At 47.6% G+C, this 118618-nt stretch overlaps 9 protein-coding genes and 3 long non-coding RNA genes across 16 annotated transcripts; 6 read left to right on the forward strand and 6 right to left on the reverse strand.

Moving 5' to 3' along the window:
* The first annotated feature begins 3682 nt into the window (after positions 1-3682).
* LOC135805661 (dynein regulatory complex protein 9-like) lies at positions 3683-25413 on the forward strand. The gene is made up of 13 exons (XM_065319736.1): positions 3683-4255; positions 6699-6758; positions 7867-7972; positions 8718-8790; positions 9327-9455; positions 10627-10708; positions 11057-11152; positions 11560-11625; positions 17991-18065; positions 18540-18623; positions 23671-23718; positions 23946-24047; positions 24617-25413. Exons 1-13 carry the CDS (start codon positions 4058-4060, stop codon positions 24755-24757), a joined length of 1260 nt encoding a protein of 419 aa, XP_065175808.1. The 5' UTR covers positions 3683-4057; the 3' UTR covers positions 24758-25413.
* On the reverse strand, positions 19279-22909 carry LOC135805660 (uncharacterized). Of its 2 annotated transcripts, XM_065319734.1 has the most exons (4): positions 22194-22905; positions 20975-21871; positions 20440-20607; positions 19279-20159 (listed from the first exon to the last, which is right to left on the reverse strand). In XM_065319734.1, the coding sequence occupies exons 1-4, from the start codon at positions 22671-22673 to the stop codon at positions 19911-19913; spliced, it is 1794 nt and encodes a 597-aa protein (XP_065175806.1). In that variant the 5' UTR covers positions 22674-22905; the 3' UTR covers positions 19279-19910. The 2 variants fall into 2 exon arrangements, with proteins under 2 accessions (XP_065175806.1, XP_065175807.1); XM_065319735.1 differs by lacking the exon at positions 20440-20607 and having other exon boundaries at positions 22194-22909.
* A 3569-nt stretch (positions 25414-28982) lies between the features above and the next one.
* On the forward strand, positions 28983-36409 carry LOC135805662 (uncharacterized protein CXorf58-like). Its single transcript, XM_065319737.1, has 9 exons — positions 28983-29371; positions 29731-29821; positions 31210-31304; positions 31595-31709; positions 32152-32283; positions 33470-33545; positions 34226-34364; positions 34892-35069; positions 35533-36409. The coding sequence occupies exons 1-9, from the start codon at positions 29316-29318 to the stop codon at positions 35719-35721; spliced, it is 1071 nt and encodes a 356-aa protein (XP_065175809.1). The 5' UTR covers positions 28983-29315; the 3' UTR covers positions 35722-36409.
* A 1576-nt stretch (positions 36410-37985) lies between these two features.
* LOC135805663 (cytosolic 10-formyltetrahydrofolate dehydrogenase-like) lies at positions 37986-57534 on the forward strand. Its single transcript, XM_065319738.1, has 24 exons — positions 37986-38598; positions 39353-39518; positions 39794-39955; positions 40795-40827; positions 41269-41406; positions 41607-41735; positions 41925-42013; positions 42435-42503; positions 43011-43083; positions 43813-43932; positions 44640-44702; positions 45222-45286; positions 45759-45909; positions 46465-46535; positions 47086-47191; positions 47403-47584; positions 48318-48417; positions 49835-49883; positions 50270-50319; positions 50475-50640; positions 51203-51308; positions 53033-53114; positions 55509-55626; positions 56660-57534. Exons 1-24 carry the CDS (start codon positions 38222-38224, stop codon positions 56713-56715), a joined length of 2721 nt encoding a protein of 906 aa, XP_065175810.1. The 5' UTR covers positions 37986-38221; the 3' UTR covers positions 56716-57534.
* An 8335-nt stretch (positions 57535-65869) lies between these two features.
* Positions 65870-69929, reverse strand: LOC135807125 (uncharacterized). The gene is made up of 3 exons (XR_010551477.1): positions 69879-69929; positions 67140-67206; positions 65870-65920 (listed from the first exon to the last, which is right to left on the reverse strand). It is a non-coding gene; the product is annotated as an uncharacterized LOC135807125 (long non-coding RNA).
* Positions 69930-70129: 200 nt separating this feature from the next.
* Positions 70130-73983, forward strand: LOC135807126 (mediator of RNA polymerase II transcription subunit 15-like). The gene is made up of 2 exons (XM_065321165.1): positions 70130-70339; positions 71731-73983. Exons 1-2 carry the CDS (start codon positions 70332-70334, stop codon positions 72968-72970), a joined length of 1248 nt encoding a protein of 415 aa, XP_065177237.1. The 5' UTR covers positions 70130-70331; the 3' UTR covers positions 72971-73983.
* Positions 73984-76286: 2303 nt separating this feature from the next.
* On the forward strand, positions 76287-80685 carry LOC135805665 (uncharacterized). Of its 4 annotated transcripts, none has more exons than XM_065319742.1 (4): positions 76287-76438; positions 76889-76983; positions 79488-79608; positions 80214-80685. In XM_065319742.1, exons 1-3 carry the CDS (start codon positions 76373-76375, stop codon positions 79585-79587), a joined length of 261 nt encoding a protein of 86 aa, XP_065175814.1. In that variant the 5' UTR covers positions 76287-76372; the 3' UTR covers positions 79588-79608; positions 80214-80685. The 4 variants fall into 4 exon arrangements, with proteins under 4 accessions (XP_065175814.1, XP_065175815.1, XP_065175813.1 ...); XM_065319743.1 differs by having other exon boundaries at positions 80594-80685; XM_065319741.1 differs by having other exon boundaries at positions 76288-76438; positions 80068-80685.
* Positions 80686-80983: 298 nt separating this feature from the next.
* On the reverse strand, positions 80984-90701 carry LOC135805664 (cysteine protease ATG4C-like). Its single transcript, XM_065319739.1, has 10 exons — positions 90175-90701; positions 87858-87953; positions 86875-87108; positions 86287-86461; positions 85873-85949; positions 84934-85133; positions 84654-84732; positions 83827-83903; positions 83343-83462; positions 80984-81824 (listed from the first exon to the last, which is right to left on the reverse strand). The coding sequence occupies exons 1-10, from the start codon at positions 90434-90436 to the stop codon at positions 81561-81563; spliced, it is 1584 nt and encodes a 527-aa protein (XP_065175811.1). The 5' UTR covers positions 90437-90701; the 3' UTR covers positions 80984-81560.
* A 1685-nt stretch (positions 90702-92386) lies between these two features.
* On the reverse strand, positions 92387-100081 carry LOC135805666 (beta-galactosidase-1-like protein 2). Its single transcript, XM_065319744.1, has 3 exons — positions 99834-100081; positions 95114-96405; positions 92387-94020 (listed from the first exon to the last, which is right to left on the reverse strand). Exons 2-3 carry the CDS (start codon positions 96396-96398, stop codon positions 92696-92698), a joined length of 2610 nt encoding a protein of 869 aa, XP_065175816.1. The 5' UTR covers positions 96399-96405; positions 99834-100081; the 3' UTR covers positions 92387-92695.
* A 4951-nt stretch (positions 100082-105032) lies between these two features.
* Positions 105033-105527, reverse strand: LOC135807761 (large ribosomal subunit protein bL21m-like). Its single transcript, XM_065321253.1, has one exon. It carries the CDS (start codon positions 105525-105527, stop codon positions 105033-105035), a length of 495 nt encoding a protein of 164 aa, XP_065177325.1.
* A 1551-nt stretch (positions 105528-107078) lies between these two features.
* Positions 107079-108951, reverse strand: LOC135805667 (uncharacterized). Its single transcript, XR_010551164.1, has 2 exons — positions 108357-108951; positions 107079-107670 (listed from the first exon to the last, which is right to left on the reverse strand). It is a non-coding gene; the product is annotated as an uncharacterized LOC135805667 (long non-coding RNA).
* Positions 108952-109090: 139 nt separating this feature from the next.
* On the forward strand, positions 109091-110662 carry LOC135807127 (uncharacterized). The gene is made up of 2 exons (XR_010551478.1): positions 109091-109538; positions 109750-110662. It is a non-coding gene; the product is annotated as an uncharacterized LOC135807127 (long non-coding RNA).
* The last annotated feature ends 7956 nt before the right edge of the window (positions 110663-118618 follow it).

A 118618-nucleotide genomic window follows, 5' to 3' on the forward strand; every position in this document is an offset into this window, starting at 1 on the left:
AGCATGCGGACACTTCACACCGGACACTCGGTCAAGCAAGTCCATCATCACTGCCACTGGTCTACCTACGTCTACGCAACAGCACAGATGCAGCTCACACGCACTACACGGACGCCTGTCACTGGCGTCACTGCGTGAGAGCAGACAGCTGAGCTGGTCTGGTGTGTGCAGCAAGCAGCTGGGGTCAGCGAGCTACGACCTATCCCACCCACACTAACACTACACTAACACTACACTAACACTACACTAACACTACACGCACTACACAACCGGCGAGTCGCACACAGTAACCCAGTGACCAGGTGACCAGGTGACTGGGTGGATCTACGGGTATAACAGGTAGGGTGTATTTTGGGGGACGGAGTAGGAGGAGATAACTCCTGAGTCCTGAATATCCATGTCAACTCATCACGATAACAACATTGCACTAGTAGGTAGTACTAGCAAGAGTTTATAAGCTGGGAGGTTACACACACAACCATTGAGTCTCAAGCAGACGATGGATCATGTCTCCTGATTCTGAAAGTGAATCCGGTATCGAGGACAAAGGTATTCAGCTCCCCAGGGCAAAACAAGCTGCAATAGCCAGAATACGATCAAAAAAACTAAAAGCAGCAAATCACTAAGTACCAAGAGGACTACAAGGGTCAGGGGTGGTGGATCCGCCCAAACCAAAGCCAGCGTCAACACGGCTGAAGGAACCTCAGAACAAGTGCCTCTACGTCGCTGGGAAAGCTGTCACTGCAATGATTATGTGTGTCAACGATTTTGCAGACGAGGAAGAGCTGCATGTCGAAAGCGAGCGTTGAGGCAAAATTGAAAAAGGATATGGAGAAGTCCAGCATCCAGCCGCTTTTGAAGAAACACTACATGTAGTCACCAGCTGGCAGGAACACAATAATGATCATACTGCTGAACGCGTGGGCGCTAGCATGTCTTCTGTTGTTACTGACGATAATTATAATCAAGCGTTGAGCTGATAATAGTAGAAGCTTTCCTCAGGACTGGCACTGCTGTACTGCGCAGCAATAGCCGCATAAAAACTAGCATTATGACTCAGACTTTCTCAGCATTTTCTGTGCCATGTATGAAAAACTGCACAACGTGCATAAGGCTGTACAAACCAAGCCGTGTTTTACCTGCTTGCTGCTTGCTGCTTGCTGCTGCTGCTGGTGTATTGCTGGCATTATGGATGAACAGCAGCATTGTAAGCAGCATTACCATGTGCGGTTCATCCACCATCCGAAGAGGGCTCAATTTGCCGAAGGCAAAGAGCGGCATACACAGACAGAAGAACGAGCAGTTGCGGTTTCGTAACACTATAAGTAGCATTATGATACTGTTTTACTGGCATTGCCATTAGCATTACCCCACGGATTAAATAGCATTATCCGCCCAGGCCAACATACGTGTACATCCACCAATGTTCTTCACAGCTGAGAATTTCAGCTCAGGTTTGTCTTGGCTGCGCGCACCTTCCCCTCCTACAAGTATGTTATTACTATCACTAATAAGAACCTTCTGATTGGCAGCTAGTTGTAGAACGTCAGAACCATCGGTCAGTGTCGTGCAATGTTATCGCATGAGTTGATTGTCAAGTGCATTGTAACTGGTGGTGTTAGCGTAACTATCTTGTACGTTGTACATGTAGTTCCTTGGTCCTTTTTCTTTCCTATAAAATAATACTGAAGAAGGATCATACTGCTGAACGTGTGGGCACTGGTACATGTACAATCATGTATGTCTTCTGCTGTTCCTGATGATGCCATCAAGCGTCGAGCTGACCTACAATCTTGTACATGTACCAGTATGTCTTTGTAAGTTGGTAGCTTTCCTCAGGACCTGCATTACGGGGCAAGATTCTTCCAAAACACTGAAAAAAGGTCCTATAGCGGACATTTTTCGAAAATCCGGTAGATATTATGATTTTTTATGCCATTGACATTAATTTTAGCATAATCCGCCCACGCTGAGCCGTTGCAGAAACAAGGTACGGAGATCGGTGATCAAGAAGCGAAGTTTGACTCGAGAATAATTCAAGATCCGAGTCTTGTCTCTTGACCTTGTTGTTGATCGAGTTAGGAAGATCTGTCAGGACCCTGACTTGCAGTCAGTCACTGGTTCATTCGTTCAGTACTCGTTACAAGTAATAGTTCAACCTGTACTCGGCTTTAGTTTAGATATCTATCGTCAGAGACCATGAAACTGACGATAGGCATCTAAAGCCGAGCGTAGACGATCATACAGCGGAAGCCATTGGCAACTAACTTGTGCTGGGATTGCACCTTTCAACAGCTTGCAAGGCTGATGAAGGATTGACCACAGTATTGGTCCACACCAGTAACCAAGGTAACACCACACTGAGCTGAGCAAGGCCAGGCCAAGGCCTTTCTGCCACAGCATACCCTACTGCTGGCCCTACTGCTGAGTACTGGTGCATGTACGTAGTATGCACCACTCCCAGTCTCCCACCATACCAGGGAGTCGTCAAAAATAATACGTATCTAATGTTGACTGAGTACGAGGTCAATGATACTAATAGGAAATAAAAGCCGAGTAAAAGACCGAGGCGAAGCCGAGGTCTTTTATTTCCTATACTGACCAAGTACGAAGTCAATACATGTATTAGATTTATCACGACTGACCAAAGCATGTGTTCAATCGCTAAAAAGGAGTCAAATATAAGCGGTCAATATAGCCCTAAGGAGTGAAATATGCAGGAATATTTGACTGCTTAAATTAATTTCACGGTTCGCGTGAGACTCGGCTGGAAGCCGGGTTTTCCGCATCCGTAGGAACGCCACCACCCTTCAAGGATCAAGGCGCAGATGCAGCTCCGGTGGGAGGTGAGTAGATCAGCTCACCAGCAAGTGGTCAAAGACCGAAAATCCCATTCACTGCATCCATGTTTTCCTCGTGCCAGGCCACGAGTTCCCAATTAATTGTGGGTCGCAGCACGGCTGGAAAAAATCCTTCCGCTTCCAAGCAGGACTTGAACCTGGTACCCTCTGTTTCTCAATCATGGTCTTAGACCATCCCTCTATGCCTGCCTGCCTGCTTAGGTATGGCAAAAATCTATGTGAGTCAATACTATTAAAGGGAGTGATAATTTTTAATAGTAATACAGTAATCATGGTAATAGTAATCTTGACTAGTGAGTACTAGTTTGAGGGAAAGACAAAAACGGGAAAAGTCTGAAGAAAAAATTAATACAATGTAGTAATCATGCATGGTTGACGACTCCCTAGTAGTAGTACTTCAGTAGTAGTACATGTAGTACTAGTAGTAGTAGTACATGTTTGCCCTCTCTATGCATAATAATTATGAAATATCATGACTGTATGAATCTATGTATACTATGAAAGTATTATCTGGCACTGTCTGTTTGGTGCAACTGCCATAGCCGGGCATAGCACAGACTCAGTAGATCTACTCTGCTGCACGTCAGGTCACTCCTCTTCACTTCAGAAGTTCAGTTCACTTCCTTCAGCTTCACTAGTATTAATAATGTAGTCTTCAGTTCAGCAGCAAAATAATTCAGGCTCTTGGCTGCAGTGACCATGGAAACTGAACTGCGCTACATGTAACCTGACAACCACTGACTGAGCTTGATAGTTGCCGCTGGGTCCACATACACACTCAGCCGCGATGGTCATGGCAGTCTTGCTCTCACATAATCATTCAAAAACGATCATACGATCGAGTGGTTTGCTGACATCGACAGATCGAGCTTTGAAAGTTTAGTAGGTATTTTTCTAAAATCCATTCAGTATCTATCTTCTCTTCCAGTGCAGTGTCGTCCTTAGCATTACATGAAACATCCGATGCCTTTCTGTCCTGTCCTACCGCAGAACAAACCCTATCGAAGCTAGGGACAGGATGTGAGCTAAGAAACCTGAAGAGCTTGTATCTTGTGCATACGATTGGATTTGTTTCTGAAAACCAGCAGGCGAGCTAGTCACGCGAAGAGCGGTCGCAAGATAGGTCAACTGGCCAGGGCATAGAGATCAGGCAGAGGCCGGGTCTATCTGTGTGTGTCCGCACGCTTGCAGTGAAGATGGCAACGGCCGCTGTCGGCACTGCGCCCGCTCCGCTGGACGCTAACGGTCCGAGACTGTCGGCACTTGAAGTGGCTCACCTGCAGCCTGTTCTAGAGGATTGCATAGACAAGCTAGCAATTATTGGTTACTTGATGCCTCACGGTCAAGGCAAGCTAGGGCAGAGTGGCGCACTACTGCAGAAAAGTGCTCCAAAGGTGAGCAAAGATTAAGGAATAGTTGCATCCTTCCCTATCAAGAAGTGTGGATGACTGCATTAGACGGTGACCCCATTAGTATTACACTATTACAGTATTAGTGCATGGCCAAAACTTAGTGGAAAATAACTACCGACACATGACCATACAAGTTCCACTGCACAATCGTACTCTCATAACGGCACACATACAAGTAGTTGATGAAGATGTCAAACAGATGAAGAAAACTACACCCATGGTTACAGAGTCGTCCAGCTTTACGCGGATACGACTCACCTGATGCTTGCGCCTTATGCTCGCTAAGTACAGGTAAAAGCAAGAGTACATAATCCCCCAGAGTGTGCAACGCCTGATCCAGCTCTGCATAGGGTCTTGGTCGAGCATAATCGGATCTTCTGATGTCATGCGTACACTCCACACCAGTGCAAGGCCGGTCTCGAGGCAGGGCACCGTTGTTTTTGACTCCCCGGGTTCCCCTCAGATGTGTACGGTATTATGACGCAAAGATCCGATTACGCTCGACCAAGACCCTATGCAGAGCTGGATCAGGCGTTGCACACTCTGGGGGAGGGTATGTACTCTTGGTAAAAGCTGTCATCGAGCATAAAACTCAGTTGAAAAAATGTCCCCTCTCTCATTCAGCAGAGCTCTGCTGAATGATCAAGCTCCCCGGCGGTGTTGGGAACTCTTTGCTCATGGGAGTGCTCCACTTGTGTAAGGATACGGTAGTCAGTAGACAACTACAGACAAGTATACAGGGGCGTGCTTGGCGAGGGGCACAGGGGGCAAGTGCACCCCCCAAAAAATTTCGAACGGGGTTTTGAAAAGTCACCAATGTATTGCAGAAAACCCAACCTCGCGGGAGCACATCCTGCACCTGTGTATTGTACATGTACATTGTACTGGTAAGTTGTAGTGCAGTAGGGGCTGTTCTTTCGACACTCTCCTCGCCGAATCCTGTCCAGATACGTCAACTAGTGTGACGATTGTTCTTAGCTATATCCGTGCAATGTGTGTTTGAATCGGCCTGCCTGGCACAGTGCCATCGACGGATTGGTTTTTAAACATTTGTAAAGTTTTCATCCTTTATTTTTAAAAAATTGATATGATACTGTACTGTGTTCATTGTTGATGACATACAATCTTTGTAACATTAATAATGATGTCACATGTACAAATATCTGATGATGTCACCGGTACAACCTTTTGAAAATTGCTGTTGTCTGGAAGTGGTGCACCCCCCCCCCCCCCCCCCCCCCCCGGAAGGGGAGCCGAGCACGCCCCTGAGTAAAGTTACCATTGCCAATGAGCAAGCTTATTTACTGGATCAACTTCTTGTCCTATACATGTACAGTAGTAGGAAATGAAATCCAACCTCGTGTACATGTAGCTGTAGAGCCGTGTTCACTGCAGCACTGCAGCACGGCCCAATATGTACAGTGCCCCTCACCTTCCCCTCTACTGGTTGGATTTCACTTGCTCCACAACACTTGTAGAGTACTTGTGTGGGGTATTTTTAATTGTTTGCATAAACCAACAAACCAACAATGCTGAAACCAACAATGCTGAAACCAACAATGCTGAAACCAACAATGCTGAAACAATGCTGAAACAATGCTGAAACAATGCTGAAACCAACAATGCTGAAACCAACAATGCTGAAACCAACAATGCTGAAACCAACAATGCTGAAACCAACAATGCTGAAACCAACAATGCTGAAACCAACAATGCTGAAACCAACAATGCTGAAACCAACAATGCTGAAACCAACAATGCTGAAACCAACAATGCTGAAACCAACAATGCTGAAACCAACAATGCTGAAACCAACAATGCTGAAACCAACAATGCTGAAACCAACAATGCTGAAACAATGCTGAAACAAAAACTCGGATGTTGAGCCAATAGTAATATGTAAAGAGAAAAGGACCTATAAGTAACAGTTAGTTACGATTATTGAGACATTCGACGACCTCAAACGTCGAATGGTCGAATGTCTCAATATCCTTGTCAGTTTTGTGCCTTGTTGCACTATCTGACTGTATATTACTATGATCTCGTTACCTTGGTTACCTTGGTGGACTGTCTGTCATAACTAGTAACTTATAGGTCCTTTTCTCTTTAAATAATTCTGAAACAATGTGTATTAAAGTAGTGCATTTGCGGGCAGTAGTAATGACTGCAATTGACACCTATACACATGGATGTAGAAGTAAAATGCAGTATTTCAAAGTACACCATACTGCACAGAAGATTGGGACTTGAACCCGCCCCTACTTCTTGTGAGAATAGTGTGTGCTACTCTGTCGCGGTGTGTGTATGTGCGCGTGAGCGTGTGTGTGTGTGTATGTGTGTGTATGCATGTATGTATGTATGTATGTATGTGGTGTGCACTTGTGAGTTGCATTCCACATGCGTAAAACCATACCTGTATGTGCAGACATCTGGCATTGACAGCATCATCCGTGGACAGGACAGTCTGGAGGAGCAGTTTCAGCGTGTAAGCTGCAAACAGTTTGTGTGGTGGGCTTTGCCCTGAATGATTTGCTTTGATCTGGGGGGGGGGGGGGGGGGGGGCAAACCTGCAACACTGCTTAGCTATACATGTACACTGTCATTGGTGCAATCAGTCCATGGCATGTTTAATCCAAGCCATGAATCAGGTTATAGGTACTAGGTCTTGGCCAGTAGTCCGGCCATGAATCCAGACCGTGGGACCAGGCTTGGAGGAATGACGAAAGTTTGCCCCAGCTAACCCAGGATTTCTCGTGTCCACAGGGCTGGCCAATCGCCCGGTTTATGGGAGCCTATCTAATAACATTCCCACCATCTGTCAAAAGCAATAAGAACCGGCCTGAGGACACCACTGCATGTACAGGGTGTGCGTTGTTGAATACAATCATGTGCTGCACATGTACATGAATAGAAAAGGGAAACTCAACCGTGAAGTGACTCAGAGTTTTAAGAACTTAGATGGTGAGCCAAGGAAACTTGTAACATGGAAAAATGTGGGCACAAGTTGTACGATCGAGCCCGCCAATTAAACCAGATTTTGAACAGTCAGACCTGCACAATTTACCACAATACTTGGTTTAGTTGGTGGACTCGATGGCATAATTTGTGTCCACATTTTTCCATGTTACCATTTTGGCTCCGAGTTCGATCTATTAGCGATGAACAGACAGCACGGTGCTGTTGCAGTGCTACAGTGCTGTTTAATAGTCACGTACTAGTATGCATGAAACTCTGGGTCACAGCAAGTTTTGGTTTCCTCTCTCGATACGTGTAACGCTCGTATCTCCACACCGAGGTGTATCGAGCTCTCTTGGGTTGCCGCGACTTGCCCTGACTACAGCACATGTACATGTATGCAGCATCACAACACTAGAAAGATCCGTCCACTGCCCAGTTATCGACTGGATGTAGTCGGTCGCGTATTACGTTGGAGGTGTCAGATTTTAGATAAAAAATCATTTCACTGTTCTACATTTACACTGTATGCACCCGGCATGCCCCGGGAAAGAGTGACTCAGCATCAAGCATTCACTGTGCTGTGAATCAAACACTGCTCCCCAATGCGGATGCTTTGTTCTTTCTGCACTTTACAGGTCATGGAACTACGAGATTCCCGAACAGCAGAACTGCCGGAAAACCAGGACTCTTTCATCGATGAACTTCGCACGCTGGCGAAGAACCTTCAGGGAATCTCAGGAAGTATGTGGATTCCTAGACGCCGTGTGTGTGTGTGTGTGTGTGTGTGTGTGTGTGTGTGTGTGTGTCAATTCTTCAGCCTTGCAAGCTGTCGAATGGTGCAATCCCAGCACAAGTTGCTATGGCTTCTGCTGTAGCATCGCTATCATCGCCTCCGGCGATGGGCGTCCAATGGTCCAATGGTGGTGTGTGTGTGTGTGTGTGTGTGTGTGTGTGTGTGTGTGTGCGTGTGTATGTGTGTGTGTGTGTGTATGTGCATGTGTGGTAGTTTGAAACCCTTACATGGCCAGTGGTTCAGCATTGTCCTGTTCTTGGCGGCAACTCAGAGTACTGCATTACTATACATGTATGATATACAGTAATGCCCAGTCTCCACTAGAAACAGTGTGTGCAGTGCCACTTGAGGACGGGTGCCACTGCGCACACATACCGGTGCATGAATGCCTCCTGAAATAATTTTTGGATGTCATGTGTCCTGTAGAACCCCCCCCCCCCCCCCATCCATTCAATGCCGGTACATGTAAGGTGCTAGTCATAGGGTCTACGTAATCAATCCAATCTGGATAGTTCGGGCAGGTTTATCTCAAGTTCGGGCAGGTGTATCTCAAGTTCGGGCAGGTTTATCTCAAGTTCGGGCAGGTTTATCTCAAGTTCGGGCAGGTTTATCTCAAACATTTACAGACTTTACAGACTAGACTTCTACTTGGCTGAGTATGGCAAGGCTGTTGTGGTCTTTCCCTTCCTGTAGTGTCTGGAAGTAAAGTGGAAGAGCTCAACGACCAAACGACCAAGGACAATCTTGTCAAGCTGCACTCTCACAGGTAAGAGTATGGCTAAGCTGATGGCACACATTGCTGGGTGTGTTGATTGCTGCAATTAGGATTATGTGGATACCAGGGCCCCGCAGAATCTGAAGGGTAGTTTAGCTATTAGTTTTGACATACCTGTACCTGGTGTGTGAAAACTGAAAACTATGATTTGCATAATTATGCTTATGTCCTTAGAATAGGAAGGTAGATACTGAAATCACTTCACAAGCTATGGAGCGAGGTGTCTGCAAGTCACAGACGCCGCTGCAACATTTCCGCTGTCCACTTCTTTGATTCGTTGTGACATGTGATTGATGAGGCAGCTTTGCCAGCTGTCTGATGCTGATACGCAACTGTTATTAATTGTATGTGTGCTTTGAGTGTGGAACAGTTCTAATCCTCTTGGAACTGCTGGGTGATTTAACTTGCCCATGCTGTCTTCTCATGTGTAAGATACTGACCAATCCCCCCCCCCCCCCCCCCCCTATCACACATCTGCACTGACACCCTCCGTCCTGGCTTACTGTTGTGGCGTGTTCTTTGTCCAGGGAAGACATGCGACAGCTGTTTCTTGCACTGCAGTCTGAGCTTCAGACGAGTGGCGAATACCCATGTTTGATGAAGAAAGTGGACTCGGCCGTGAAGCAGCGAGAGAGTGAAGAATTTCTTGTCGAAAAGTGAGCCGAGCGCTGCAGTTTTGTGGTCTATTGGGATCAGAATGGAGCCCTTGTGACACCCCCCCCCTCCCCCTCCTGACACACACATTCCCCAGCCATGGCAATCAGGACATGGCAAGCAGGACATGGCAAGCAGGACATGGCAATCAGGACATGGCAATCAGGACATGGCAATCAGGACATGGCAATCAGGACATGGCAATCAGGACATGGCAATCAGGACATGGCAATCAGGACATGGCAATCAGGACATGGCAATCAGGACATGGCAATCAGGACATGGCAATCAGGACATGGCAATCAGGACATGGCAATCAGGACATGGCAATCAGGACATGGCAATCAGGACATGGCAATCAGGACATGGCAATCAGGACATGGCAATCAGGACATGGCAATCAGGACATGGCAATCAGGACATGGCAATCAGGACATGGCAATCAGGACATGGCAATCGGGACATGGCAATCGGGACATGGCAATCGGGACATGGCAATCGGGACATGGCAATCGGGACATGGCAATCGGGACATGGCAATCGGGGCATGGCAATCGGGACATGGCAATCGGGACATGGCAATCGGGACATGGCAATCGGGACATGGCAATCGGGACATGGCAATCGGGACATGGCAATCGGGACATGGCAATCGGGACATGGCAATCGGGACATGGCAATCAGGACATGGCAATCAGGACATGGCAATCAGGACATGGCTGGGGAATAGTACTCAGTATCCGAGGTACTTGTAAAACACACACTTTCATGGAGGGGAAATCCCGGCGTGCCGCTATGGAAATGACCCCACAGCACTAGTGTACATCTAACCAGATAATGCACTATGTGCGTTCCACTGTCACGGATGTCAACTGACAACTTTCACTAATGTGTTTCGGCACCCTGTACTCGACATGCATACAGTATAGCAGGTACACTTTGTCTGACGGATATGTACCCGTAGTGGACAGGTATGTGAGACTTAAAAAAAACAACTGTACTGGCATAACCGCAATTCTTCCTACTGCCTTATGCTGTAAGGGAGATTCTCTCTCATTTTTTGTAGTCGAGCCCTCTCCCCCTCCCCCCCCCCCCCCTCCTCCAGCTTGAAGTAGAGTTTTATGGAACCGATACCTTTCACGGCTTTCTCTCTGCATCATGTGACCTACGCAGTGAGGCGGTGAGCAAGGACTACCTGGAAAGACTTCAAAAGGACGAGGCAACCCTGCAGCTGAAAGCTGACCTCGAGCTAGGGGTAAATCACTTGATACTGCATGTTGAGCACACTATCATTGTCACTACATGTATTGTACTTGAAGTAGATAGAAACCTTACTCTTATTGCGTAACATGTGGACTTCTTGCATGAACACTTTGAGACAATGTGCACCGTGTAGTGTTATGATTACAAGTTTGCAGCGTTCCTCCTCAATCCTATTGCAACCCAGCGCACATTGTTACACCTTATGCTGTCTGTGTCCAACACGGCTACACTGCTGTTTGAGTTCATCCCAGCAATTTCACACCTGCCATGCAAAGCTTAATCATCCAGTGTACTTGGAAGTGTGCCAATTGTCATGTTCTATACAATCTGTATGGTGTAGGCTGTGAATGGTAAAATCGCTATCCTCAAGGACCAGATTCAGGAGAAGAAGGCACGACTCGCGGCAGACGAGAAGTACATTGCAGAAACCGTGTCGGTAAGGTCTGCTCTGGCAACAATGGAAGTCTGACATTCAATTTCCCATTCAGTTCAACTTGTTTGCTTTTTCAGTAGCAAGACTTCCGTCACTTACTCGCGTGGGATTCATAAATCTATGTTACCACCACTGTGCAACAGGTCTGGAGTCATAGGAATCGACAAACTCACCCATGTAGATCTCTTGACCAGTCACACAACAGATTTGTGGCTGTTTTGAGGAATTATTTTTAGTGCCAAACAGGTTTAAAAATGCAGTTGTCCCCATCGTAGTCTGAAATCCAGAATCTAGGAATGTTGGTGATGTACTAATGGAGATACTCCTAGCCACATACCAAACCATGCGCCAAAGTTAAAATTTAAAAAAAGGCTTTGGTTTCCCCCTGTGTCTGCTTTATGCTCGGATAGGAAACCGTGACCACAGCAGAGGACAAGCAGTATGTCGAGGAGAAGAGGCTGAGGAGTGAACTGAAGGTTAGCGGCTTCTTCAAACTGCTGGATAACCTGTCTTCAGCAGAGACCCCAGCATAGCGTTTTCTCGGTCACTGGGGATATGGTGCGGACGCAGTGCTCATACACAGTTCGTGTTGACTGGTTCCTGTGTGACCTTTTGGAAAAGAGTATTGTGGGAGTCAACCGACTACAGTCATCTTGCAGGATGCCCCAGGAACTTAGTGCATGTGGTGTGGAATTCATTCATAGATGTACTCGAAGTGAGCAAGCCAGTGGAGGGGGGGGGGGGGGGGCATATTCGTAGAACAAGTGAATAAAAGTGAAGGGCATTGTCTGTTGTGAAACCATTATGAATGAAGGGGAAAGACCATCAGACTCTTCTACGGCACGTACACGCACGCACACCGCACAATCTCAGGACCTGGTGTTTCTTGTATTAGTTCTAGGAAGTAGTGAAACTCACTGCACTAGATTATTATTGAAGACTATTCTAAATACACTGTGGGGTATACCAGTTGCGCAGCAAAAGCCCGCACTCGCACGTGCTATCGAAGGCTAGTAATTAAGGTATTACTATTAGAGTAGTCCAACCAGCTGAACACAGCAGCACGAGAAATTACATGACTAGGTAAACACTAGGATCTGACCCGTATGATCAACAATGTTGTTAACAATGATGAGAGTGTGCTCTTAACGTAATTGAGCGGCCCAGATGTTCCAATCAATTACTTCTAACATGCTATCCTTGCAACCCAATCTACTTATCTGCGCAGAGCATACACTGTTGTAACGAATATCATGAACAATGTAATACTTGTACCACAAAGCAATACCGTGCACTAGACTCTAAATACATGACACCACAGTCATCAGTATTAGACCAATGCATGCAAGCAAGATCAGCAGTTATCCTTCATCACCTCCGCCTGGTGGCATGTAGAAACTCACTACCGACCATGCAATTACTGCGTGCGAAAGCGGGCAGGCGGTCGAATGGCAGACCTGTCTCGCAACACTCGCTCGTCTGGAGTATCGCTACTCGGCGAGAACACTACGTATGGCCCGCTGTCATCACTCTCTTCTCCAGCCGATTCCTCCTCTCTATCATGGCGAGGCTCATCTGCTGGGTCCGAGGAAGGTGCAGCTGGCACGTCACGCTTCAGCAGGTCGATGTTGATGACCTTCTCCTGCAAAACACCCTTGAACCTCCGCCAGATGACTACTGTCGATCCTGACAAGACCTTCTTGATACGCCAGCCACATTGGTATGGAGGAGTACACTTCTGGCGCCTCTTTGGCTGCTGGAGGAGGACGCTATCATCAGGCGCGAACGGGCACTCATGCTCGGATTCACAGTGGTCTTTCTCGGACATCTCCGCATCAAGCAGGTCGCGAACTCTCGCACACCTCGCTGCATGCTCGTCCTGCCACTCTCTGGGATCGGATAGGTTGATGCGGGCGCTCACCAATGCTCGAGGCTGCCACCCGATCATTGCTTACATTGGTGAAATGCCGATGGCGCTGTGGATGCGGCTGTTGTAGTAATGTATCAGCACCGGGAGCTCGGCGAGCCAATCCGTTGATTCTTCCAGGACCTTCCTTATGAGGCCGAGCAGTGTGCGATTAAAACGCTCAGCCATGCCTTGCGTCTGTGGGTGCCTGACAGCTCCGGTCTTGACCTCAACACCAAACACACGCAGAAGGGCCTTGACAATGTAGTTGCGGAACTCCCGGCCATTGTCCATCCGGATCACATCTGGCGTTCCCCATCTACAGCACAACTCGACAATGGCATCGGCCACGCTCGCACCATCGTGCCGACGCAACGGGACAACTTCGGCGTACTTCGTCAGGGCATCAACGCAGACCAAGACGCAGTGGATTTCCCCGCTCTTGCTCGCCCCAAGCTCCAAGGTGTCGATCTGAACACAGCCCCACGGTCTCCCGGGCATATCTGGTCGTGTCGCTGGCGCCGCTTGTCCTCCTGCGGCGTTCGCAGCCTTGCAACGCTGGCAGCTGCGGACATGTTGCTGGCATTTCTCGGCCATGCGTGGTAGGTAGCAGCGTTCACGCAACATCTCGTACATATTCTGCCATGAGGCATGGCCGGAGTTGGTGTGGGCAGCGCTAATAACAGACTCTTCCGCGGATTTAGCGATGACAGGAACGAGGATTTCACCCTCAACAGGCAGCTTAACGCTTCGGAGCAGGACGCCATCCTCGACGACGAGCTGACTTGCCACGCTCCTGTAACCAGCATCGCGAACCGCCGATCGGGTAGCCACCTGGCTGGCGACACGCTGCACCACTTCGTCTTCCAGCTGGGCTGCCGCCACGGCGTCAAACGAAATTGGGCCAACAACTGTCGTTTCGCACACAGCGCCGGCGGTGACGTCGGGAATGCTACCCACGGATCGAGTAAGCCAGACGCTTGGAACTCGGGTCAGGGCATCTGCAATGTTGGAGTCAGACGACACCCATACAACATCCACTGCTGCTCCAATCGTGTCAATCATATCGCTGACAATGTGTAGGCGCCTCTGCACCAACAGGTCATGCAAGCCAGTGGTCTTCACTCGTCGGACATCGTTGATCACTTGCTTCAGCCACCCGAAGACGGTCTTGGAATCAATCTTCAGCGTAATCCGCTTCACATTCCACTTCGCAGCCAGATTGAGACCCAGGATGGCCGCCTCCAATTCGGCAATATTGATGTGCCTCTTGTCCTGGTGTGGTCGTAGCTGCGTGGTATCCTCCACCACCTTGCCGTCAACCTCCAGGGCAGCACCAAGGCCCAGGCCGGACGCATCACACCACACCGTCCATGTGTTGCTGTCGCCAGCAGAGATGCTCCACGTTCCCTTTGCTGGGTCGACTTCGGCTAGCCGCTTCTCAAGCTCCTCGCAGCAGACCTGGATAGCCGGTGGGACTGGATCATCCCAGGACGCATCGTCCGCCGAAGCTGCTCTCTTCAAGAAACTGCAGGCAGGTCGCAGCCATGAGCATACCGGGTAGTGGCTTGTCAGTCGTCCACACCATTGGAAGATTCTCCTCCTAGTTGCCGGACGCTCCAAGGTCATGGCAGCTGGCTCCTTTCGCGACCAGGACGTGTCACCACTGGAAGACTTGGTCAGCTGGAGGCCAAGGACCCGAGCCTCTGCCAGTTGCTCTGCGGGCTTGGTTGGTAGGCCGAACTCATTCAGTGCACCAGACACCTTCGGCACCAGGGCACTAGGGACCAGCAGGTCGTCATAGTAGTTATCTACTCCAGGATACGGCTGGGTGACGTACTTCACAACGGCATCCATAAACTTGGGCGCTACCGCCAACCCGAATCCCATTCTCGTCATGACGTGAGCTTCTCCCTTCCAAAGCACGACTTGGTAGCGGTACAGCGCCGGGCTAACCCGGATCTGGAGGTATGCCTTCCTAATGTCGAGCAGAGCATAATCCTCTCCTGCCTGACGCCATCGACGTAGCGTGTCACCGCAGACTGGTGGGTCAAAACCAGGGTCAGAGTGGAGCTTTTTATTCAAGTGACGGTAATCCAGGCACGGCCTCACCGGCGTCGTCTTGTGTTCTTGCGGAACACCGATGAGCGGCAGCACACATGCTGGCTCGCCATGTAGCTTCGGGTCGTGCTTGATCAGCCAGCCGTTGTCTATCCAGGATTGCACCTCACTAACAAACAGGCGCTCTTGCTCCGGAGTCAGGTTCGTCCTGCTGTACTCTCCGATACCCGGGCCGAGCGGCATTGCAGGAGGTTCACCATCGAGCCACTTCCAGGTCAGCTCCCATTGCTTCTCAGCAGGGCTCCAGGTCACGTCGCCGTCCGCAATACTGAGCATAACCTTGCCCTCGTCAGTGGTGCTGACTTTCACCCGACGCGACGGATGGCCAGATCGACCATCATCATTCTGCCCCTTCGGGGACAGCCGATCGGCAGTGGCTGCAACAGTGTCGCTGGCTGCGGCTCCAAACACAACTCCGCAAAGCTGTCCATCACTACTATACTTCAGTTGCAACCCACCGCTCCGCGAAGCGACATCCGCTCCAATCAGCACGTCAGCACGGACAGTGCTTAGGCTTTCAACCACAAGCGCTCGTACCTTGACTCTGGGAAGGTTGACAGGCCCGTCGTTTCGCTCTAGAAGGACCTCTAGATGCCCCAGAACTTCGATTCGATTGCCGTCCAGAGCCACAAGGTTGGTCTCGAGAGTGTCTGGGCCGTCGTACGTGAGGCTGCTGCGGTCCGCGAATGCACGGCTGATCAACGTCCTCGTCGAGCCCGTGTCTACAACCGCTTGTCCGCGTGCACGTGCGCTCACAATGGACGATTCCTTGCCGACGTTGTCACCAGACGCTGCACTTACACCAACGAAGATTTTTACCAGCTGGCCTGACTTCTCGCTCCCATGCCCCATGTACAGGCAGCGCTCCTCCGCAGGCTCACCTCGTTCCACGGAACATTCCTGCGGGGAAGACGTGCAGGCTGCCGATGGTGATGGCTGACCGGTGACTTTGCTTGACCTCTGGGCCTCCCAGGCCCTCCGTTCTTCGCAGTCTGCTTTCAAGTGGCCAGGCTTGTCGCAGAAGAAACAAGTGAGGCCAGGCCGCACGCCACTTGAACCCCCCGCCGCTGAGCTCCTCCAAGCACCGCGATCGTAGCCAGACTTCGCCTCCGGGCAGTTTCGCCGCACGTGACCAAGCTTATTGCAACGGAAGCAAAGCACATTCCGCGTACCAGAGCCTGCCGGCCCGGGGCCACTCGCGCCACTTGCAGCTGAAACAACATCATCCTCAGTTCCAGTTTGCTGCAATGCTCGAACCAACTGCAGGCACAACGATACGTCGTCGCCTTTTCCAACCAGGGCAAGGCGCACTTGCTGCGCCATGGATGAAGGTAAGCCGTTCAGGATTTGCTCTACGAGCACGCTGTCTGCATCCGCGCCCCTTCCAAGACCTACCACCGCTGCTAGCCTCCTAAGGTCGGCAATGTACCCATCTGGGGATTCATCCAGCTGCAAGCGGCGCGCAACAAACAGCTTGTATGCCTGCGACTTCGTGAGGCAAAACGCTTCTTTCATTCTTTTCTCTACTTCGTCCGGTTTCTTTTGGTCCGCGTCGTCCATGGCGTTGTAAACCATAAACGCATCGCCGTCCAAGTAGAGCGGAAGCTGCGCCATCTTCTTGTCGTCTGAGTCCCACTTCTGGTTTGTGGCCAAGAACGCGAACTTGGCCCAAAACACCTCCCAGCTGTCGCCCTTCCCTCTGTAGGGGCGCAAGAACCCTTCAATCCTCGCCGCCATACTCCTCACCGGACCTCTCTCCAGGAAAACCCACAGCAGTACGTTCTGCCTATCCCGGGTTTCGGCACCAAGAGCTGAAGGGGAAAGACCATCAGACTCTTCTACGGCACGTACACGCACGCACACCGCACAATCTCAGGACCTGGTGTTTCTTGTATTAGTTCTAGGAAGTAGTGAAACTCACTGCACTAGATTATTATTGAAGACTATTCTAAATACACTGTGGGGTATACCAGTTGCGCAGCAAAAGCCCGCACTCGCACGTGCTATCGAAGGCTAGTAATTAAGGTATTACTATTAGAGTAGTCCAACCAGCTGAACACAGCAGCACGAGAAATTACATGACTAGGTAAACACTAGGATCTGACCCGTATGATCAACAATGTTGTTAACAATGATGAGAGTGTGCTCTTAACGTAATTGAGCGGCCCAGATGTTCCAATCAATTACTTTTAACATGCTATCCTTGCAACCCAATCTACTTATCTACGCAGAGCATACACTGTTGTAACGAATATCATGAACAATGTAATACTTGTACCACAAAGCAATACCGTGCACTAGACTCTAAATACATGACACCACAGTCATCAGTATTAGACCAATGCATGCAAGCAAGATCAGCAGTTATCCTTCATGAACATGCAGGTAGAAAGCAATGGCAGATTGGGGGGGGGGGGGGGGGGGGGTGGCAAGGGGCGCTGCGCCTGGTCGCAACTCTCAAACCTTTGGCCATGATTCTTTTAAAAGGATTGTAAAATTAATATGCAAGTTTCCGACTGCATAGTACTGGCATGCATATCTTACTCCATACAGTGTAGTCAAGCCAATGCCATTTGGGCACTATAGTATCTTATTCAGTTATTAGGCGAATGTCTGTTATAGCCACCACTATAATTAATCCAATCTAATCCATCCTTAATTCTAGTTCCAGAGTTCCGTTTCTATTGAATCCCCGCCTCCCTGAACACCAGCCTCTGTGACAGGTAATCTGAGTTCAGTGTAGTCCATACAATCATGTGGCTCAACACTTCCCCACCCGAAATTATTATATATTTTAAACTCTTTGCATTGTAGAAGTTGGCGGCAGACATCAAACGCAACAGCGAAGATCATGAAGAAACCATGGTACTCTTGGGAAAGTTGTACGAGGTGAGTGCTAGAAAGCGTACGGACCGTTTCGCTGAAACCCGGGAGGCAATTACTCCCACCCCAACTCCCCGATCTCCAGCACGCACGCAATCTTCATGTTTTAGCCACTTTCCCGGGCCTTGCGGCCCACTGTCTAGCCGTGAGGGAGTGTCCGCTTCAGCACTCTAGTCACGCGGCTGTGTTTGCTTACATTGACACTTCAGTATGACATACATGTACCTCCAGGGGACATAAAACTCTGTACCCATTATAGCCAGGGCACACTCTATTGTTGTATTATCCAACTGGTCGAATGCGGACTGCTACAGGATACTGCTCATGGTCCTAGAAATCGTATTTTGTATCTCTTGATGCATGGAGAAAAGTATGTCGTATACAAGATACTTCATTCTATATAACATACTCTTATACACACTCAGTGATGGATGAACTTCACATGGTATACTGTGCACTGCATATTACACGGCATGCCAGGAACTATCTGCAAAGCTGATACACTGGAGCAACAAGTATGACGAAGACACCATGGAGCTGCAAGAGCGATTGGATGCGCTGCAGGTATGATTGATGGTGCTAAGCTGGTCTAGTCTATGCATGCCCGTGGGTGCAGCAATACATACACATGCAGTTATGCATACATATGCAGTACATATACATGCAGTGCATGCAGGGCAAGACTGACCGGACCAGTGGCGACTCTGGCCTGCAGTGGAGAGGTGTAAAGTGGTAGGGGATATCCGTGATGAATAGCCCTGCTTGAGTAGCTGGCCAGAGTTCTGTGCCAAGCGGCTCGCCGCACTCAAGCACAACACAAGAAGGGAGTGGTGCCACTGCCTTTATGCTACTTGTACACGTCACTGTCCCGTAAGACTAAGAGTACGCATTCTGGGAGTACACATACGCGTACACATACAACAACAGAGGCGAAAGGCTGTGCAGCTGTAACTTCAAGTTTCACACATTTCAGCGATCATCCGACAGCGGCATTTGGCATTAGCTTGTGTTTATTCTGGAAGTATAACTTACACTGTACCTCACAACCATCACCTGCGGATGCATGCTCTTTTGCTAGCAAGGCCCGGCATAGCCTGTGGGAGTAGACACTGCAGCACTGCCTACTTTGTTAGTATCCCGGGTACCTTCTATGATTTCGTGTCAGAATCTTAGCTCCCTTTGTTTGTCATACTACACGGCATCTACAGCCGATGAGCGGTAATTGACAACACATGTCCCTATCATCACTCGAATGACAATACTACGAAACATACCGGCTCTGACAGTCTCAGCACAACACTGCTAGGCTGTGAACTGGGCCTACAGTGGGTGCAGACATGATAACGAAAGAACAAATGGAAACTTCCAATCGACATAGCTGGGAAGCACATGTGATGATATAAAGCAATGGATAAATCAGGTATACATGATCCGTTTCCTAATGTGGGATGGACCAAATCAGTCATTTGCTACAGTTATTCATTATCATTCTGTCCCACCCTACTCGGATGTGCCAGTTAGACTTCCAACAAGTGACGATGAATTATTTGTTCGAAATATTCTGTAGCTGTTCACTTCCCCAGCATGCACATTGATCGCATAACAAGAACACAACACACTTCGAACCTCGCCGCATCCGTTCTCTGCCCGTCAATCATGATGTAAGGGCGATGGCACAAGAGCTCATTACCGGCTTCTAATGCACTTGATGACGCTACCATGTGATCAGCTAGTCCGCCCATGGCCCCGCTGTGTAGTGTTCCATTTACAGATTGCGCGGCGTACTGTCTATGTTCCACTATGGTCACAAGTCTGTTCAGGTTATTCAGACGCGGCTGGTTGGTGATGTGATTACTTTTCAGTACTCTGGGCTGCTACCTGTGGAGACGGTACCACCGCTGATTCAGTTAGGCCGTCGCGCAGCGGATAGCCCTTGCAGATGAGATTCACGCAGCTTTGTAAAGCTTTCTCGATGCTGACGTACATGGGGATGTTCCGCTCCCTGCATACATTGCGCAGATATGCACGTCCTCGATTGTAGTCTTGTACCGCTGTCCTTGATAGCGCCTCTCCGGCAACATTACCATCCTCTGAAACATCCTGCCCAGTGGAAACAGCAAAGAACATAGTTGGGCTTAGGTCACAGTGAAACTTAACAGGATTTTTCGCTGTTCAGTCTCGGCAGGATAATGGTAATTGATTTGATTTTGCCGTGCTAGTCATACTACTTGTGGATGGGAAGGTCTTTGCAGCTAGGAAAAGGTGTGTTTTTGTGTTTGGGCAATGGCAGAAATCTGTTCTTTTAAAAGCAAAACACTGGAGTATATGTGATACCCGATCAGCACAATCTACAAGTACACTGTACGTGCAAGTACTGTACCTGAATGTATGTGATGATACTCTGTTGCATTAGTCCAATGTTGAACGAGGCATCGACAAGCGAGGCAGTGCTCCGTGTCTCGGACGTGATCACAAACAGCAGAACTCCGAATGTCTTCATGTAATTTATCTGCTCCGGAATGTTTCCGAACTCCCAAGTGCCAGGTGCCTGAAACGACAGCCAAAACAGCATACCACCTGGCCATAAAGGGATATAGCTCGCTTTTGTGGCTTGCTTTTGTTTGTGCTGGCGTGCATCCAAAATATCTGGTTTTAATGCGAGCCTAGTCCTCACATCGGCTTCTACAAGAACATGCCCCGTCTACTATATCCGACATAAGCAGGCGTATTGGGATGGCCTAAGACCATGATTGAGAACAGAGGGTACGCGGTTCAACTCCTGCTTGGAAGCGAAAGGATCCTTAAAAGGGTGATGACGTTCCTACGGATGTGGAAAAACTCAGTCTAGCTGAATCCCACGCGAACCGTGAATGTTTTCAGTGTGCATTCTGGAAATGACAACAGGGGTAACTCACTGTTTGTGGGTTGTAGAATGCTACACCGGCCCGTTGCAGGTGTGGAATAGCGATGCGCTGGCGCCAGGCCGTGTTTCCGCAGCTTCCTCCGAGGAAGACCATCTGCCCTGGATTGTCGACGTCATCGATCAATGGCATTGGGCTGGGGAAACGGTCCCTCATCCACCTGCGTGCCGAGCTGACAACTGTGTGTTTGGCAGACGATAGCAAGGTACTGCAGCTAGACGGATTTGGCTCCTGAAAGGCGGGCAGCATAGCTTTCCACCCCGGTGCTGCGTGCTCCTTTGCTTTCAGGAACATGAGTGCTGCAAACGACATGTACTCGCTGTAGTTGAGCGTTATCATCGGAATGGTGACGTCAATGTCACTGCTGCTGATGCCGTGTAGGCGCATGATGGATTGGCGTGCTCTTTTTCCGGACATCCTGTAGCACTGTCCGTCGTCACCTGTTGGCTCAGCACCGCTCATGAACGCTTGGTTTGCTGCGTTGATCGTAGAGCCGAGTCGCATGCCGCTCTCTTCCCAGGATGGTAGATGTTGCGCTGCGACACCCTCGCTACTGGTCAATGTCTCGCGGATGGTGTCCAGCGCGCCCTCCAGGCTGCTGTAGACACGGACACCATTGGACTCGGCATAGTCCACCAGCAGTGCGCGTGCGTAGTTCAGCTCCAACGCCTCGTCTTCACCCAGCTGCACGGCACAGTCCGCTCGACTCGGGTGGCGCTTGTATGTCATGCGCATCACGGGAGCAATGCCGACGCCGACCGCACACAGATAAGCGGCATCGATGAGCGACGACACACAGCGCGTCTCCTCGTCCACCAATACCAGTGATATCTTAGCCTGCCGCTTGGCCTTGCTCTCCAGATCAATGACGCCTTCATACCACTCTCTTACCTGTGAGTGACAGCACGCGTACGTAGACAATACTACAAATGAGGTAAAACGGGGCCTTATTGCGACTCGTGCTTCACGCTCACCCGATCATCAGGCAAACTCACTCCTAGTGCATGTACTGCATAGACACTACTAGACGATGTGAACAGTACATGTACACAAGGGAAATGTTCTAGCTGCCAGGGCACACGCAACTATCTATGCTGAAGTTGTCAAACAGCTACTAGTATACTTCGAAGTGCAACAGAATTTAAAAGTGTGTCCTACTCAGTAACTTGCACATTGACAGATCCGTTTCTCTAATTACAAACCCACTACTCACCTGAGGATTGTGGTAGGTGATGTTGTGCTTCTCCATGAATGGTATTGCGATGCGCTCGCGCCAGTCGGTGGGGTTACACGCGCCGCCCAGGAACACCGCCTGTTGCGAGTCCTGCAGCGGCTTGATCACGGTCTGCAGGATGCGTGGCTTGTCGGGCCTGCCGGGCTGCGTGCGGCACTGCCAGAACGCGTGAAGGAACTGCGCAGCGTACCAGCAGAACTCGCCGTACAGCAGGCACAGCTTCTCCGGCATCTTGTCAGTGTCAGTGCAGCAGGTGTAGCGCGCCTGGCACTTCATGGCCGTCACCATGATCTCCACCACCTGGCCGAATGTGACGCACATGCCCAGGTCCTGGAACGCGTACAGCGCATCGCAGGCACTCAGCCAATCTCCCTGCGAGGACGACTTGCGTACCGCCACCTTCGCCGTTGTTAGGAACTGATCAGACGGGATTTGAACCAGCGGATTATCAGCAGCCATTGCTTACTTGAATGTGTGCAACAACACTGCTACTGCCCTCTGCGGAAGTTCTTCAACAGTTCTGATGTGAAAAGCAGGGCCTCATACTGTAGCACTGTTACCATGGTTACGGTTTTAGGGCAGTACGAACAATTGCCAACAGACCAGTACAAACATGATAGTACTGCAAGGACACACGGATGAGACTACCTCTGTAGAGGGACGGTCTTCTCTACATGCACGTTGGAGTGTACAGAATTGGTGCAAAGACTTGCACATGTGATTCTGGTACTTATAGCAAGGATGGTGCGCACCACACCTCACACTCCCTCCCTAACTAACCTAGCAGTTAACACTGTTTGGAGGTTGATAGTGGTAGCATTTGGATTTGGATGTCGCATTCCCTTACACAGCTGCCTAATACCCTACCCCCGCCTATTTAATTGTCACGCCGGCTATGCACCTTGTCTTTCATATCGGTGTCACCTGAGACACTGGCGGGAGATCACCAGGCAAAGCTCCTATCATCACACAGGTTATGTGCAGGCAGCCAACACTGAAACTGGACCAAAGTATTAATATTATATGTCACAGTGTCCGTGTCGAGGTGAAATGCACTGCTGTGACATAGTAACATAATAATAGTGTTGTTGACATCACCATCCAGCCGTGTACTTAGCATTACATGCACGTGCTGAGTGGTTAGATAATGGCCTCTGAGCAATTCGGTGCTGTTTTCCCATATTCATCCTGATATTAGGGACAACTTGGAATACCGCTTATTGTTTCAGAGAGTTTTAAAAGTAGCTTTCCAACAGGTGCTATGGATGGGCACGTGTGGAGAAATTATAATGCAGTGTGTTGTACTTTACACAATCATACAAAATAGTCACGGTGTCCTTGTTAGAGCTATGCAGTACAGTACAGTGTACACTGTATTCGAAGAGCATGCTATTCTATTCAGTACTGATGCTAGTGTTTGCTGTGCTCTTGCCTGATTTCTACCTTTGACTTGAAGGCCCAAAAGGAATCAGATTTACAGAAGCTCCAGGCTATGACCGAGACGGTAAGTTCTGCCCACCTCTCCTAGCTCTAGTATGTCACAGTGCAGCATCATGTTCACCAGGCTATTGATCTGACGTACTTCAGTGAATGATTAGCCTCAGCCCTGGGCCAGGAGTGAGGCTTAGTAACTACATGGCTTCAAGATGCGTGTACAGATGAAGTAACGTTACATGACCTCTCTCCATATGGCTCTTGATCGGTGTGCATCTGTTCATAATTTCTTTCCAGTATAAAGAGTATGAGAAGGTGGTAGACGAGGATCGAGAGGAGAAGGAGAAGCTCGCTCGAAAGCATGCCAGAGAGCTGCTAGAAATTGCCAGCGTCACGAAGGTAATGTTTTGGCACGGGCATTTGTGCGTGTGCATTTCTCGACTGTTGTAATAGGGTGTGCATACATGCATGCATCTCTGTGTGTGGTGGTGTGTGGTGTGTGTGTGGTGGTGTGTGGTGGTGTGTGGTGTGTGTGTGGTGGTGTGTGTGTGTGTGTGGTGTGGGGGGGGGGGGGGGGGGGGGGCAGTTTGTATGACTATTGCCGGTATTGGAAACCAGCCGTATTCATTAGTGTTTCCCAATGAAACAGTGTGCCATGTGTAGACCAGTCAGTCATGCAGGTCATCTGTATAGAATGAGCCTTGCAGTGGCCATGCGACGTTGTAATTTGCTACATGCCATCTTTGTCCTGACACGTGCACATGAGTTCAGTGAAATCTGATTGAATAGAATCATGAAGCCAGGGCTTTTCTCCAGCGTAGGGCCCACTGTTGTTTCAGTGCCGCAATGGCTACATTGCGTGCAGGGCTAAATTGCGCATGAGGTCAATGGTTGCCATGGAGCAGCACCGTACTTCCATATTTCCATTTGCATGCATTCTCTTGTTATCCGTTCATGTATTCCTGTAGATCCAAGCATGGTGGCGGGGTCTTTTGGTGCGACTCAAGCTTGGACCATTCAGCACGAAAAAGAAGAAGAAGGGCAAGGGTAGTGGCAAGAAGAAGAAAGGCAAAGGCAAGGGTAAAGGAAAGAAGAAGAAGAAGAAGTGAGCGATGCTATCGACGACTCCAAGCAGTGCTGGTTGCTGGTGATCAATCATGGCCTGGGTGGCAACGGCTGTTGTGATGTGCCTTCCTTCTGCCGACACTGTGCACGTAGAGTATGCAGTATTACTCCTTTGAGTATGATGCAGGCAACCACAGCACAGCACTACCGCTGACACGATGATAGGGATTCTGCTGGAACACCTACCATCCTTGATTCACTGAGCGTTGTGAAGGAATGGAACACCTACCATCCTTGATTCACTGAGCGTTGTGAAGGAATGGAACACCTACCATCCTTGATTCACTGAGCGTTGTGAAGGAATACTGCAGTGTTTTGTATTGTATACTTTTAAACGCCGGGCTCTCCAGAGGCAAGTGGATGATGCCTATCGAGGACATTTCGTAGAGAAAACTGCAGATGAAAAAGCATGAACGCTAGAAAATGCTTCAAATAAAGTTGATTGTGCAATAATAGTATTTGCCGTTGCTGCACATTTTTACTATAGACACGAATCCCCTTTACTAGTAGTCACCTGTAGTCTTGTACACGCATGGCTGGCTGACTGGCAGATGTCTAGCCTATATTGTCTTTTCCCGGGCACACTGGTATTTTCAAGTCCTTATTTCAACACTGCGGGATCTCTCTCTTTCTCCTCTTTCCTCGAGTTGTTCTGTGTCAAGTTTGTACCGGAGCTACCACACTGTTGCTCGTTTACCATGCTTTGCGGCATGTGCATTTTTACTACAGTAAAACACTCACGCAGTCGTAAAATATAAAAAAGTATTTTACGACTCCCTGCTTGAAACCAAATGATTTCCCTGGTTTCAAGTATTATAATATCAACAAAAAATGCACCAACTCAGTGCTGATTCTGTGATACGCGTTTGGTCTTGAGACGATTCTGATTTCAAAGCCGCATCCGTGTTGCATGCCATTGACTGTGACTAGTAACAATATAAACTAAAATAAGCACAGATGCTACTAGCAAATTCGTGTATTGCGAAAATAATGAGTCAAACAGTTAAAAAAATAAAAATAATAAAAAAGTTGGCTGGAAAATACTGCCCTGTACTCATGGACAGAATTAGAAGGAGGAATCCTAATCATGGATATGATTGCAAAAATGCTACGGAGAAGGGAGGGATTGGAGAATGCTACAGGTCCAATCTCCAGACGCTGCAGCTCATGACAGACAGGTCACCAGCACTAGTCTGTCAAGCTAGAATGTCCGGTTCATTCCTATTGCTAAAGAAAAGTAGAAAAGTAGATGTTTGGCTAATACAAAAGCAGCAAGAATAAGATTACTTATTCCTTTCCTTAGTTAAAACGAGACTTTATATTGTGGATTCGCTGAGATTTCCAAAAGGTAAGCACAAGCAAACGACAGCAGTTTCTTGTGACAACGACACATGCCACCATCTATAAAAGTAGTAAAATTCGTAAAACTAGATATCGAGTCGAGTACCGCATTTTCCGGGGTATAAGCCGCACCCCCCCCCCCCCCCCCCTTTTTGAGGCAAAATATTGACTAAAAGTTGGTATTCGGAGTATAAGCCGCACCCACAAACCAAGATTTTTCACACTCATTGACAAATGGCCTTTCTACAAATTTATTATGGTTATGGAGCTAAATACCATGTTAGATCAGATTATGAAGTGTTAGTGCACCACAGGTTGCTGCAGAGATGTTGGTGTATTGCTGTGTTGACTACAGATCACTCCATGTCATCTGCACTATCTTCAGTCTCGCTGCCACTGATGTTGATCAGCAACACAGGCGCGAAGCTGAGTCGAATGACATGTCACATGACGTCAGCATGCATACTGATGTATGCTAAGCATTCATTCGCGCAAGCATATTCGGTGTATAAGCCGCATGTGCGATTTTGGTCCGATTTTTAGCGAAAAAAAGTGCGGCTTATACCCCGGAAAATACGGTAGTTTGAACACGATAATGTTGCCCACTATCTGAGACATGTGTGCTGACTAAGGGTGAAGTGAGGGAATACTAACAGTACTGCAGGAATAGATACGCACACCTCGTACTTATCCTGGTTGTGCTGTGCCAGAGCTGAAGATCCTCGGGTATTCATTGGAAGCTGAGAAAATGCAAGCGACCGAATTTAACGTCATCAGCGGTTGTTGCGTAGCCGATGGTGCACGGGCTTCGCATGCCTTTCTGCTGCTGCGGCACCCGTTTCCTAGCTGCGTATCATTCTGATTCTTGCATTCGCACCCATTAGCACGGCAAAGCCAAAGCGTTCAGAGGGCATGTGAAAGCCGATGTTCTGACTGCAGCCGCTTCTCTGGTGTATTCCCGTCAGCACGTACTGTTGAAGGTCCATCTGCAACACCAGGATGTCGCCGGCCCGCCACGGCTGACCTAGCTTGCGAAAGCTACCGGCGCACTGCCTCGAATGCACCTTGCCGGTCATTTTATGGCACGGCCAGCCGATGAAAGGCGTGCGCAGCTTTGCAGCTTGACCATTCTCCTCCGCAATTATCCCAATGAACAGTCCGAGGCCAGGTTCAAGAACTTGAATGGAGCACTCTATCACACCATGTGAATAGCTACCCAGGGTAGAAACCATGCCGTAACCGTCGGCGACTCGCGATATCTCATGTCCATCGTTGGACAGGCGCACGTGTGCAGTGTCGCAACTAAACGGATCGAATGTCGGATGCACGTGAATCGGCTTCTCCGCCGTCGTTCCGTCCCGGCTGGGTGTGGTGCTGCGTCCGTCACAGCCACAATCAACTAATTCGCCGAGATCAGCCGCACGACTTCTCGCACAGTCGGCAAAGGGCACGTAGGACACATCAAACGGCACTCTGAGATCATGTGCAGAGAGTTTGGCACTCTGTGTACAATTGACTACATCACTGACCTGCTTCTCCAGGGTCTTCTCCGCTGCCAGAAGGCTGCTATTGCCAAGGTTACGTAGCAGGTGCTCACAGCGGTCCAGCTGATATTCCTTCTTCTTCACGTAGGCAGATTGCTCGTCCAGTTGTTTCACTGCTGACCAGTGCAGACTGTCCAGTTGATCAATCAGTGCTTGTTCTCTCTGCTTTATGTTCTTCACGTGCTCGGCAAAATCAGCAGCAATATAGTTCGACAGATGCTCCACTCTGTCGTGAATTTCCCTAGTCTGCGTGCTAACAGCATCGCTAGTTTTACCAAGCTTCTCTCTCCAGGCACTGCCTAAGGTGCTCAGCTGTGTCTTCCAGATTTCCCGCTTCCTGTCGGCTACCACCTGGATCTCTTCCATCGGTGAGTGGTCGCAGTGCACTTTCTCGCGGCATCTCTGACAACACAACTGTTCGCACTTGCCGCAGTATGCATCCACCGTGAAGCTCGGGTGCAGCATGCACTTGGGCTCTGGTGCGCCAGTGCCGTCGCCCTCGCCGAGGCTGGCCAGTGCAGTGACTGTTGCTGCAGCCAGCTGTGTGAGCCGGTGGCCACGCGTGCTCCTCTTTTTCAAATGCACCCTGCTATGGCCGTCACACAGGTACAAGTCACAATCCACGCACTGCGACACTGCCAGCTCCGAGTCGGAGTCTTCTATGCACTGAGGATCTTGGCAAACTGGTTGTTGCTGCGCTTGACACTGGGGACCTAGTCCCAGGTCATCACCACCGTTATTCTCGTGTGCTTCATCCGTGCCACGTCGCTGATTTATATCCGGCCTAGGCCAGTCCACGAGTGAATCTTCCAGTCGAATTCCCGGAAGGGCAGAGCCTGCCACTGTCAAGCATGTGAAACAAGAAACTGTCCCATCTTTGGTGACATGTTCGCGCAGGCAAGCAACACACATTGCATGCAAACAATGGAGTATCTTGAGAGATTCCGTTGCGTCGTTACAGGCAACACAACAGCTTGTATTACTTTCCACTCGATCATGATCTCCACGAATAGGAGCGGCCTCGATCTCAGCCATTCTATATCATAGGATTCAAAATCAATGCAGGCTCTGCATGATTTGGAGATCCGGAACACGAAAGTCAAAAGGACAAAAGCATACAATGTATTGTAACTTCAAAAAGCTCAAGATCAGAACAACAAACAGCAAACCTTGCAAGTGCACGTGCGATGTACATGCGTGTGTGTACGTGTAGTCCTAGCAACAAAATATTGTCATTAGCGACTAAAGCAGCTAGCGCTTGTGCCAAACTGATTTGGGGAAGGTCGGTTGGTTTTTTTGTTGCCTGTTCGTGCTTACTACACTACAGCGATCGCACTATTCGAGGACTGTTTGTAGTGTAGATCAACCCCTCGACACCGTCCTGCTCCGGTATTATTACTAGATGCTGAACAATTGTAGCCACTGTCAGCAGCAACAAACTTACAAGTAGCAGGCCTGATTTTTGTGATGTACTAGAGTAGACACAGCCTCTTTACTTACGTGCCAAATCAACTTTAGCAGGACCGTTACGTTGAGGGTTCCAGGGCAAAGTGTTCAACCAACACGTAATTGCCGCACGCACGCGCTCATAGACATAGCGGCCTGTGCTAAGCTGAACCTGGAAGCACTGAGCTGCGGCCCAGGAAATCAAGGATGAATGGATGCGAGTGAGCCTGGCCAGGGGCGGCAGGACCACGTCCTCTCCCAAGAACGGTGAGAACTAGTTGATGATGTATGCAACATCCATGTACATGTACATGATGAACCATGGCTGATTTCCGACGGGCCAATTGATGGGATATTTTTGTAATCACAAAATACTTCAAAGAGTATATACCCAGGAGTGTGCAACTCGACAATCTCTCAGCCCAAGGTGGAACGTTTTTTTTGTTATAACAACAACAGTTTCTCGCGGCCGTTTGGCTCCCTGGTGCTATCATGTGTAGCTAGAGAACAAAAGTGCAGAAAACTTGTACAAGGCAGCTACCGTAGTCAAAGCAGAACAACGGTTGCGGGACCGGGACCGCCATTGTGTGCGTGTGTCTGTCTGTGTGATGTTCCACCACGCACAGGTATGATGCCGGCTGTATTATTTGGGAAGCATGGTGTCGCTACCGGGATCGGAAATGGTACTTGATACTTCGAATAGCCATCCAGGAAGCCGTAAGTTCGATGGGTCGGTGGTGGAGAAATTATTGTTGTGTACGTTTCGAAATCAACCGCACTGTGACTACAATCATACTCGTGCATATCATCCCAGTCACATCTTTGAGACACGACATGTTACATGACATTGTTGGTTGACAGCAGGTAGCAAGGCGGTGGAACACCGTGTTCGGAAACAGGGTGTTCCACCGCCTTGTTACCTGCTGTTAACCAACAACGTCATGTGTACAAAAAAACAACGTTTATCTAATAACATGTTACATGCACGAGTATGTCCAAAACAGAATCAATTTCCATGGCACACTTGCACACAACTCCAAGCTCGAATGCGGAAGATATGCGGATCAGGAAGAGCAACGTTATGGAGCGAAGAGGCGCTCGAATAGCCCAAAACCTCGAAGTATGTTTAACATTTGAAACATTCTGTACTGTAGATGTAGCAGCCTGAGGCTATAGCCGTACTCAGTAATTCCACAGTATTTGTACCTGGGATAGTTACCCAGGTCACTGTGGTATGCATTTTGAAGATGTTCTCCCCGTTACCCCCAAAGGGCCATCGACGGCTTTTGACACCTTTTCCGGGTCACGAGAACGGTGCTTGCTGGGATGGCGGAATGGATTCGGCTTTACGAGAAGCAATAATCGAATATGAAAACGTCAGGAGAAAGCATAAGTGTTTACACCCCTGCATGTGTCGCAATGGCCAGAGTTGACTAAGGGTCATCATTACCTTGGTCTTCATCTCATGCACCAATTGTCCTATGACCATTCCTAACTATACCGTAGTGTCTTGGATCATTAAAGCCTGTCTCGTATACATGTAGAAACCTATTTTGGATACAAGCCTGAAGTCCATGATGAACTGACGGTTTTAGTGTTGACATACATAGGGATATCTGGTTTGCATAGAAGCCGGACTTGAACAGAAGCCTAGCCCTGACATCGGCTTCTACAGGAATAAGCCTGGCTTTAATACGCCACATTATGGTAGTTATGCATGATGGTAAGTATGACATTTCGTGGGAACCCGGCGCATGCATGTATGTCCTTCATCCTCCTTCTCCCCAACTCACCGGCCATTGTCAGTCAAGAATCTACCGCGGCCACTAGGGCGTACACTGTGGCGTATTTCAGATCCGGGTGCCAACAGTCCTCCTTGAGGGCGGCGGCTTTCCTACGGATGTGTAAAGCTCAGTCTGAGTGTAACGCAAGCCGTGATTTTTTTTAACAACACTCCTTACTAAGCTGCCGGGTAGGGAGCTCTGTTAACTTTTCTCTTTTCCTTGGACCACAGCTTGTCCTAGTGTGTGTGCCCCCATGTCTATTGGAGCAGGTCACTTGGCACTGAAACATGTCCCGTTGATTCTTTGTCTTCGCCGTCACAGGAACACAGCCTGTCACACAGTGTACTGCGTCAGCTGATACCCACCGAGGCGAAGCTGCTTCGAGACAAGGTGATGAAGGCCAAAGTGCGCTTCAGGCAAGTTTCGCTTGGCGCATTGATGCCACAATTTCACTTTTGATGAACTGGCGGTTGAGACGCTATCGGACTCGTTTGCTTTGCTGGTTGATATATGTGTGAGAGAATTCTGCTCTGCATGTATGATCTGATAGCCGGGTCCTTTATTACTTTATTACAACTTTGAGAAACGAGAGTGATAGCAGTCTCAAAAATGATAAAATGTACTGCTGTGCTACGGCTGTTTCTCATTGGCATTCTCTCTGGTGTGGAACTTCGTGTTACTTAACCGGCTACAATTCACTGCACAGGCTGATTGGAGGCACTTTCCCACCAGGCATCGTTTTCAAGATATATGTGACTTCCGGGGAACAAACAGCTGTCCAGTACCTTAGCGGCAAGGAACTGATACGACCAGCATCTGAGGTCAGTGCCCTTGCCGAGAAAAAGCAAATAATTATGCCTTTATGGTTTTACACTGCGATGATGATGTACATGCACGTGCACGATCATCATGGAATGATAGTACAATTGGCCCCCGGTGCTGCAGCGTGCGCACATCACATACGATTGTTGTCTGAGGCGTTTGTGTTCCAGCAGCTCTAGGTGTTCTCTACAGTCATATTGATGGAAAATTGCAAATCTCGAAGTAAATCATACTGAGATTCTCTTCACCGGCTGAGCCTTTTAGCCATACATTTCTCTAACGTTAGTGCCAATGGCCTCGGATTTTAAATATCTGAGAGTGAGCCATACATGTACATTAGTTGACTGATGGTTGCTTGTGCAAACAATTATACACTCGTAACCTGAGCCATTATCCTGACTGAATATGCATCACTGTACTGTTTCCGGTCTGTACGCTCAGGCAGCACAAGATGCTCTGAAGCAGATGGGAAAGCGGAAATTCCACGACCAGATGGCTGAAGATGAAATGTACGAGGATGCAATCGGTGTGAACTCTCTGGCCGATGCCGTCACGCCTCAGGAGTGCATGCGAGTACGTACGTTAAAACTTGGCAGTCACCGCACACATCCGTTTCCCCCAAAAAAATATCCGGATAGGCGAGGGAACCAGATAATCGAACACACACACACTGTATGTAAGTGGACGACGTATGCTGTAAATCGGTAACCAACGATATTCTTCTGGATGGAGGCGAGGGATCTGGATGAAAGGGGACCGGATGAAAGGGGACCGGATGAAAGGGGACCGGATGAAAGGGGACCGGATGAAAGGGGACCGGATAAGCGAGGTCTGACTGTACTCATGTTCACTACGCTGATATGAGATGCCAGGGTGGGGGGCAGGGGCGTCGGAAGGTTATTTAGTGTGGTACGGTCAGCTATCTGAAGAACAGAATGCGCGTGAGGGAGGGGTGGCGGAGCCGAAACTTTTGGAAATTTAGAGTCCAAATCAGTGCATTTTATTGATTTACGGGGTACTTGCGGCAAAAAGTGGTACGGTCAATACCGTAGTGACCGTAGCGTGTCCGACGCCCCTGCTGGATGCTACTGAACATTACACCATTATGGGACTGCTAATCAATAGGAGTACGTACCGTCCTAGGGATTTTGCATCGAGTGCCATGCAAACTGCTTTGAAGTATGTCAGACTCGGGGAAAGGTGTTATGATGCGGAGTGTACAGCTGTCTGAGCTGTTCAGGGTCAAATCATCATCGCGGCTTCTGTCAATGCATGGATATGCGTTACTCTTGTTCTGCATGCCGTCACTGCGCGTGTTCTGTGAGTCTATGTTGTATCAGTGATCGGGTGCAGACAAACATGCACTGCTACAATACTGCCGGGTGCTGAAGACGGGAGCACTGAAGAACGAACAGGCTAGAATTTCACCAAGCACCGTGCAGCATAGCATGATGTATACACGGTGACTCAACTGTGCATGGACCATAGTACATGAAAATAAGAAAGGCCTGGGCCGCTAGGCTACGAGGCTGACACCCAGTTCTTCGCAACCCGACAGTACTGTACAGGGAATACACTACATGTAGACGGACTAAGTCCTGCGAATCAGTATTAGACTAGTATGTATTATGGTGTCTGGGTGTGTGATGACTGGCCGCTGGCTGCAGACACTACACTATGCTGGCGCTGCTGAGGCTGAATGGAAGTTCACAAAACACCGGTGTTCTGTCATCTGATCTCCCTGTTTTGCTGACCGTAGTATCAAAGTTTACGTGACGAGCAGCACGCTGGAGAGGGTGGCAAGAGCAATTCATGGCGACGCCTGTCACTCGATGGTGAGTAACAATGACATCATCATCATCATATAATAAGTTAATTACACTCGCGGTAGCACACACTGTACATGTAGAGGGCGTTGTTGCAGGTTTTAAAAGATGCATCTATAAGAGCTAGACATGTACATTGTATGTCTGTCTGACTCAATAATTACACCACATGAACAAGAAAATCATTCAATTGTGAACATGTGATCAAAATAACTGTCTGCAGCAGGGTGGCAATGAGTTGGAGCAAACCCTGGAGGCCACGGGTCAAATTCAGATACATGTAGTTCCTGTTAGAGTTGTTACCGGTTAGAGCCACACTAGATTCACTACGGAGGCTATGCGAATGATGTCATGGTGGTGAGTCAGCAGAACCACTTATGGGTGCTATGACAGCGTGAGTCGGCGGTTTCCATGGTTTCATTTGGGCTGGTGTATCGCTGTGCTGCAACGTCTTTGGCAAAGCATCTAAACTGATGATGTAATCACACAACCTCTATAGAGGTCTACAAATTAACGACATCATTGGTGATACAATGCTAATGATATCATATGTTATGCTTTGCATGGAGTAGCAAACAAGAACTTGTGCATGGATGTATGGGCCAGGGAACCCTACATACACACACCGGCTTGTGAAGGCCCACTCCCTGGCATGGTGTAACTCTCGGTTTTTCTCTTGTGCCCTGCAGTGTTTCTGCGCACCATTACTGGCCAACCCGTGTACAGACCGCGGGGCCCGAGCATACCTGTTATCCTAGGGCGCAAGCACATCTCAGCGAGCGGCAAACCAGTCACGGCCGCAGCAAAGCCCAGAAGTCTTCTAGAAAGGTTAGAGAATGTGGTGCAGTCTATACCCCCCATCAGATCCCTGCTGGAGAGAAAGTGTCAAGCAATAATTTAAAATGGGAAAGTGACAGAGATTCAGCTGGTAAAATGAACATGAGACTGCGTGCCAGATTCAGCACAATCCACCTTGCATGTCACAGCCTCTTCAAATGTGGAACACAACGGGTGTATTCAGTACAGTATCATGTACACTGTTTCTCCATCTTTCCTGGATTTCACGGACCACCGCACAACTGAGGTAGAACGGTGCAGGTATGATTATGTGGCGGTCTATAAAACACTGCCTGTGCTTGCTTGGACGTGGCAAATGGGATTTGGGCTTTGGCCTCTGGTTTGTGGATCTGATTTATCCTCCCCCACCGGTTAGGAGCTGCATCTGACGCCTGATCATGGGATGGTGGCGTCCCACTGAAGCAGAAAGGCGGTTCTTGACCCGTCCTGCACACGAACCCGAGGCTGGGTCATTATTGGTTTTTTTTTGGTTTTTTTGTGCTTGTTTGCCATCACAGGCCCGGCGGAGGTACTGGTGAATCTGCTGCTGTGTTAGCTCAACGCAACACTACTGGAGTAACTTCCGCACCTGCAGCCGCGCCAGCCCAGCCAGCCCGCAAGCCTCGTGTACCACTGTCGCAGCTCTCCAAGCAGAAGCGGCTTGAAAAGATGCGGCAGCTCTATGGTTTGGCGGAGGTGATCCTAACTTGTGAAGATTTTAATTCTAAAACACCTTCTTGGTGTGATGATATTGACCTGGCCCATATAGGCTAGGGCCGGGCGAATGTACTCTGTGCATTATGACTTGAAAAATTGTGAAACAGGAACAAGAAAAAAAGTGGTACAGTAACTGAAACAAGATTGCGGAAAAGATGTAACGAATACTAGCGATGTGTTCTCCGCTGGCTCTTCTCATGCAGAAAAAAAACACCTCTTGCCATATTCTGCTTGGGCAGCATGGTCATGCTTTTTCCAACAATGCATGCATACTTGGAGTCACGGCTCATTTTTGTGTCGTTGCTTGAGCACGGTATGCACCGACTTAATACCGGTACTGCAGTAGATGTGATGTACTGCTATCACCGTAGCATTACAATAGATATCCCTCCACCAGTGACTCATGGCGGATATGTTTAAAATGTGCTTTTCTTGTGCCCAGAAATCTCCTGGCAACATCATTGCTCAGATGCAGCAGGTGGAAGCTGGCTGCGCAGTCGACAGTGCGCAACTGCAGACCAATGATGGAGACAAGGTTGCCGGAGCAGGGGAAACTGTGGATTGCGAGGCCGATGAACTGTACACATGGTCGCAGGACTTGTGCTTGGATGATCCAGACCTGGACTTCTGAGGCACAGTTCAGGGTCAGGTGGTTTTGGGAGACTGCGGATGACATTGAACTCGCCAAGGCATGATGCTTACGGCAAGCAGTGCTTGTCCACATTGCCAGGGATTTCTCCGGGCACTCGCGTCATTCTCCAAGTGAGCCGCTGCCGCTGGTGGGTTCTTTGGTACATGTAGCGGATAAGTCGCATGCCCGGGGATCAGTGTGACTAGCCTGTGGTCAAGCATGTACGGTGTTGGATTTGTGTTGGAAATCACGATACCAAATAACAGTGAACGATGCACCGCTCCCTTTCTCACTGTGTGCCTTTGCACCATCCACGGTGAGCGTCTGCGATATCCCACGTACTTCAGCAAGTGTTCATTGAAGTAGGAATATTGAACATGGAGTACACTAAACTCCTCCCTGAAACTTTTTTAATGGCTGTCCTGAGTTTCCGAGTTGAACCAAATCTTACTACAAATAGCGGAGAACTTGAAGCTGCAGTCAGTGCACCATCAGCTACCCCACATGATGTACTGGTAGTACAGTGTAATGCTTTGTCTTGACTATAACATCGGCTGCGGGCCAGTGCTGGCCTACGGATGGCTTACACGTATGCTCTTCGTCTTGACACAGACAGTGATCACATCATTATTAGCCTTTACCTTTCTCACATCGACAATGTTTATCTCTATATATATCTGCAAGCTCAGTTTTGGTTTAGTGATTGTGTGTGTGTGTGTGTGTGTGTGTGTGTGTGTGTGTGTGTGTGTGTGGTGGGGGGGGGGGGGGCAGATCTTGTCCACTATCTTGCTACAAGTGAGAGTCGACGGTGGGTGCCGTACATCCGGTGCACTTGCAGATGTGCATGCTACTCTTGCGACTCGGCACATCCCGGCACGGTACACGGCAGGCTAGTGGACCGCCGTCACCGGCCTACCAAATGTAAGGATGCTGGCTGCAGTCATGAGGTGCCGCCGGTGTATCTCGACTGAGCATTGAAGTCTTCAAACTGGCACAAGGGGTCCAAAAACGTCTGACTTACAGCGGCGAGTTCCTCCATTGGTGCAGTACATGATGTGATATTGCACGCGTGCATGTATGCGTATGGGGGGGGGGGGGGGTGTATGAGGTGGAGGGGGAAGGGGTGTATGAGGTGGAGGGGTGTGTATGAGGTGGAAGGGGAAGGTGTGTACACTCTACAGGGGTACTGATTATGTGTGGACGTTCTGTGGCTGGCCATCACCCTTTTTTTATAGTGCTTGCTGCGACATTCTCTCCGACCCGAAGGCCATATCTGTGAGCTCTGCTGCTTGCCAGTCTTTGGTGTAGCAGTTATCAAGGCGTGCAGTGTGCAGTGTGCACGCGCTTGCAGGTGTACGTATGATGCAGCCGATGCAATTGATGCGGCAGCTAGGGCCCATGGCATGGGCTACTACATGCACTAGTAAGTAGTATTGTCGCCGGGATATTGCGAGCCGTTGTGGCCTCATGATTTCCGCCAACACATTCCAAGGCCCTCCGCACTCAATCCACTTGGCAATCGCGACCTGGTATATACATGTATCTATGGTAAATCATGCATGGGTGAACTACTACAGACTCTGCAGAGGATCAAGTTTTGAGAGGAAATTATTTACATGCTCTAGGCTAGCACAGTCCAGCCTGACTGGTGCCGTGGTGACCATGGCGACAAGACAGCTCAGGCATAAAGCAGTAACATTAACACCAAGGAGGGTATGCTATGGGGGCTTATTACCGGTATTAATTTTACTCTCTTGGTAACACCAAGAGTACGGCCTGTGGGGATTTATTATTATTATTATTATTATAGACAACACCTCATGGCATGAAAAAAATCAGCCAGTACGGGAGATGTGGGTGGGGGTTGTGTCACGTACTCTTGGCAACTGGTTACACCAAGAGTAGATCCACCAAGAGTAGATTATCTACTCTTGCCTGAGTCTTGGTAACACCAAAGGGGTTATGTACTCTTGGTAAAGAGTAGATAAACATTTTATCTACTCTTGGTAACACCCATACCATGTAGATCTACCATGCTACTCGTGCGATCCTCGTTCGAGTGAGGCTCGGAGTAGATACAAGATAGAGGAAGTCACCTCCCGAGATCTGACCGGTCGACCTGCACGGCTAGCTGCAGATCGATCTGGCCTGGCAGCTCAAGTATTTTTCAAAAGGAGGTGCGGCAGCGGCACACGTGCAAGCGGGTCTACACTCTGCTACGGCCCATGTAGATCTACATGATGAACCGCACAGATTTTTTATGGTGTTGCATAATGTGACATTCATGAGGAAGAAAATACTTCATCTCCATTCTGGAACAACCAGTTACCTGTCGTCCTCGGTGTCCGACAGGTGTCAGGCTTGACCTCTTTGTTGCTAAAAGTAAAGGGTTGCTTTGTGTTGCTTTAGTGCCTAACCCAAAGCAGCAAAACGGCGAAGAAGGGCTTCGGAGTTCTATGTCCAATTCCATTTGAAATATTTATTTGCACCAACTGAGAAAATGAGTTCGTTGAAGGTGGCAGTGATTGGACAATCAGTGTTCGGCCTTGAAGTGTACAAGCTGCTGCGAGAGAAGGGCCACACGGTTGTGGGTGTGTTCACGATCCCTGATGCTAATGGCAAGGCGGATCCACTGGGCGCAGAGGCTGAAAAGGATGGAGTGCCTCTGTTCAAGTTCAAGGCTTGGCGTGCCAAGGCAACTGGCCTAGTCTTGCCAGGGGTGTTTGAGAAGTACAAGTCGGTGGGAGCTGAGGTGAACGTGATGCCATTCTGTTCACAGTTCATCCCCATGGATGTCATCAACCATCCACAACACAAATCTATCATCTACCATCCGTCCATTCTACCGCGCCACCGCGGCGCATCCGCAATTAATTGGTAAGCAGCAAAACACAACGTAGTGAAGCTTGGAAACAACTACACTCCAGAAGGCATGCCTAAATTGAATGTGTAAATTCCCTTATTTCGATGTATCACTTTATCCAAGTCTGGCATACTAGAAACATGCTGCGCGCGGGCAACATTTTTCCCGCTGTTATGACTGACATTGTTTTATTCAAGCTTCACTGTATATTAACAGGGACTGAAAATTGCATCACAGAACAGGAAATTGAAACGGATTATTATTATAAATTTTTATCTTATCCAACACAGGGGCGTCAAATAGGGTACGACCAGTATGACCATGGTGGTACCACTTTTCGTCCAGGATGGCCCAATTCATCCCAGGATGGCCCAATTCATCCCAGGATGGCCCAATTCATCCCAGGATGGCCCAATTCATCCCAGGATGGCCCAATTCATCCCAGGATGGCCCAATTCATCCCAGGATGGCCCAATTCATCCCAGGATGGCCCAATTCATCCCAGTATGGCCCAATTCATCCCAGGATGGCCCAATTCATCCCAGGATGGCCCAATTCATCCCAGGATGGCCCAATTCATCCGGGGGAAAAAAGGTGCTAAAACGTGCCCTGTTGGCAGAAAAATTAGAATATTTTCCCAGGGGACGCTCCCGGTCGTACCACTCCCCACTGCCCTTCTGACGCCCCTGCAACAAACGGAATCGTTCTCCGTTAGTGTATCAGTTTACTTCATGGATACCAGTGTTGTTTTTTGTGTTTTCTGGACAGGACATTGATGCAAGGTGATGCGGAAGCTGGCTTCACAGTCTTCTGGGCAGACGACGGCCTCGATGAAGGTCCCATCTTGCTACAGAAGCGCACAGCTGTTGACGACAACGACACTGTTGACACATTGTACAATCGCTTTCTGTTTCCCGAAGGTGTGAAAGGAACGGTAGGTCAGCTGTTGTAGATGCTGGTGCTATGCAATGCTGTTGTAGATGCTGGTGCTATGCAATGCTGTTGTAGATGCTGGTGCTATGCAATGCTTTTGTAGATGCTGGTGCTATACAATGCTGTTGTAGATGCAGTGGCTGTGTTTGGAACTCTCCTTACCTGCCACACCGCTGTCTCATTTTACCTGCAAATCAGCACCGTGTTAGCTCAACCCATTGTTGTGCTTTTTCTCTACCGTGGTTGCTGCTGCTGCTGCTGCTGCTCTTGTGTCAGGTTGAAGCTGTTGGTCGCATTGCTGCCGGCACTGCTCCCAGCATACCGCAACCAGCCGATGGTGCCACCTATGACAAGATGTGGAAGAAGAAGGAACTAGCGCAAATCAACTGGCAGCAGACAGCCTGGGAGCTACACAATTTCATCCGTGGTAATGACAAGGTAAGTGAGTGTTGGTGTGGGTGTGTTTCTGTTATAGTTACTTGAAGTTTGCTGGCACATTTTGAAACTTGGTAACTAGCTTGGTTTATTACACGTGGTATACACGCTACGAGCTCTTGATCAGTAGCCACACTAGCGATCAGGAGATATGGCAGTGAATGTGCTTGTATAATTCTTCTGTAAGCAATCTTCGGACAGCTACTAGTAGCTGTTTCAACATTGTTAGCTCTCCTCAGCGGAGCTCATTGTTTCTGTAAGCCATCGTTTTGTTTTAGGCCTGATGACAAGCACTGCTTAGATAGCATGACTGTAAGCCATCTCACGTAGAGGGTCACAGAAAACTCCACAGAATTTGCATGCAAACTGTGACCTCCATAACTGACTTTATCACTCCCTTAGTATTGACTCACATAGATTTTTGCCATACCTAAGCAGTCAAATATTCCTGCATATTTCACTCCTTAGGGCTATATTGACTGCTTATATTTGACTGCTTAGGGGTTGCGCAGTTGAACGGTGCCTACGCAGCCTAGTGCAGCATTGTCACTGCATGAGTAGGTGGTGGTGCAACGGTTGTGCAATCATAAAACCGGGATTCATGAGGTTATCGTTCTGGAATTTGAAATACGGACTGTTTGTCGTGATAAATCTAATATTGACTTCGTACTTGGTCAGTATAGGAAATAAAAACCTCGTAAAAGACCTCGGCTTTTATTTCCTATATTGACCTCGTACTCAGTCAATATGAGATACTTATTGTTGAAGGTAGTGTGCAGGCGTGCCTTCATCTTAGCACTGTTGTTTTATTCTATTTCTCCATATCTGTCATGTTTCTTCAGCTGCCAGGTGCGTGGACTACGATCAATGGAGAGGTTAGTATCCGTACCGCTTTGTCGCTTGATGTCCTCCTAACATAACCTATCATAGGGAGAGTATGTCCAGGGTACAACGCTGTATCTGGAGTACTGCAGGGGAGCGCGCTTATTCAGGAAGCTATAGTACAATGTGTCCAATGCACTCTGGACAAAAAGCAAGGAAAGCTGGCCGGTTAGCTAACCGCTGGGTAGCGACTGGCCAACGTTGACTGGACTGCGCATGACCATCTCTCCCCCCCCCCCCCTCTCTTCTCTCTCTCTTTTCTCTCTCTCTCTCTCTCTCTATCTCTCTCTCTCTCTCTCTCTCTCTCTATCTATCTATCTCTATCTATCTCTATCTATCTCTCTCTCAAGATAGTGCGAGCTCTTGCTGAAACAGTGGAATAGTCTTGTGCACATTATCTGAGTGGCCATTATTGTTCATGTGCTTGTTTGTAGAAAGTCACAGTGTTTGGCTCGACGTGGGATGCGAATGGAGTAGTTCCGGAGGGGTCTCCAGTGGATGTGGAAGGTTGCTCAAAGCCTGCAATTGTGCATGCCGGTGGATTGACGTTCCTTGGATCCGATGACAAGCCCGTAAGTAGCCTGCTAAGGCACACTTCCTTTGCAGTGCATGCTGTTGTTGCTGCTGCTGCTGCTGGTGGTATGGCAGCGGCTGCTACTGTCGCTGTTGTTGTGGTGATGTTATGTTTTGTATATTTATGTATCCCTACAATTTCTCAATAAATTTCGTAAATTTCGTATGTAATGTCTCAATGTCCTGTTGCCGTTTTCAGGTGACTGTGAAGCAAGTTGTTTTGGAGAGTGGCAAGATGATCCCAGCCGGCCGGTTTGGTCAGGGAGAAGTCCAAACGGAAACACTAGAGCTGACAGCGGAGGAGAAAGCCATGGAGGCAGCCATTAAGGTAAGTTAGCTTGCAGTCTCGGCTTTGTTTTTATTGCAAGTTGATATGGAGTGATGGTGTCTCATAAATTCGTAGTGTGATAGAATTCCACCGCCATTACCCCATGTTGGGTATGTTATCAGGAGTGATGGTCTCTTGTAATGTGATATGTACTGACATGTACTGCCACCACTGCCCTGCGTTTTGAAGGTTATCTGGAGTGGTATCTTGAATGTGGCGTCGATCGAGGACAGCTCTGATTTCTTCAAACTTGGAGCTGGCTCAATGGATGTTGCAAGGTAAGTGAGATCATTGCTGGTGGCAGGTGCGTGCCTGTGCGTGGCTATGTGCTGGAGGTAGTAGACACATGTGTACGGTGGTCATGTCACACCGCCTTGGAATGGGAACTGTAGAATGTGAACATAGTAGTTGAAGAGTATTCAACGTGCAATTTTGGTCTTTGGGGCCTGTACACAGTACCCGGTGGATGTACACAGTGCATGTGTGCGGTATGGGCAGGTCTTCTGATGGTGTCCAGTGCACAGTGGAATCAATCTGGGAGGTGGTACTGCCGTTACGGGCCTTGCAGGTTATCGTATCCTAGACCTGCTCTGTGTGTAGTGCTGCCAGGCTTTGTTGATTACTGCTTGCCTCTATGTGTTCTGACTTGGTTGGTGTTGTCCGTGCTCTGTTGTGTACATGATGGCTTTGCTATTGCAGATTGGTGGAAGAGGTCAAGCAGAAGTGTTCTGTGACACTGGCCAATGAAGATGTGTACATGGCTACCAGGTGAGTACTGAGTAGTAATCTCACACAGTAACACTGCATAATCTAGACTTGTGTGCAGGTGGCTGGCGTTGCTTGTACTGTAGTGTGGATGGTTAGATACTCGATATCTACCTGCGAGATTGATTGCTCGTGATGCAATCCAGGTGCATGTAGACATTAATAATTTTATGAATTTGACCACAACCTATAATTTTATAATATAAAATTGTGTTACTCAATCTGCGGACAGAACTGTTTCGTCCTTAGTGGACTCATCAGCGCAGCACAGAGGAAATGAGGTCGAACCTGATAGCAATGAAAACAAAATTTTCCAAAGCCAGATTTAAACCAGGCCTGAACGTACCTTGCCAGAGTGCTCAAACTGACAAGTCAGTGAGCTCTGCATAACGCAAACAGCAGAAATTGTGGCTAGATACTCCTGAGCTCATCCATCTTGTGGAGAAACGAATAAACAATGTCACTTGTGGCTAATTTTTGTTTTGTTCATTTTGTCGTCTGTTGTGGTAGATTTGATGAGTTCATCAATGCAGTTGTCACCATGCACCGTGGTGGTGGCAAGTCAACGTTTGAATTTGATGCTGTAAGCACTGCTGTTCAATTTCAATGAACACAAAAGTAAAGTTAAAGCTGTGGCCCCCTTTCCCACGCCAGGGTGCTGATAGTAATAGAGTAGATACCTTTTTAAAAATAGCCATACCCATTCAGTAGAAGCTGTTTGAGCGACTATCTATCTTTAGGAGACCTGTTATCCCAAGGCACCAAACATTCAATTGAAGTTCGAAAATGTCCACAAGTAACTGTCAATACCTTCTCGTCAGGTGGAGTATAGGCGAAAAGAAATTGAACAAGAACAATGAATTCTATACTGCAGAGAGGTGATAGAAACAGCGCAAAGAAGAGCAATATATTAGAAGTTCGCACTAACTTTGCCACAGATACATGCATAATGATAGATTGAAGTAACAGTTCCATAGTGACGTGACGACGCGACAGTCCCAGAGGCCTGTGGGGCATTCACTGCACTGCCCGCCCGCCGTGCTTGGTTCCTCCGCTGCCACTCCTGCCGTTGACGACAAAGTTGTTGTAAGCGCGCAAGTAGCCAGTGGTGGTGTGACAGCGCTCAGAGACACATGGTCAGTTTAGTTCGGATCACAACTTGAGAATCGTTTGAGAGTTTGTTGTTCATGTGTGCTATCCTGATCAACTCTCTCTCTCTCTCTCTCTCTCTCTCTCTCTCTTTCCCTCTTTCTCTCTTTCTCTCTCTCACTTTCTCTCTCGCTCTCACTTTTTCTCTCGTACCTTTTGCCAGGTTACCGTAAATGCCAATGATATGGAACTCAAGTTTCCACACCAACTGTTCATCAATGGCAAGTTTGTGGATGCCATTGAAGGACGCACATTCAAGACAATCAATCCGTACACGGAAGAGGTAGGTGTGTGATGTCTCTCATTACCCAATTCGTGCTTGCTGTTGATTGCTGCTGCCTCGAAGTCCAAATCCTCGCAGGTCGCACAGTATGACTTCGAAAAGTCCTCAATTCGATGTGATGCACATCTAGTGCAAAAATGCAGTAGTGCATAGATCATTGAAGCCACACTGGAAGGGTCAGCAGATTCTTGAGCCTGCGGTGTAGCCTACGTGATCACCTCCTGGAGCAGACCAGCGAAAGTGATCGGGCATGGTCGGGTGTTCACAATGTCAATGTAGCAGCTTGTGCATGCTCAAACATTGCCACAGTCGATTGGTCAAACTAGTACATGCCCCGCTTAACGTTATCTGCTACTGCAATAGCACATGTATGGTAGCACTGGCCATACTTGCTGTGCAGAGAGAGAGAGGTGAATACCTGGGCGTATTTGTGTGCAGGCTTGCTAGATGTCCATGCTTGATGTGGCTACCCAAATTTGCTACTGGATTCAATGGATAGTCATAGCTTCTTGAAGTTCATTATTTGTTTGTGTTGCTTGCATGCCATGATGGGAGTAACCACGGTACATCTAATTGTAATCCATGCATGTACTGTTAGGTGGGTGCCAACACAAGACCAGTTCTCTACTCGCATTTTAGTGACTCCTGCTCATCGGCGTCATGGTGTGTTTTGTCAATTTTCTCATGTTTCTTGTTTGTTTCTGTAGCCAATTTGTGAAATATCTCTTGCTCTGAAGGCTGATGTCGATGTAGCTGTGGCAGCTGCAAAGGTGAGCAGCGAATATCTGATTGGGTTGTAGCACATTGGAGAGGTTTAGCGACTCGTAGATAAAAGAAGATAGATTTCGTTTTATTTTCAAGCTGTGCAATTTGCTAAGTACACTCTAGTTTCATTGACTCGTCGACGAGGTCAACTATGACTGGAATGCGATCACGCCTGAGCTAAGCCCAACCCAATGCTATGCCGTGTTCCGTCTGAAACAAGCGAGTTACTACACGGAGCAATGATGTAATCATATCACATTGTACATTGTGTAAAGAAGACCAGTCCTGAATGGCATGCATGTACATGACGTATTGCTTGCTTTGCACGTGGCGATGACATCACTCCAAACGGGGATGCAGTCAGTGAATACTCCGGAATGCGTGTGTTGTGGGAAATTCTTCAGTGTAGCTTATGAGACATCAGCTTTTGTTTTTGTGCACGTGATGCAGCCTGTGCTTTTGTGCTAACGCTCATGAATGTCTTCATTGGTTGCTTGTCCCACACTCTTTGTTTGTGTGTCTAGGATGCATTCGAGAAAGGAGAGTGGGGAAAGATGAATGCCCGAGATCGGGGCAAGCTTATGTTCAAGTAAGGCGGCCGTAGACAGGACAGCTTTCGTTTGGTTTGTTGAGAATAACTAGTCTAGTCTAGGTCTCTTCCATGCTGTGCTAATGTACAAGGTCATAGCCCTACTACCGTATGGTGTCATAGCCATGCTGTACTACTGTATGGTGTCATAGCCATGCTGTACTACTTTGTGATGTCACAGCCATGTTGTACTAATGTATGATGTCATATACATGCCGTACTACTGTATGATGTCATAGCCATGCTGTACTACAGTATGATGTCATCGCTAGACACCAGCTGCAGCACACATTCATGCCCATGCTTGCTCGTGTACGTGTTCCTGTGTGTATGGGTAGGGGAGGGAGATGTTATGCTCATGGCTCTGTACCTGCTCTGATTCCACTATTGATAATCAGGGTGTGTTTGTTTCACATGTCTGAACACCTGGGCGAATGTGTAACTGTGGATGCATGTTTGTTTTGTTTCTCAGGCTTGCTGACCTTATGGAAGAGCACAAAGAGGAGTTGGCATCGTTGGAAACGATCGACTCGGGTGCCGTGTATACGCTTGCCATGAAGACTCACGTCGGTTTCTCCATTGACGTTTTCCGTTACTTTGCTGGCTGGTGTGACAAGATACAGGTATGCAACGTTTATCTGCCACGTTAGACAGACCATCTTTGTTGCTTGTATGTCCCTTTTTCGGGATTTTAACATGACAGATTATGAAACAACTTTGAATAGGTGTGAGATTTGTTTCTTGCTGCTACTACAAGTATCATATGTATGGTGATGCGGAGTCTATCATGAGTAGAAGTGTAGAGTCACTGTATCGCAGTCAACGATCGGGGTACTAATTGAACATGAGTACATGTATACGTGTTTGATTGCATTCTGATTCTAGCAGTACCCGCCTTGTATGCTCCCGTGTCTTGGTGGGTGGAACTTGGAAATCGTGGACCGTCCGGCTCAACTCTCATGGGGTTGTCAAAACCCACTGGCCCAGAATGGGAGCAAATTAGAAATGTATTGCCACCTTTACTTGTAGGGTCTGGTTTGTGCAGTGCAGGGCTACAATCCTGTGATACAGGAGAATTTGTTTCTCGTGATAGCATTTTGTCAAATGTGTGACTGGTGTTCACGATCAAAACAGTGGTTTCATGTGATGGTGTCTCTTTCCTGTGCCTGTCTGTTCAGGGCAAGACGATACCGGTGAACCATGCTCGGCCAAGCCGTAATCTCTGCTTCACTAAGAGAGAGCCCATGGGGTAAGCTGCCGATGCCAGTGCTTCCGCATCTGCTGTTGCTGCTGCTGTTGTTGCTGCTGCTGCTGCTGCTGCTGCTGCTGCTGCTGTTGCTGCTGCTGCTGCTGCTGCTGCTGCTGCTGCTGCTGCTGCTGCTGCTGTTGCTGTTGCTGCTGCTGCTGCTGCTGTTGCTGCTGCCTCTGTAGCTTTGCTTTGTCTTACCTCCGCATAGCTGTTACCAGAAGTACGTAAACACGAGTACCAGTTTGCAAGTCCACTGCTGGTCTAATGTTTGTTCCGGTCCAGTTTTCCTATGACCTTGAATCATCACAATTGTACTCTGTACACAATCTGCAGATTGTGTGGCTGCATGCCGGCATGTCAGTGGATTTTGTACCTTCAACGGGTTTTAAGTTGGTTTTCGCTCCTAAATTTTGTGGAAAAGTATGGCTGGTGACTCTTGAGGTCGGATGTAGAAAGCAAGTTTCCAAATTGTGAACCCCATCTTCAGTTGTTACTGACAAGCTCAGTGATGGCCCTGCGTGTCTTTCACATATGCTGTGACTTGTTGCAGTGTTGTCGGTCTGATTGTACCCTGGAACTACCCATTAATGATGCTGGCGTGGAAGATGTCCGCTTGTTTGGCGGCTGGAAACACCTGCATTCTCAAGCCGGCTCAGGTACATGGCTACTCTTGAGGTCCAAATTGGGTTCTTGTGGTTTTAACTGCATTGGTCTTGTACCCGTTTCACTGTCCCTCATCCTGCTTCCTATTCCGTGTCGTCTCTACCTCTGTGTCTTCTCCGCTATGCCTATGTAACGTATGTTGTGCCCCACTAGACCCAGCTTCATGCGTTCTCTGTCCACACTTCTACTTCTTTCCCGGTTCAGGTGACGCCGCTTACGGCATTGAAGTTTGCGGAGCTATCGGCACGTGCTGGCTTCCCTCCGGGTGTCATTAACATTCTACCCGGTGCTGGTTCAGTGTGTGGACAGGCTATCCTAGATCACCCGGACGTGCGCAAAGTTGGCTTCACTGGATCAACGGATATTGGCCGAGGTATCATGAAGAGGTTAGTATTTCCTTCTTTTTCGTGGACAGCGTACATGTACTTGAAGTACATCTAAATACTTGTGTGTGGGTGGGGGCTTGCGTGTAAGTGTGTTCCTTCACAAGAGTCAGTGAACCGTCGGTAATTTATATGCTGGCTGGATGGGTAGTGTGCTGTTCTTCAATGGTTTCACCTTTTTGGCAATGCAACCAGTGCTTTTGCACTTCGAAAAAGGGACTTGCACAATTTACAGTCATAGTCATACCGTAGTGACGCGCATATAAGAGCATGTGCCTATACCCGGGCATAAGCGCACCCTCACAAATAAGCGCATGGGCTTATAAGTGAACCTAAGTGCAATCCATCCCGCGACAAACAGACACCACAAAAACACCATATTCACATAGTTCAATGCGCATTGCGGTATTGCACTATGTGCATGATTATGCATGGTACCGGTACACTAGCAACTCAAGCCCATGCGCCTATGTGTGAGACAAAACGACCCGCAAAATAGCAAATAACGCAAAAACTCACTCATAAGCACATGGGCCTTTATGTGCGTCCCTACGGTGCTCAACCACTGGTGTGTCTTGTCTCCTGTGTGTATGTGCCGATGTGTGCCTGCATGCGTGTGTGTGTATGTGTGTGTGTGTGTGTGTGTGTGTGTGTGTGTGTGTGTGTGTGTGTGTGTGTGTGTGTGTGTGTGTGTGTGCCTGTATGTGCGCGTGTGTGTGTGTATGCATGCATGCAGCGCTGCAGTGAGCAATCTGAAGAAGGTTTCACTGGAGCTCGGTGGCAAGTCTCCGCTGATCATCTTCAGCGACTGTGACATGGACAGAGCAGTCCGGCAGGTATGTAGTTCACACAGTTCGCCTGAGAGATTTCCAACTCCTCCTTGCCTTGGTCTGCGTGCTTTAAATGATTAATAAGTGCTGCTGCCTATGGCTGTGGTGGCGTTCCTACGGATGCTGAAAACTCAGTCTAACTGAATCTGACGCAAACCGTGAATTTATTTATATTTTTATGACATTTCAAGGGTTCATCAGAATGCTGTAGGAGAAAGGTCGGATGTGCAGTGCTGTCGGGGAATGGATGTGTCCGCACGGAGCTTTCTTTCAACGATGGAGAAAGTGAACCAAACACCTCGGGACCTCTCTTTATTAGTGTAATGGAAGGGTTGCTTTTGTATAACAAGTTCGGCTTATCGCATTGGTGAGGGGCTAAACAGTCGGTCTCCAGACATCTGACACTGTATTCGGTTTAGCTAATTTAAACGAGAGAGCTTGGAAGCTCAGGGCCCTACGCTATGCTTTTTTTGCCTTGATGACCTAGACAAAAAAAAAGCATAGGGATGTTATAAATTCTTTTAAAAAATCCTTTTTTTTTTAAGACATAACCTGGGATTCAAACCCGCACTATCGCGCGCCCTGCATGCATCCCCCGATACACTTCGCATACATTTGTTTGTTTGTGTCACGCCTGGCGCTATCCGTATCTACCGGCAAAAAAGCATAGGATGTTATAAATTTTTCAATTCTCCTATTTTTTTCAGGCATATCCTGGGATTCGAACCCGCACTATCGCCCTACATGCATTCCCCCATACACTTCGCATTCATACCCATTCTTCCAAGTTGTTTCACATTGTGATCTTGCATTTGAAAGCCCTATTTGAATATGCATTGTGGCCAGCCGTCTTTGATGGCACGGTGCGGTAGGGGATAGGTACGGGACAGGTACGATCGAGGGTAATACGACACCGTCTCCTGTACCGTGCCATCAAACACAGCTGGCCACATACAGCTGCCCGCAATATTCAAATAGGGCTTTCAAACGCAAGATAATAACGTGAAGCAACTTGGAAGAATGGGTATGAATGCGAAGTGTATGGGGGAATGCATGTAGGGCGATAGTCGGGTTCGAATCCCAGGATATGCCTGAAAAAAATAGGAGAATTGAAAAAATTATAACATCCTATGCTTTTTTGCCGTCAGATACGGATAGCGCCAGGCGTGACACAAACACACAAACAAACAAATACCAAATTAAAGCTGTGTGGACCCTGGCTAGCGCCAGACGTTACTGAAGTAACGTCTTCTGCATAGCTACGGGAATTATTTAATCTACTTTTATGAACTTGAATCGGAGCATCCGGTGTTCATCGTGTGTGTGTGTGTGTGTGTGTGTGTGTGTGTGTGTGTGTGTGTGTGTGTGTGTGTGTGTGTGTGTGTGTGTGTGTGTGTGTGTGTGTGTGTGTGTGCGTTGACAGGGGCTGATGGCTTGTTTCTTCAACAAGGGCGAAAACTGCATTGCAGCAGGTGAGGTGGCCATGCTTTATATGTTTGCATTTCTTGGTCCTTTTTTTCTTTACTATAGTCTATAAATAGAATATTGATATCATTTTTCGACACCCAGAAGAAACTGGTTATTCTCCATCTGCATTCAATTATTATTTCCAAAACGAAACTCCATCAAACCCACCCACCCCCAAACGAAAACTTTTCGTTTTGAAAATATTGTTGGTAACCTTGGACGGCCCCTAACCTTTTAAGCCGTTTCTCAAAGCACAAGGAACGAAAGACAGAGTGTGAATGTGTGTACGTGACTAGCTGCGTGACACTAGTACATCATACCTATCGGCTATAACATTGTAACACTGCCGTCATGTATGTGCTATGCAACACTGTGGCGTGTTGTGTTTTAGGACGGCTGTTTGTGGAGAGCTCCATCTACGATGAGTTCATCACCAGAGTGGTAAGTGGCACTCCATGCTATGTACGTGCAATCGTTTAGCATGCATACGTCGTGACGCAGTTGTGGAGAAATCATACGAATGAGGTAACTTCGTTAGCCATTTTACTGGTGCAAAGCTGGACTGTTTGTGTATGCTCTCACTGTACATGGATCAGGTTGCCGAGGCCAAGAAGATGAAGATTGGAGATCCGTTTGATAGGTCGGTGGCGCACGGTCCGCAGAATCACGAAAAGCATTTACTGAAGCTACTGGACTACTGCCGTGTTGGTCAGGAGCAAGGTGCACGGCTAGTGTGTGGTGGCAAGAGATATGGCACAAAAGGTTGGTTAGTTTCATTCTAACGTTGGTTCTTTGATTGGGAAACGGGTAATCTCCCATACTCTAATCCACTGTTCCTGTTCCTTTTCCCTTGCCTGTATTTCACCTGATGAGAAGGCTTGAAAGTATACTTGTGAAACCAAAAACTTTCCAAGATGTTTGTAAAGAGCCTGAAGTGTGTCCTTCTTATGAGTATTATCTCTCATACTCTCCTTTCCCTTAGTTCTTGTTGTTGTACTGCTGTGGGCATTGAAATACAGTGGAATGACTGGGACCGGCACCCTTACTGCCATACTGCCCTTAGTGCGTACATGCACTGTGCTTCATATCCACACTGCAAAAATGGACCAGCAGTGTCCAGCACGTAAATAGAGTGATTATGAATGCGTACCGACGGTCCGTATGCGTACTCACGGCTGCAAGGCCACACCCTGTGGCCACTTGACTTCTCGCCCGATTCCAATGTCTACAACAGTAGTTGGCTGGCAAGAAGCCACTCTCACCATGTTGGCCAGTGTGTTCCATTGATACTAGTCTTGTGTGCTGCCTTGGTGTTTGTGTGCAGGCTTTTTCCTTGAGCCAACCGTGTTTGCCGACGTTGGCGATGACAACTTCATTGCCCACGAGGAGTCGTTTGGTCCTATTATGATCATCTCAAAGTTTGAGGATGGGTGAGTGCGAACGTGGGTAGAGCTTAGCTTGGGTGAACGCTATACTGGTACTTGAGTGGGTAGAGCTTAGCTTGGGTGAACGCTATACGGGTACTTGAGTGGGTAGAGCTTAGCTTGGGTGAATGCTATACTGGTACTTGAGTGGGTAGAGCTTAGCTTGGGTGAACGCTATACTGGTACTTGAGTGGGTAGAGCTTAGCTTGGGTGAACGCTATACTGGTACTTGAGTGGGTAGAGCTTAGCTTGGGTAAACGCTATACTGGTACTTGAGTGTGGTGCCTACTGGCTACCGTCATGTGCGTGTACAGTCACGTATAAGTGCTTATGCTTCGTGTGTGGGCTACTGGCGTGTGCATGTACACATGCCCATGGCTAGCGTGTGGGCTCCTGGTGTGCGTGTATGGCTGATGAGACCTCACAAGGACGAAACAGCTAGCTGTCCGGAGATTGAGCAACAGCTAGCTGTCCGGAGATTGAGCAACCTGCCATCGATGTAGTCATGTTCCGTGCATGCAGAATCCTTACAAGAATGGATGATTTGAACTTGGCATATCAGCTTCATTGACTGGGTGTGCAATGTATAGTCAACTCCTGACATAACAAACTCCAATGTGCAGAAGAATTTGTTCTTTATAGCCGAAGTACTTTACAGCAGAAATGCACTCAGACCATGCAAGCAACACGTCGTCAAGAGTATATAACCCCCCAAGAGTGTGCAACTCCTGATACCCTTCTATGGGGTACGCCGATGGTGAAAACTCACATCACGTGGTGCAATGTCGCAGTTGTACGTTTCCAGCCCGTTTTTAGCGAGCAGCGTAGTAATGTAAAAAGCACTCTCTGACAGAAACTCGCTGCGGATATGCAACTCCCCAGCATGATCATGGCAGAAATTCGGATTGCGCGCACGCTATCCTTCGTTTGTACGTAGTACGAACGTATCTGAGACACGTGATGTGAGTTTTCGCCGGTGGAGACCCCATATGCAGAGTTGCACACTCTTGGGGGGGGGGGGGGGGGGTATATACGTCATATAGTACGTTTGCCACCCCAAATTCTTCTATATAAGGGGTTTCTGTACCCGCTTTGGGCATTTTGCCACCCCAACTGGCTACTATATATGGCGGATTTGACGTTATCGCATAAGGGGCCTTCCGTAAATACCGATATTTATTTAGAAACGAAAATTAGTCGTTTCTCTTCAACCCCCTCCCTGAGAAACGAACACATACACATGGTACATAGTATCGATATTTTTGGTCTTTTTTCTGGACATGCTCACGCATGCAAAATGTACATCGATATTTTTCGAGAAACGAACAGGCGCTCAACCCCCTCCCCCCTAAACGACTAGTTTTCGTTTCTAATCAAGTATCTCTATTTACGGATGGGTCCCTAACCTCTATACTCTTGATGTCTTGCCTGGCATGTGGCATGTGACTGCATACGTGCACTGGTTTTTATCATGTATTTGTGGCATGTGACTGCATACGTGCACTGGTGTTCATCATGTATTTGTGGCATGTGACTGCATACGTGCACTGGTGTTCATCATGTACTTGTGGCAAGTGCAGCTACAGCCAGTACAGCCAGTACAGCCAGTGCTCATACAGCACAGGAGTGTGGTTTACTTGTAATTATCTCAGCCACTTCGCTTCATCTCACTATCATCTCTTTTATCTCATCTACTTTGCCTTTCCCTATTCTGTGTTTGATGCATGCAGTGACGTGGATGGTGTGCTGGAGAGAGCCAATGCTACTGAGTTTGGTTTAGCGTCTGGTGTTTTTACCAAGGACATTGGAAAGGTAAGCTATCCGGGAATCCCCTACTACCCGCCACTTGCTTATTCGATAACTTATTGAAATGCTTGCATGGTGGCAGGAAGGCCCACGGTGCACTTACACTTTGCTTGGTGTCCTCCTTTGCTGGGCCGACTGCTCTGCTCCGTCATGTGATTGGCTTGTATACTAATTGGGTATGCTCCTCACACTGGTCAGTGTTGTGATGTGGCTCCGTAGCCCGGCATTGCAGGGACAAAGGCAAACTACCCTCCAAGCCAGAGAATAGTCCCATGGATGAGGAACACAGTGATTGAGGCTAGAGCTTAGTGAAGGCAGTCCTCTTGCCGTCATCGCTAGGATAACACCATGGTGACTGGTGAACTCATCACCTGGTGAATGTGTGTGTGTGTGTGTACGTGTGTGTGTGTGTGTACGTGTGTGTGTGTGTGTACGTGTGTGTGTGTACGTGTGTGTGTGTGCATGTACAGTCGTGGCAAGTGAAATCTGACACTTGGCATAAGGGACTACACCATGCAGTGTGCAGCCCCTGCAGCCCTGCACACGTAGTACATGTGTTACATACAACTTTAATCTGTCTCATGACAGTACTCGTACTCATCACAGTCAAGGTTCAAAGGTGCTGACAAAAATGAATGGGGACTGGATACCAAAGTCCAATGGTCCTTATGCACGTTGTACAGATGTACGAAGTTCTGTACTAGGGCCGTAGGTGTGTACATACCCGGTTGGGTGTTCATTGTGTGCTATACATGGTTGGGTGTTCATTGTGTGCTATAGTGTTCATTGTGTGCTATACATGGCTGGGTGTTCATTGTGTGCTGTACATGCGCGTTTGACCCGTTTAGCCTCGTAATTCGTGGCAAACAATCGCTTTTCCAGCTTCTTCACTTTGGGATTGAACTAACGACTAGCTAGATCTCTGCCGGAAAACGTTTTCGTATGAAATGCCTTCAGGGCCCATTTCATAGTGGAAATAGCAGTAAACACAATAGGGTCCTGCACATTCAACACCCAACCTGGTCTACGGGATTCTACAAGATTCTATGAGATTCTACCGGTATACCGGATTTCATGCAGCTGTACAACGTGCATAAGGCCTATACTCCTTATATGTACCTTGTAAATGAACTGTGTGTATCTACGCTGTGACCTTTCGACCTGTTTGGGATGCATACGGCTCTACTGTACAAATTAGGTGCAGTGCATTACATCATTGATGTCCATTTGTGGCGCTGTCCCCTATATATGGCAAGTGTCGGATTTTGCTTGCCACGCGTGCACGACTGTATGTGTGTGCGTGGGGCACGGCTGTTTTTTTGTGCGATTTCACGCCACTTAACAATATGGCCGCCGAAAGTCTCGATTGGGCTTCAATGGCAAGAAAATTTGAATTTTCAAATCGTCAGAACACGAGTAGGCCATGGTTTCCACTGGATTTTGGAGACTAGTCAGCCCGGACAGCCCGGGGAACACGCTGATCATCTGCGTCTTGTTTCAAGCTTTCCGCTCGTACCTCACATGACTGCCTTTCCTTCAAGAAACATTTGTTCTGTGTCGTGCGACTTTGGCTTCGTTCGGGAATACTCCTTGTGTCGTCGCTGACAAACTCGGCTCCGAGAAGCCCTTCCCGATTTCTTCCCAGCTTAGATCGATTTTTTTCCCAGGTAGAGGACTATCCTCTGGTTGTCTTCCCCAAGTGTCATTAGAATACGCGCGTGAACTTCTAAATACGCGCGACGAGTCAGGAGCCTGTTTTCTCTTGATTTGGAAGAATAAATGGTGTGGCCCTTTAGTTGCTGTTGAGTGTAGAAGGCTGCTTCCTGCTGTAAATTGCTTAGTCGGCATGTGGGATATCGTAGAAGAAGACAGCAGCCGGCCAAGTGAGCTTGAAATTGTGATATCCACCCTATTGTGCGTTGAACGATTACGAAATGTCTAACTTGAATGTTGTACACGCGAGCACGCCAAGCAGAGGCTGACAATCACTGGCGAGATCAATCTCCAGACTGCCAGGAGTACTTCGAGCAAGTTTGAAGCGGAAAGACAGCTAACTGGGCAGGCCAGGACGCCTTTCCACCCTCTTTCTCTCTCAAATTGCCGAAAAGTCGAGTATCTCGCTCGAGCGCTTTCAAAACTTTTCTCTTGGTTTCGCGTCCCAAATCGTGGAACCACGCGAGGATCGACATGAGTTTCTTGCAAAAACGCAAACTCATCGCGTATTTGTACTATTCGCACAATATTACATAAATCGCACCGAACAACGCCATATTGATAAGTGCCTGCACGTGAACAGCCGTGGGGGGGGGGGGGGGCATGCATATACACATGACCACATGATGCCATACATTCTGATGGAATTATTGCTTGTATTGTGATGATGTATTCTGTGTTGTAAAGGCGATGACAGTCAGTGAACGGTTGCAGGCAGGTACCGTATTTATCAACACGTACAACAAGACTGACTGTGCTGCTCCCTTTGGTGGATTCAAGCAGTCCGGATTTGGCAAGGATCTCGGTATGTTGGCCTGTTACATTGTAGTACTTGAGGGTGGGTGGGGTGTCAACGCTTAGCCACCATGTCAACTCTTTCGTGCTTCTCCATGAAATACAATCATGCAATGGAGTCTGTGTGGCTAACCCTCATCTGCACAGGCTGTGGCATCATCATCTCTCTGCTATTACTGCATGTGTTCACTATTTGCGTGGGGACTCGCAGCCACATCCAGGGCATCCACCACTATCACTCCCAGGGCCGGAGGAAGGAGTTCGGGAGTGGTCCGGCCAACCTTTGAGGGAGGGGGGGGGGGTCCGGGGGACCTCCCCCGGGAGAAATATTTAAAATTTACGTGAAATAGAGCGAATTTGGGCATCTCTAAGGCTCCAGAAAATGCAGAAAATTATAGTAAAAGAACACAAACATAACTTTTTTTATCCATATCAGCCATACAGTGCCGGTCACGGAGTCCTAAGCTACTTCGAAGCACATCACACGTCAGCAGTACAGTCGAGTCATGTACCTCTGGATTTTTGTACATCGATTTTGCACGAATCACATGGACCAGCTTGACCGGTTCCGCCGGCCCTGACTCCATAGCCTACCTGTCGTGGGGTTCAGGATCGTGCACTCAACATTGGGCTCTGTGAATTGGGAGTTCATGATCGTGCACTCAACATTGGGCTCTGTGAATGTGGAGTTCATGATCGTGCACTCAACATTGGGCTCTGTGAATTGGGAGTTCATGATCGTGCACTCAACATTGGGCTCTGTGAATGTGCAGGATGTCTGTTACTGTTGTCTGTTGGGGTTATTGCCTGGAATTATGTGTGCTGTGTGCTCCAAGCTCTTTTTAGTAAACGATTTTGAGCACTAACAGCCAGAATTGCTACTGCGAAAAGATAGTTCAGGCCTTGATCAAATTGGCAATGAGATGCAAGCGTTCAAGTAATCAAACGTGCTCCAGACCTGAAAATCCATGTATAGCATTGCATGACTGCAGGTCTGTTCTTGAATTCTCACCAATTGCGTCTGCCACCATTATCTGCGGCAGGTGAGGAAGCTCTGTCGGAATATCTCAAGACGAAGACTGTCACTGTTGAGTACTGAGCACCAGCTTGCACCTAAGAGCAGAGTGGCGGTGAACGCAAGGTGCCAACAGCACCTACCCTCTTCGCCAGCCGCAACAGAAATATGTTCATAATCGAGAGTTTCCATTGGAAACATGTTCCCTTCTGTATATATTATCATGGCCGTACCTCCTAGTCCTTCTACTCGCAGTTTGCTTCTTGCAATATACCTGACTACTCGCTACCCCCCCCCCCCCATATTTTTAATAAGTATTATGATCTAGTCCACCCACTCTTTGCCACAAACCCCTGTTTTTATTGTGTCCTGCCACCCTATACATAGTCTCTTTGTGGCAGGTCGGTTGCTCCACGTTCGATCTCTGGCTCATGACTTTCTATACTGCAGAAGAATAGTTGCCACATACGCATGTGAATTGTACGCTATTGTGCTCTGATGTTACTATTAGTATTACGTTTGTTAGTATCACTTTTATACCGTTTGTTCTTTAGGAATTATGTTACTTTAATTTGACGACAATCCCCAAACCCTGTATTGTAGGGCATAGTGCTTCAATTACTCCCTGTAGAGCGTAGTGCTTCACTCCCTGATTGCCGTTTAATATTGATTTATTTACCCGCCGATGTGGTGTGAAAGCTCCGTGGATGCTACTGGCTGCTTTGATGGTGTGTGCAGTTGCATTGGTCTTTGCTGCCTGCTGCAGCTATGCTCGAGCAGCGCTGTATGCGGCAGTCCATTGCCCCTCTCCGAGTCTTGCAATTTTGCTCTAGCTTCTGCTATTAATGTTGAATTCTTCAGGGCTCAAAAATATACGCCTTGCCCCGTGCAGGTTTGTCTTGGTTCGTGTGCAATAGACCCTTTGCACAATAACGGTCACGTGATCCGAGACGGGGCATCCTCTTCGATTTTTGTGCAGAGTATCCGTTGTTGAGCATGGTGAAACACTGTATTTTTCCATTTTGGAGATGGAGGAGAGAGTGTCGAGTGGTTTGCCATCGATGGCTGTGGCACCCGTGGACGAACTGTCAAATGAAGAATGGCCTGTGAAGGAACTGAACAGTTTTCTGCTGAATGAGGGTGCGTATCTGTCTGGAAAAAGAAGGAGTTGTTGGAGCGGTAAGTTTTCCGCAGTCAGTGGATATTTCGGATTACTGTAGATTGAAATTTATTTTTATTTTCTCTACCTTCTCTCCTCTGTCGATGTAGAGAACACTTCTCTATGCAGAACCCTGATGCTCCTAGAACTAAGAAGGGCACCACTTCCTCGAGTGTACAGTCGTCGTGCCCAACATTTCATGCGTCCCAGTGGATGACTCGATGAGTGATGAACCTCTGTTTCCCAGAGTGAGTGCCACACCAGGCTTGCTCATCTCCAACGCAGGGGCAAGTCGCCGACGACAGTGAAGAGGGAGCTGATGGAGTTGTACTAGTGAAGAAGCCCGTGGATAGTGTCCATGAGTTTTACTTTGGTGGCTATGTGCATAACGTGAAAGTCTGTCATATCGTGCACACAGCCACAGCTCGAACTCAGATGGCCTTCTCCGCACGCCTGAGCGATGAGGCTGCGTCTCTCTGCACTTCAACATCAGCAGCTCGAGCAGCGCCAGCAAGCAGTCGATCTTCCTTGAATAGCGAAGACAGGGATGGGTCATGCCTTTCTCTCAAGCTCCAGAGTCTCTTGGCAGGACGTTCCGCGTCTTCGCAAAACGATGAAAGTGACTGTCTTCATCGACAAAGTGTTCCGAGCAAAACCGTGACTGTGAACGATGTCGCAGCAAACTGCTGCCCTTCTCGCCAGATAGCCAGGATTCAAGAGAGTAGAATGCCAGCATCACTAGGGAACGCCTGGAAAAACAAGTGGGTTTCTTAGACAAGGGATGACGGTTGCTGCAAACAAGAACCCAACAGCAGTCCTTGGAAAGCATTTCGGAACTTCTTCCTTCAGAACTGAATAAACTTCAAATGAAAAAAGGCTGGGGAGTACATACATGAACATCGCGTCGGGACCGTGAAAACCTAGCCTGTCACAGGAAACTTGATCACGTCCTGCAGCAAACCATGCATGCTGGTTGCATGCCAAGTGTGCAGCGCGTGCACAGCATGCCCCGTCTCGACCCCTCTCGCTTATTGCGCAAAGGGTCTATTTGCACGGTGCTTTTTTTATTAAAATAAATGATGTTCAGCACCTTTTGAATGAAGTAGCACCGTGTTCCAGTTGGATCAGCGCGTGCGTACGTGCACGTACATAGTTGGCTTGGCTACGCTATTTTTGTGGTACCAGCTGTGACGTGGCCCTGCTCCTGCAAGCAAATGGGTCCGAGGCATGTCTCAGAGGCAGGAGTGCATAACCTCACAGAGGCTGTGCGCCTTAACCTGCAATAGTGCTCAAATGCCCGAAATGGGCAGAGCGTAGTAGAGGTACACAAAAGGAAGTAAATCGGGCTGTTTTTTGTTGTAACTCAGAGTTTCATGACAAAAACCAATCATCAGACAACATAACTTAAGGGGGGACGGGAGGTTCAGAGGGTCAAAAAATGAATTTCTGAGTTTTGAACTTTTTGCTATGGAATCTTGTCTTAGGATATTTGAAGTGCCAGAATTTCAAATTTGAGCGTAATCGGTTCAGTAGAAGTGGAGTTATGAGCTAAAGCATGTCGAGATAAATTTCAAATGTAAATACTCAAATGTTTACAATTGCCTAATTATTTTGTGATTTTGGTTTAGTCCAAAATCAAGCGTTTTTGATTCAACTTCGCCAGGTAAGCGACCCTGGCTTCTGTTTTTGTAGTCATGGAGAGCTGTCACGTGCTTCCTTGATCGCGTATGACGTTCTGCAGCGCCACGACGCCCACGCGAAGGAAAAAATCTTTGTTTTTTTGTTTGTGATCGTGAAAGTGAACAATTTTACATGGGGAACCGAAAGAGAAGCACCAGCAGCTCTGGAAGTGGCCATAGGAGGAAGAAAAGGAGATACTACGCCCCAAAGCAGTCAAGCTCTGTACCAGTTGTGGAAGAAGGCACCGTTGAAGCGGCGCAGAGCGCTTCCTCTCGGAAGATTTCGTCGAGGCCAAAATGGCTTAGTGATAAATAATTTATTAATTATGGTCATGGAATTTGAATCTGAGCTTGTGTGCTCGAGTGACAGTGATTCAGACGAGTCGTCCAGTGATAGCTGCCAGGAGTATGATGATGATGCATTCTATCCTGATGTTGAGGAGTCTGTCTCTGGCTACAAGATCGTGGATTTACAGTGTCTCCAGGAACTGATGGATCAATTTACTGTCTGTAGGAAGTGCACGAAGGGAGACATGATCGTCAGTAACTGTCATGACACTGGACTTGGATCGACCCTGCGACTTCAATGCGCTTTGTGTGGACACAGTGGAAGTACGTCTCTGAGCAAGAAAATTGGCAGGAGCTATGATCTGAATCGACGATCTGTACTGGCGATGCATTGGACGTGGCCATGGTGGACTCCGAAAGTTTTGCGGCGTAATGAATTTTCCTGCTCCTGTAACGGAGAAAGCGTACCGCAGCCACCAGGAAGTTGTCCTTGCTGCAGCCGTAAAGCTAGCTGAAACTGACATGGTTCAATCCGCAGCTGAGTTGCGTGCCATGACAGATTCCACCCACGTCGCAGTGACGTTCGACGGCACTTGGATGCGCAGGGGATATTCGTCGCTGTATGGTGTGTTCGCGTGCATCTCCTTCCAGAGCGGCCGTGTACTGGACATCACAGTGAAGGGTCGATACTGTCACGAATGTAAGATCTGGACTGAGAAGAAGCGAAGTGGTGCAATCACGGTGGAAGCCTTTTCAACCTGGCTGGATAATCACAAGTGCAGCATAAACACAGCGGCATCTGCACCCGGTATGGAGAGTGAAGCTGCGTGTGATATTTGGCAGCGGTCTGTGGGCACACGCGGAGGCCTCATGTACACGTCGTACATCGGAGATGGGGACTCCAAAGGCTATAAGAAGGTGTGCGACCTGGACCCTTATGATGGTGTTGCCATCAGCAAGGAAGAATGCATAGGCCATGTGCAGAAGCGTGTTGGCAATAGGCTCCGGGAACTGAAGCGGCAACACAAGGGCATGAAGCTGAGCGATGGCATCGGTCTCAGTGGAAAGGGCCGTCTCACTGACAGGCAGATGGAGCGTCTCCAGACCAATTATGGCAATGCCGTCAGGAGGAATGTCGGAGACCTGCAAGCAATGGCCAAGGAGATCTGGGCTGGGCTCATGCACTGCTGCTCAACAGATGCTACGCCGCAGCATCAATTCTGTCCGGAAGGTCCAGACTCGTGGTGCAAGTGGCAGCAGGCGCAGAGTGGTGCACGCCAAGCTTATGAGCATAAGAACCCTCTCCCAAAGGCTGTGTTCGAAGTCGTGAAGCCCATCTACATGCAGCTGTCCGAACGAAGTCTGCTGGAGCGCTGCCAGATGGGTGCAACGCAGAATGCGAACGAGTCGTTCAACAACGTCATTTGGAGAATGTGTCCGAAGGAAGGCTTCTGCTCCGTCGACACCGTTCAGCTGGCAAGTAGTTTGGCAGTGCTCAACTTCAACAACGGCGCTATCACCTTGCTCAGTGTGCTGAAAGAGTGTGGATGCATTGATGGCAATCACACGAAGGCAGCGCTTGAGCTAGAAGACCAATGGCGTGTGAAGAAGTCCCTCCGCAAGTCATGAGCAGTGGAAAAGGAGAGCAGGAAAAGGAGAAGGAGGCAGAGGAAAGGCTGGGAGGAGACCACTATTGAGAAAGAGGGCACTACATATGACAAAGGTGGGTTCTGAATGGCAACTTCAGGTCAGATATGTGAAAATATTTCAGTAGCACTCCACTACCAGTCCTTTTTATGTAATTTTTAGGTGCATTTTTCACTGATTTTAGGGGTATTATGGGCACTCCGCGCAGTTTTTTAGAAATGCTGTACATATCTTGTATGTAAAAGTATATATTTTCTGGTTCTGTACGGTCCATTCTAGATCCGTTGCCTTCTTAGGACACAAGATCTTCTGTTAGAAACAAAATAATGGACCTTGAACTTCAGTCAAGTTATCTTGCGCACGTGCATTGTTATTTCAAGGCTGCAGTGGCACACCATTGGAACTGTAATCGCATTGTGCTTAGGCAACAGCCCTAGCCCCTTGGTACCTGATCATTTTGCAGTGTTATGTGTTTATCTTCAAGTGACCATGTTTGAGAAAAACTGCGCAGAAATCATGCCCGGCTATCGCATTTTTTCCAAAATTGCTTTCCTGCATTTCTCCATGATACCAGTATACTTTCCACAGTTCTTGGTTGCAATGTCGTCAGTGGATGTCAAGGAACATATACTGAAAATTTGAAGGAATTCTGATGTTTGAGTGCTGAGATTCAAGCGAATTTATAACGGGCACCGCAATATGGCCAGCGAACCTCCCGTCCCCCCTTAAGGAGATTAGAAAAAAACGCAGCATATACAAGTATGTAATTTATAACCTCTGGAGTTAATGCATGTAGATAGTAGCAAGAGTCCATACCCCCCCCCCCCCCCCGGCTCATGCCCCCCCCCCCCGGCTCTTAATGATGTAGTGGGACCGGATGACCTTTGTCTTTGATTCATCATTGGCATAATCGGATGGCATGATAATGATGCGCAAATAACCCACTAGCACTCTCCTCCCATCCTGAAGAGTGAGGGCTGAGGTATGATAATAAATATTACCCGCGGATGTCTTCGTTCCCCAAAATGTATGGTCGCATATTACGACAGTAGCTACATCATGGTATATCGGGACCCTACCAACTGGTTGTCTCAGTATCAGAATGCTGGTTCTGTCCAGTCCTACCTTGCCAGCTCAAGAGTTTGGTTGTTCTGATGGAAGAGCGAGCCGGATGTCCACCCGCGTAGGCAAGCCTGAGTCCCACACGTTTGCCGCGTACTTGTACACTGCTACCAAGAGTATAACCCCCCCCCCCCCCTAGGCCTCGACCAAATATGCTGGCGCATATTTCCGCATATTTTTGTGAGACAGTTCATTATGGCATATTGAGCGACAAATGGAATATTGGAATGAAGCCGGCATATAATTCAAATATTCTGAAGAAAATGAGGACAAAACATTCATATTATGGACAAAATGTGTTCAGAAATGCCTTTTATGGTTGAATTTGGAATGGCTGAGGCGTTTGCTACATTTCCCCATGGATGAACACTATCGCGCGCGCTACTGTTGCTGGGGACACACCCCAGCCATACTATTCCGCATGTGTTTTGATTTGCACCATAAGCATGATAGCCGTGAAGCAAATGAATATTGCAAGGTTGTAATTTTACTGAATCGATCTACACTTTCTGCTTATGTCGAGCATATTTTGGCTTATACCTCACTCCATATACACTTACAGTCTATCCTAGGCATGCTCTCCCTTAGTGGTACATGGTGTATATGTATACAATATTACCTGAAGCCGAGTGAATATGGGCGAATATTCACTAGTATACAAACCGAGGCGAAGCCGAGGTTTGTATAACTAGTGAATATTCGCCCATATTCACGAGGCTGAAGGTAATATTAGACTTACATGTATACCTCTCCATATTCACCCTCTCGTCCCTAAAACCCAACAAACCAGTCCTGTTGGTCATACATGTACATGTACACAGAACTAACGTAAGTCGTTGTTGCTTCACTGAGCCTTCAGACCGACTGGCGTGTTCTTGCCTGAATCGGAGGGCCTAGGGCGCGGCGGCGTGTTCAGAATCCTGTTCAATCGATCGTGTACACGTACTGGTACATGTGGCATGGGAGGTGACGACCTTGGAGAACACGCTCGTGCCAATCACCATGGAGAACACGCTCGTGCAGCTTTGTGGCGGAAGCCAATCATTAGAGAGGTTTCGTTTCACGCGAAGATTTGACCAATCAGAGAGAGGTTTCGTTTCGGCGTCGGTTTATAACAGCGAGCCAAGCGGTTCTACTCCGTACTCGTCCTCTCACTTCTTTTCTTTTTGGGCAGCGCATCGGAGCTGTTGTGTGCCCTAGGAAAATTCTACGCTAACGTCCTTGAACAGGGCTGTTCTGAGTACAAACGAAATTCCTGGCTTGCCGCTTGATCCGCAATCGATCATCGGGCCATTGACATGTTGAGCGTCCAAAACCTTGTGTTCTCGCTGAAACGCTCCGTCTGTGAAGATGCTCACTGTCAGCACCTGGTCACATGCGGATCCAGCGGCAATGGCAAGCAAGGAATTATTTCGTTTGTACTCAGAAAAGTCCTGTCTAAGGAAGTTAGCGTAGACATTTTCTAGGGCACTCGACAGCTAGCTCCGGTGCGCTGACTGAAGAGGAATCAAGCGCAGCACCGAGTACTGCTCTCTTTACAGTACAATGTAAGTATCGAAAAGTGGTGAATATGAGGTAAGTGGTGAATATTTTATTTATTATTTTATTTATTTATTGCAGCATCTCATAGCACAGTGAGAACACCGGCCAATACAAAGAGAGAGGGTGTTAGCCAACCACGGCAAGGAAGGGAGAAGGGGAGGAGAAGAAAAAAGGAACCGGCATGGATAAGTAGTGATTGCAACAAAATGAGAAACGCAAAATCAAAGTCAAGGCGCGACAAGGCTCTTAAAAAGGCGGAGGGAAGAAAGTATAAGCGGTGAATATTCAGCAATATTCACCACTTATGTAAATGGCCAATTGTATGTGGGTGAATATGGAGTGAGGTATAAATTTCGATATACACGAGGTTCCTTTGTTATAATAATTATATTTATACCTCTCCATGTTCACCGTGTGTGATCTCCTAATGCCAATAGCTTGTTCCTCGCTGACAACTACTGCTAATTATTTCCCCTAGCGGTGTATATGGAGATATATACACCACGGGTGAATATGGAGAGGTATACATGTAAGTCTAATATTACCTTCAGCCTCGTGAATATGGGCGAATATTCACTAGTTATACAAACCTCGGCTTCGCCTCGGTTTGTATACTAGTGAATATTCGCCCATATTCACTCGGCTTCAGGTAATATTGTATACATAATCATATACACCAGTATAAAAACCTCGGCTTCGCCTCGGTTTTCATACTGGTGTTACAGTGGTGTATACATGTATATCTCTATATACACTCGGTTCCTTGTTATAATATATACATATTTTGGCATATCTTTTTGCATAATTATCTTGCTAAGCCTTTGGCATATTATGGACGTTTTCCCTGATATGCGACGAGCATAATAATTATGCTTTTTTTTAGCATATTTGGTCGAGGCCTACCCCCCCCCCCCCCCCCCCCCCCCAAATATATTCTGCAACCTTGAAGCGTTGTAGCGCTGCCTTGGATGGGGGAGCGTTCAGGATGGCACAGGGTAGAGCATTCCATGTTGTGAGTAGGTCGAACGGGAAGGATCGTGTGAACCAGGGAGTGAGCCGAAAACCTGACTCTTTAGTCAACTTTTCATGACTCTCGCCAATGGCTATAATAACCCTCTGTTGTTGAATACTTTATTTAGGGGGTCAAAATAGGCACAGGCCTAACGTTAACAACAATGGACCCACTCTGTTCACACTGGCAGCCGCTTGCGCCCTTTGTTGTGGAGAGTCTCTTCCGATCCGTCAGTACCGTCACCAGTCCATCGCTTCCTGATGTAGATTAGGCGATCTTGTCTGCAGATCTGCCTGTCCTGTCCGGATCCCGTACGAATAGAAGTGTTCGCACACGTGCATTGGTGCAGAATCGATCGATCGCACACCCACCTGGTCGTACGATACCGTATGGTGCGTACCAGTGTGTACGGTGTGTGCGGCGTATACGGTCGTGAGCTATTCGATCGCCGTGCCTTGTCATTCGTGACTTGGCTTGCCTCGTGCACGCCAGCAAAATCTCCTCGCTCCTGCCTTCTTGCCGCCGCTGAGTGCTGCGACAATTCGACAATTCGAGTTTCCTGGGATTCCGTGGGTAGGGAAGACCCGGGAAACACACACGACCACACTCAACCACGGATTCGGGGGACGAAACAACAAGTCACACGGCAATGGCAAGGTAAGTAGCCCAGTGCTAGGGCCGGCTGCCGGGCTGGGCTAGCCACAAGTGCAGCCGCGCCGCGTCGTCGGTTAGTTACCTTCAAGGAGATAATTGCATTTCCAGCCGTCATAAGTACCAGGCAGGAATGTATTCTACTTTGAGAATGGGTTAGGGTTTATTCACAACACCAATCACGTCAAGCTACGAAGTAAGAACCAAAGCAAAAACACCAACCAAATTCGGAAATAAAATAGAACACTCAATTGAATTGAGGAGGGAGGTATTTTACTACTATACTCCCTCATATCAGCAGTCCCGTACAGGTATGTGTGTAGGTAAATGCAATTGCTGGTAGATCTACTGTATAGTGTTTACATCAGGGAGTCGAAAAAATTAATATGGTATTTTACGACTCCCTGGTTTACAATCATGTAGAGCAGTTCGCTTGGCATGTCGACCAGACCATTTGCCGATTTGGGTTTTCGCGAATTTCAATGCAAGAGTCGATAGACAAACACTCCAACAAGTACGGATTTCTAATTACCTGCACATGATGTCGACTAAAGTGTATCAGCAGAAGCCTGAAGGAAACAATTATAAGGAGTTTATGGACTTCATGCAACTGCATCATAAAAGAAAGAGGGGGTGGGGCGGGGTCAACTGACAACGGCAGTTGATATCGGGGAGTAGCAGAATACGTTACTACGATACTCGACGTACTCCCAGGTTGCTACACACTCTGCGTGAGTAGCAACTGACTAGAGCGGTCGCCAGTTCACAACCACCCATTGCTTTTAGAAGGACATAAGGACAGGAAAAGATAGCTAGCAAGAAAGTGCATAGGTCCACAAGGGATGAAAGTGGATGCTAGTGCGCCTGTGTTCTGCTTGATGATGCGTCGGCTCGAGAAAAGCCGTAAAAGCCGTAATGCAAGTGCTACATTAGCTAATGAAAGCAAATAGCATAATTATACTACAGCTGTAGTAGCAGTGGGAAGTGATAGCAAATACCATAACTATATCACTGTATCAGTTGCAGGTAGTGGAAGGTAGTACATGTACCCAGATGTTACAGGTACTTCCTAGGTTGCCGTGTGATTATATCCAATCACCACATAAAATGATAATGACACACAAGGGAATGGTCTCAAACTGCGGAGAGTGCTCAATGCAAGCGAGGCAGAGCTTCATCACACACAAGCGGAAAAACCGTCAGAGATCAAATTCCATTACACAGTGCTTCACCGTTCAAGCAACGGATCATCAGATGGACTGATGATCCGTTGCTTGAACGGTGAAGCACTGTGTAATGGAATTTGATCTCTGACGGTTTTTCCGCTTGTGTGTAAAATGATAATGACAAATCCTATTCTATGGGTGTCTCCAACAGGCTACTAGTATTTGGCCTTCGAAGTTCTTACGCTTTCTTCATTTAAACTTTTATCGGGAGTCCGTATGGTTAGGCGAGAAGGCAGAATGCCTGTGTATCTGGTGAAGCAAAATAGAAACAAACAAACAAACAAACAACTTCAAGTTTCTAAACACTGTAAACAGACAAACAGACAAACAAACGCTACAGGATCCCAAACATGTACTGCCCTTGCCCTTGCCACTGCACCTGCACCTGCACAGCTGCAGCTGCACAGCTGTGATTCTTGAGTTCTGGCGCGCAGTGACCGTGTGTGCATGTGTCGTGTTAGCAAGAGTATAATCAAGAGTACATAACACTCTTGGTATAATGTAAATCCAGGAATTTCGTCGTAACAGTCTGGCCTTGCAGAAAAAGTCAGAAGCTGCACACTCTTCTCTGTGGTTTCATAACTTTCATTACACTCTTGGTTGCATCCCGTGACCATAAATCTTTTCACCTCACACTGGTATCCCTTTTTACAAAAGTAAGAGAAAGTAAAAACTACTGCTAAGAGAAAGTACACCAAGGAAACGGTACCTGGTTACCGCACCAGATATTGGTAAGCTACCTCCTTTCCTTTCTTCCCCTTTTTTGTTCCTCAAGCCCCACGATAGACTCACAAAGCCTTTGATCAATCCGTACAACATCAATCTCCATGCGTAGTTGGCCATAAATGGACATCAATAATATCAAGAGCCTTCACCCCGATGTTAGTTAAACGTAGAAGAGGAGAAAGGACACCTGGAAGGCTGGATACGCGAGCCATGTACTGAGCAGCTGTGTGCCTACTGTAACTGTAGTGTTACGCTGTCGTCAGAAAGTGCCATAACTACAACACTCGTAGTCCGCGAAGTTGGTTGGGTTATCATGTGCTGCGTTGCTGCTTCCAGTTCAGTTGTAGCAAGAGTACATAACCCCCCTCTTGGTTGTAGTCAGACCACATTGTCAAGCACCTTCTTGGTCACGTTATCCCCCCCCCCCCCCCCCCCTCTTGGTTGTAGTCAGACCACATTGTCAAGCACCTTCTTGGTCACGTTATCATCCAGTATTAGTCGACGGTCTTTGTTGCAGCGGGGCTTAGAATTAATAGCTTGTACTCCGTACTCATTTTCGTCGCTCACTGGCTTGTCTCCTCCGTCTTTCCTAGCCATGAACCTTTCAAGATGGAAGACTGTTGCGGTTTGTGCACCGCAGCTGTGCTGGAGCTGGGTGGCAGATCGTTGAATGTCTTGTCTTAGTACTCTGCCAGTTTGATGTCTAGTTGTCGCACTTTCTGACCATACAATCATTCTCTCTCATCTAGTTACGGTGGACCAGTGGTAGACAGTTGCTCCTACACTATACATACAACTCGTATACATGTATCATTAATTTTCTCCTTTCCAAATCTACTCGATAACTACCATAATTTGCAATGGAACGAGGCTAAGTTTGTTGTTACTAGTAGTAGTAGTAGTAGATTTTATTATTTTACTAGGGGAGTCCCAACAGGCGTTGCCTTTTTACTGGGAACCCTCATCGTTTCATGGTTACAATCTGCAAAAAAACAATGGTGATGTGCTAGTGGTTAAAGTGGCTAGGGGGAGAGGAGCGATAAAACAAGTTTGACAATTTAGCACGGCAGTTAGAGGCGAACATGAAGGCGCAATGCCTTGGTGTGAGGGGAGACGATGAAATTATTGTTGCAATGTAAAGGTGCCTATGATCACATGAAAGCGCCTTCATTTTCGTGTCTACCTGCCGATCTTCTTTTATTACTCCTCTCCTACGTGCATAACCCGAGGCACCACTTGTATCAGCATTGTTGTCTGTAGATGTATTGGTGAATACCCATGAGACTCTGAGGAACAACACACTTCAGCCTGGTTCCATTGCTAACTAACGTGTTACTTGTATCTTTGGGCTCGGCCATCGCGTTATCGAGCACTTTTGCAAGCACCGGTACATGTACTGTATTTAGCAACATAGCCTGTGCTATTCGATAACTAAAATAGTTACTCTTGTTGCTACATGTATGTCTGATGATGTAAAACTCGTGAAATTTCGATATCATATGGAATGGCCCAAGAGTGTACAACTCCAGTCTATTGGGTCGGGGCAGTCTATGAGGTCTGCGACGGTAGAACTTCACATTCCGGTGGAGTTCTGGACTCTTCGTCTTGATACATTGTACAGTAATAGGAAAATACCAAGGTAACAGTACAAGAGACCACAATTACCGGTATTGGAAGATGATACAGCTCGAATGCCGAATGGCCATTTATCATTATGGGTTGCTGTCATGCAGTGAAATTCTTGAATTACATCGTGAGTAGTGTCGTTAGTAACTAATTTACTTTCCGCCCGATATCTACACCAACTATGATGTAATCGAGACATTTCGCCCGTTGCCAGACGTAGACACCCTTGCAAAACAAGTCCGCAGCTGCACAGTCTTGCCAAGTATTGGTTTCATGTCCTCTTGAAAACCATAAAGCATGTAATACCTTTGGCATAAAAATGACATAATTACCGTATGTAATAGGCTACCTCCAAGGCAAATTGGGCAGTTTTCGCCACGCGCACCTACAGAAATATGGAATCCTTCCCTGGCACTTATCCAAAAATAGCAAGCATCTCCATTAGGGGTAAGCCACGCTTTCTTTTTTCGCGCTTATACGACATGCATTTTAGGATGTCCCCCGAAAGGAAGCTTAGCCAGTAACAGATCATGCCTTATACCATAATGGTGGTGGAGGCAAAAACTTACCCGGAACAAAAGCGCTGGATCTTTTCCGTCCTTGTTTGGTTTCGAAGCGGCAGGTGCATCCAAAACGAGACGTGCTTTTGCTGATGCGATATGCGCGCTATCATCTCAAGATAAGCCGTACCCATATCCGGGTACGTCTTACGGCCTGAGCTGCTACTCACCTTATACGGGAGCGTGATGCATGTGACCGGAGACAAATTTGGCAAAAGCATGCGCAAGCAAAGGCAGAAAGCGCTTGGCCCCTCCAATCCGGGCCATGCATGCACACTGTGAAAAGGCAGCGAAAAAGGCCAGATTCGCCAAGCGAGGGAAGTCTTTCCTCCTGGTTGCTAGAAGAGAGTGGAAAGGAAAATTGTTTGTGAGTGGTGCTTAGCCGGCTAGCCCTTCTTAGCTCTGTTTTGGAGAGCATAATCTTTGTTTCATACCGTCGCTGTCGTACTACTACTGGTTGCCATGAGCAGGTGAGTTTTTCCTACAAAGTTTGTCGTAGAGTGACTAGAAGAATTGGTACTCGACGTCGTGGGTAGGAAGAGTTTTTCGTTTCTTGACTTTCCTCTTCCTGTTGTTCTGGTGAAAGCATCAATCTGCTTTCACTTGTCGATTATGAACCTAATGGAGCACATGCTTCGACTGATATCACCTAATCTGAGCTGAACATCTTCAACAAGTAGTTCGAGTTGTGTTGCTCTTCTTTTGGTGTGATTGTGTAAAGAGTATACATATACGGGAGCTTGGTTGTAGTATTGTAGTGAAGCGGATTCCTTTGGCGTGGCATGGCGTCTCGTATTTCCTACAAACTACAGCAGCAACAGTCGAATTATTCCTTTGGGTCAGAACTTCCGCATTCGCTTTTCCCAACTCCTACGTTTTTCTTTATCGATGGCTTTGCGGCCTTTGTTCCGAAAGCGAACCATATCGGGGATAATGCAATGATACAAAAAAGGGATCTTGTCTGAGATCTTTATCGCTTTCTTTCTTCCAGTTCTTTAGGACTTCACATATCAATCTGCGAAAGAAATGCTACGAATAATGTAGGCCTTGAACAATGTAAGCATTGGACGAGGTTGTCTCCGGGAAAGGTGGACATGGTGAAGATGCCGGAAAGTCCGTTCTGCCTTTGTGGCGATGCTTCGTGCCCTAACAAATTGGGTCACCGCTTATCCGTCATTTGCTGAACTACATGTAAGCGACTTAGCTGACAGCTACAAAGGAAAGCAAAGGACCGTGTTTCTGGAGCTACGGGTGGGGGGGGGGGGGGGGCTGACGATGACATCTGCAAGCTAACTAGCTGAAACTGAAAGCCAGAGAGCCAGCACGTGGTTTATGAAATAATCCCAGCTATCTTTCACGAACAACCAACTCACAATGATGACATGGCTTCCCTTCAATACGCAGCCCACTGCTCTGTAGCATGCTGGGAAGCTGACATAATGCACCATTGTAAAGAAAACGATCTTTCGACTAGTCTTCATCAGCCACACTATTTTCATAAATGCAGGTTTGATAGTGGCGTATGACAGTTCATGCATTGTTGGTTCATGACATGAATATTGGCACCCGCTTCAAGGCATGCAGTTCAAAAATTTGTACCCACAATGAACAGGTTTTTAGAGTTTGTTGGTATCTTCGGCCAGGAGCATCTCTAATGTGCTGGTGTTGTCAATTGTGTGGTGCAACCTAAGTTACCGCCAGTCATTGTTTCTGCGGTTGCTGGTGTTGCCAGTTCCTCGTTCGGTGTGGCAAACTTGACCGTTCTGCATTAGTGCGTGCTGTATTCACTAGCAATAATGCGTTTTTGGCTGATGTGTTGACTTGTTGTCATGTGTGTATCTGTGTCTGCTTGCTCCCACAGCGAGAAGATAGCCAAGATGGAGCCGCAGCCGGTGCAGCCGGGCATTGGACCGTTGGCGTCCCCTCCTCCATCGTCAGGCCTTCAGTCGTCGCAACTGCCCCAGCAGCAGTCAACGTCACCATCTTCGCAGCAGCGGCAACAGCAGCATCTCGCCCAGCAGCAGTCGCCCATCCAGCATGCTCAGCAACAGCAGCATCTCGCCCAGCAGCACTCGCCCATCCAGCATGCCCAGCAGCAGCAGCAACAACAAGCGCAGCAGCAGCAGCAGCAAATGCAGCAGCTGTCACAAGCACAGGTGGTGCAGCATAAGCCACAGGCGCTTCCGTCAATGTCACCGCAACAGCTTCAGCAGCAGCATCAACAACAACAGCAGCAGCGGCAACAGCAGCAGCAACAACAAGCATTACAACAACAATTGCAACAGCAACACCAACAACAACAGCAGCAGCAGCAACACCAACAACAACACCAACAACAGCAACAGCACCTTCACCATCATTCACAGCACCAGGCGTCACACGTTAGCCCTCCGATGTCAATCCATCATTTACCAGCTCAGCAAAGTCTACCTATCCATACTGGATCGCAACACCATCCCCATCATCATCAATGTACCTCGCCCACACCGAAATCTGTGGCCATGCCTACACCTACCAAGCAGATCTCTAATGAAGAAATCCCGCCAATGCACGCCATTCGAGTTAGCACGAAAGGCTTCCGCCAGCGTTGGAACGGCCAGCAATGGCGACGTCTTTGCGACGAGCCAACTTGCGTGAGGGAGGCGCAGAGATTGTCGCTGTGTGCAAAGCACCAGCCCATCAAGGATTGGCGTCCGTCACGGCGTTCGGGTTCCACATCGTCGCCGTCGACTAAGAAGTCTTCGCCGAAACGTGGCCAGCGCCGGTCGCATCCTGTCGACTTCCAGACCGCACTGACAATGCCCGGTGTAACGCCTCATGCTATGCCCTTGAACGACCCAAGCCTGTTCCCCGTAGATGCCAACAACCTGCAGATGTCGGTCGGCGAGCACGAGGATCAGCTGGCGGCACCGATGCACGCGCCATGGGGGAACCCGATGGGTGGCATGCCCGGCTACGCTCCCATGCCCAGCGCTTACCCTCAGCAGGGATATCCGTACGAGAACCCGGCCTTGCTGCATTTGGCTGCCGAGCAGATGGCCGCAGCTTGGTCCATGCAGCAGCCACCGCCATCGCACATGCCATCGCAGTACATTCGGTGATCAACACCGAAACAACACAAAACAAACTATCTACACCTTCCCTGCTGCTGCACTGCTGTCAGCATAGTCTGCTGCGTTGAAGGTGACTGTTGTCGTGTGTGCAGTTGGCAGGCTAGTTGCCCCCGGGACTGCAGCAGATGTCACCGGCTGATAGCGCTGGTCTGTTGTACTCTTTTCGTTGCTCAGCCTGTTGCTGTGCTCTGCTGTGTGGAAGTCAAGTAAGTCATATAAGTAATGGATCCGGACAGTCAACCACATTATATTTATGGAATGTTGTTCCAAGTTCCCGTAACCTGCGTATCCATGCACCAACTTTTCCTTCGATTTTCCTTCTCTGTTGTACCAGTGTTGTCTAGACGTTGCATGAGCCTATATTCTCAGCAAACTTGGTCATACCTATTCAACTCTTTATTGGCGTGGGCAAAAGAAACTCAGCCAAGACCGATCACAGCTCTCTTTATTCATCTTAACAGTGTACCGATGTCATCTCCTCGCCCTCTATCTTTCTCTTTCCTTCCTTTGTATTTATATATGACCCTTTTCTGAACACTGGTTTTTTCCATAGCCACGACAATACTTCACTTGATTTTTGACTTTTTTTCATAAAGGCTGTTTAGTGTAAAATACGAGGCAAACTTTAGTTAGCTTGCTTCTGCTGGGCATGTGTTTCATGCTTGTTCTAAAATCACTCTATTTTCACAACAGACACGCGCACGCTGTCCTATTCGCTTCACTTTCTTGAGCTCTTTCCTTGGGGAAAGCAGCTGCATCATCATTTCCGTTTCTTTTCCTGTGCATGAACGCCATATTTATTGCACGTTTTTTAGATTTAAAGATGCATTTTTACTTTATCGCTGGAACAGAAAGAGCTAGTTTTGTTTTAATAATATTTTTGCATCCAATATTGTGTTTAGAAAAATTTAAATGCTATCAGCAGATCATGGACATGAAGTGAGGTTGTTTTGCTCTTGTCTTAGTTGTGAAAATACTGTTGTAGTTGAAGTATCGATGAGAGCCAGCATACCATGCATATGGCCGTCATCAGACCACCTCATATCGTTGCTCGAATTCAATCGTGTTTCAAAACCTGCAAGGTTCGTTGTTCTGGAGCACTGCTGCTCGTGAGCGTGGACAGCATGGCAGGGGGTACTAAAAACCAGGGAGTAGTATTGTACTACTCCCTGCTAAAAACCGACTTCCTGGCCTGGTGGACAGCATTACACCGGTATTATCAAGAGTACATATAAAACTACTCTTGGTATTATCAAGAGTCCATAATGGACTCTTGGTGATTATCTATGCTGCACTGCCATCATGGTCTGTCGACATGTCGTCTGCCCTACATACACATACAGTAAATAGAGAGGTTCCGGGGTACGATTTTCCGTGCCAAAATCCGTGTGGGCGCTACGGATTTTTTCCAGGAGTGCTCCATACGATTTTTCGGCACGGAGAATCCGTGTGGACTGGCTTTCACACGAACCATGTTTCGTATGGAGATTTTGCGTCATCGGGTGCAGAAAGATTTTTCGCGTACAAATTTGGTACGAGAAACATGGATTTTCCGCGGGAAGTTTTGATTTCGGTACAAATTTTCAAAATATAAAGGCATAGCGCGGGAATGTGACGTGTTTGCTATCGTAACCTAGGCAATGACGGCAAACACATAAGTTCCGTACTCCGGAACATTTCACTGCTCGAAAACGACGTATAAAAAATCCGTAGCACCTCTACGGATTTTGGCACGAAAAATCGTACTCCGGAACCTCCCTAGGCCCTATTATATTAGTGGATATAACGTGCCCCTTTGATTTTCGATAATTTATCACTATATCCGGTGCATCGCTATAGCCGATTTGCATGTATGACTGACACATGGCACATGACTGTGCATGAAATGATGCATACACGCTGGAAAATGCATGAAAAGCAGTCACGTGTACATGTGGCTGCTTACAGCATACAGGGAAGAATTTTCTCTCAATCACGTCTGCTGCCAGATGCATCCAGGAAACACTGGATCAGTTTTGGAAGAAATGAACTAAATTTGAAGAACAATTGTTTTGTGATCATCTCTCTTGATCAGTATATACGATATTTTCCTGTGCATTTGATATGGTTTGCTTCCTGAAGCCCATCACAATAAGCGATATATCGGTATAGCCGATAATAGTGTGTATAGTGATATTTTAGCTGTATTTTTTTGTGATTTGATTTTGATTTTGGCGAGTTCGATCATTATATAGCCGGTATATCGTTACACCCGGTCACTTTATAAACGATACTCACTGTAATACAGATACTCATATGTGTAGAGTGTTACCGGCACGTTTCCGGTTGAGGCAATGAGCACCGTCATAGACTGATTGTCCTCATGGCTCATGCACAGAGTAACAGTTCATGCTGCGTCTTCCCAATGTCTGAATGAGAATTATTTTGTGTGTTGTAGAGTCACCAGCATCGCGACGTTTTTATGCACTCCCATTGCATTTGTAAATTGGTTATTTGTCCAAATTTACCAATGCAACGACGCAAGTTCACACATGCAATCAAGAAGACACTTCCTTTCATCAAGACTGCATAATCAAGAGTGCATAATGTTGAGCTGAGAGTCACTTTTATTTATTTTTTACAAAAAAAAACAAGACTGTCAAGAGGACAAGCTACAACTTAGTACTAGTACAAGAGAAAAGCGATCCTGTCAGCTTTTCTATTATTATTAAATTTTTGGACTCTTGCTTTCATCTACTACTTACTACTAGTACCAAGAGTACATAACCCCCCAGAGTGTGCAACGCCGATCCAGCTCTGTGTAGGGTCTTGGTCGAGCGGAATCGGATCTTCTGATGTCATGCGTACACTTCACACCAGCGCAAGGCCGGTCTCGAGCTAGGCAGGGCACCATTGTTTTTGATCCAAGAGTACCCGCGACTCCCCGGGCTCCCCTCAGATGTGTACGGTATTATGACGCAAAGATCCGATTCCGCTCGACCAAGACCCTATGCAGAGCTGGATCAGGCGTTGCACACTCTGGGGGGTTATGTACTCTTGCTAGTACCGGTATCATGTCAAACCAAGGAACCGTCAAGCCGCAAGACATACATACAGTACAATGTCATGTACCATGACCATGATGACTGTACAAAAATAACAAGTCAAACACAAAATGCATTGTGCATGGTTGTGTTTCGGACGAGGGTCCTCCGCCCAGCTGTCTTACATCACCATGACATGGTGACATGTGATCACGCACGCGGTAAAGAGTCTAAGGACCATGGAGTCGTAAAATACCGGTATTTTAGGACTCCCTGGCCCTGGGCAAAAGTTTTTATTTTTCAAAAATCGTCTTCTTCATTGAATGATCAAACGCTTTTGGAAGTCCCGAGCTAGCTTATCGGCACCATGGCCAGTGTTATCGCTGATACTATCCGCTCCAAACTTGAAGCAGGATTGTCTCCAACTCATCTCGTAAGTTTGCTACAACTACAAGCATGGATTCTAACAAGGTGGCACATGGTAGGAATTGGCAGAATGGATTGAAAAAAGGAGTTATTTTTAGCATAAACAAATGCAAGAGCTCCAGGTTGCACTATACGACTAACGTACTTCAGGGCTTTGTCTTGAACACCAGCACTCCACAAGTACGTTCCCTACTTTTTAAGTAGTTGGATAAAATGCAAACAAATCATAAGAAAATGAAGTATCAATGTCCCTTCCCTACCCCATGGGCCCAGGTACCAGTACACTGTAGTCTGTAGTGATGACAATGGTAAACATAATATTATGTGATGTCACCCGAAGAGGCAACCAACTGAGACTTGTCAGCTGTTTAAAAAAGTACTTTCTTGTTTCTTGAAAGGGTTGGGAGAACTTCAAACTTGTTTCTTGTTGTCCTCTGCCGGCCGTTCATCATAACAGGATATCAAGGACACCAGTGGTGGATGTGGCTCTGCTTTTGAAGTTGTAGTTGTCTCTGCACAATTCGCTGGGCTGAACACCCTCAAGCGACACAGGTAATGAACACACACACACACACACACACACACACACACACACACACACACACACACGTGCATGCATGCATGCATACACACACACCACACACACACACATACGCACACGCCACACACACACACACGCGCACACGCCACACACACACACACACACACACACACACACACACACACACACACACACACACACACACACACACACACACACACACACACCTGGTCCTGGTATACACTGCCATGTAGGTCGCGTGTTCACCACACACACACACACACACACACCACGTGTGCATGTGTGTCTGTAATGTTGCCATAGAGACACTGCTGCAAATGAGAATAATAATTATGATTCTAATTTGAAGCAGTGTCTCTATGACAACAGTCAACTGCAAAGGGAAAATCCCATCCTCAAGACCCAGCTCGGCCACTGAAATCCCGAATATGCTGTGGCACGGATTGTAAGTGCCGTAGTACCGCATCCGTTTACTCTATTGCTTCAGCAATTGTTCCTACGGATGATAGCCTGGAGGTTTCTCTTCGGCTTTGACATTTAGGATGTGTTGTAAAATGCTGTTGGAAAAGTTTGACACTCTCCGAAAATTTGGAGAAGTGTTGTATCCTTTCTGAATTTTAGATTATCCAAAGCTCTCCGAGCTTCAAAGGTGGTCGAAACTTGGAGATTTCCGCGTTTTGGGATCAGCGCATGCGAACTACTGCGAGAAGTCATGTGGTGATCATGAGCCCATGGCCTGTCTTTCTTTTTTTTCTTTTTTTTTGCTACGCACAATGCCTACTACTGTAAGACCAGATATTTTAATTTTTAACGTCAATTAAAGTTAACGATCTCCGGATTTTTGTGGGTTAGCGAGGTCGAATTCTAACGAATTCTGTCTCAATACCGACAAATGACTGTGCATGTGCATATCGTTTTGCACATAACGACTTCGAATGTTAACGATTCTTTCGATTTCGTTAACTCGTTTACAATTAAATGTTCGTTAACATTACTGGTCTTACAGTACTTGAGTCAGTCAAGATCCATCTCAAGACCCCTTTGGTGCTTTGCACGTGCAAGAGATCTTCAAAGACCTGCTCCTAAATTGTTTCCAGTTTCTTCCACTTCCAGGATAAATTTTTCCGAGAAGCTAGATCAAATCCGAACGCACCCTTAGAATTAGTTGTCCAAATTAGCCCCGAATTGACTTACGCATTGACTGTATCCAAGGTGATGAAGCTAGAAAAGCCATTGCCTTCCATTGAAACATGGGCTAAATTGGTCAAATGTACACTGTATAGCTTGCAATGATCCCATAACGGGGCATGTAGGCACCTACGGGATTTTGCACATCTATATAACGTGCATAGGGACCATTTCAGATTGAGATCGTCTATGACGCCAAGTTGAGCTATTAGATATCCTTAGCTAAAAGAACGCTGACGTAAACGCAAACCTTTCCATACTTCGGATCGTTCAAGCTGACTTTTCCCTTAGCACAAAGTACGTTATAGTTGAGACGAAGTAGTCGTGACAACCATGGCGATGTGAATTTTCGTGGAAACCGGTGCGGGAAATTCAAAATTTTGAACCAGGGATTAGTTTGCTGTCGTTCCGAAAGAATACCTTGGCGAGGTCTTTTACTCTGGAATAGCAAAAGCACGGCGAAAATGAGTTTTCGGCGGAACTTTTCGCTGTTCCCAGGTCCTTGGAAAACCTTTCCTAAACGCAGCACCAAAGACTGTAAGGGTTCTTCAGCTCCAGCACGTCTGGGAGAGGCCGATGAATTTCTTCCTCAGGACTGGAGTGCCGTGGAACTGGTCCTTTGTTTCCCAGATGGGATAGAGGGAGAAAGGCACGAAGCAGAGGACGCAGGCATTGTCAACTGAAAGGCAAAACTCGCCAAAAATAAATGTCACAAGACGAAGCAATCTCTCCACTCTCATCTCGATCTGCACGACGCTTTTTATCTCCCGCCAGTTACAAAACAATGCGAGTTTTTGCATTTTTTGCAGAATTTCCATAACGAACGTCGGCCCATTATTTTGAGCTCTGTAACGTTTTTCCGTTACCCGATAACGTCTTTTGTCACGGCTGGGAGTGAGTACCGTAAAAGTTAGCGTTATCGTACTTTTGCTAAGGATGTCTATTAGAGAGTTTGCGCTTCACGTTTTTTTTTCAGAACGTGAGATCTCACGGCCGAAATGGCGCATCTCACGGTGCAACGTGAGATTTCAATGCGACAGACGGCCATCTGACGGTGAAAAAGGCGCTTCAACGCACGTTTTTTCTCACATTCGAAATTGAAAAAACGTGAAGCGCAACCTCTCTATTGACCATGAGCGAGAATAGTGTTTTGTATAACGAAATTGATCTACTCTTCTTTGCCCGTTGTTCTTTTTGCCTTCTTTCATGCCGATCCGTCTTTCCTTGCTTCTTACCGCGTTGCCCAGTCCTATGTTTGTTGTCTCTGTGTCTCTTTTCATTCGTTCCTGTCACACAACATTTGTAGATTGGTGAATAGCTTGCTGTCGGCCGAATTAGAAACCGTTCATGCTTTCTCCCAGTCAACCTACACTCCAGAGCAATGGGCGGAGAAGCAGGCCAGCTGATCTTGCAAGTAGAAAGAACAGGTAAGCCATACCGTGTGCTATGAAGTAGGAAGTCTGGCAGGTTGTCAGCTCCTAGTTACACTCCGTTGTTCACCTAAGCCTTGGAGTTGGCCATTCTACCGGTTGGCTATAAATAATAGAATTGATGCCGACTTACTACTATGATAAACTAATGAAATGAAAATTGTACGACCTGATTCAATTTCAGAAACGTTTTTCTTCGATAATCATCAGTGGATCTACATCGAATAGTGCACACGGGAAAACCTATCAAAATCATTACCGGTATAATGCTCATAATGTGCTACCATGTCCTGATAGAAGATTACATGATTTGTATTATTTTTGGGCGTTTGTAATTGTAGGAAACTCGTGAGGAGAGGTTAGCAGGGGACTCGGGGACTTCGACAAGAGTGCACCTTGCTACAAGGATGGCTGGAGATAGACAACAGCGCTGTGACTTTTGTTCTCTTCTTTCAGATGTGAGCTGCACTTTCTTTGCTTGAGCTCCGCATGGCTGTATTGTTAACCTCTGCGTAGAGCATGTTCAGGCCTGCATGCACGTGTTCAGACTCCTGTGTTCTCTGGCGTGTGCCCACTTGCTATTCATGACTGAACAACTCAAGGAATCTGCTGGTGCATACTGATTGCAGAGAGGGCCAGTGTTCTTCGGCTGGGGAGTGCATCAGGCTATGTGCCGCTGCAGCCACGCATGCATGCCACAGTGTGCCGGTAGTCCTGTTGGTGCACATTGTGCATTGCGCCTGTCCTGGTGTCGACTGGACTGTCGAGACTGCAATGTACCTATCCTTCTGCTGCTCTGAGCGTTTCTCTGCGTCCGCCTTCCGTTTACGACTGCGCCTATACTGATTTTTTATTTTCTATTCAGCCGAGTGAGCTCTCAACCATGACATTGCATCCTTCAATTTCAGAATGATAATCATGTTATTGGTCTCTCTATGCTCTTCTTCTGCTTTACCTTCTCCTGCGCACTCCCTGCTTATAGTACCCAAGACCGTATGCATACTCGATGATCGAACTACATGCAAATACTTGATCTGAGTGGACAAGCATGCACATGCAAAGTGCTCACGTGAAGGAGTGCTATTTGATTGTCTGAGGATCGCAGCGAGCATGAACTTGGAAGCTAGGAAGTAGGAACCGTTTCGTCCAGCAGGCATGTTGGTGAGGAAATACTGCTGCCGTTGCACACTGAGCACTCTATGAGCAGCAGCAGCAGGGGTTCCTATATCGTGTAAAAGACCCTGTATACGATGCTTTCTAACTCTACTAGTGTCAAGTGCACATCACATGCACCAGGCCTTCAGGGCAGACTTGGGTGTGTTACCATCACTGCCGCTGCCACCATCACAACCACCACCAACAACAACAACACTTCTCAATCGCACCAATGATACAGGAAGAGGAACCAAAACGCAATATTGTACGAGAGAACACCAGTTTAGGATAGCTTGTCATGTAAAGAAGCAATTTCTTTGAAAATTAAAACTCTTTTTAGGTAAATTTTTATTGTAGTTCTCAATAAAACTGTCCATAACGGATACCCTTGATTTGGTAATTGATGATAATTTTGAAATCTTTACCAAGCACATAAAGACATGCTGATTGCGTAACAGAATTAAATTTTATTCATATATTCAACAAAAATTAAAAAAAGAAACAATTGTTTATTGAGTACACCTGATGAAATGGCAGTCCCGCTGCTTTTGGACAGTAGTACGTAGTTAAAAAAAAAATTAACATCAGTATGATTGTTATGCTGATGGTGAAGAACTTTTAAAATAGCACTCATGCCGGCGGTGGAGTGTGTGTTCTATCTCTGGCATGGCGAGACATCTAGTAGATGTGAGCACAGAGGACTGGCCACCCAGCCGTACGGGACAGTCAACCACTCCACTACACAGTGGATGAGAGGAGAAAAGACATTGGCTTGTGTGAATGTCTGGCTGGTATCAGCTCTCCATTAGCACAAAGTCATCGAGATCTCCGTCTGACCAACGCTGCTGCGCCGCATCTCCTGCCGCCGGTAACGACGTGCTAGCCAGTGCAGGTGCTGGCAAGCTTGCAGTCTCGGCTCGCGCATCCTCTCCGAGCTGCGGTCGCCTAATGGACGGCACGTTGCGACATCGCGGCTCAACACTGGAAATGTCGGCAAGGCGCTGCTCGCTGAATGTGAAGATGGGGTAGCGTGTCTTCATCATGGGTGGTGTGGCGCACTACATACAGTCAGTGGAAAAGAGAAATACCCGACGATCACAGGCAACACAGTCATAACAGCTGAGTACAGCATGAGAACAGATCAGATTGGTCGACAGCGCACTCATACATGTACATGTAGACTTTTACTTTGAAGTAACTTATTTAAAAAAAATTAGTGTGTTGTGGACCAATCTGATCTCTTCATCTAAAAGCAGCAGGCACTGTAGAGATCACTGCAGTGAGTGCGTTCGATTATGACCGCGAATCACATCACCAGATGTGAATAGGGTGAATGGATTACGAACCGATTCCAGGGCTCATGACATGAAAATCGAACGACTTGAATTCATGCCCCGCAATAAACTAGAATGTGTTTCAATGCTGAAGACCCTAGGCCCGCTTAGATGAGAAAAATAAGCCTAGGTTTATAAGCCTTGTGCACGTTGTACAAATGTACAAATTTCCGTTGGTGTGTAAATGCCCGGTTGGGTGTTAATTGTGTGCTATACATGCGCATTTATACCAGTTTAGCCCAATACGCAATGGCAAACAGTCGCTTTTTCACCTTCATCACTTTGGATAGAGCTAATGACTAGCTAGACCTTCGTCCGAAAAAAGGCTGTTGCTTGAAATGGCTGCAGGGCACGTGTCGTAGTGGAAAACACAGATAACACGATAGGGTCTTGTACTCGTCCATTCAACACACAGCTCGGTCTACTGGGTTCTACGAGATTTCGTACATGATGTCAATGTGCATAAGGCGTATTAGTCCCTGGCTCATGATGAGCCGTGCTACGACTTAGATCTGTCATCCGGTCATTGCAGTGGGCGAGTTAAAATGATGAGACGGGTTGTGAAACTCGCACGGGCTAAACTTAATAAGCCCTGCCATAGATGTCTAAGGGCATGTTCGATTGGTTGGATCTGGATCCAGATCAATTGGATCCACGCAATATGTGCACGCTCGTTTCAACAAATCCGGATCCAGATCCAACGGATTCCGATCCGATCAACCCTACTCCTGGAGCAGGGTTGACCGAATCCATCGGATTCCTTTTTTTGTTTTGTTTCGTTTTTGTTTTTTTTGCGAAAAACGTACTCTGTACGTGATGTGTGTACAAATGGCAGGAATAAAAGCGATGATGCGAAATCGTTGCTTTCTCTCACGGAAACCCTCAAAATCACTAAAATTCCAGATTCGATCAAGGGCAGCGTTTGATTGGACCTTGCTGGATCCAAAGGATCCACTCAATCTATCTGGATCTGAATCCAACCAATCGAACATGCCCTAAGCTTATGAAACGCCCATGGCGTATTTTCTCATGTAAGCAAGCAAGAAAATCAGCCCTGGCTTGCAAGTGAGTTTTCGATTTTGCCTCTTGAAACCTGTGATAACGTCTCCACAGACCTTGCAGTGCACCTCTTCAGCCTTTCTGCTCTTCTGAACTAAAAAAATGTAAATTGAAAAACTGTAATAAATACACTAGAAGCCCTTGTCCTGTTCTGGGCGGATAATGACTAAGTGAGGCACTCACCTCCGTGATCTTAGGACATGAACGCTCCATATGCTCTCGGCTGTCAAAGAGGAAACCGAGTGCACAGGATGGGTCTATGGCCTTGCTGGACATCTTGCGTGGACTCTGGCAATGATAACTCTACCAGGACAGTACATTCACACACCCAGTTACGCACAGTGAGGACAGGGGCAATTACATCATCACCACCAACACTGCCACCAGCAACAGTAGCAGCAACAACAACAACAACAGCAGCAGTAGCAGCAGCAGCAACTCGTATTGGTCATGAGCCATGAAGATAAAGATAAAGCAAGTTGAAATTGACTCTGCCAATGCTAATGCCACACAGTAACACCACTCCTAGTTCCCAATACTATGCAAAAGACTCTACGTAGTAGCGTCTGGTGCTAGCCAGGGTCCTCCGTGTTTTTGTTTCGTATCTATGTGCGTGTATGAGCGTGTGTGTGTGTGCGTGAGTGTAAAATACTCGTGAAGAACTTACTGCAGTTGGAAAGCCTGGACGTGAGCTGTCGACAAAGTCTTGACAGAAGTGTGGATCCAGATAGATCAGCTCTGACCCTATGCAGGCACAACACAGCAGTGGAAAATGCAGCTGCTGCTGTAACCAGCACTCAATAGTGTGCCAAGGGGGCAGATCCCATAGGTTGGGAGGTGCACACTCTTGGGTGTTATGCACTCTTGCTGTTGCTGATCACACAGCCATATCGTACCGGAAAGAAGGTAGCCTTCGACATACTTCTCGAAGTATAAAAATTACACAATTTTCACGGTCTGCATCAGACCCAGTCAGACTGAGTTTTCCGTATTGGGTAAGAATGCTACTACATGTACCTGCGAGGATCAAGGCGCGGAATCCACCTCTAAAGCGGCAGGAGGTCAGTGGATCAGACCCACCACAAAATACTAGTACATGTAGTTGAGAATACTAAATTAACCAAAGACCGAAAGTAACACAGCAAGTAAAGAATGCAGACACTCAGTCACTGCTTGCTGTTGCTGTGATAGTAGTCATTTTACTTGCAAGTACATTTGTTTATAATAGTGTGTGTGTGTGTGTGTGTGTGTGTGTGTGTGTGTGTGTGTGCGTGAGAGAGAGAGAGAGAGAGAGAGAGAGAGAGAGAGAGAGAGAGAGAGAGAGAGAGAGAGAGAGAGAGAGAGAGAGAGCGCTACAACCATAGAAATGGGGGGGGGGGGGCAAACCTGAAGAGCCAGTAACTTAGTACAGATGTATTGCGGCCTGGGCTAATCTAAGGCACCACTACATACTGCACCAACAGTATGATGATCACTAGCACAGTTACCACCTACCTTGACAGCCAATAAAGTAGAGTGAGTGTTTGGGACGACCACCAATGACACCCACACAGCAATCCAGAGCGAGTAAAGTCTGAACGACAACAACGACAAGACGAAGACAGCGGCGACATAGAAAACGGAACTTCACTCTTTTAAAAGCATGCTTGCCATTAACAAATACCACACAGAATCACATACTGCTATTCGCCGTATTTTCATCGCCTCCTCTCAGCCATAGTATGTACGCTGTGCGCTGTACGGGTACATGTTGTGGAAGAAGAACAGGACTAACCTGCAGGCATGGTGCGTATATCGGGTTGAGACGGCTTCTGCCCAGGCGTACCGGTACCAGAACTAGAACGGAGTTCTCAGCACTAGCCTGCCCCTCACCGACATCCGCATCAACAACACCACTACTCCGCCTACTGCCGCCGCTGCTCAGCAGGCTTCTGTTTGCTCCTATCATCAGGTCATGGACATCTCCTTTGTATACTGTACAGTTAGCAAGGACACAACAGCCATACAAGACCGGCAGATTGTAAGTAGGGAGGTTCGCGTACGTGGGTGATACACGTAAAGTGGATGAAGGGCATCCACGTTACAATGTTGTGTTTAGTCACATGGAACAAACAAAAGCATGAAGCGAAAGGCCCAAACCTGGTCAAAGACGAAGCTATCCGGGCCTAAGAAGCTCATCGAATATTTTGATTTCGTGCTTCGGAAACTTCTTCAGCTGAGCACCCTCACAGCTCGCAAAATGCGCTCCATTCTGATTTTCACCCACGTTCTGGCGGAACGTGGGTGAGCCTCCATACACGGTATGTCGTGAGTCAGAAAACATCTGTAAGTGGGTCACTGAGTATCACGTGGTACACACACGTAAAGTACCCACGGATTACGTGGGACTAAACCTCCCTAGTGATTGCCCAGCGCATGATGCTTTTGACTCAGACCGTAGCATGCACTGAGACCGTAGCATGCCGCATGATCAGTGACTCACTTAATCTGTAGCAAGAAATAAAAGGTTATTTTCTGCTTCTTGCCTAACTACAGTACATGTACAGCATGCATGGAAAGCTTTTTACTTAAAACGGAATTCAAATCTAAGAAATTTATGGATATCCCGCAACTGCATTAAAGAAGAAAAAGGGTTGTCAACTGACAACCGCTCTATTCAGTCGCTATTCACTCTGCGCTGAAATTCAAATCCTAACGAATATACAGTGCTTGCCTGTGGAATCTTGAGCCACGTAAATCCTGAAGTTTTGCAGAGGTGGACACTGATGGTACGCTTCATCCACCGCTTTCCTGAACCCATGCAGGAGAGGAGACACAGAAAAGCAGCATGTCAGTGTACTGAGCACATCAATCTTGTTGTTATTCTGCGGCACGTTTGTGCGCGTCATTTGCCTGTCAGTCACGTAGTATGCACTCTTTCTGTAACTGATCTACATGAGCCACGGGTGGTTTCGAAAACCTTTGAGCCTTCAGTGCAAGAAATACTTCTGGCCAATTTATTTTCCCCATGGCAACATACTACCCTTCAACCGAGCACATGGTAAATATCGTATACTGCCCAAGGAGTCCAGTACAGCCAATTTGTCCGCCTTGTAGGCTTTCTGATTATCGGCCATTATGGTCATACCGTAAGAGATGTGACACCTCGGCCGGCCCCAGCCACTGACCAGGTCGCTGGTGACCCAGACTGAGGAGCTTGTGAATGGACAGCGGACAGTCGTCTGCCATCCGATCGTTGAACAAGCTCACTAGCTGGTGCTCCACTCCGTCAGCCTTTTTGCTCTTCTCACCTATCCGCCAATCTAAGGACAGGCAAAGAAGAGTTTCCTTCAGCTTAGAGTGAAAACGAATTCACACGCGACGATGGTGAGTCTAGTATAGCTAGATATGTACAATGGTTGACCCTGTGTGCGTGTGATACGATCAGGACATGCAAGAGTTGAGAATCCTATCTCTTAGAGAACACAGAGAGTCTGATTTACATCATACAAACAGCACGTCCAACATTCCCTGCCCCTGCTCGGTTTTCTGCATTCCCTATAGCATTTTTCATGTAGCAAACCAGGTGAGAAGCAACATGCATATCACGTGTATCAAGGTTTGATGATTCCATGGTTGTGCATGAAACTCTGAGTTACAACCTTAAAATAGCCTTTTTGTCCACTGTTTGACTGTATCAGGCATATCATGCATCGCTACTCCTGTAGTCATGTACCTCTGCCCAGCATCAGCTCGCACAGTGCCTGTGCAACAAGCATCTGTCCAGTACGTATCATGCAGCCCCAGCCAGTGTCACAGCTGTAGGACGAATCGCCAATGATGGCAAACTTCCGCCGGTACGTGATCCAGAAGCGAGAGTGAAAGTCGGACAGGAAGGCTGCAAGATGGCCCGGACAGTCTGCTGCCTTCTTGCTGGACTTTTGGTCGAGGCTGAAAGAGCGTGACTTTCCTGTATCAAATAACAAGAATGCAGTGAAGGTTGCCAGTTCATCATGAGTGCTCGATAATGCAACTATGATCCCTGTTGCTGTCACAGAACTGCGGAGTTGAACATGTTCCAACCAAGAGTGTATAACGCCAAGAGTATGCAACCCTGCATAGCGGTGGCGCGCCTGCACTACGTAGCCACAAACTGTGGGCCATCGTGTCATTATTGATCTGCTATAGTTTCCTGCTTCCCAGTACGCTTTTCTCAGAGACTTTGAATGGTTTCGTACATGATGCATCCAGCACAGGCATTGCCTTGAGCTTACCGCATTGTGCGTGAAATCGTTGCGGCTCAAATCCAGCTTGATCATCACTTTCACTATGATAGTAGTGAAGGCAATGCACCGTGCAGGGCACCCATAACTCAGAGATCAGAGTTGCACACTCTTCAGGTTATGTACCCTTGATCTCACCTTGCTGGCCATCATCACGATATAACTACCGGCAAAACTAACTTACTTCAGTAAGTGACGCAGAAATGAAGACGGTATATGTACGGTGAGGCCGCTCAGATCAATCGTTTCTGATCCCTTTCTAATCTCGACTTGGCGAAGCACTTTACTTTAGATGCTGCAGCCGCTATCTCACAGCAGAATCTGCACTACATGTAGCCTTAAGGTCTACCCACCACTGCATGATCTATGGTGTCCTGGCACTTGATGATGCATCAGTACAATGTACATGTACATGTATGTGTATGTGTGTACTCACGGGATGTTGCTGTGCCATGATAATGCTGGCCCAAAAACCAGATTGGTTCGCCAGACCGAAAAGCTCCGCCAATGGTAGGTACTGGAATGACCCATCCTATTGGTTTAGACAACAAAGACAGAGGAGTTCGTGAGAGGCCACTGCTTGCTGAGAGGTGTGTGCTACCACCCTCTTGCACCAACGGGACATGAAACCCAGAGTGTGCAGCTCTGATGGGTTGGCGGCACTTCCGGGATTGCATCATTTTAGTGATGCAGTGCGTACAAGGAGGATTCAAGCAGGTCTCTTTCTGCACAACTGCAGCTCAGTTATACGCACTACGCCACTTCCCGCCACAGATCTGCACCAAATATGATGTAAACCCGGAATCTCGCTGCGACAGGCCCCCATGCCGAAAAGTCAGAAGCTGCACACTCTGGGTTTTGTGTACTCTCCCTTGCACCTAACAGCATGATATGGAGGGGGGGGGGGGGGTCTGTGAGCGAGGAAGCTTGCAGGCGCAGTATCAGCAAGAGTACCTAACCCCAGGAGTGCGCAACTCGAATCTACATGGTCTTAGGGATCCGCGACGGCAGAACTTCACATCACGTGACATGGTTCAATAGGTTACACCGGCAAACAGTGGAAAAGGACGAGCATAGCACAGAATTGAACACGAAGCAGGGTTGCATACAACCCTGTATCTATCAGGCACCGGGGGGGGGGGGGGGGGGGGGGGGGGTGCCACGTGATGTGAAGCTCTGCCACCGCAGACCCCATAGGCCATGTACAGCGCTGCTCAATGCAATCCAGTCGCGTCACTCAAGTTGGCGCCTTGCACCACTTCGCAGCCCAGTCACAGTGTTCGCAGGTCTAGAGCTGCGCGACGCCCAACGCGTACTTGTGTGACACAACTGGATTTCATTGAGCAGCACTGTCGATTGGAGTTTGCACACATACAGTGTATGTATTCTTGGTACCAGTCTGCTCGGTGCCAGTGGAGTACACAAAGTCAGCGACTGCATCCATACACGGCATACGGTAAAAAGATATTTGCTACTTTATACTAAACGTGTATTCTGCGTACTTGTCTGCTTAGTTATGTACTCATATCCGGACAGCTAGTGGTTTCGACCTTGTTAGGTCTCGTCAAGAGTACATAACCCCCCAGAGTGTGCAACGCCTGATCCAGATCTGCATAGGGTCTTGGTCGAGCGGAATCGGATCTTTGCGTCATAATACCGTACACATCTGAGGGGAACCCGGGGAGTCGCGGGTGCTCTTGGATCAAAAACAATGGTACCCTGCCTCGAGACCGGCCTTGCGCTGGTATGAAGTGTACGCATGACATCAGAAGATCCGATTCCGCTCGACCAAGACCCTATGCAGAGCTGGATCGGCGTTGCACACTCTGGGGGGTTATGTACTCTTGGTCTCGTCCATTATACTTGTATACATGTCCGGGAATGTTGGCCGTGAGCATAGGGCGCGCTAGAGCATCGATGCATCATACGTCTGGTGGCATCATCTAAACATCATTATATTATTACTTGAAGTATAATTATCACAGTAGTGCATCGAGTGCTTTCTGTGTGTGTTACCCTACAAGAGGCTTTGGTGACAAGGCACGCCGTTATTACTACTGTAGATGTGAATGGAACCCAAATTGTCAACTACACAGTACAACACTACACAGTACAACACTACACAGTACAACACTACACAGTACAACACTACACAGTACAACACTACACAGTACAACACTACACAGTACAACACTACACAGTACAACACTACACAGTACAACACTACACAGTACAACGCTGTCCACAGCATCGACTAGAGATGTCGTTTTCCTCGACTATGCCTTCCGTGGCTGGATGTATTTATCCTATAGCTGAGACTTTCAAGGATCAGGGGTCTAGCGGCTAAGCCCTTCACACCACCCCGACGACTGTGCCCGGACCTTGACTTCATTCTGGACCCACCACTGAGCTCAGGAGTCAGGGCTCCGAGTGTCCATACCATTATCATGTTGCATCTGGTTGCAGAGACAAAACCAGGCATAGCAAGTCATCGGCCAGATTTGCTCGCACACACTCACATGTGTGAGTGTACGTGTGTGTGTGTGTGTATGTGTGTGTGTGTGTGTGTGTGTGTGTGTGGTGTGTGTGTGTGTGTGTGCGTGCTCGTACGCACGCACGCGTGCGTGTGCGCCTGTGATTGCTTGTGTTATAAATGCCCTGTGCATTACAGGGCAATCAGTACTAATACTATTATCCCTACACTAGGCTACAGTGTACAGTGCACGGTGTACTACATATCAGGTCAACCCTACCATTGGCTAAGTTATTGAAAGCAGCGCGCGCCTTGCTCCGAAATTTGCCGCCAGCGCTAGATACTCGGGCTGGCGATGACGCTGAACGAGGCCTGTCCACGTCACCAGTTCTGGGCACCCAACGTTGGTCTGCAGCAGCGGCAACAGCTGCTGCAGATCCCCTCCCTGTTGTTGTTGAGCCAGCAATATCTTGGTCGACAGGCTCCGGCAGTTCGTCAACTTGATCTTCAGCTTCTCCGGTTTCGCCGGTATCACTGTCCATGATCTCACACGACAGCTCCTACAGCCTAGGCCCAACAGCCGGAATCCCCCACTGCCCTGGAGTCTGCCGCTGTGAAGCTGAACTAACTATTACTTACTTTCTTTCTGGCACAGTGGAAGTCAGCTGCACCCATCTCCCCGGATACATGTAATGCTATCGTACCCTAGCCAGCCCTACGTACTTATGATTGTAACTGTTCTCTACCATCACTGACACAGCTAGCTACACTCATTATGAATTTATGTGCATTCTCATGACTGTGGCATTTGACTTCTTTGAACAGAAAAATAAACTCGACTGTTCGCGACCTACATAAATCATGCATGACTGTATCTTTCGCCAAGTTTCGGGCCGCGGGCCAAAAAATATTTTCTCTGGACACGTGAACGGCGTGGAGTGACATGACAGGATCTATGACTACTACTACTACAGCTAGTACAGGCCATAGCCTAGCTAGGGCCTCGTTGCGTCCACCCGCTAGGCCATAGGCGCCTACTGCATGCATGACATCTAATCAAGACAAGAGTCCATAACCATGATAACCGGGGTAATGGACTGGACTCTTGTCTTGATGACATGTCGACATTGTACTGACCTCCTGAGCTAGCAGCCCACATATTCATAACTAATTTAAAGGGGAAGTATATCCTAAAATCAAATTTTCACCAGTTGTAGTCTTCTGGGTGCTGAGTCGAATGGTCTTGGTCCGAGGAAGCTGCGACGCTCCCTTCCTACTTGAATCCCAATCGAACTCGCGCACTTCCACCAAAACTGGGTGACTGCGCCCTACTAGATGGGGATTTGTATGCAAAATGTCACTAAAAGCGCCATTTCGTTCTTATAAAAGCACGGATGACCGCGATTGGCCCATATGTTGCAGTCTTTTGGACGCTGAGTCGACTGGTTTTGGTCCGAAAAGGCTGCGATGCAGCGTTCCTCCTTTATTCCCAATCGAACATGGTTGAACAAGCGGTCACGTGCTCCTGGGTGCCCAAATCACCTGGTCACCGCGCCAGCAGGCGACAACTTTCACACCAAGGTTCAACTCGAGTGACAGGACTGCACCCAAAAAAGGTCAAACAGGCTAGTAAGTTGTACCCTGCAGGCACGGTGACCAGGTGACTGGTGTACGCAGGAGCACGTGACCGCTTGTTCGACCATGTTCGATTGGGAATAAAGGAGGAACGCTGCATCGCAGCCTTTTCGGACCAAAACCAGTCGACTCAGCGTCCAAAAGACTACAACATATGGGCCAATCGCGGTCATCCGTGCTTTTATGAGAACGAAATGGCGCTTTTAGTGACATTTTGCATACAAATCCCCATCTAGTAGGGCGCAGTCGCCCAGTTTCGGTGGAAGTGCGCGAGTTCGATTGGGATTCAAGTAGGAAGGGAGCGTCGCAGCTTCCTCGGACCAAGACCATTCGACTCAGCACCCAGAAGACTACAACTGGTGAAAATTTGATTTTAGGGTATACTTCCCCTTTAAACAAGGCTACAGCACACCATGCCCATGGCCTATGGCATAAATAGGATGACCAGTTCCATTATGCTGGCTGTAGCCCGTGCACTCAAACCTACAAACTAACTTCGTATGTTCGATTTTCCACAAGTACACTCAAACGTCTCTTATCCGGACGCCTCAGATACGGGCACGTCTCTCCACCGGGCACCTTCGGTTTAATGCATACCTTTACAATGGCAGGACACTTTGATCTGCTGTAACTCTGAGTCAGTTTCATAGCATTCGGGCCGATCATCTGATCACAGTGATCAGACCACAACATTCATGTTGTGTGATGATTTGGATATTTGAATCTGTGGATGACGATTGGCCCAAACAACATGAAACTCAGAATAACAACAGATCAAGTTTTCCGCCACGGTGATGTCTTGTCACAGGCTCCTTTTCGTAGGTTGAGCACACTCACAAGACAATGACAACCCTTGCTTTGTGCCAGAACTAAATTTTAATGATCAGTATACAAATGAACCGATCTCAACATTGGCAAGGATGCGATGGGTGATAAATTAATATTGTTATATAGTCCGGTCAACGGTTAGAAATAATCAAAAAAGGTGCGATATTTTTCAAGCTCCTTGTACCTTTTTAATTTAAAACTGGTTCGAAATCTTCATAAAGCTTGATAATTGTTCAAGATACTGGTATGATTCAAGGCGTTGGCACTACTTCAAAGTACAAAGCTAAAGCATGCCATTGCACTCCAGCTTTGTCCAATCTAGACATTCCAAGCAAAGACTACTGGTAGGCCGGACGGCCAAGTATAGGCTTGTCCAGGAATCTTACTTGGGGCGTACAGGGCACTCTTTCTAGCTCCAGTAACATGACGGTGTTCTTGCCAGCGTGCAGTAGTGGTGCTGGCGTGTACAGCGTGTGCTGTGGGCCGGAAGAAAAGTAGCGGCCCAGTACGGCATCATTCAAAATGACCAAGCCGCGGCCCCAGTCAGCACCGATGTGAAGATAGGTGTCACGGGGCGGTTTGTCGGTATCGATGGAGAACTCGGCGTAGATTAGCTGCGGCACGTTGGAAGCAACCATACGATTGGCACACGGCGTAGGTATCTTGCCGTATGCCTGCACACTGGTATCAGCTAGGAGTGTATTGATGTCGGCATGGGTGAACTCAAGCGGGTATACCGTCCAGCCAGTCAGGATCTTCCCTGAGAGTGAAACCTGCTCAAGCAAACCCTTCATTTCATTCCGTCCATCCGGCAAGTAGTTATTGCGCCCGAAGTGTGCCACCAGTATGTCAATGGTGTTCACAGTGGGATGCAGCTTGTCTGCTGGTATTGGGAACAGTGCGGGAGTTTTGTGGCCAACGCGTCCAAGCACCTTGCCGTTGACCATGATAACACCATAGTCGGCCAGTGACGGTAGAGATAGGGTAGCATTTGTTAAAGTCGTACTGGTCGAGTGGCGGTACAGCGTCCACCCCATTGCCTGGCCACTGTTGCCGTTGACAGGAAGCTGCTCCATCGGCAGCACATTGTCAATGGCCACACCTTTATGCAACAGCTTTGCCAACAACTCAAGTGAGGCATACTTTGTCATAGATACGGCGCCGTACGCCTCGACAGGAATCGGTGCTGGGATATCTCCGAAAACAACTTGGTCACCGAGAGTTTCTTTCAGGAGGTTGCGAATAGCAAAGAAACTTGGCATGAGGGTTCCATTCTCTGACACGGGACTATCATAGTCATAGGACGACGTTACAACCCGATGCTGTGGAATCTTCACAGCGCCATTGTGATAGAAGTTGACTCCACCGTGCCACATGTAGAAATTGATGGATGCGTTCTGACGCAACCACTCAGACAGGCCTGCCAAGAGCGCAGCCTGTTTGGCCGTGGAGAACGGATTACCGAATAGGCTGTACCAACCCGACCAGAACTCGGTTACGAACACTGGTGCATTCACACCGCGCTGATTGCGGCGTAGTAGGCTCATGTGAAACGGCACGCGGTCATTGCTGTTCACAGTCTGCAAGACACCAGGCAGCTGAACCAATTCACGCTGCAGGCCCTGACCATCATCACACTTGAACAATAACTCCACTATGCCACCTGCACACAACACCGCATTACACATTCGTACATATACACATGAGCTATATAAATCAGTAAGAAAATGGTGGACATCACGCAACTGCATCATAAAGAAAAGGGGGTTTGTCAACTGACAACCGCTCTATTCAGTTCTGACGATGGGTGACTGGCCCGAAACGTCATAATTTTCGACATCAGAATAAAATTACATTTTAATCCAGTGCATGCGGCGATTGTGAATAGCAACTGAATAGAGCGGTTGTCAGTTTACAAGCCCCCTTTTCGATATAGATCAGACACATGCAAATACCCATGCACACAACCACGAACACACACGCACGCGTGCGTACACACACGCACGCGTGCGTACACACACACACATACACACACCCAACACGCATTGACGCATGGGGTAGCACAATAAAAAAGCACCCCTGCAATTTATTTCAAGTAAAAATCATTAGACCGCACTGAAACAGTTCCTCTTTGTTTCGGACTGAGTGCCGGCCGAGTTTTTCCTGCGTGCCTTCATGCATGTATGCGTATTGCACCTTGCATAGATCGATGTGTTGTGAAGTGCAGTATATTACCTACATGTATTACCCAACGTCAAGAGTAGGTAAGTAAGAGTGTGCAGCTCCGCTTGGTTTGGCCCAAGCCGGAATTTTTTGTTGACGTCAACGTTTAGTTTCTGCAGATCATGAGACTTACCGTATGAGGAGTCTATGGCTGCATGAACTCAGCAGGGTGTCACTATACTAACTTGCACGAGTGCGGTGAAAAGCTACAGCAGTAGGAGAACAAGCTTTAACAAATTCGTTTTGGAAGCAGCATAAGCACACCAGCTCGCACTGAAGATCGGCGCCCAGTGCAGGCTTTGCGAGTGCTTTGTAAGAAATGCGTCATGGGTTCGGAAAAAGCTGACGTCAACAAAAAATCGTGCTGTGGACTGGACCAGCTGCGGAATTGCACACTCTGGTTTATGTACTCGTGACTTTTTCATTAGCAAAATCTGGTTGGCCGAGTGAAAACCGGAAAGTAGCAGTGCCAAAGCCCACCAGCCAGACACACCTTGCTACGCACAGCCCTATGTATTGGGACCAGCTCTTACCATCTATAGCTGCTGTGCGCAGTGCCTCCAGATACACTCGATCATTGCCCTTGGTGACAGACTTGTCCTCTTGATGTACACCGCCAGCACTACGACGAAATGCCTCGCCCACACCGTACGTACCGTACTCGTTTTCCAGCTGCACGGCAATGATGGGCCCGCCATGCGCCATCTGCAAGCGGCTGGTCTCGGCGTAAACCTTCCGCAGATACCGTCGCACAGCCGCCAGATAGTGCACGCCGCTGGTGCGGATCTCCTCACCGTGGCTACGCAGCAGCCATGCGGGAAGTCCACCAAACTCCCACTCTGCACAGATGTACGGTCCAGGACGCAAGATGACAAACAGACCAACCTTCTGCGCTGCTCGGACAAAGCCAGCAAGGTCGGTCAGCGAGTTCTCGGTGAAGTCAAACACGCCCATTCGCGGCTCGTGCAAGTTCCAGGGAACGTACGTGCTGACTGTGTTCAACCCAGCGGCTCGCAGGCGGAGTAGTCTGTCTTGCCAGTACTGTGGCACAACGCGGAAATAGTGCATCTCACCGCTGAGAATGCGAAGCGGCTTGCCGCGCAGGAGAAACGTGGAGCCACTGTCGCTGAAGGTCAGGGCGGAATTACCCTTGACTAGTACAGGCATTGCGTCTGCTGCTGCTGCTGCATGGTGACGGGCAGGTCCGTTTGCCATCGTAAGCACGGAAGCAACAATATGTTGATCACTACTAGTACTGCTGCCCGTAGGAGTTTTCGCCCGAGGTGCTGTTGAAGTGCGGAGTAGTGGCTGTGCAGTGGTCAGTTGACTAGTTACAGCTGTTGATGCTGACAAGGTGCTAGGTGGAGAGTCAGCGCGTGGAGCCACAGTGCTGCGCCCGCTGGTTCCAGCACCACGGAAACTTGGTCGAGGTATAGTAGTAGCTGAAATACGTTCGGCTGGGGTATGTAGTCCCTGTTCGCCTGGGGTGTGTAATCCCTGCTCGGCTGGGGTGTGTAGTCCCTGCTCACCTGGGGTGCTTAGTCCCTGGTGGGACGCTAATACAGTGCCAGCCTGAGTTTCCTTGATAAAAATTGCTTCAAATCTAGTGTCTTCCAAAGCGCTAGAAACCGAATCCTGCACAATCCGTATAGGACCAGCTTCACGAAAAGGGACATGCTTAGAGTAAATAGCAAAGGCGGAGAGACAAGCACAGGCCACTATAGAACATGCAATTATCCATACGCAAGCATCCGTCAAGCGTACACGCTGTGTCTTCCGCTTGCGAAATCGACGTGCAAAGTTACCAGAAGAGGCCATGGTATGTCTGAACACAAACACAGCATAGCAAGTTATACACATACACACATACACAGACAGACAGACAGACATACACATAAGCATATACACACACGCACAGACACACACACACACATAAGCATGCGCACACACACACACACACACACACGTACACACACATACACACGTACACACACACGCGCTCTCGCGCACACACACACACACACACACACACACACAAACATACACAGTTTGTTGAAGTCAAGTGGCAATAGAAGAATTGCACAAACAGCGAGGCGAGTTATTCTCCGCTGCAAGAGGAATGGAGATCAGTGTCCTCCAAGGAGCACACTGAAAATCTGGGAAGCCTGTTTAGCAGCTGACGAGGAGTCAGGACTGTGAAGGTCCGCAGGCCTACTTTAAACTTTACACACAGTTGAAACAAGAAAAAATAGTTTTAACTGACAGTGTCCAAAGTGGTGGGTGACTCAGACTAAACTCTGCCTCAACTGCTTCTGAATTTCAGATGACCCACAAGCTCCACTCGGTCACCTCAAAGCGCGGAATCGCGCTTCCTTGTGTTCACAGTTGTTCTCTGTAGATAGTGCTGCTAAATAATTTTGTCAGTATAATTATATCTACAACTTGGAGTCATGTTGCTGGTGTGATGAGGTCGGCCAGAGAGTGCATGTGATGAAGGTGGATTTGCTTTATTGGTAAACAGGACGAAAGCTGCTGCTTACCGTTTTAGTACAATTCGTGAACAAACGCTTCGGAGGCAAAAGCTTCAATACATGTACAGCAACAAGCAAGCCGAATTGTGCCGTGTTTAAAGCATTACCTATTCGTTGGCAGGGCAAGAAGTGCCGAGTCCTAATTTCATTAGCCTACTCAAGCTCAACTGATGAGGGGTTAGTTCCCCCGAAACACGGTGTATTGAGCAGGGAGTGGTGCTTTCTCGCAGGTTTGCCAAGTGGAAGGTTCGCTGGACTTCTCGTGTGCTCTGGATGGCAGTACAACCTAAGTTGTACCAATGACAGATTAGAGATAACCCTTGCACAATGACCGTATTATACCGCATACTAGTAATCGCCGCATGCCTTCCCTCCGCATACTTACTAGAGTCCTGTACGGTCACGTGACGGCCGTCGCACGAAATTAAATTTGCCTGCGCACCGAGTGTGCAGTGCTGTGCAAACCTGGCGCGAAACACGCACAGAGGTACGGTAGTACGATTTCCCGATTTCAAGTCGAGTCTTTTCAACCGTCCCCTGGGGCCATAGGGAGGGCTGAAATTTCAACGCGGGTCAAGCGCGATGCGCACATGATTAATGTGTCATGTAAACGCTCCAGTCAAACTGTGTTGTATTTGTCCATAATTTTGGTGTTGCTTCGCTAATGTTCTTGTCCATGAAATTGCACCGGCAGATTCAGGATCAAAATCACGGCACTAATCACGAGTGCGGTAATTATGTGTATAATTCGGATGGAGAGCCAAGGTAAAAATTATAGAAAAGAAAAAGGACCAAGGAACTAAACTACAAGTTACGCTATAATGTGCACCAACACCACCAGTTACTAAACAATACGCTAATGCGATAACATTGCACGACACTGACCGACAGTACTGACGTTCTACATTAGGCCAAAACAAAAAATAGGCTTGTTTCCGGTCGGCAACCCCTTGAAAAGGAGACTCGGTCGGCCGGAATGAAACTTTTTTTGGATACTTTTTTTGGTTCCTCAATCATTGTGGTATTGATGGACAAGAGCACCTACACATGTACATTGTACATATATCATGGCAAGGATCAATGTCAGAGTTGACTGACTCACTGTTCTTGTACGGCATGTGGTGTATTCCTGTTTTCATACATCCTGAGAAATCAAGCAAACAGTTCGAGTCCTTCCAGCTCCGTTATTCTAGCTCGTATCGACCCCGGAGGTTTTCGAGCCGACAGCTGAGAATCTCTGCTACCTTGTAGGTGTTTCGATTGTGGAATTCGGTTGAGATTTGACTGAGTTATGACTCGTTGAGTGCACTTGCACACATGGCATTGCCACCGTTTGTATACATTTGGGACCAAAAAAAGTTTCAGAATTTGGGAAAAAGTGGCCCGGTCGGCCGACCGGAAACAAAGTCATTATTTGTTTGGGCCCAACTAACTGGCTATCAGCTCTAGCACATCTTGGATGTGCACTCCAACAGCCTTCCAACTTGGAAGGTGCTAAGTTATAATGATAACACATGAGGGGAAGGTGATCCTTGAATCTTTAGAGCCACACACGTTGTGTGATATGTTGCTATGCGTCCTTGAATCACGGTTTGACCGTATTGTCCAATGGTCTTGCCAGTATCGTCATCAACATGCATGTACATCCGCCAACGCCCTTCACAGCTGAGACTTTCAGCTCGCACTTGTCTTGTTTGCACTCACCTTCCCTCCTATGTTATCATTATAACTTAGAACCTTCCAAGTTGGAAGGCTGTTGGAGTGTGCATCCAAGACGTGCTAGAGCTGTTAGCCAGTTTGTTGTAGAACGTTAGTACTAGGGACTTTCGCACCACGCGTACGGATACGAAACGAATGCTGATTCGTCGCCTGGGTTCGAGGATTCGTCAGAGTATCTTATGAGGGCTCGTTTTCACGAATGGAAGCCTCTTATTCGTGGATCGCTCCGAATCCGGCAGGTGCACATTTGTTGGCCAGGTACACACTATTTGCCACGATTCGCAGCAGATGCAAAAGGTCCCTACTGTCGGTCAGTACAGTGTCGTGAAATGTTTTCGCATGAGCTGATTGGTTAGTAACTGGTGGCGTTAGTGGACTGTAGTGTTCACGTCTACATACGCGCTGTGGCAGTCCTTGGCCACTCCAGGCATTCATGATACATGTAGTAGTACATCGTGTTATGTTATGCATGTAGCATGTGCCGTTTCCCGCGCGTGTGCGCAGGAACGGACTTCGCAGCTTGTGCATGAGTTGAGTCTGGGCTCTTGTTGTTTTGGACTGGAGAAATAAAGAATACTACAGTCCATGTCAAAACTATAGACGCGTACCTAGGCAAAAACCGTTATGCCAGCATCTATACCACATAAAATCTGTGATCACTGTGTGCATAAATTTTTCCAAATAATTGGGCGTCTGTTATCCAATCTTTTAGAAACTATATGAGAGTAATTGTGGAGCGATCCTGAGCAATATTCCGAAAACTATTCTCAAAAAGTTCCAGCCAGATTTGAAATATTTCAAAAACCCTACGCGTCTATAGTTTTGAAATGCACTGTACATGGACATTACAGCATAACATGTAGTTCCTTGGTCCCTTTTGAATTGTGTGCATAATTATGTGCATAATTCCGCGTTATTCTGTGTGGACAGAATCACCTCGTACGCTCGGGTGACTGAAAAAAATACGCAATAGCTGTAGCATTACAGTGTACAATATACTTACGACTAGGGATACCCGTGCGTGTACTCCAAGAGTGGGAGGCAGGCCTGCTGAGTTGAATTGATCTACCAAACCATTGCTTTCTTCTTTTCGGCTATCACTCGTACTACGTGCCGACTAGCCTCCAGAGGCCTGGCTATGGTCAGGAAATAAGACTCAAACCAATCAAACAATCAACATTTTGAAAGTGTGACCTCCAGATCATGCACGTCGTTGTTTCGCGCTGACATGTACGGTATTTCATTCAAAATGATTTTGATTTGGGCCACGGGGTACCGGGTGTATACATGTAGCTAGCTAGCAGCTGCACGCGCTGTTATCAGGGTTATGTCTGCTGTAGCATGCAGTACATGTACCTGATTTACAGTGTAGCTACACTACAGCAGTTTTATTATGACACGTGCAAATCAGGGTAGTAGGTATTTTACGACTCTCTGGTTAATACTCTACAAGCTGTCAAAATCGAAAAACATCCCACCAGGCAAAAAAATACGACTCCCTGCATCCCCACCACCATGGCAAGCAAGGCTTGTGTATAATTAAAGGGGAAGTCCGGTGAAAAATTTAAATTTCAGGGTCGATAGAGTTTCGGGCGCTGAGTCGAATGGTGTTGGTCCCACGTGTCTCCGACAAAGCGTTCTCGAGATATTTCCGTTTGAAAAACTGAGTTTCGGGGGCTGCGCCATGACGTCATGCGGCCGCGCCACACCCTCTGCAACGTCATAGCGTGCAGCTAGGTCAAAAGGAGTGCGTGAAAGCAATAGTGTCAGTGCTATTTCAAATGATTTGGCGACAGATAGTTTGGTGCAAGCGACCCCGAAGACCTGTAACTCCTTGTGAGAGTGAGGATGCAGCCATGGCTGACCTTCATGAGTTCGGTCTGGGGCTGAGAACCTCGGTATTCAGCTGAAGAAATGGCCACGCGGGCCGGTCAAGAGTGAGCGCTACTGAGTTTCCGACTGATGAAGAAGCAGCAGCTATTGCAGACGAGGCTGATCAGATCGCTGGAGAGCAGGGTCGCCAAAATGGAGAAGAGTGATGCGAGTGCTCTAAATGTTGTTCCATACCGATTAGATTCGCTTAGACTCCAGTAGCCTGCCACATGGTGATGTTTTGGTGCGAACTTGGAATATTTCGGACTACTCAATTGGAGAACAGTGCAGGCTCTTTGAACCACGGGCACGACTCTTCGCTCGCAACGCTATGGAATCTGAAAGTTCTAGGTCCAGGAGCTGTTCGCTGTTTTGTCACTTGTCATGGTTGTGCACTCATCGCTGTAACAGAAAATAATGAGGCGGGTGCGGAAAACTAAAATTTTCTTTCTCAAAGCACAACCACCGGCACCGGCAAGGAGAAACGCACGTTCTCTGACTACATGACTGAGCAATACGACTGATACGAGTGTAGTACATGACAAGTCCGTGTGTTGACTAGTTTTCTGAGTCTTGTGTCAGTTGTGACTCGAGTCTTGTACTACAAGTCATACTACCCCAGCACGGCAGTGCGGGAGTAGTTCCGTCTGTGATGAGTTTGTTGACTGCACTACAGCTAGATAACAACACACTGCACGCACTGCATGCACGCAGCGCAGAGCGCGTAGAGGCTGACGGAAAAGTCCAACTCGGAAACGGCTATAATAATACGGTATAACCTCCAGGTTTACCGAGCTGAAAATCACAGGGTACGTAGTGTTTGTAACACTGAATCGAATGGTCATGGTCCGAAGAAGCTGCGACAAACGGTTCCCCAATCGAACGCGCTCCGAATATGGCCATTTTTGTACACAACTAGATGGTGTGGCTACCTGGCTGCACGCTGTGACGTCATCACCTGGATCTGGGTGATGCGCGCTCAAATTCGCACATGTTCGATTGGGCGTATCTGACGAACCATAACCCGCAGCCTCCTCGGACAAGAACCATTCGACTCAGCGACCCGAACTCTACGGACCGTGAAATTTAAATTTTTCACCGGACTTCCCCTTTAAAGGGGAAGTATACCCTAAAATCAAGTTTTCACCACTTGTAGTCTTCTGGGTGCTGAGTCGAATGGTCTTGGTCCGAGGAAGCTGCGACGCTCCCTTCCTACTTGAATCCCAATCGAACTCGCGCACTTCCACCGAAACTGGGTGACTGCGCCCTACTAGATGGGGATTTGTATGCAAAATGTCACTAAAAGCGCCATTTCGTTCTTGTAAAAGCACGGATGACCGCGATTGGCCCATATGTTGTAGTCTTTTGGACGCTGAGTCGACTGGTTTTGGTCCGAAAAGGCTGCGATGCAGCGTTCCTCCTTTATTCCCAATCGAACATGATTGAACAAGCGGTCACGTGCTCCTGGGTGCCCAAATCACCTCACCTGGTCCACCTGGTCCACCGCGCCAGCAGGCGACAACTATTGTTACTTACTTTCACACCAAGGTTCAACTCGAGTTCACCTCGAGTGACAGCCTAGCCTAGTGACAGGACTGACTGCACCCAAAAAAGGTCAAACAGGCTAGTAAGTTGTACCCTGCATGCAGTAGGCCTAGCCCAAATTTGCCGGCAATTCTTCCAGCAAAATATCGAATTTTCCAACGAAAAGAAATTGCTGGCAAAATCCGAGCAAAATATCGAATTTACAGAGGATCCGGGTGTGTTTTGGCAATTTTATTCAAATTTCGTTGGTTTCATTGGACCAACGTCGTGCTGAAATAGCTCGTGCAGGTTGTCAGGGGTACATAAATTTGAAATCATGCTCCAAAATCCGTAATACTGACACAATTATAAGTTTTGCTTTCCTCATCAGAGTCACCATCCATTTTTACCAAAGTAGACGGTTCATTCGAAGCTATTTTTGCCACAAAGCAGGAGCAAAATGGAGCAAAATATCGGAAATGAAAGGCAATGCCTAGCAAAATATGGAAAGTGATCGGGCAAAATTTGCCGGCAAAAAATCGAAGCGCCCCGAGCAAATTTGGGCTAGGCCTACCCTGCAGGCACGGTGACCAGGTGACTGGTGTACGCAGGAGCACGTGACCGCTTGTTCAACCATGTTCGATTGGGAATAAAGGAGGAACGCTGCATCGCAGCCTTTTCGGACCAAAACCAGTCAACTCAGTGTCCAAAAGACTACAACATATGGGCCAATGGCGGTCATCCGTGCTTTTATAAGAACGAAATGGCGCTTTTAGTGACATTTTGCATACAAATCCCCATCTAGTAGGGCGCAGTCACCCAGTTTCGGTGGAAGTGCGCGAGTTCGATTGGGAATAAAGGAGGAAGGGAGCGTCTCAGCTTCCTCGGACCAAGACCATTCGACTCAGCACCCCGAAGACTAAAACTGGTGAAAATTTGATTTTAGGGTAAACTTCCCCTTTAATACCATACTCTACAGTTCTACTCATCAGGGAGTCGTAAAATACCTATATATTTTACGACTCCCTGGTTCTACTCATCAGCTCAGCAGGCCTAGCGCCTGGGACAGTACTAGTCAGTAGTGACTTTTTTTGTAGTGTGGACTGTATGAATACATGTGCTGTGCACATGTGTGTTTTGGGCAAAAGACCTTCTACTCCAGTGGAAAAAAATACTTCCGATTATCATGATGTGCACCAGGCCAGGGAGTACTCCCTGATGTACACAATCTTCTGATCATGTCTGGCGTTGCAAGTACGAAGAAATATAACCACCGGAGAAAAACACCGACAGAGTGCAAGAACGATGCAAACCCAATATTTAAAGGAAGCAAAATTAACCAAGAGTACGTTATGTACTCCTGCTTGTACAGTGAAACCTGTCTAAGACGACCGCTCAAGGGACCTTCAAAATGTGGTCTCTGTAACCAGGTGGTCTGCTTATCCAGGGTCATTTCACTGGAAATAGCATCCCTTGATCCTGGTTTCAGTGGTCTTCTTATCCGAGTGGTCGCCTCGACAGGTTTTACAGTACTGTATTTTCGGCAATACTGGCCAAGGCGTGTACTGTAATAGTTTATTGTTCTCATATCCGTCCCGAATGGGACTCACAACGGCAGAATTGACTATGAGCATGTGTGTGTGAGAGAGTGGGAAAACGAAATGAAAAAGAGAGTCTTGAATCAGAGGTCAAATTTAAGAAGAGCAGTACTAGACTACCGTATCATCTCTAATATAAGCACCAGCATCTTCGCTCTCATTCTGGGCTTGTACATTTGCATGCCGGTACAGGTGCACTGTGAACACAGCATTTAACACATGTGAAGGAAAAAAACTGGTGCTCTCTGCTTTCAGCCGGGCACCACGTTCTTGGGTTTTACTAGAACCTGCCATCATGCACAATACAAGCTAGCATCTATAGACTGAACAGGTTAGTATTCGTCTACCAGCAGCACATGATCACGTGCAAAGTGAAATTCTCGGTACCGTACACATGGTAGACAAGTCAGTTGACCGTGGACTTGGGTGAATATGCATAGGAGGATGACTGCAGGTCCCTGCGGCAGAGTGGCCCTTCTTCCGAGGAGGGAACATCACCAGGGTGCTGCTGTAGGGCAGCACCCTACATGTACAGTTGTGCTCAGTGAAATTCGACCCAAACTGCATATTTGGCACCCTCAACTTGCACGGCCCTTGACACCCTGGAAGTGGTACGAATGCTGCTACAGTGATGTAATCGGAACTGGTCCACGGGGTCAGTTTTGCACTTCGGGTCGGATTTCAGTGAGCGCAACTGTGTTACACTTCTTTGGCTGCACTTCTCCCAGGCTAAGAAGTGAGTCACCGGGTGAAACACCCACACCGGGACCCCATTCTACTATACTACACTGCACAAGCACAGACATGGCAGGAAAGGCATGCATGCCGTTACATGTACGCTAGTTGCACACATTGGTATCGTTTGGTACTGAGAAATCCCACTTCATCACTTCTAGTAGCATGACTGTACGCATATAGTTGTGGCCAAAGAAATCCCACCCACGAGTCAAAAGTAGCGCTGTATTTCCATTTCAAATTCATCATGAACGCTCCGAAAATCGATCTGAGGGCCGCATGTGCCTTGGCGCTACTTTCGGCACGTGGGTCGGATTTCCTTGGCCATGGCTGTACTTAAAAACCATGTTGCCTCATCGGTGAGGTTGGCCCCATACAGTCACATACACTGCTTAGATCTCACTGATCACTGAACCTCAGCACTGGTATCATTATTCATTGTTAAAAGCTAAAATGTACAGAACGTGGTGGCATTATGCGTCAATATTAGGTTGCAGTCCAACATCATTGATACGCACTGTGGTCATATGTTGTCGAAGGCCTCGTTTCCGCCGGTAGCGTTTTCTTCTCTTGAAGAGGTAGCGAATCTTCTTTGCACCAATCACCTGTTCAATTACGGTGCCAGTCACCTGAACGAGTCGAGGGCTTAGCATGGGTGTGCCAAGCAAGGTGAAGTCTTTAGTGCCAGCTAAAAGAACTTTGTTGAACACTATGTGAGATCCTGGCGCACAGTGCATTTTATTGGTGACGATCACGTCTCCATTGGTCACTTTGTATTGCCTGCCAGATGTATGTATAACACAGAAAGCCCGTCCTGTCGTTCCAGTAGCGATGGCATTGTTGGCCTTCTCAATGTTCTGCCCAGGCTTGAAAAGAGGTCTAGCAGAGACTACCTCCGTATTGTCCATCAGCGTACTAACAGCTCGGCATCGTGGCACCCAGGCCAACGAGCGTCTCAGCATGTTCATCTTCAATTGCCAGCCAGCTCAGTGAAGTTAGTTGCAGCAAACAAACTAGAGATGTTTGAAGACGATCAATAGAATCAGATATTCTCGTGATCGAAACAAAAACAACTTTTACAATCGACAAAAAAATTCTAGCCTGGCAAAAAAACATTAATTATTTTTAATAATGCGCTAAAAAACGCTTGTGCATGTACTGTCACGTGACTCATATTCATAATGAGCACTTTTTAAAGGGGCACTCCGGCTTCATTTTCGACGCCGAGTTTTCGATGCCAAGACGAAGGTTGGTGAAAGAGAAGACCCCTCGAACAAGAACGAGTCTCCAGAAGCGATCGAGTCGAGCAGGAAGACGACTTTTGAATTTCGGCCGAGCGAGCGCTGATGACGTAATGAGGGATTAGCTTGCCAGTGGAAATGCATCTGCGCACATACATTTCACATACTTTTTGGCCAATTTTCAATCGAAGAGGAGGTTGTTTTCTATGTTCTCTCAACGTCGTGAGCGATCCCGTCTTCTATACCCTTCCAGGTACCCTGAAGGTCCTCCAGAGGAGAATTTATCTCCAGCAAAGCGTTGTTGATCCGCTAAATTCGTCTCGAGACATATTCACCCAGTGCAGTGCTGACAAATGTAGAATGTTGAATCTGTGATAATTGTCGACGATGGACAGAAAGGTTGATAGCCGCTGTCGCAGGGAAAGTGAAGCTGCTGGAAGTAACAACGGGGAGCTTGTTAGCATCACTTGATCAAAGCAGCTAGACGGAATCGGGGAGTACTGAATATTTGTCTCGCCCTCAGTTTAGTGAATTTTATGATCAGAAAATTTTTCGATCAGGATCCCTTCTACAAGATGTGTAGTACAGGTGATTTCTGAACTTGACGATACGGAGACCGACCAGTAGACCTACCAACAACGTGTACCTGCAGGAAATTCACCCAAGGCTATTGCTAATGCTATCCTCTTCAGTGGCTGTTGTTTTTTTAGTAAAAATATGTTCACTTCTCTCAACATATTCCTGCATGGCAGCAAGAAGGTGCGCTATGGAATTCAACGCCACAATCTTCGCCCAGCTGTGGATGAAGCATGGTCAAGTCATGGCAGTACATATACTTGAACCAGATGAGAAATTGAAGTTCATTTGTGATGTGAAGTTTGACAGCCCCAGTGACCGAGTAAAGCGTTGTCTTTTGCCGTGGCACAAATTGTTGAAGAATCCGAGATGTTCTTGGAATTATGCACATGGATACTACCAGAAATAATGGTGGCATGAACCATTGTGGAATGGGACAGCTCACGGAGAATACTGGAATAGCTCAAGTATCTCTTGGCGATTGTAAATCCTGTTCTGGCTGATAGCTTCGGTCTGCTGCGCCCGTCCATGTACAATGATGGGAACATGCATTTCTGTTTTCTACATATTTGCTATCTACTGTACTGTGGTATTACAGTTGCAGGTCCCTTATATAGAAATATGTTCACCCCCCCCCCCCCCCCCCCCCACATACCCACATAAATATGAACTAACAATTTCACTGTTGGACTCGCCGGTGGCTAGAGAGCAAAGGATTAATTTATAGCAAAGAAAAGGACCAGGGAACTACAAGTTACGCTATAATGTCCACGAACTATTTCACTGTATTTGAAATAATTTTGTTTGATACCCTGAGAACTCTGAAACTTTGCAGCACTGTGGATTATATGTGGATACAACATTTATGGAAGGAACACATAGTTCAAATAATTATAGCACTGGATTGTTGAGATTGTGAGCACATTCCAATCAGTACTCTACATATTTATAAGCGGTGGCAATCGTTAGGAATAGGTCGTGAGTTGTCAGAGTGCTCTAGTATATGAGAGAATGTTTTGTTTGTCTAATCGACGGCTCGTTTGAAGCCAGAGTTGTTTGAACTTGCTTCAGTCGACTTGATCCTAGACAGTAGTCGAAGGAGTACAATGAAGTATACACCAGGCGTAGTCTGTAAGGTATCTCGTGAGAATTCTGTCGGTACACATCAGGTATCAGCTTGCAAAGAAGGCTCCTCTCTGTTTCTTGAAAGCCTGTATAGTTGGACTGTGGCTCCAGCGATTCCCTTCTCAGAGCAGGTACCATACCCAATACGGTCAATGCATATTGGACAAACCTGTGTGCACAACAGAAATAGTGGAGAGAAATCTCTCAGCTCATGAACACATCAGTGAAGTTTGAACTGCCGTTGTTTGTGGCCATCAGTATAAACCTATCGACAATAAGAATAATGTGCAAAAAACCCTCTATAACTACAGCTGGGGCCATGGAATTATAAAGCATCTAACTTAGGGAACTGCCAATTCTGGTCGGAGTTGCGTTCGAGGCCTGCAATTCATGATGGCTATTGTATGTTGCATTGACCAGAGATCATATAAAACTTCCATGCCACATTGAAACACGCACTACTTTCGAGTACTTTGGTATCCCCCACCAAATGGGCATTCGTTCCCGGGGTGGCAGGCGTCACCATTCGTTATGCCTGGATCAGATTTCATTGACCCCAACTGTCATGAAGAATCATTTTTACTTCGACTGGATTTCAGTACAAGTTAGTTGTAGAACTGCAGAATAAATTTTGTTGTATTTGGGCAACCATTTCTCTACAAACGCTCTATTTGGAAAAGATTTTTTTAATAAAAATTAATACATGTCCAAATTCCACATTTACCCAAATCGGAATACTTGATCACGTATTCAGTCCTACACGGAATGTTTAGAAAACGCCAGGGAATAGGAATTTGCTAACGAGAACTCCAGGCCAGGGTACTAGCATACGAACAAAACAAGATAAAAACTCACCAGTATACTTGTAGTAATTCATGTCGGTGTAATATTCACGATAAGCAACGAGGCACCCTCCGATTTGGTCAAGCTGCTTTGAAGTCTGGTTGTTCAGGTGATACAAACGGGCTCCCTGTTGTTACTTCCAGCAGCTTCACTCTCCCTGCGACAGCGGCTATCAGCCTCTCTCTCCATCGTCGACAATTATCACAGATTCAACATTCTACATTTATCAGCACTGCACTGGGTGAATATGTCTCGAGACGAATTTAGCGGATCAACAACGCTTTGATGGAGATAAATTCTCCTCTGGAGGACCTTCAGGGTACCTGGAAGGGTATAGAAGACGGGATCGCTCACGGCGTTGGGAGAACATAGCAAACAACCTCTTCTTCGATTGAAAATTGGCCAATAAGTTGTGAAATGTATGTGCGCAGATGCATTTCCACTGGCAAGCTAATCCCTCATTACGTCATCAGCGCTCGCTCGGCCGAAATTCAAAAGTCGTCTTCCTGCTCGACTCGATCGCTTCTGGAGACTCGTTCTTGTTCGAGGTGTCTTCTCTTTCACCTACCTTCGTCTTGGCATCGAAAACTCGGCGTCGAAAATGAAGCCGGAGTGCCCCTTTAATTAAAGGGGAACTACACCCAAAAATCAAAACTTCATGGTCCGTAGAGTTTTGGACGCTGAGTCGAATGGTGAAGGTCCCACTTCGATCCGACCAAGCGATTATATCAGTTTGCAATTGTCCTTTTCGGGTCCGTGCCGTGACGTCACAAACCCGTGACGTCATTGAGACTTGGTGATCCTTTGGCCAGATCCAGAAACACTGGGATTTCGCATCTTCTTTCTGTTTGTCCATGGAAGAAGAGGGTATTTGTGTCATCATGGCTTCTGGCTGTGTTGTTGGCTACTATAATCTTACTGGTAACCCCCCTGGGATGAACCTGCACTAATTTCCGAAGGATTGTGCTTGGCACAGGCCGAGCAGTGCACCATAGCAGCTATCAAGCGACATAATTATTTGCTTGACAATTTCGGGACTACAATGTAAATCCTTCGCGTGTGTTCCAGCCATTTGGCAGAGGAGGATTTTCAGGAGGAATATTATGCACTCATCCGATGCGGACGCTGGTGGATGAAACTGTGGTGTGTCCTTTTTCGCACGCCACACTGTGAAGCGTCAGTCGAAAAGCGGAGGTAAGTGCAATATTTCAAAAACACTAGCTACTGTATGTAGTTCTTTCTTTTCCAAAGCATTTGTAGAATTGTTTTGGACTACATCACTACGAAATGTGAAGCTTTCCGAAACCGGCTTGATGAGGTGGACGGCAGTAGATCTCCTGTTTCCCTAGGCTATACTGCGTGCGATCGATGAACCTGTCTGCGATTGCTGTTCTTGATTTTACAGGAAGAAGATCAAGATCGGCTGCACCATCGGTCGCAGTGACTCACTGTTGAGCTACGACCACTGCCACCGCCCCAAGGTTATAGGAAGGACTGTTTGCAGCGCCAGCGCCTCTAGCTGGCATGTTTTTTTCCTGTATGAACACTCAGTATGTACTGCTGATAAGGTACATCACGCAATGACCCGCAGTTCAAGGAGAGAAGATAGTCCACATACCGGCAACAGTGTACACCTATTCGGGAACTCGTTGGGTTTTCTCAGCATGGATGCAGATGAGAGCCAGACATTATTTTTATTATTGTGTGTATGCGTGCAAGCGCGCGAATGTGTGTGTGCGCGCGCACGCGCGTGAGTGTGCGCGCACGAGCGCGAGTGTGCGCGTGCGAGCGTGAGTGTGTGCGCGCGCCCGTGAGTGAGTGTGCGCGCACGTGAGTGTGTTTGCGCGCATGCGCGTGAGAGACAGACATTATTATTATTGTGTGTGGGGGTGCACGCGCGTGAGTGTGTGTGTTTGCGCGCACGCGCGTGAGAGACAGACATTATTATTGTGTGTGTGGGTGCACGCGCGTGAGTGTGTGTGTGCGCGCGCACGCGCGTGACACTGAGTGTGTGTGCGCTGCACGCGCGTGAGTGTGTGTGTTTGCGCGCACGCGCGTGAGAGACAGACATTATTATTGTGTGTGTGGGTGCACGCGCGTGAGTGTGTGTGTGCGCGCGCACGCGCGTGACACTGAGTGTGTGTGCGCGCACTTGCGTGAGTGTGCGTGCACATGCGTGTGCTTTTGTGAAATGTGATTATAACATTCCAAAGATATTCATGTCATCTATTCTGTGTTCTCCTTTATGTCATTCTCTCCCCCTTGCGGGAGGGACATGGAATGACAAGTAGTAGATGCATTGCCGTTAGTGATCCTGAGGAATGTGTGCGTGTGTAACCAAGTGCATGAGTGCGCGCATGTGTGCGTGCACGAGCATGTGCACAGGCACTTGTATGCTTATGCAGTCGTGTGCGCACGCGCTTGTGAAATTGCGTGTCTGCGTGCGTGAGCATGTGTGACTACTATACTATGTGCCCACCAAGGTGAGCACATGTGCGTGCGTGTGTGTGGGGCGCAGGCGGATATGTGCACACATTTTAGAATGATAATCAAGAAGGACAGAGCTGTTCCGGTAATGCAGTCATGAGACACCACAGTAGGGCAAAACGCACTCAATATGCTACTGTGCTGCTGCTGCTAGAGTGCACAGCGTAATTGTTGGTACACACAGCTACGTGAAATACAAGAGAACGTATCAGCATTCATTTCGCCACAATACGAATTGAGGTGCAGTCCACTTGTGTGAGATAAAGCACAAGTGAACCGATACACATTGCACGACTTGCACGGAGATAATACTAGCCATGTTACGCAGCAAACTCCATGTACAGGAGTACGAGTGAGGAGACTATTGCTCTGAGTACTGTGCGAATACAAAATTTCACACAATTTACGATATGAAGAGAACGATTCGATTTGTGAGCATTACGTAGGACTATACTGTGAAAACACTTACGGATTGTCAGGCTTGTCTGAGCTGCTTTGGCTGCCGCTTCATTTCGAAATAGCCCAGCCAACCGGTTGCTAGATGTTGCTGATGGAGAGCGACTTCTCCAATTGCAGTAATTTCTGCTTCATCCACATTTACAGTCCGAATGGAAGCCACCGCTTGCGCTGCCATATCCTTTCCTGAAAATTTCGGCTCGTGCCTGAAGCCAAACATTTTCAGCTCAGGCTCTGAGCTTTCAAGCTCGTCTGATACGCGTATACGTCGGAATCGCTCATGGTGAGGACGTCTTTGTCAGAACTATTCCTTTCACATACCAAAATACCTGTACTTCTGAGCTTGGCCCAAGCAAGCAAGTCTCAATGACGTAGAAGGGCGTGTTGGGGGTGTGTCGCGGCCGCATGACGTCATGGCGCGTCCCCCGAAAGTACAATTTGAACCGAAGATATCTCAGGAACGCTTGGTCGGATCGAAGTGGGACCTTCACCATTCGACTCAGCGTCCAAAACTCTACGGACCATGAAGTTTTGATTTTTGGGTGTAGTTCCCCTTTAAAGGGGAACTCCACGAAAAAATGAAAATTTGATAGCCTGTAGAGTTTCGGGCGCTGAGTCGAATGGTCTTGGTCCGAAGTCTCTACGAGAAAGCGTTCTTGAGATATTTCAATTTTAGCCACGCCCCATACCAATGTATGTGTGACGTCATTGTGGCATGGTGCGAAAATACTTGGATTTTGAATCTCACTTTCTTCAGGACGAAAGTCACTTCAGAAAGTAGTTTGCCAAGTCGCCTGAGCCGCTGCAATGCCAAATTGTTGTGTTGTTGATTGTGCCAGTATCACATCATCCTCCTGGGGTTAGTTTTCTCAGATTCCCAAAGGATGGAGACCTGGCAAAGCGCCGAGATGTTGCAATGCGTCGTGAAAATTTCAAGCCTATTTTTGTAGCACGAGCTATGTTTGCTCGCTGCATTTATGATCCAGAGGGACTTGAGAGCTGAGTTTTGACGAGTACGCCGTCCAGGAAAGCCCTCATCAGTGTACCAGTGCCCTCCGAACCGTGAGCCTCCAGCAAAGCGAACTCAACAAGCTGCAACTGAGAAAGCAGGGCGAGATACGTCCCATCAGGATCAGAAGAGTACATCACACCATCAACTCCGACTGCAGCTAGCTGATGAACGATATTACCCCAGTAACTTTGCGCATACCAGTACTCAAACTGTGCACATCTGTCATCAACTGGGACGCAAACAGACAGACCCCCAGCAAGTACGAAGGTTACAGAACTGTTTGCTTGCGATGTGCAGGCAGCATGCACGACGAACTGTCTCACCAATCCTGCCAAACTGAACCAGTGTAAGTTGATTGCGTGGATATGTCTCTATTTATAACAGCTACCCTACTTCTAGGCATGGTTGCATGAATACCATATCACTCAGAGCAGTTGTTAGAAGTCTGGACAGCCTAGGAATAGTGCAAGCAAAGTGAAACAAAAAATTATTACACTCCGAGTTCCACGCTTGCGGGATCACCAGGCCAAAAAAAAATCCAATTTCGAACAAGGAATGGGTTCTGGTTGTATGCGAAAGAAAAGTAAGTGAAGACCTATTGTGCAAGGAATACAGTGGGAACTACACATATTATACACATGCACTCACACCTTCACCCACATGCGCGCGCGCGTGTGCGTGCACACACAAACACAACAACACACACACATACGCACCCACATACTCAAACTCACTCCCACGCACGCTAGCCTAAGGATAGTACATATGCTGTAGTAGTGGTGTACTTAGTGAAATGACTATGTGTACATCTAATGATGCCGCCACTCCACGCCAGAAGACAACAAACATCTGCTGAACATTTTTGCTCCCGTCTCTTATGGACAACACAGGGAATGAAACGAACAATGCAATTGAGAACAAGAGTCGTCCTGTACGGTGAAGTTTCCATTTTCTCATACAGCAGTATATTGTCTAAGCAAGTGTGTTTTCTCCACATTCTTTTTGCCATGCAGGTATATCACAGTGTCCTGCCAAACTTCATTCTCAAACGCATTCGTTTCTCAATTCTGGGGATGATTGGACACGCACATCTCGCAGCTCTTGACGACGTCAATGTCAACCGTCGCCACAGCACAACCAAAAAGACCAATAATTATTTTCAAAACGAAACTCCGTCAAACCCACCCACAAACGAAAACATTTCGTTTTGAAAATATTATTGGTGACCTTGGACGGCCCCTAACGAAGACTGGCCAAATAGAAATTATACGACAGAAAGAGCTATGAGTATGTTGACAAGCTCATGTGTGAGGTGGTAGCGGTTGCAAATGGCAACCTCGATGTTCCTGCCTTGGAGAAGCGAGTTTCCCTGCCAAATTCCAGGTGGAAGCCTCCTGAGAAGGCTGAGGTGGTGCAGAATTTGGATATCTTTGCCTGATGGTATTCACAACGCAGGCTGGAAGACGACAACGAACGTGCTTGCCCAATTTGCCGTGTACATAGTGTGTACTGCCTGTGTGCCGCATAGCGTAGAGATCTACACAAACACAGAATGTCATATGGAATGTGTATGATGAGTGCTTCGTGCTTGTACACATACCACATTGCTGTACCGTAATAATTATTATAGTCAAATACTTATTTACTCTACATATGCGCTGTATTGCACCTACCGGTACCTACCTGCACTTTCAGTGCGCGCGCCATACTAATTTAGTGTCCACTGGTACAAAGATGGAGGGTCTTGTAGAATTTACCATAATTGCTGATTTCAAATTGAATTCCAATGATCTGGGGGATGAATACTGATTAGGACGCGTTCGATTACCTACTAGTACAGAGATGTCTTGGTCAGAAAGTACAGATTTCTTACTCTCCTGCCAGAATTTGTGCATTATTTTGGTGTACACTTTCTTGACCCCACGCTTGTACGTTGCATGCCATGGTATACTAGAAAACGAGTTTATTGACAAAGTCTATCGCTTGAAACGATAAAGTATGGGTTCGGGTGTGATCAAATGCACCCATGGTGCTCATAAACTGTGTGCAGTGCTCTCTTCACCAACAGAACACTACCTACCATACTTCGTAGATCTCGTACCAATCCAAGGGAAAATGACAAAGACAAATGTGAGTCATGCATGAAAACTTGTGATAGCCGCGGCACTACAGTACAGAACACGTTGCAACGTTGTTCGTGCTATGCCTGACAACAATAAGTTACACACAAAACATTACGCGCATCGATCCTCACAAGATAAGTCAAGACATACTCGGAGCAAAGAGAAATTTGTTTGTGTCATGCATGAAACTTGTGATAACTACCCGTACAATGTCTTTCTTGTGCGACGCCTACTGTAGTGCGCCTGACAACAATAAATTTCCCCAAAAAAATAAGAATAAGTGTATCATGCTGATACGCGCTTCTCACAAGACAAGTCAAGGCAAACTAATTGAGGCTTACCTAATGTCAGACTCTTCTGTCACTGGCATTGGCGGCTTCTGCATGTCGAGATAACCTCGAAGAGCAGTGATGGGCACAGCCTAATGCAAGGATACGATCTCGTAATCTGCGAGGTCCGCTACGCAAGAAACCTTGGGCCGTCTTGTCGACAACGACGGCAGCATCCTACCAGCAAAACCATTCCCGCAGGCTGGGCATGGCTATACACTTTTGTCCACGCTCGCACCAGTCGGAGTCCCAAACGAATCGAGATTCTGGTGGCCAAGCTACTCGTCTTCTGTCGGACGCAGCTGCTGAAGCATCTTCTTCCTCAACATTTGTTACACGCGATGGCAGCTCCTCAGCAGAGTATCTGGGCTCCCTGCCCCAACCATACGCGGCGGTGGGCTGTTGGTCCGACCGTCGTCCTCACTGGCCTCAGCATCGCTGCCTTCATTGCTGGGGACAGAGGATTGTTCGGAATCGCCCATCTTCCCTTGAAATACCAACTAAAATTAGTGCTTGTAGATTGGCGAAGAGAAACGACTTTGCCACAATGACGTAGGCAGCCCGTGATGATGTAACCAAATGGCCGCATGACGTCAGGGCGCGGCCCCCGTTTTTGCAATTTCAAAGTGAAATATCTCAAGAACGCTTCGTCGTAGAGGCTTCGGACCAAGACCATTCGACTCAGCGCCCGAAACTATACATAGGCACTTCAGTCACGTGACAGGACCTGTCAAAATTCGCTAAGGTGAGAGTGCGTACTTGCGTGGCACCAGTCAAGTGCATGCGCAAAACTGCACAGGTACGCGCTATGCTTCGTTGTACGGGCTGATAGTTGGGCGCATCGTGTTGCTCTGACGTTCAGCTTTCGGTAGATCCCGCATACGTCATAGTGCGTACATTTTTGCGAGTTGTAGATCACGTACACTTCCAGCAAAGTGTTTTTTCACAAAGAACTGTTGTTTGCTCGCGTTTGAAACGTTGCTTATCGTCTTCAGCGTCGTCTTTCCATTCGGAAACAGTAGAGTTCTTGTTTACCAGGGTTTGCGCATCGCTGCGCAAGGAGACATTATGGACGTAGGCACTGAGAAGTATGCGCTTTAGGCGGAGGAGAACGACGATGCGTCGTCCTACCTGGGCGAATTCTCAAAGCGTACTGAGAGCCAAATTTTGACACGGTTGCACTGGAAGGCCTACTGATGTTTACGAACAATCAAAAGGCACAGTGGCTGCCGGAGAAACCCTCCGATGAGGGGATGCTTTGATATACGCAGCCAGGCACGCTTCACCGAAATTTCAAAGCTCACCAGCAGGCAATTCATGACTGCTGCATGGCGCAGTTCAAGGAGAGGGAGGCAGATATCACACCATGGAAAGAAGCTACCAACAGAGGTCCTGAGGAACTTCTTGCCAACTTGGAATCACTTGAAGTGGCATGACTGTGGGCACGAATGTCCTCTGCAGTAATTCGAGCGCGCGCGCGTACTTACCCTCCACTTTGCTGTGTACGGCAATGGAAGTTCTCTGTTGTTTTTGTGCCAGAAGAATGTCTTTATAGCTCTTACGCTTTAGTACCCGCAGGAGCCTGCCAGTATGTCGTTATCAGTTCATTTTACAGCAAACTGAAGCTGTTACTATGGGTTACTATGGCGTTGCTATGGGTTGCTATGGAGTTGCTATAGTGATTGCGGTCACAATTGCCGTATTCTTGACTATTCTGAACTTTGATCTGTATTGTTTCGATCCATACATGGTTGTTGGTGTAAGTGAGTGATGTGTGCTTGAAAAAAACACTCTGATGTTTTGTGACTATATCCACTGCTAATACTTCAGAGATGCTGTTGGTGCCACAAATTGTATTGATTTCGCCTTATGCAACTGCCTATCTTCAACCCTTCATATCTGAGTGGTATCACTGTGGATTTCAACGAGAGAGCTTGGAAGCTCAGGGCCCTACGCTATGCTTTTTTGCCTAGCTCATCGTACATGTTATTAGAAGTGATGGAAATGTTTTTTTTCCGTTGATTGGCCACATCTCACACGCATCTGCTGTCATGTACAATCCTGTAGAGCCTTTGTAGTCACAGATACGGGACAGATACGGGACAGATACGGGACAGCTACGGGATAGCGCCAGGCGTGACACAAACAAACACACAAACAAACACCAAATTAAAGCTGTGTGGACCCTGGCTAGCGCCAGACGTTACTGAAGTAACGTCTTCTGCATAGCTACGGGAATAAAATTTTCTTTGTGACCTTGTCATACTCACCACCATCGATTACCGATGATAAACCTGGAAAAAACCCGATTTCAAAAAATGGGGTGAAGTGCCTACTATACAGGCTATCAAAGTTTCATTTCAATAAAATTTTCTTTGTGACCTTGTCATACTCACCACCATCGATTACCGATGATAAACCTGGAAAAAACCCGATTTCAAAAAATGGGGTGAAGTGCCTACTATACAGGCTATCAAAGTTTCATTTTTTCGTGGAGTTCCCCTTTAGGTTTTAGCAGACCGGCTGCGGCGAGACCAGGGCCCGGAGTCGTCAAATACCGGGTACTCAGTATTTGACGATTTCCTGCCTGACAATCAATCCATCCGAGGACGGGCCACCTCACAGCCCATCCTAGGATGGGCATTAGCTACCCTGCCCATCTTAGGATAGGCAAAATCCTTGGACGGGACGGAACATCGACACTACGTTGTAGTATAGCACTCAGGACCTACTCCGAATGGTCCATGATCTACCCGGGTTCTTATTATTTCAGGGACAGATCTACCTGCACTACTTCGAAGTACTATTATTGGAGACTGGTGCTATTATTTTTCCAATGCACCAGTATCAAGCCAACCCCAGCATAAACTGACCATTTGAAGACTGATTTTCTAAACCCTAAACTCAGAAATACCTTCAAAACCGATGTTTCACGATCACATGGCCATCGGTCACCATGCACCAGAAAGGAAGTTACAGTCAACTTTGCGTATAACGACACTCGGCCGGGCATCAGAAAAGTGTCGTTATTCGCGAAGTGTCGTTATAACCGAAGTCTGATTATATATGCATACAGGTGGAATGGACTTTGCTCTGGGCATGGACATTCTGTCGTTATTCGCGAATTGTCGTTATATCCGCAGCCGTTATAAGCAAAGTTGACTGTAGTTATTATTTATTCATATTTTAATAGGGCAGTCCCCACAGACTCAATGTCTTCTTACGGGGTACCCGAAGTACTAGTAGTAGGCCGATAAACCTCCTTACAAACATGTGCTTGGCATGCAGTAGTGCTATTTATGTGCAGTCAAATATACTTGTTGCATACTCGTGGCCCGTGCTACTATTAGAGACTGTGCTCTTATTATTTCAAACAACCCTCACCCCGGGTCATTATTGGAGACTGGGCTATTATTGGAGATCTGGACATTCATTAGAGAAAATACGGTACTGCTACTAGTACACGAGCAGCAGGGGGGTGAATGCACCAACCTATTGAGAGCCGTCCCGCACCCCCAGCTCTTCGAGCAGAAATCTCAAGCCAAATGGTCCTTGCGTACATAAAGAATTGGCAAAGTTTCAGGTACACAAAACGGTGGAACAACAAGCAAAAAGGAGCCCCAGAGGGCGGCCCATCCCCCCCCCCCCCCTCGCCGTCTGTGGGGCTCCATCTCGAAAAAGCGTTGCGGCACAACTCATATGACAGAACACTATTCTTTCAAAATCTGATTTATGTTTTATTTTATAAGAAGAAAAGAGGACCAAATAATTAATTGCAAAAGAGCTACACGTTACGCTATAATATCCACTAACACCTTCAGTTACTTTACAATCAGCTCATGCGATAACAATGCACGACATTGACCT

The sequence above is a fragment of the Sycon ciliatum genome, chromosome 1 (genome assembly GCF_964019385.1).
Source record: "Sycon ciliatum chromosome 1, ocSycCili1.1, whole genome shotgun sequence".
Classification (NCBI taxonomy): Eukaryota; Metazoa; Porifera; class Calcarea; order Leucosolenida; family Sycettidae; genus Sycon; species Sycon ciliatum.

Coding starts and splice junctions, on each gene's coding strand:
- LOC135805662 (XM_065319737.1), top strand. CDS start 29,316: ATGGATGCGAGTGAGCCTGGCCAGGGGCGGCAGGACCACGTCCTCTCC. Junction 31,710..32,151: donor TGATACGACCAGCATCTGAG/GTCAGTGCCCTT, acceptor CTGTACGCTCAG/GCAGCACAAGATGCTCTGAA. Junction 35,070..35,532: donor AGCTCTATGGTTTGGCGGAG/GTGATCCTAACT, acceptor TCTTGTGCCCAG/AAATCTCCTGGCAACATCAT.
- LOC135805661 (XM_065319736.1), top strand. CDS start 4,058: ATGGCAACGGCCGCTGTCGGCACTGCGCCCGCTCCGCTGGACGCTAAC. Junction 4,256..6,698: donor TGCAGAAAAGTGCTCCAAAG/GTGAGCAAAGAT, acceptor CTGTATGTGCAG/ACATCTGGCATTGACAGCAT. Junction 11,153..11,559: donor ACATTGCAGAAACCGTGTCG/GTAAGGTCTGCT, acceptor ATGCTCGGATAG/GAAACCGTGACCACAGCAGA.
- LOC135805663 (XM_065319738.1), top strand. CDS start 38,222: ATGAGTTCGTTGAAGGTGGCAGTGATTGGACAATCAGTGTTCGGCCTT. Junction 42,504..43,010: donor GATGTGTACATGGCTACCAG/GTGAGTACTGAG, acceptor CTGTTGTGGTAG/ATTTGATGAGTTCATCAATG. Junction 47,192..47,402: donor GCATTCTCAAGCCGGCTCAG/GTACATGGCTAC, acceptor TTCCCGGTTCAG/GTGACGCCGCTTACGGCATT.
- LOC135805666 (XM_065319744.1), bottom strand. CDS start 96,398: ATGGCCTCTTCTGGTAACTTTGCACGTCGATTTCGCAAGCGGAAGACA. Junction 94,021..95,113: donor GCGCACAGCAGCTATAGATG/GTAAGAGCTGGT, acceptor TGTTGTGTGCAG/GTGGCATAGTGGAGTTATTG.
- LOC135807761 (XM_065321253.1), bottom strand. CDS start 105,527: ATGAACATGCTGAGACGCTCGTTGGCCTGGGTGCCACGATGCCGAGCT.
- LOC135805660 (XM_065319734.1), bottom strand. CDS start 22,673: ATGGCTGCTGATAATCCGCTGGTTCAAATCCCGTCTGATCAGTTCCTA. Junction 21,872..22,193: donor TCACCTACCACAATCCTCAG/GTGAGTAGTGGG, acceptor TGTCACTCACAG/GTAAGAGAGTGGTATGAAGG. Junction 20,160..20,439: donor GTATCATCACATACATTCAG/GTACAGTACTTG, acceptor TCCACTGGGCAG/GATGTTTCAGAGGATGGTAA.
- LOC135805664 (XM_065319739.1), bottom strand. CDS start 90,436: ATGGACAGTGATACCGGCGAAACCGGAGAAGCTGAAGATCAAGTTGAC. Junction 84,733..84,933: donor TATACGCACCATGCCTGCAG/GTTAGTCCTGTT, acceptor GTTGTCGTTCAG/ACTTTACTCGCTCTGGATTG. Junction 81,825..83,342: donor CATGTCCTAAGATCACGGAG/GTGAGTGCCTCA, acceptor GACTGTATGTAG/TGCGCCACACCACCCATGAT.
- LOC135805665 (XM_065319742.1), top strand. CDS start 76,373: ATGGCCAGTGTTATCGCTGATACTATCCGCTCCAAACTTGAAGCAGGA. Junction 76,439..76,888: donor GATTGTCTCCAACTCATCTC/GTAAGTTTGCTA, acceptor TCATCATAACAG/GATATCAAGGACACCAGTGG. Junction 76,984..79,487: donor AACACCCTCAAGCGACACAG/GTAATGAACACA, acceptor CAACATTTGTAG/ATTGGTGAATAGCTTGCTGT.